The following is a 125,660-nucleotide window of genomic DNA, read 5'->3' as shown; positions in this document are numbered from 1 at the left end:
CACAGGAGACAATTGGGCCTCTGCTATGACTCTTTCCAATCATCAGGGACTCTGGTCTCCCTCTCAGCTCCCTTCCTGTCTTTATCCCAACATGGACCTGGCTTCCAATCACAGTTCTGTCCCTCCCTAGCTGTGTGACCTTGGGCAGGTGATCTTGCCTCTCTGTCTCAGTTTTCTCCTCTTAAAAGAGCGTATTGATAAGAACAGTTAACATTTATCGAGCACTTGTTAAGTATCAGGCACGCTGCTACATAGCTTCTATTAGCGTTCACTGAATCTTTTTTTCCCAACAACCCTTTGTGGCGGGGACTGTTATTTCCATTCTTCAGTTCAGAAAACTGAGATCCAGAGACTTAAGTCCCTTAACCCAGCCGCTCAGTTAGTAACGGGTAGAGCCACGATTTATAGTCAGCATCCTTGCTCGAGAGTTTACTGGTCAGCCACTGGGCCCTACTGGTGGGGAGGGAAGAATTCACAAGATTCATGTTGACCTTGGGATGCATCTGGCACTGCCAAGAGCAGACATCAGTGAATGTGAATTCTCTGTTTGTGGGCTCTGCCGCAGTCACTGCCCCGCAGGTGCACTTCTGGGCTGTTCTGAAAGCCAGTCTCTTCCTGGAAAGCAGACCCTCCTCCCGCCTACACTCCAGTGTCTCTGTGCCCCATCACTGCCAGCAGGACCACCTCCGCCAGGAGGCCTCTCCTGAGCCCCCAGCCCCCCACCCTACAGGATGGACTGGGGCGGGGGGCACAGTTAGGCAGTATTCCAGACTCCCTGTCATTTCCTTTCTAAGGACATTGCCTGGGTCACTTGCTCAGGGCTGAAGGAGCGTGTCCCATGGCCCAGATAAGGGAAGTGGCATTCTCATAGTCACACAATTGGATGAGACACCTGTAGTCGTCAGAGGGCTTAACACCCTTCCTGGATCACAAGCCCCTCTAGGAAGCCAGGCCACTGTCAAGTCTGCAAAGAACTGGGCACACAGAGTAGACCAAGAGCAGGAAACGCAGGCACCTGCAGGGGCCACCTAAGGTAAGGAGCAGAGGGCCAGGTGGAAACAGCAGTGAACTGCCATTTGGAGGCCCTACGAAAAGGGTAGCTTCTACTCCGCTCCAGCTAAGGGTTGAAGCCCCTCGAAAATGAGGCCCAACATTACCAGGGTGGCCAGTTTTTCCAAAGATGCCAGTCATTCCCAATTTTATGTAGAAGTCTCCAAGTTTCCAAAGCCAGTATTTTTAAAAAATGAAAGACCATTGTGCAGGCCAATCTTGGTAGGTCTGTGGGCCAAAGCCAGCATGAAGGCCACCAGTTTACAAGTTCTGACAGAGGCCTCAGTAGGACTTGATGCAGGGAGCTGTCTAGCTGTTCCTCTGATCTGCAGGGTCCCTGGGGTGGAGGTGGCAGACCTTCACTCAAATGCCAGCTATGCCACTTACTGTGCTGTGTGACCTTGGGAAAGACACTCTCCCTCTCTGAACTTGGATGTACTCTGCTATAATGAGGAGAATACTAGTACGTTCTTCTTAGGGTTGAGAATTCAATGTGATAATGTATGTTCAGTGCCCAGTAAACAATATGTAAATTCTTCAGGCCAGCTCCTTCCAACCTGGACTGATAGCTTGGCCTGAGTGAGCCCCAGGCTTCTCAGACCAGATCGTACAGGCCTCTATGATGCCCACTGGACCAGATCCCATGGCCTGGGTCCCATCACACAGGAAACTTCAGGGCATTGTGCTGGTTGGAGGGAAAAGTCCTGGAAAACACTGGCATTTGCCTAGTTACTGCACTGGCCCGAGGGAGCTGATTGGTTAAGGAACATGTTGGTCATTTCCCCAGGGCCTCTAGTGGATGCATAAGATCTGGGAGGATGTGAGCATAGGGAGGGAAAGGGCAGAAGATATTTTTGGCTTTTCTCAGCACATACAGGCAGTCACTTCTGCCTATATAAGGCTGGCCTGAGCCTAAGCCCACAACATCCGGAAGGAGTGTCTGAATCACCAAAAATAGAATGAGCTTTGTTGAGGGGAATTCTGGGTGGAGGATTCAGAGCCATAAGACAGAACATGAAGAGGAAGTGGTAAGTCTTCAGATCTAGAATCATAATCAGAGGTCCATAGAATATTAGAGTCATTGAATTTTACAGCTTGTGGGGGTAGAATGTTGCCACCATCCAGTTGGCTTCAGAATGTGGAGAGGTGGCTAGAGTCTTATCAAACAGGCAGTGCTCTCTTAGAGAAATGATGTGAGTCGCATAGAAAGTTTTTAAATTTCTAGTGGTCACATTAAAAAAGTGAAAATAATTTTAATAAAATATTTTATTCAACCTAATACATCCAAAATATTATCCTTCTAACATGTAATTAATACAAAAAATTATAAAGGAGGACCTGGATTGGCTGCATCAAAGGACTCCCTTACATTCTGGCTTCTGTTGGTATGACGGTTAATTTTATGTGTCAACTTGGTTGGGTCACGGTATCCAGATATTTGATCAAACATTATTCTGGATCTTTCTGTGAGGGTGTTTCCAGATGAGATTTACATTTAAATCAATGGAGTTTTAATAAGGCAGATTGCTCTCCATAATGTGGTGGGCCTCGTTTAATCAGTTGAAGGCCCGAATAGAACAAAAGGCTGACTTCGCCTGAGCAAGAGGGAATTCTGCTAGCAGGCTGCCTTTGGGCTTGAACTGCAACTCTTTCCATACGTACACATCTTGTTGGTTCTGTTTCTCTGGAGAACCCTCACCAATACAGCTGTGTTTGCCCACTGGGGGAGCCCCAGCAGGAGAGCTGAGAGAGAGAGAGGGGAGGAAGATCCAGGGCAGCTACCTCCCTGTGAAGTCATCAAAGGCTGGATGTGTCCCTGGACTAAAGTTGCCAGCTCCAGGTCAGCAGCTGTCCCGCAGACCCCGGGCTGAGAGGTGCTTCTCCGTGACTAGCCCTCCTTCTCACCACCAGGGTCTATGCTTTCTCTTGTGGTTTCCATAAGTGACCACCTGCCCACACCTTGTAACTAGACCCTCCTCTCTCAGATGGGGAAACCAAAGTCCGAACAGTAAAGGGCCTGCTTAAGGTCATACAGATGTTATGGGTGGAGCCAGCTGTCCAATGCGGCTTACTGAACTCCTCGCTCAATGACTTTTACTCACCTTTTCCCCTCATTTACCATCACAGCTTCCATTCCTCTGCCCACATGATCCTGCACTTCTATTTGACGTTTGTGCCGGAGTCTGTCCGTGTCCGTGCTGTCACTCCACATTTCATCACGTCTGCTTGTGGCCGTGTTTCCACGGTGTGCTTGCTCCATGTTTTATTTAAATGCCCCTCTTCCCCAGTGATGGTCACCTTGGTGGCCTCCAGCTCCTTGGTACCTCAAACAACTGTGGCATGAATATCCTCCTACATTGTCTCCTTAGGGACCCATGCGATAATTTTGCTGGGATAGAAGCCCAAGAACAGGATGGGCCATAGGGAATGCAGACAATGAATCCCCGATTACCGCCAAGTTGCTTGCCAGGCTGATGGTAATAGTTTGTTGTCTCGCCAACAGAAAACAAGGGTTTCTGTGTCCTCCCATTTCACCATCACTCACTGTTCACTTTTCTAGTTTTTGCCAGTCTGATTGGCATGTTGTTGAATCTTGGTTTAACTTGCACTTACCTGATTACAAGTGGTCTGAGCATCTCTTTATAAACCCGCTGGCCACTTACATATCCCTTTTTAGAACGGCATATTCGTAACTTTCACCCAGTTTTCTCTTGGGTGTTATGGTGGAAGGCTTCCAAAGTTGGTGGCTAGCCATCTTCTGCCCTGTATGCGATGTCACTCCCCCCATCAAGGAGCGGAGTTATTTCCCTCCCCTTGAACCAGGCTAACCCTGTGACCTGCTTTGACCAATAGAATCTGGCAGAATTGATGTTCTTGGACTCCCAAGCCCACGCCTTAAGGGGACTTGTAGCTTCTGCTTTTGCCTTCTGAGAAGCCCACTGCCATGTACAGAGGTCCAGGCTGGACTCCTGGAGAAGCCACGTGACCCTGGAGGGTCCACAGCCATCATGGACTTTCCAGTGCCAGCTAAACCCCCAGCTGAGTGGCCCCAGCCACACCATGTACAGCAGAGACAAAACCAGGCCTGCAGAACTCTGACCAAGTGCAGAAATGTGTTGTGTTTTAAGGCCCTGAACTTTGGGGTGATTTGTTATGCAGCCTCAGGTAAGTGTTTTGTTTTTGTCTCTTCTGGCTTCTGGGTATTCCTTGTGTATTCCAGATGAGTCCTTGGTAAATTTCTAATGACTCTGTACCACCCCTGCCATCTCCTTTCCTCCCACACCACCTTGAGCACATGGCTGACTCCTACTGGTCTCAGCCCAGGGCCGCCTCCTCAGAGAAGTCCTCCCTGACCACCCTGGCTAACATAGCCTCTGAGTAGATTTCTCACATTGGCCAGTTTCATTCTCTTCTTAGCCCACATTATGACCCAGAGTCACTTTACCTATTTGTTTACCTGCCTACTGCCTGTCTCCTGGGCTAAGTTCCATGTGGCTAGGGACAGTGAACTAGCACGTAACAGATTCTAAATAAATACTGTTGAATGAATAAATGGAAGAATGAGTGAATAAAGAAATGAACCAAACAGACCCCAGATTGAAGAGTGAGTTTGCTTTCTCATAAATTCTGGTATAGATTTACTTATCAAATGTTTACTAAGCATCTACTATGTGCCAGAAACCGTTCTAGGAATTGGAGTTACAACACTGGACAAGATAAAGTTTGTATTCTCATAGGTTTATTCTCTAGAGGGAGAGAAAGTTAATAAACAAGGAAATAAATAATACAGTGTCCTGACTAAATATTAAGGAGAAAAATATAGCAGGATAAGGGTATAAAAAGTAATGAGGGTGATATTTTAGACCTGATGGTCAGGGAAGCTTCTCTGGGAAGGTGACATTTGAGCAGAGACCTGAATAAAGTGAGAAACAAGCATATATTTAGGAGCAAAGTGTTCTAGGTAACGGAAACAGCATGTGCAAAGGCCCTGAGGCAGGAGAGTTTGAGTATGTGGCTGGAGTAGAGGGGAGAGCAGTAAGGAAGTGAGGTCAGGGAGGTCAATTCTGTGAAACCCCCGTTCCAGAATTTAGGGCTTTGAAGCTCTTTTATGGCCACAAAGGCAAATAATCTCCAGGCCCAGGGTTGATTAACATTCTTTATTTTATAGAATTCTCAATCAGAAGTATTTGAAATCACGATTCATCTGGTTATAAGCCCCTTGGGTTTCTCTGTGAATGAACTTCTCCACTGCCCCATCCAATAGGAGTGCACGCCCCACCCCAACGGGCTGTAACTGTGACTAAAATCTTGAAGTAACCCCACGGGAAGGACAGGGAGCCCATTCTCCCTCCTCCCCACTGCTCCCAGGGGAACATCCATGACTCACTTGTGCTGTTTCAAGAACAAGTTCAGTCCCTGGGTGCTGCTTCCCAGCCCGAGCTGCTTGGGGAACCTCATCCCTCAGAGGCATAGGAAGTCAGGGATGTGAGCTTTCTGGGCCCCTCAGCCGGTGCCTTTTCTGATGCTGGGCTAATGCCTGGCTACTGATTCCACAGATACTTCCTGAGCGCCCGCTGGGTCCAAACTGTGCTATTCACTGGGGATGCCGAGATGTTCCTACTTGAAGCGAGGAGGGGTCAGATCCTCTAGGACAGGCCCCACCAGCCACTGGCTCAGGGGAAGTCTTAAGTTGTCCTTGTCTGTAGAAGAGGATTATGGTGTTTCCCTGCCTGAGACATTTGACCTTTTACAAGGCCCCAATTTATCTTCTGACTTTTCTCTCACCCTTAAAAAATGTGGCCTTTGCTAATCAAACATGCTTACCGCTTTGGGTCGGGGTGGGGAGGTAAAGACCAGCTCCTGGAACAAGAAGAAGCCTGCAGCCACGAAGGCCCCTGCGGGCCACGTGCGGGAGGGGCCTGGCTGGAGGGGCCATGGGTCACCTGTGAGAGGGCATGGCCCAGACTTGGCCTGACCCTGGAACTGTGGCCACACTGAATCAGACTGAACAGGAAAATCCTAATAAGCTTGGGTAGAAAGGTCTAGAACTCCCCTTGTGTGCTCGGGAGCCCGGAGAAGCAGCAAGGAGGCTTTGCACGATCTCCATGTCCTCAGGATGTCATCTGTCCCTCCCCCTGTCTCCAGGGATTGAAAATACCCCTGGCTGCTGGGTATCAGCAGGGGTGACATTCGAATAACTGGCAGAGAATTGGCCCCCACCAAGCAGAGCACACACCAGCTGTGACAGCTGGAACAGCTGGACTGGGACACAGCAGCCCCAAAGTCTCTTGAAGGAAGGTGATCCCTAAAGGCAAGATGGTCTCTCCAGATGGTAACTCGTGTAGTCAGTGAGGGATGCTAGCTACGCTTCCCACCCTACTTATTCAAGACAAACGCCATTCCAGATTTGCTTATTGTTGCTGAAATTGGGCTTTCTTGCGTCCTAACCACAGAATAGCTCAGAGATAAAGGAGCTTGTTGCTCAGGCGGCAGATCTGGGAGGTAGCTGCACCCTCAACTGCATGACAGAGGAGAAGGTATCCTAGACAACGAGACTATGGACCCAAGTGGACCACTGGAAGTCACCCTTGCTTGCTGCGTACTGGATCACAGAGAAGAATTGCTTGATCATCCTGTAGGGTCCTGGCAGCAGATGATGGCGAGACCTTCTGGGAGGGCCCAGCACAAAGAGAGTACCTGAGGGGGACTCAGAGGGTCTGAAATGTGTCATTGGCCAAGGTGGATGGCAGTGCTGTGACATTGGTCAGGTGGAGGTTGGCCCAGTCCGGGAAGGTGCCCAGCTGGAAGATGGTCTGTGCCCAAGTATTCATGGCCAAGCTGAGCAGCAGGACGCCCATCACATTCATCAGGAGTCCCGTCCGCGCCTGCAACGGAGCCCAGAGTGAGGGAGGGGCCTGCTTGAGGCCCATTATACAGATGGAAAAGCCCAGGCTCAGAGTCAGAAAGTCCTTCCCCCAAGATTGCACAGCTGGGAAGTGATGGAGCCAGACACAAACCCAGGTTGGTCGATACCCAAGACCCTTCCATCTTTACACGCCTTAGGCTGACCCTCAAGGAGCTGAAAAAGTCCCTATTCACTGAGCGGTTTCTAGGTGCCAGGCACTGTGCCATGCAGCTGTCACAGAGCCTGAAAGCACCCCTGTGAGGGCTGTCATCACCATCATCATCATTATTCCCATTTTACAGAAGAGGAAAATGAGGCTCAGAATTTGGCTCACCCAGGATCAGACAACCTGCAAATAATCTGCTTTGATCAGTAAACATACCCTCTGCTTTTCATTTACTGTCTCCCTCATAGAAGGCAACCTCCTTAGAGGCAGGCCTGTGTCTCCCCTACGCTGCTCAACCCCTCGCCCAGAACATGGAATGCGCTCAGCAAATATCTGTGCAGTGAATGAACCCACGGTGGATGAACGTCTGTCTGCCTGGGTCCCTGCTGTCTCTTTGCTCTGTGATCTCTTTCTGCCTCTCACTGTCTCCATTTGTCCTGCTGGGAACTCTGTGCCTGGAGAGCCTGCGTGGGTGGAGGACTGGTTAAGCAGATTCCCCCTTCTCACCTGCACCAGCTTAGGACCCCGAAGCTTAGGTCCCTGAGCACCCACGGTGCGGACACCCCAGGCAGCCAGTGGAGGGGGCAGGGCAGCAGGAAGCAGGCAGAGGAGGGGGCAGGAGCCGGTTCAGCAGGAGAGCCTGGGGGAGAGCCCTGCTGAAAGCTGGAGGTCCCCCGCCACTGCTACGACCCTCGGCCTCTGTCTCCTCTCCAGCAGGCTGGGCACCGAGGCCCGGCCCTAAGTCCCAGGTGTGGTCCGCTGCTCCTCTCCTAGAGACGCTGCCACCGGGCACAGAGCGCTTGGCCAAACAAGTCAGAAGACAGGGAGGTGCCCAGAGAGAGGGGAAGCCCCTCGTCTCTGAAGCAAACTTTGGAAAGTAGTCGCTGAGGCAGTGCTTCCTGAAGTTGCCTAAGCATACGAATCATCTCAGAGTGTTTGCTAAAAGGTATATTTCTGGTCCCACTCGGAAGGACCTATTCAGAAATTGCGAGATGTTGGGGGAAGCACAAGTCCTGCCTTGATGCCTTGCATGCCACCTCTGGTGTCCACCCACCTCCCCGGACCTCTGCGAGAAAATGCCCAGACTCACCATGTCTTTGACCAGCAAGTGTCCAGAGGCGAAGGCGATTGAGTTGGGGGGTGTCGAGACTGGGAGCATGAAGGCATAGGAGCAGCCGACTGTGCCGGGGATCATCAAGTACAGGGGGTGCACCCTCAGACGGATGGCCTGGGCCCAGGAGGGGCGGGAGAGACCGAGACCGAGAAATACAGAGAAACCACACGGGAGATGGAGACAGGTGGAGAGACAGAGACGCATGGAGAGAGATTGGCGAGTGAGAGAGAACGAGAGAAACAAACGGGAAGACGGATTTAAAGACACACAGAGAGAAATGCGGCCAGAATGGACACACAGGCAGAAATAGAGACAGACAGACAAGAAGAGAACCAGACCGAGGGAGATATGGAGAGAACATTCCTAGGTTAGCGACATTCCAAGCACATGCAGGTTCATCAGGGAGGATGGGCTGGGGAGATTATTTGAGAACACTCCCTCTTCCAACTTGAGTGCGTATCAGAATCACCTGGAGGGCTTGTTAAAGCCCAGAGCGCTTGCCCCGCCTCCTGCAGAGTTGCTGAGTCAGCAGGTCTGGGGCAGGGGCCCCAAGAATTTGCATCTCTAACAAGCCCCCAGGTGATGCTAAGGCTTCTGGTCCAGGGACCACATCTTGAGAATCATGGCTCTAAAAAACCTCAAGTCCCCTGCCTGGTCCTTCTCTCAGCCTAACAATCCAAACAGCTGGCCGCTGGGTACCTTTTGTTGGGGCCTCACTGGATTTCAGAGATAAAGAGAGCTCAAGGTAGCACCCGTCGGCACTCATTTCCAAATTTCTAAGACCGTGTGGATCAAAGGTGTCTGTGGGTTGGCCTCAGTTAGCAGACCACCGGTTCATCACCTCCCCCAAATGACATGTCCACCTGTAACTCATGTTGATCACTTCGCCAGCATTTTATTTAAGATAAGGATTTCTGGCCCCTCTAGGGAATTTTTGTAAACCAAAGCATATACATTTTCTCAAAAAGCACTAAGATCACCCCCTTGCATGTAAAATGTTTTGATTTTGATGATAAGCAACGTTTAGAAGAATAAATCATTTGCTAGTATCTTCTTCAGCAAAAGCGGCCCCTGCAGACCTGATTGGGTCTGCTCTCCCTCCTCTCCCCCAGAGCATCCCCATCTCTCTCAATTGCCAGATCCATCAGATCCTGGGGAAGGGTGTGATTAAATCCAATCACACTTAGCAAGGCTATGGGGACCCCTACCCCACGCTGCTGGTGGGAGTGGAAATGGCACGCCCACACTTGGGAGGGCAATTTGTCCATCTCTTACAAAATTGTAAATGCACATGCTCTTTCACCCAGGGATCTCAGCTCTGGAGATCTAGATGTATCTACGTATAAAAAGGTGCTCAGACAAGGAGAGGCCAAGGCAGCATTGTTGGGAAATAGCAGAGGCTGGAAACAACCTCTGTGTTCATCGGTAGAAGATTGCTTAAATAAACTCAACAACTATGGATTCATAGTGGAATATTCTCCAGTCATTGAGAAAGAATAAAGTGTATCTGTGTGTGCTAATACAGTGTGATATCCATTATAAATTGATGCATAAATAAACAAATAAAAAGCAAAAAGTGATTCAGATAGTGTGCCTGGTATATCACTGTTTACATACAAAGCATATACTTGCAACACATTTAATTTTATCATTTTGGTCTATATTGAGATAATCATATGGTTTGGTCTTCTTTAGTCTATTTAAATATAAAACTATACTGATAGTTTCTGTTAATCAGTTTTGAAATTTCTAGTAGAATTCATACGATCTTGGATCCATTTTGTTATTCGCATCTTTGTTTACATGTGACATTGAGTTATAACTTTCTTTTCCTTTGCTCTCCTTCTGTTTTTTGGTGTCAGGGTTTTGCTGACCTTGTACCTTGATTGAACAGCTTTCTCGATCTTTCTGTGCTCTGGAACACTTGGGGTAAGTGGGGACTGTCTGTTCCTTGAAGGTTTGCTAGCTCTCACCTCAGACATCCCTCTGGGGCTAGTGATTTTTAGAGCAGTGATTCTCCACCGGGGATAATTCTGTCTCCCCAGGAGACATTTGGCAATGTCTAGAGACATTTTGGATTGTCACAATTTAGGGGGGATGCCTTTGGTATCCAGTAGGTAGAGAACAGGAATGCTGCTAAACATCCTACAGTTCACAGGACAGCTTCACAGGACAGAATTCTCCTGCCCAAAATGTCAATAGTGCTGAGAAACCCTGCTTTAGAGGGAGGCTAGGGCTTTGCCTGCCATTAGAATTTCTCCTAAGGTTATTTGTCCACTCAGATTTTCTACTTCTTCTTAATCCATATTTGGCGATTCCTATTTTCCTAGAAAACTCTCCACGTCAGCATGGGTTACTTTTCCCAAAGGAGGGAATTTGGTACATTTGGAAAATATTTACTCTGTTTATGCATTTCTTAAAGAAAAAAACAGTATTCTTTTTAAAAAAAATATCATGGTTCTGACACTATCATGCATTTTGGACGAGAGCAATGACCAACTGTGGCTCCTGGGGGAGCTCCCCGGAGCGAGGAAGAGGTTTCTGAACGTGTGCTGGGGAGAGGTGTTTCCCTCCCGCCCCAGGACCCTGTGTGGACCCTCACCAGCTCCGCCAGGACAGGCAGAAAGATGACGATTGTGGCCGTGTTGCTGGCAAACTCCGTGAAGAAGGCGACGACCACAGTGATGAGCAGCACGGCCAGCACGGGCGGCACCTGCTCCAGCGGGTGCAGCTGCCCGCCGATCCACGCCGACAGCCCCGACTCCTGCACAGGGGAGGAAGCAAGGGCGCCTCTTCACCCCCCAGCCCTCCAACAGCCGCGCCCCCCCGAGCCTGGGCCAAGCGGGGAGGGTTAGGGTTGGCCACAGCGCTGACAACTACACCCTTTCACGTACGGGTCGCCTGAGGTTCAGAGAGGGTAAGTCTCCTGCGCCAGGTCACATATTCCAGCCTGGACTTCAGTCAGCTTCTCCGCTTCCTGAGCTGCTCTGTACTCCATACTCTGCAGGCCCAGGGCCCAAACCCCTGGATCCTCAAATAATCCATTTGGTTCTCCAAATAATCCATTTGGTTGTGGGACCCCTAAACTTGACTGGGAGAGGGGAACTGGACCCTCCATGCTAAATCTTCTCATTCCTCCAGTGATGGTTATTAATTACAAAAATATTAGCACGTTTATACAAAATATTCATTATTAATTTTATAATTATTATGTATTAATACATACCAAATATGTACAAGATATTATATATATCATATATAATAGGAAACGTGTCAGATTATATCAAATACAACACGATGAATAGGATTATCAATAATAAAGATATTTATAATGAGTATTACAATGGTGGTACCACAAACACTAACATTAGTAACATATTATTCATTATCGTAATAATCACCATTATTGAGGCTTTACAGGGTGCCAGGCACCTGCCTGCATTACCTCCCTGACTCTTCCCAACCATCCAGCAAGGTAAGCTTTCCTCCCTGTGTTACAGAGAAGGAACCCTAACTTGGCAAAGTTTTTGTGACTTACTCAAGGTCCCCAAAATAGTGACTAAGATGTATTTTGCATTCAGGGCCACGTACGTCAGTAAACTAACATTCTCCTGCAAAGTTCCTTGTCACTGGGCACCCTCCACTGGATACACCAGACTGTCACTGCACCTCTTAATGAAGGGCAGTGCCCAGAGCGGACCACTGCCCTCCAGGACAGAGAAAAGACAAGGTAGACTGTCTCCTCCCTGGCTCCAGACTACACCTGCCATCAACGCTGCAGAATTACCTCCGAGCTCCCTCTCTGCTGAGTTCTCCAGGAATTACTGTACTTACGAGTATTTAATAATGATACTCTCCCCCACCTCTGTCCTCACCACTTCAAATGTATCGTTAACAACCCGGAATCCAATGCACCTTCATTAAGACCACAAAGAGGAAAAACTGATGTAAAATTGTGCTCGATGCTACCCCCTGGTGGTGCCACGCAGCAATATCTCATTAAAGCTGCAAGGGCGCTGCCTAGGTCGTTTTCTTAACAAAGATAACAAAGCTGTAGGTTTAGGAGCTGATCAAGGGCAGAGTTGGATTAGACCCCTAACGTTTAGAATCAAGTGTATGTCTACCATAGCCCTTTTATGGTAGACACACACTTGTATGTCTACGCAGTATCTTTTGGTACCAACAAACTTCAGTTTATCAGAGAAAATTTATGCTCTTTTGTGTTTAATAGAAAATTTGCTGCTTATTCCAGAACTTAAACTTTCATAGTGGATTCTAGAATACAGTATTCTGTTTTTACATAAATAAAATAATACATTTGTCTCTACAACATGACTTAAAAGTTACCTTCAAGGAATGAATAATACATGCTTAGTTTTCCCTAGAAGAGACCTTATAAAATTAAGGTGCTTCTTTCATATCTGCACTGTTTGATAGCTTAGAAATTATAGTATATGGCAGAGTCGAGCCCCAGCCCCTCCTCTGGCCCAGGGAACGCTGCAGGGAAAAATGGGTCCACTAGTTTTTCCCAGAGGCCACAGCTCTGGCAAAGAGACCGACAGCAGTGTGTGCAATTAAATGGAGAGCGGCTGGAGAGAGGGAATATTAATGACTTGGATGAATGAGAAGCCAAGAGCTTCCCTGTAGCCGGGCCTCTGGGTGCCAGGCTTCCAGCCAGCGTCCCAGCAGGCACTCAGGGCACTGGCTCAGCTTCCGTAGCCGGAGGGAGGTCTGGCAGCTTCCAGAGAGAGGAGACCCCCCAGCTGCTCTCAAGGGGACTCGAACGGGCTTCACCTGCCCTTTCCCATTCCCTTAGAATCAGAAGCTCTGTTTCCTTGGAAACACACAGCCACATGGTTTTCCCAGGGACTCCAGGACCAACAACGGGCAAGGTCAGAGGCAGCATGCCCAGGGGGTGAGGACAAGGGCTCTGGAATCAGATTAAGTTTGTCCCCCCACCTTAATCCATTCTAGCTGTGTCATCCTGGGCAAGTAACTTAACCTCTCTGTGCCTCATTTCCTTTTCTGTAAACTGAGATGTACCAGTCCCTGTCCCAGAGGGTTACTGTTGGGAGAAAAGGAGCTAATCTGTTAAGCACTTAGAAAAGTGCTTGGGCACCAGGCAAGTGCCCAAAACATGCCAGCTGCCATTAGTGGCATCAAGTCACGAGATGTCAGAGGTGGCGGAACACTCAGAAATTGCCCCATGCTGTGGTTGTCAAACTGTGCTCCTTATAGCCCCCACAGACGCCAAGAGGTACCTGAGGCCACATCGCAGGATGGGAGGGGGAGGCTGAGCTGGTCCCCTCTTCCTCCTCCTTTCCCAGTTCCACGAGGTCCTCTCTCCCTGATCTCTCTGACATATAGTAGGGTCAGATCTTAAAGGAGGGTGTTATGCTAGAAATGGAATGTTTAAAGTTAAAATCTCTGGGACTTCCCTGGTGGCGCAGTGGATAAGAATCCACCTGCCAATGCAGGGGACATGGGTTCGATCCCTGGTCCAGGAAGATCCCACATGCCACGGAGCAACTAAGTCCGTGCGCCACAACTATTGACCCTGCGCTCTAGAGCCGCCAGCCACAGCTACTGAGCCTGCGATCTAGAGCCTGTGAGCCAGAGCCTGTGAGCCACGACTACTGAGCCTGCGCGCCTAGAGCCTGTGCTCCGCAACAAGGGAAGCCACCGCAATTAGAAGCCCGCGCACCGCAACGAAGAGTAGCCCCGCTCGCCGCAACTAGAGAAAGCCCGCGCACAGCAACGAAGACCCAATGCAGCCATAAATAAATAATATTTTTTTAAAAAGTTGAAATCTCAATAGAAAACCCTTGAAAAGCTCTTTTAAAGCCTCATAAAACACAATAGGCTCAGCTGTGTGTATACAACTCTGTATAAGAATTCTTAGGTAGAGAGAGCCAGTCAATTTGATTAAAGGAAAGGAGGAGGACTTTACGCACATGTGTGAACATTCAAACCATTGTAATACTTACAAGCTGTGTGGCATTGGGCAAATTAATGAACGTCTCTGTTCCTTGATTTCTTCAAGGGGTTGTGGTGAGGCTTAAATGAGTACAGGTAAAAACGATTCCTCTATATAGTAAGTACTGAACAGGGCTTATTATTATTTATTTAACTTAACAAACACTTAATATAGTGCTCACTCTGTGCTGGGCACTCTTCTAAGCATTTTGCTAATGTTAGCTTATTAATCTTCGAAACAACTCCATGAAGTAAGTAGTATAAATATCTATATTTTATGGTTGAAGAAACTGAGGCACAAAGAGGTTGTGATTTGCCCAGATAAGTCAAATAAGTTTGGAATTTTGAGCCCAGGATCTGGCTCTTACTTCATCAGTCTACCTCGTCAATAAAATAACAACAGCAACAACAATAATAATAAGATAACTCTCCAGCAGGAAATGAGGGATTCAGGAGAATACACGTTTCTACTTGCCTATAGGGTCTGTTCCACCCTGATTTAATACCAAGCTTGTATCACTGAATATATTTGTAGATAAGTTTATTGTGGGTAGAGATTAAATGAGATATAAATGAAGGTGTCAGAATAAGACCTTTTTCTATGAGACAGTATAATTATAATAACAGGAAAAGTGGCGAGGTTGACATAGGCTGCTGGTTTTAGCACCTGGTCTGTATCAGCTCTCTGCTAGGTACTTGCCATCCATCATGTCATCAGTCCTCAAAACAGCCCATATTGTAGGTCTTGTCCAACAAATATTTACTAAATGAGCATGTTATGTACCAGGACTTTTCTAGATGCTTAGAACAGCAATGGATAAGACAGGTACAGTCCCTGCCCTTGTGGCGCTTACATTCTAGTAACAGAGATACCAATAGACAAACAAACAAATGAACAGGATAACTTGGGGGGTAGGTATGGTGTAAAGGAAATAAGTGGGGTGATAAGAGGGAGAGTGACTGTGAAGGGCGGACGCTACTTTAGACAGGGTGGTCAGGGATGGTCTCTCTGAGGACCTGGCCTTGGAGCCGAGACCTGAGGGTAAGGACTCAGAGATCTCAGGCAAGAGCATTCGGCAGAGAGAAAGCAGATGCAAAGGTCCTGGGGTGCAAATGAGTCGTGTGGTTGAGGAACACTAAGGGGCCAGTGGGACTGGAGGGGAGCCCACAAGGGGATAGAGGTAAGGGCTGACAGCAGGAAGGTAGGCAGGGGCTGTCGTGTGTAGGCCAAGGCAAGCCATCAGACTAGAGTCTAATTATATGGGCAGTTTTGCAGCGGGAGAAACCTGCAGTGAGGACATCAAGTGGTCAAGCTCAGAGCAAGCACTGGGATCTGCTTCCAGCCCTTCAGAACCAGCAGGTGGGAGTCCAGTCCCAGTGCAAAGGCCTCTAAGCCCCAGGAGGCCTGGCTGTGACCTGGCGAGGGCACTGGGCAGGGCTAGGAAGCAGGACATGCCTGTGAGCACTCTGGTCCCTCCTACAGCAGGCCGCCTGTGGCGGGGGATGGTACGAGCAGGGGTTGGGGGAGGGAGCAGCTGTCACACAAAGTCCTTTTTGAACAGAAACCACGGCCAGCTGCCCAAGGCTGGGCCAGGAGCCAGACTGGCCTCCCGGCATGCTCAGCGGTCCTGCAGCCAGGCCCATTGAGAGCCAGGCTTTGTCCACCACTCCCTGAGCCTGGAGAAGCCTTTGGGGTGCAGGTCAGACTCAGGGTGAGGCGAGGTTCATATCATCTCGATAAATGGCATCATTTCCACTGAGTTGCTCAGGGCGAGAACCTCCCCTTTTCCATAATATCTAATCATAATAAACAACTATGTTTGGCTATGTTCTAAGTTCTCCACATGTATTAATTCACTTAATAAGTGTAACAACTGTATGAGATGGGCACCATTATTATGCCCATTTTACAGATTAGGAAGTGGAGGCACACAGCTCAGAGGTGAAAGATCGACTCCAACCCAGATGGTCTGGGTCCACCGCCCATGCTTTCTACCATTGCATTGCATGGCCTCCTCAAGGCCATGGCTAACATGCCACTTCCTCCCAGAAGCCTTCCCTGATACATCCCCAGTAGGAGGCAATAGTGAGAATAGTGAGAAGAGTCAGACAGATGCAAGTTCAAAGCCCAGCTCTGTTACCTATGAGCTGTGTTCCCTAGCATGAGTCACTTAACCTCTCTGGTCCTCAGGATTCCTAAAATGGAGACAAAAACAGTACTTTTGCTCATCCATCCTTTTGTTCCTTTTGAAGTCTGTACCTTTGTATGTGTCATTTATTGAAAAAAATGAACAAAATAAAAACACATTTCACAAAAAAAGAGTAGCTATGTAGAGAAGCTGGATGTGCCCCCCAGCCCCCCTTCAGTGCGGCCTTGGTGTGGGGTCCATAGCGTGATGGTTCCACTCTCGGGACTCTGAAGGCCTTTTGCCCCAGCGCAGGGAGTGCGGGCAGCAGACGGCCTTCACTGTCAGCCCCTGAGGGACCGTCTCAGACTGGGAAGTTGTCCTGCCCGAGGTTACACCACTCCTGGGGCGGAGTCTCCCCACCTCTCCTGCTTCCTTCCCTCCCTTCCAGAGGGCACAGCCTAATGCCTGCTCACTAATTCCCGCCTCAGAGTCAGTCTCCTGGAAGCTGAACCCGCAATCACCATGGAGTGAGTGTTTCGAGAGAACACGCAGGGAGCTCTTGGCTCCTTTTAGCGGTGTATCCCTTCATTTACTCTCTTCTTTAATTACTCCCAACAACCCCATAGAGTAAGAACTCCGAGCCCATTCATAGCTGAGAAAACTGGTGCCCAGAAGGGTTAAGGAACTTGCCTAAAGGGCCCCAGCAAGGAGTAGGATAGCTTGGATTTGAATCCAGGTACTCAGATCCCCAAGCCTGGGCTTCCGTAACACTATTTGAAACTGATCATTAAAACTGAATTTTATAATGCCATTTGCAGCAGCATGGATGGACCTAGAGATTATCATGCTAAGTGAAGGAAGTCAGAAAGAGAAAGACAAATACTGATATCACTTATATGATATCACTTATATGTGGAATCTAAAATATGACACAAATGAACTTATTTACAAAACAGAAACAAACTCACAGACATAGAGAACAGATTTGTTGCCAAGGGGGAGAGGGGTGGTGGAGGGATAGATTGGGAGGTTAGGATTAGAAGATGCAAGTTATTATATAGAGAATGGATAAACAACAAGGTCCTACTGTATAGCATAGGGAACTATATTCAATATCCAGTAATAAACCATAATGGAAAAGAATGTGAAAACAAATGTGTATAAATATATATATATATATAAAACTGAATCAATTTGCTGTACAGCAGAAATTAACACAGCATTGTAAATCAACTTTACTTCAATAAAATAAATTTTTTTAAAAACTTAATTTTCTTTTCTTTTTTTTTGAATTTTATTTATTTATTTTTATACAGCAGGTTCTTATTAGTTATCTATTTTACACATATTAGTGTATATATGTCAATCCCAATCTCCCAATTCATCCCACCACTCCCACCCTCCCACCCCACTTTCCCCCCTTGGTGTCCATACGTTTGTTCTCTACATCTGTGTCTCTATTTCTGCCTTGCAAACACAAAACTGAATTTTAAAAAGTAAGCAATTTGAGAAGTAATTTCAGGTTTCCTTTACCTTAATTTCCCATTGACCCTTAATTGGCTGTGGCCTTGAGTACCTCGGCTTACATGGAGAAATTTAGGGGTGGGGTGGGGCCCAGCTTCATGAGCTGTGGGTTCAAATCCCAGCTCTGCCTTCTGGCTGCACAAAAGTAGGCAACTTGTTTAGCCTCGAGTTGCCTCCATTTCCTCATCTTGGAAATGAGGACAGCAACAGTATCTACTTCAGCTGTGTCTTTGAAGATTAACAGAGTCAGTATTTGCAAAGTGCTTCCCGAGGTGCCTGGCACTTGGGAAGTTCTCAAGAGTGAGCCGTTAGGAGGCTGGACTCTGAAATCAGACGGACTGGAGTTTGAACCCCACCCCTTAAGCAGAGGGCAACTGTATGACCTTAAGAGAATTGCTTCATTTTTTCAGGCCTCGGTTTTTCTACCTGGAAAATGGGTATAAAAATATTCCCGGGACTTCCCTGGTGGCACAGTGGTTAAGAATCCGCCTGCCAGTGCAGGGGACATGGGTTTGAGCCCTGGTCTGGGAAGATCCCACATGCTGCAGAGCAACTAAGCCTGTGCACCATAACTACTGAGCCTGCACTCTAGAGCCCACGAGCCACAACTACTGAAGCCTGCGCACCTAGATCCTGTGCTCTGCAACAAGAGAAGCCACCGCGATGAGAAGCCCACGCACCGCAGCAAAGAGTAGCCCCCGCTCACGGCAACTAGAGAAAGCCCGTGTGCAGCAACGAAGACCCAACCCAGCCAAAAATAAAAAAAGTTTTTTAAATAAATATTCCCTAACGCTGAGAGCCAGTGTGAAGATTCAATGAGATAATATGTTATGACACATGTTGGACACTGAAGCTGCACTTCCTCTGAGCAGGGCTGGCTGTGCTGAGACCGCGTGCCTCCAGAAATTCTGCTCTGTCAGTGCCTCCCTCGCCTCAGTCTAGTCCCGGCTCTGCCTCTGTGCTCACAGAGCCCTCTAGAATAACATTAATAGTAACACAACACCTAACATAGGGGTCAAGAGCATAGGCTCTAGAGCCAAACTACCTGGATTCTAATCCTGAGTACATAGCTGTGTGGCCTCAGGCAAGTTACTTTACCTCCCTGTGCCTCAGTTTCCTAATCTGTAGAATGGGGATAGCGATGGCATCTATCTCATAGGCTTGCTGGGAAGTTTAAATGCGATATGTGTAAAGCACGTTGAACAGTGCCTGGTACAGGGTGAGCCCGCTAGGGTGTTACTCCTCTGTGCTCACAGGACCCTCCAGTCATGATATTAGTAGTAGTACTAGTGTAATGCTCACTGCAAGCTCCTTGCGATTCTCCATCGTACCCTTTTCCTCTCTTTCTGGGCAGCGCCAGGCACAGTATGGAGCTGTGAGGTGTCCACTCTGATGACCCCCATGTGGCAGGTGGGGCATCTGCGGTGCCCGCGGGGCCCGTGTAGCCTGCGCCCTCTGCGGCTGCCCCGGGACTGGCGCGCGCCTCCCCAGGCTGCAGCCCGCTTGCTGCTCTTACCTCACAGCCTTTGGCCATGGCGAAGCCCCCTCCCAGGAGAAGGATGATGTTCCAGGGCACCGTGTCCTGAGCCTTCTTCCACGTCAGCAAGGGCTCTGTCTCTGTGTTGGGAGCTGGGCAGAGAGAAGGCACTTAACCTGGGAGGGGACACCCTTCCCCCCCGGGCAGGGAGGGGACCCAACACACATTCAGGACAGTCAGCCGGAGGAGGGGATACCGGCCCCAGCAGCCCCATCTTGGTGGGGACACTCAGGGGTCTCCAGGAAGCCACAATCTGGCTCCAGCGTCCGATTTGGGGCGTCTGCTCTACTCAGAATGCAGCTTGAGAATCTCCTGGAACTGGGCAGTCCGCACGCAGAACATCCTTTAAATCTCATAACAGCCCTTCTGGGTAAGTACTACTTTCACTCTCATTTACAAGAGAAAAGGCCCTCTTTGTAACTGAAGGTGTACAGAGAGGGAAAAAAGAGGAAGGGAATGCAGGAGAATAGAAACCAAGGGCATGTTTGGTCCATGGAAATACAGGATGATTTGTATTTCTTCAAAAGCAGCCATGTCTGCAGTAGTTAGAACAAGGGGTCGGCAAATGTCTTCTGTAGCGAGTTGGAGAGTGACTAATTTAGGCTTTGCAGGCCTCTGTTGCAGCAAGGCTGCCACGGTAGCATGAAAGCGCCACAGACAAAACGGACACACGTGGGTGTGGCAGTGTTTCCATGAAATTCTATTTACAGAGTGGGTGGCAGCCCAATTTGGCCCACGGGCTATAGTTTGTCATCCCTGCATTGAGAGCATCCTCCTGGACCCTGGCTCACTGTGTGCCCTTGAAACGTGACCTTGCCTCTAAGCCCCCATATCCTCAGCCAATATCTGACACAATAATAGTACCTGGGGGTTCTTGTGGGCACTGATGAAGCAACGAGGGAGCTGTGAGTGGAGGGACGTTTCTGTTTAGTTTGCAGCCGTATCCCAGTGTCCCTGCCTGACACCTGGAAGTCACTCCATAAGTACTTGTCGAATAATATATTCAACACACACAGCCCAGTGCCTGGTGCCGAATAAGCACTCTTGAACTGGCACTCTTCACCGTGGGCTGCCAGCGGCCTCTCTGGAGGAGGATGGGTCTGGCCCATTCACAGCAGTTCGCCCTCTGTCAGGACAGTTCCTGGTTAAGTACCCATTGATATTTTGTTTCCCCTTTTCAGTGTTTTTCAAAATTTTACACCGTGGTTTTCTAAAACAAAAGTTAATAATTGGATAATAAAGACAATCAAAGCTACTTAATAGGGCTTCCCTGGTGGCGCAGTGGTTGAGGGTCCGCCTGCCAATGCAGGGGACACGGGTTCGAGCCCTGGTCTGGGAAGATCCCACATGCCGTGGAGCAGCTGGGCCCGTGAGCCACAACTACTGAGCCTGCGCGTCTGGAGCCTGTGCTCCGCAACAAGAGAGGCCGCGATAGTGAGAGGCCCGCGCACCGCGATGAAGAGTGGCCCCCACTTGCCACAACTAGAGAAAGCCCTCACACAGAAGTGAAGACCCAACACAGTCAAAAATAAATATAAATTAATTAATTAATTTAAAAAAAGTACTTAAAAAAAAATGGCTAATTGAGGCTCTTAATAAAAAAAAAAAAAAAAAAAAAAGCTACTTAATAAAGGCCCTCCTAGATAATTTGCAGCCCTTGGGTTCAGATGTCACACACCGCCAGGGGATTCTTGGGCCAAACACAATGTATGATTTAAGCCCAGAACTAGAAGAGGCAGCTGGAGATGTCAGGAGGCCCAGCCCTCTGCCTTCAGGCGATAAAATAGCATTTCATTAAAGAGACAGCCAAGGTCTGAAAAAGTAAAGTGACTCACTTTACAGGGTCGGACAGGGGAGGCAGAAGGCCCTGAGATGAGTTTAACATAATGCAGGTTAAGTGAGTTAAGTTGTGAGCGCTTATAAGACGGCTCACCATATGGTCATTACCGTTAACGTTAGCTGTTATTGCCTTTATTATTTTCCCATCCAACCATGACCTTGTCACTGTTTCTCATAAGTGCAGCCTCTAACTGTCTAAATTTCTCACTTCCACATTATGCCAGCTGCCTTCTAGAGCAGTAGCTGAAAGCACAGGCTTTGAGGTGGAACTAGAATTCAACCCTGGCTCTGCCATTCGGCTATGTGACTTGCGCTAGTGGCTCCACCTCTCTGAGGCTCAGTGTCCTCATCTGCAAAAGGGAGCAACAGTACCTTCTCAGAGGCCAGTTGGGAAGGTGACACGGGCCCATATATGCAAAGGGCTCAGCACAGGATGTGGCCCAGAGCAAGTCCTCGGTCATTTATTTAACAACTGTATATTGGGGACCTACCATGTGTCGAGCACTCTTCTAGACACTGAGGATACGGGAGTGGCGAAAACAGAGAAAGTCCTGCCCATTGGAAAACTTACATTCCAATAAGTGAGGCAGGTGATAAATCAATAAACGTATAATGTTGGGACATTTTATGTGCTATGAAGAAAAAGAAAATACAGGAAAGGGACAGAGTGACAAAGGAGGGGTGCTTTTATAGATGGTGTAGTCAGAGAAGGCTTCTCTGGGGAGGTGACATTAGGACAGAGTCTGAATAGAGTGATGGAGTGAGCCATGCAGATATCTGGAGGAAGAGCTTGTTGGGCAAAGAGGAAATGGAAGCTGTCACCATCCACATGGTGGTCATCCTCCTCCTCCTCATCAACAACACCCTCCACCTCCTCTTCCTCCTCCTCACCATCCACATCACCATCCACATCATCATCCTCATCACCATCCACATCATCCTCATCATCCACATCATCATCATCATCATCATCCACATCATCCACATCATTATCATCCACATCATCATCATCATCATCATCATCCACATCATCATCATCATCCACATCCTCCTCCTCATCATCATCAAGCAACACCCTCCACCTCCTCTTCCTCCTCCTCACCATCCACATCACCATCCACATCATCATCATCATCATCATCAACATCCTCATCATCCACATCATCATCATCATCATCATCCACATCATCCACATCATCATCATCCACATCATCCACATCATCATCATCATCCACATCATCATCATCATCATCATCCACATCCTCCTCCTCATCATCATCAACAACAACCTCCACCTCCTCTTTCTCCTCCTCGCCATCCACATCACCATCCACATCATCATCATCATCATCATCAACATCATCATCATCATCATCCACATCATCCTTATCATCATCATCCACATCATTCTCCTCCTCCTCATCAACAACACCCTCCACCTCCTCTTCCTCCTCCTCACCATCCACATCATCATCCTCATCATCATCAACATCATCATATCATCATCCTCCTCCTCCTCCTCCTCATCATCCTCATCATCATCATCACCATCCACATCATCATCATCATCAACATCATCCTCATCATCCACATCATCATCATCATCATCATCCACATCATCCACATCATCATCATCATCATCACCCACATCCTCCTCCTCCTCATCAACAACACCCTCCACCTCCTCTTCCTCCTCCTCACCAACCACATCATCATCCACATCATCATCCACATCATCATCATCATCACCATCAACAACATCATCCTCATCATCCACATCATCATCATCATCATCAACATCATCCTCATCATCAACATCATCATCATCATCACCATCATTATTGTTCAACCACAAGCACAATGCCTGGCACATAGTGGGCAGAGCATCAATACTTGCTGACTGACCATAAAGGGAGTTGCAAGTGCAACTCAGATCCATAGAAGAATGGAAGACAGTGGGTAAGATAAGAAAATCAAGGTTGGCTTGGATGTCTGGGTTCCACCTCCTGTCTCTTTTTACCTAGCTGTGTGACCTTGATCAAGTCACTTTCTCTCCGTGGAAACTGACTGACCACTCTCTAAGGCTGCCTGTAAGACATGGGTGTTGAGTACTAGAAAGTATCATTTCAGCCAAGTCTGCACGGGCCCACTGGTTGCCGAAGGATGGGCAGTGCGGATGGAATTCCCTCTCCCCACCCACTGGGCAACACTGAAAACTCCAGTTCAAAGAACCCTCAGCTGAGGCAGGATGCTACACTCCATGGGCCAGATCCAACCTAGAGATGTGTTTTAACACTACTGGATGGGCCCACGTAGTATTCGTTTTCCAGTGTTAGTTGCCAAAGTTTAAAATCAGGGAGATTTCATAAAATTCCAGATTCTTTGCTTCTCTTAAAAAATCAGCAAATCTGGCAAAACTAGTCGTGCTTTCCTACACAGTGACAGTCAGGGGAGACTGAGTAACAGCTGCCCCCTTTATTTGGACATTGGCTTGGCTGTTTTCCACAGATCCCACCAGGCTCTGACACTGAAGGTCTTGCCAATTACGATCATCCTCTGCTGCTGTTTTCCTTGTAATACAGAAACTGTCCTCTGTTTCAAAAATGTGAAAGGAGAGATGGACAGGGAGGGCCAAGTTTCACCAAACACATTCTCCTGCATCCAATCAGCGGCACACAAAAATGTTATGTGGCGTTTGAGTTTGGACATGTCCTAGAGAACTGCTAAAGCCAGGGGTGAAAAGTGACTAAGGGCCCCACTCACTTCCTAACTGGGAAAGCAAGGCCCAGAGGGTATAGGAACTTTCTCAAGGTCACCCAGCAAATTCGTAACACAGCTGGGATTCCGCACATCTATGCCATAGTGCCCTCCCCACAGTCCCAGCTGAGAGGAAGCTCTGGGCCTTATGAGCCCACCCACAGGTGACAGAACCATGGCTGGGTACCTGATCTAGAGCAGCCAGGCCACAGGCTGGCCAGGAAACTATGACGCTACGAGGTGACACAGTAGGAAGCGATCTGCTTTTATAAGAACAAGCTGGACCAAGCAGCTTCTGACTCTCAGAAGCATCAGTAGGAAGTAGAGCGACAACTCGGTGAAGAGAAGTGATAGCTGAAGATGCAAGAGCGGACAGAGAGAGAGGGCCGGGTGATATGGAGGCCATGAGTGGGCTGAGTTCTGAGGAAGCAGAACGTATGAGGAAATAGGTACAGTGAGGAGGCAGTGGCTCGGAGGCAGCAGACACACCTGGAGAAGGAGTAAACCCTTTAAGAGAGTAGCTGCTACGAGGAAGCAGAGGGTGTGTGGGACTCGATGCTTCGAGAGACAGAAACAGGAGGCAGGAAGTAGCAGGAGCGGTGGGATTAGGTACTGTGAAGGAGAGGGCGCCACCCCACCAGGGAACAGAAGTTACAGTGAAGCGGCAACTAGGATGAAGCAGAAGCCACCAAGATGCCAAAACTCAGAAGCAGTAGAAACTCTGAACAGACCAAGAAACGATACCGAGAGTGGATGGTGAGGAAAGCCGGCTGGCCGCAAGACAGAGAAGCAGAGAGGAAGAGAATAACTGAACCCCGTTCAGTGGCAGAGCCTCAGGGGCCACAGCCTAAGCCCCCTCGGACCCAGGGCTAGCCTCCTCGAGGTCCAGCTCTGCTACAGTAACTGTCTGTGCGTCCCTGGGAAATCGGCTCCCTACTGGTCCGTATGCCGTACTGCACACACACAAAACCCCACTCCTCCTGAAAACTGGAGCTGTCCTGTGTAATACGCTATTTTTTTCCAACAATAGAAGATAGTTGGATCACGACCCCCTAGTTCCTGACTCCTGGTCCAGAGCTCATCCCACTGCCCCAGATGGAGATGGGCCAGTCACAGCCTCTGTCACAGGTGGCAGGTGTTGGCACCTTCTTCTGCAGACACCAGCTGGAATTCCGGTGGGGTCACAGATTGGTGATCTGAAGGCCAGCCTACAGGCAGTTTGGTGTGGAGGGCTCAGTGATTCCCTGAGGCTGAATTTGAATGCCTATAGCCAGTTTTGCCTCAGTTCCCCCACCACTTGCTATCCGTTTAAACCCAGCTTGCGGTTTTCATCTCTGGGCCCTTAGGCAACTGACTTGCAACTCCTGCTTTGGGCCCAGAGTTTTTCCGGGCAAAGTCGAGGCTATTGTATAGGTACTTATATGACTAAAGAAAATATTAATAGATGTCCGCAAACCTCTTATTGAAGAAATTTAAAACATTTTATTTGTGGACACAAATTTGAATTTCATGCCATGTTCACGAGTCATGAAATATTTTTCTTTTGATTCTTTTCAACCATTTTAAGAATGTGGAAGCCATTATTCTTAGCTCACAGGCTGTATAAAAACAGCCAGCCAGCTGGATTTGGCCCATGGACTATAATTGCTAATCCCTGCCCTGGACTGTCACCTCTGGCAGCACTGAGTACCCAGACATGGTAAATGCTCAGACAGGGAAAGGGAAGAAGCAGCACCACGTGATTAGTACAATAGGGCTGTCAGTCCCAGGAGGGCCCTGCCTTCAGGCCACTGATTACCACGCTCCAGGCCACCGACACCCCAGCCTTGCCCACCTTACCTTTAAAGTCAAACCACCACTTGAGAGATGGCTTTTGGGACGGGAAGAAGAACAAGATGGTGACAATGGACACGCCAGTGACAGCATCAGAAATAAACCTACAATGACAAGGCCCCAAAGCATGTGACCCTGGGCATCTCAGCAGGCCAAGGTTTGGCAGATTTGCAAATGAGGATTTGTCGAAGGGAATTAGGCCCACAGTGAAGGGGACATTGTTGGAGGCCACCGGATTCTGTTCTGCACTGCAATCAGCAGGGATGCAACCACCCATGGATGCAGAAGCTCTTTATCCACTGCTCCCCGGGGCATTTAGACTCTGCTTGAGCCAAACAAATGTTTATCCTCCCATTTCAAGGACCCTAGGAAGAGGGACTTGATCAAAGAGGGGAGAATCTGAGAGCCACAGAAGGTTGGGGTCTATGGTACCCCCATGCATCACCATAACCGGGGCTCCTGTAACAGTCCTGTATGTATTTGTTCGGCTCCTGCTTGCATTCCTCCTGGGATGGGCAGCTTAGTACATGGAGATGCAGGCCATTCACACCAGCAGAGCCCAGATGGAGCCCACCTCATAGCCCCTCAAAACCTCACTACCACCTTGCAAGGATCCACAACATGTCCTATGGAGACATGAAGCCCACAGAAGTCTCAGAAACAGCCCTTGAGGGCAGGCATCTTCCATTTCAGATGAGGAATCTGAGGCTCCAAGAGCAATAGCAACTTGCTCAGGGCCAGACCATAGTCTGTAGAGGAGACGGCCTTGAACTCAGATACATCTGGCTCCAAGTTCAATGAAGCACAGAGCCAAGTGCCAACAAAAGGGCTTTCAGCCCACATATTTGGGAATAAGAGTATTCAAACAAGCCAAGAAACTGGAAAAGATGGTCAATATCACTGTAATAGAGAAATACAGATCAAAACACATGCTAACAGACAGGCAAAACGTGAAAAGGGTGATAATATCTAATGAGGATGTTGAGAAACACATGCTGGCAATACATTTCAAAACTTTACATGTGAATACCCCTTAATCCAGTTGTTGTACCTCTAGGAATTTATCCTCAGGAAATAATTGGGCTCTTGTACACAGATTATGTACCGGGATGTTCATTATTGATAAGATTAGAAAAAATGGAGGATTTTTAGCAGGGACATGTTTAAATACATTGTGTATTACAATATATATAATGAAATACCCCTCAGCTGTTCACAAAAAGGATAAAAGATAATATCAATTGTTACATTTGACATGGAAATACAACCAAGTTACCTTGTACATTAAGAAAAAAAAAAGCAAGTTTTTATTTGCAGTATTGGACACGATCCAAAAAGGAATTGGTTAAATAAATTAAGATGTGCCCATTCTATAGACTACAATGCACTGTTTAAAAAGAATGAAGTAGGTCAGAAACAGCAAGTTGTCTATGAGCATATTATTGTATTTTCCATTTTTTTGTTATATGTAAACATATATGTATGTGTGTATGTATTTTTTTTTTTAAATTTATTTATTTATTTATTTATTTATGGCTGTGTTGGGTCTTCGTTTCTGTGCGAGGGCTTTCTCCAGTTGCGGCGAGCGGGGGCCACTCTTCATCGCGGTGCGCGGGCCTCTCACCGTCGCGGCCTCTCCCATTGCGGAGCACAGGCTCCAGACGCGCAGGCTCAGTAGTTGCGGCTCACGGGCTTAGTTGCTCCGCGGCATGTGGGATCTTCCCAGACCAGGGCTCGAACCCGTGTCCCCTGCATTGGCAGGCAGATTCTCAACCACTGCGCCACCAGGGAAGCCCTGTGTGTATGTATTAATATGGGTTGTGTGTGTGTATCTGAAATGTTATACACCAAACTGTTAATTGTGATAATCTCTGGGGAATGAAGGAAAACTAACTTTTACTTTTTCAATATAGCATTGTTTGAGTTTTTTATAACGAGCATAATTTTGTAACTAAACAACAAAGAAAAAAGCAGATCACAAATACTATGTTTCATGTATATGTATAACTGAATCACTTTGCTGTACACCTGAAACTATCACAACATCGTTAATCAACTCTACTCCAATATACAATAAAAAGTTAAAAAAACAACAAATACTACGTTTACTGTAATCACATTTCTGTTTAAAAAATTCTTGTGTTTGCTAGGCTTCTTTTTAGTGAGTTTGCATGTGTTTTAAAATTAGTTGAATTGAGGTGTAATTAACATGCCATAAAATGCACCCATTTTAAGGATATAGTTCAATGAGTTTTGCCTAATGTATATGGTCCTGTAACCACCAATGCGATCAAGATGTAGAACAGTTCCCAGACAGGTATTTTTTAAGTCAGAAAAAAGACGTACATCAGAACTGGAGACTGAGGTTCTAAGTGATTTTAACTATTGTTGGAATGTTTATAACACCAGTTTTCATTTGAAAACAAACCCAAAGTACCTACATTTTGGAAAAATAAAAGAATGGTAATAAGAGCCACTTCCTTTGGCTCCATGATATTATATTGTTTCTTCCTCATAAGAACCCTCATGAAATTGGAACGTATATCCCCCATTTTACCAGGGGTGGGGGGAGTCTGAGGCTCAGAGGGTGAAGTGTGTAGGGCTGCTCTATCCAGTATGGTCACCATGAGCCACATGTGTCTAGTGGACACTTGAAATGTGACAAGACTAAATGTGGCAAGTGTAAAACACACATCAGATTTTGAAGATTTAGTGTGGAAAAAAGAATGTAAACTAGCTCAACAATAATTTATTGTATGGATTACATATTGAAATGATATAGTGTTAAATAAAATACATTATTCAAATTAGTTTCATCTGTATTTTTTTTTTTTTACTTTTGTATGTGACTACTAAAAAATTTAAAGTTACATTTGTGGTTCACATTACATCTCTATTGGATGGTGCTGATCAAAATCATCAGAGCTCGCCAAATCCAGAGGACATATCTTCCATCTAATCGTGTTCTAACTCACACCAGAATTTGACACATTTGCCCACTCACTCTTTCCTTAAACACTCCCCTCTCTTGGCCTGCGCTAGTCCGTTGCTCCAGTGTTTCCCCCTACCTCGTTGACTGCTTCTTCTCCATTTTCTCTAATGGGATCATTCTCTATACAGCTCCTAAATGTTGGGGTTCCTCAGAGTCTTCTCTACGCTCCTATATGCTTTCCCTGGCTGAGCCCATCAATTCCTAGGGATTTAAATTGGAAATTTATATGGTGACCCCCAGATTTATATCTGCAACCTGACTCCTCTGAGCTTCAGGCTTGCGCATCCAACTACCCTTTGCAGTATTTGAAAGGCATTCTAGACTTGACACGTCTAAAACAACTCCAAAATGGAATTGTTGATAAGCCACCCCCAACCCCCTAAAGAAATGTTATTCTCCAACTACCCACCTATGCAGGTACTCCTTTCCCTCATGCCCCCAAATCCCACCCAGTAGCAAGTCCTGTCATTTCCAACTTTGAAACATATCTTGTCCACTCCATCTCCATTGCCACCACTTTCATTCAAGCCATCGAAGCCTTCGTCCTCAACCAGGGTTCAGTAAACATCTCCTATAAAGGGCACACAATACGAAAACAGCCACAGACAATACGTAAATGAATAGGTGTGGCTGTGTTCCAATAAAACTTTATTTGTAGATACTGAAATTTGAATTTCATATAATGTTCATGTGCCACAAAATGTTATTTGTCTTTTGACTTTCCCCTAGCCACTTAAAAACATTTTAAAAAATTCAAAAACAAGCGGTGGACCAGATTTGGTCCATGAGCCTTGGTTTGACGACCGCTGGGATCATCTAGGTGGTGGTATAGCTCCTAACTGTTCTCCCCACCTATATTTGCCCCCACTATCCATTCCCTAATAAATACAGCTAACATTTGATTGAGCTCTTTCTAGGTGCCCTTCTAATCACTTGACATGTATTAACTCACTGCTCCTTAGAACAATTCAATGAAAATCGGACTATTTACAACGCCATTTTACAGATGAGAACGCTGAAGCACAGAGAAGTTAAGTGCCTTAAAACCCTCCAATAGCTTGCTACTGATCTCCCATAAAAAAAAAAAACAAACAAGACCAAAACTCTTAGCATGTCCAACAAGACCCTTCATGGTCTGGTCCTCACCTGCCCTTCCAGTCACATGTCTGCCAATTTTCCTCCCTCCCACCAGGCCCTGGTTACACTGGGCTTCTTTCAGTTCTTCAAATGTTGATTTCCACCTCAGGCTTTTAGTAGATATTCCCAGTGTGTCTCTAATTTTTACTCTTCCTAAATTTTGGTTCTTTCCAGAACTATCCAAAGTCAATGCCCCCCACTCCATTCTTTTATAATATAACCCTCTCACTCCTCCTTTCATAGCACTCATTACAATTTGCAGTTATTTTGTTGTCTATTTGTTTTTATCTCTGCCCCCAGCTCTGGCGTAATGTTTAACACAAAATAGGTGCTCAATAAAAGTTGTTTAAGTGAATGAATGAATGAATGATGTGCTCAGGGTTGCACAGTTTGTAAGTGGCGGAGCTGGCATTCGAACCCAGTTCTGTCTGATTCCAAACGCAAAGCTCGTAACACATGAGACCCTAAATGTTTTATCATCCAAACCTAAACTCTTTTGAGGGCAAAAGAAGGAACTGTTAATAATTACACGGGATGAAAGGTGGAAACCTAGCCCAGTTCTCCCCAGCTGCACTGCCTCCTCAGCTCCGGCGGCCCAGCCCCGAGTCTTCCCTGTTGAACTCCATCCCATGGGTCCCCAGAGTCTCACCCAGGGGTGAAGAGGCTGGCCCAGCCAGGGATGAACTTCGGGTCCCGGGAGAAGAGGAGGATGGCGAATATGCAGAAAAGGATGAACACGGCCTGTTCAGCAAACCTGTGGCACAGAGATGCAGACACCATAGTGACCGTGGGCTGTGGCCGGACCACAGCACAGGAAGTCCTCGGGCTGGGGCCCACTGGGTGTGACTGGGCCAGGCCCTACCTCTGAAAGCTGGAAGTAGTTCACTCCCCAGGTGGTCCCGAGAGTGTGGGGAGTGGTGTCCCAGGTGTAAGTTTCCTTACTTTCCTGGGGCTCCCACGCTGCCCTAGGATCCTTCGTGAGCATCAGGCACCCCTCCCCACAAACCATTCATATCCTTCCCACTGGGAATTTCCCAGAGTCCTAGGGACAATCCAGAGAGGAAAAGAAAGTGAAACAGAGACAGAGTCAGAAAAGCAGAGAGAAAGGAAACTGACAGAAACAGAGAGTTAGGCAAAGAGAGAGGAACAGTCATACATACAGAGGGGGACAGACAGAGAGGGACAGACATGGAGAGAGGGGTAGACAGAGGCAGAAAGAGAGAATCCCTGAATGTTGGAGCAAATATCTACCCAATGTGCCCATTTCACAGATCAGGGAGCAGGGCCCAGAGAGGGTTACTGCCTTGCCCAAGGCTACACAAGAAATTAGTGGCAGAGTCAGACCTTGTGTGAAGGCCTGCTAACTCTTAGTTATTTTCACTATGTGAGAAATACGCGCTAAACAAGGTTCTGGAAGCCACCCAAGGCAGCATCGGGTATTCCATGAACCAGGAAGGAAAGTGTGCATTAGGCGGGAAGGTGACAGGTTCCCCCTCCAAGGTCAACCTGAGAGGCTTACTGGTCCTCAGGGTATCTACCCCAGTGACAGGGCAAGAGCTGACTGTGTAAGTCATCTCCCTACCCTCCATCTCTAGGCTCCCAGGCCACTGGTCCTGAAATCCCCTTGGGACTCGGTCTCCAAGGGGGTCAGGGATTAAGCCAAGAGGTAGCTCTCCTGAAAGTCTAGTACCTGGCTCTCTCCCCACCCTGAGGACCTCTGTGCCACGTACTTGATGGGCCCCAGGTTCTGGAATTCCTCCTGAATCATGGCTCGAGCCCTATTTTCTGCATCACTTCTGATCTCAGATTTCTTCTTCCTCCAGCCCCTGAAACAGAAAGTGGGGAGGTTAGGAGTGGCCACTGCAGTCTAACTAACGTCTCACCTACCCCACCACCATCTGGCCAGGTCTCACTATCTCTGTTTTGGAGACTCTGCAACAGCCTGCTGAGTGGTCTGCCTGCCTCTATGTTCCCTTTCTAAAATCTGTTCTGCCCACCTATAGCCTGGATAGTCTTTTAAAAATGTGAATCTGATCATATGGCTCCCAGGTTTAAAATCCTCTAGGGGGTCAAACAGACTCATGAATAAACAGACAAACCAAGGAAATAAAATAGAAAGTCCAGAAATAGACAAAACCATAAATGGGGATTTAATCTATGATAAAGTTGGTATCCCAGCTTGGTGTAGAAAAGATGACCTATTCAGTCATTGATGTTAGACATACAGATCAATGGAATCGAATTGAGAGTCCAGAAATAAACCCACATTTCTATGGTCAGTTGATTTTTGATAAGGGTACCAACACCATTCAATGGGGAAAGAATAGTCTTTCATCAAATGGTGCTAAGACAACTGGATAGCCACATGCAAGAGGATGAACATGGACCCCTACCTCATACCACAAACAAAATTTAACTCAAAATGGATCAAAGACCTAAATAGAAGAAGAGCTAGACCTGTAACATTTTTTCGAAGAAAACATAAGGGTAAGTTTTCATGGCTTCAGATTAGGCAAATATTTCTTAGACATGATACGAAAAGCACAAGCAACCAAAAATAGATAAATTGACTTCATTAAAATTAAAAACGTCTGTGTGTCAGTAAATGGTATCAGGACAACTGGATGGCCAACTGGAACAAAAAAAAAGTTGGATCCAAACCTGTACCCCAAGGTTGGGTCCTTACACTGCATCCTAAGGATAAGCTCCAAATAGATAAAAAATTTAAACATAAAAAATATTAAAATACTAGAAGAAAACATGGAATTATTCTTTTATAACTCCTATAATGGGAAGACCTTTCTAACTGTAATTGAAAATTCAGAAGCCACATAAGAAAAGATTGATAAATTCATCTACATAAAATGTTTCTAAAAAATTCTGCATGAAAGAAAGCACTATAAGGAAAGTAAAAAATCAGGAAAAAATATTTGCAACTCATACTCAAAATAAGCACTAATCTTTTAATATAGAAAGAGTACTCAAAATCAATAAAACCAAGACCAACAATCAATTTTTTAAATGTACAAAGGATATAAACACACAGTTTAACAATTCACAGGAAAGGAAATACCAGGGTCACCCATGAATATATGAAAAGTTTTCATATTGCTCCTCAATATGAAAAGTTTCTCAAAATTACTTCTAAAATAAACGCAAATTATTTTTCTCTTATCAGATTGGCAAAAATCCACTTTGCTGCATGGAAACAGACACTCTCATACATTGTAAATGGGGGAACAAATTAGTGCAATTCCTATGGAGAACGACTCGACAGTATCTATTAAAATAAAGTGTTTATTCTCTGACCCAGAAATCCCTCCTATGGGGCTTCCCTGGTGGCGCAGTGGTTGAGAATCTGCCTGCCAATGCAGGGGACACGGGTTTGAGCCCTGGTCCGGGAAGATCCCACAAGCCGCGGAGCAGCTAAGCCCGTGAGCCACAACTACTGAGCCTGCGCTCTAGAGCCGGTGAGCCACAACTACTGAGCCCACATGCCTAGAGCCCGTGCTCCGCAACAAGAGAAGCCACCGCAATGAGAAGCCGGCGCACCGCAACGAAGAGTAGCCCCTGGTTGACGCAACTAGAGAAAAGCCCGCGCGCAGCAACAAAGACCCAATGCAGCCAAAAATAAATAAATTAATTTAAAAAAATAAAAAGAAAAGAAATCCCTCCTATGGAAATCTACCTTACAAAAATACCTGTTACTATACAAAATGGTATCTGTCAGGGAGACCAGTCACCAGAAAACATATAGTATCTGCTTGTATTTGCTTATGGAAACTCTGGAAGATTACCCGAGAAACCAATAAAAGTGGATACCTGTTTGGGGGGGATGTATGGGGTGACTGGGTAATCGAAGGCATGGTTGGGAAGAATTCTCACTGCATACCTCTTTGTATTGTTTTTGATTTTTGAACCATGTGTATGTGTTGCTTATCCAAATTAAACAAATAAATGCTTTTTAAAAAACTCACAACGGTTCTTTTCTATGAGGATCCATGTCCCACAAGGCCCTCAGTGATCTAACCCAGGGTTTCTCAGTCTTGGAGCTCTTGACAATATTGGGGCAGGATCATTCTTTGTTGTGGGGTGGGATAATTCTTTGGTTTAGGGGGTTGACTTGTATATCGTAGAATGTTTCGCAGTATCTCTGGCCTCTACCGCATGGACCCCAGTAGTACTTCCTCGTCTGTGACAACCAAAATGTCTCCAGATGTTGCCAAAAGTCCCTGGGTCGGGGTGAGGTGGGGGGAGGTAAAATCATGCCCAGTTGGTCATTTTGCCTCATCGCTCACAAATCTCCCTCACACCCTGAACTCAGTCCCTTTAACTTTTTTCATTTCCAGAAGACCCCTTGCTACCTCTGGCCTGGGGGCCTTTGCACTCATTGTTCTATCTGCCCGGAATGCTCTTCATCACCCCTATCTCCTTCTCTCCCTTTACTGAGTTAATCTATTCACTCTTCCTATTCCTGCTCAAAACGCACTTTCCCAAGGAAGCTCTCCTGCCCTCCCAGTAAGGTGAGAGCCCTCTAGCGTGCACCCTCAGATCTCACCAACCATTTCCCTCCCAGCACTAATCATGACTGGTATTTCTGCTTTGATTAGCTGTTCACTGTCTGTCTCCCCCGACCTGGACTGCAAGCTCCCCAAGGGCAGGAACGCCTCAGCCTTGCCCAGGGGCTGCACCCTCAGCACCTGTGACAGCATCAGGCACGTAGCAGATGCTCGGTGGATACTTGCTGAGGGAAGGCGATGTCATGGGATTGGCCGGAACCTTTCCTGCTACCCACCCAGAAACACCTCTCTCACTGGGCTTCCCTCCACCTGCATTTTCTTCATCACAGCCTCCTCCGAGACCAAGTATTGCAGATGTCCAAGGAACAGGCAGACAGGAGAAAGGGGCTCTGTTTCAGGCTCAGCACTGGGCAGTTTTCGCACTCTCCCTCATTTAGACTTTATCTTAGCTGTAGCTCATTATTATCCCCCATCTACAAGTGAAGAAATTAAAGAAGTAAAGGCTCAGGGAGGTGACAGAGTTGCTCAAGGTCATGCAGAACCATGATGTGAACTCTGGTTTATCTGAGTCCAATGTCTGGGCTTGCTTCTCTCGGCTAAGCTGGGCTTTGAACCCTGAGTTTCTGCTCTGAGGGATCAAGGAACACCACGATCAGAGCCTTTCTATTCTCAAGGTGTTTTCACATCTCTTTGATCCAGAGTAGCTCTTACTGGTCCCATTTTACAGATGAGAAAAATTAAGGTCCAGAGAGGTGAGGGGACTGAGTCAGAGAATGACTTTATGACATGCCTGCTACCCCAGCCCTGAGCTGCAGCTCCTATTTTAGTATTCCCCAAACTCCAGGCATTCATAACCTACTTCCACAAATGTTCCTATAGCCACATACCACAGGGCTCATGTTTCCTTAATATTTTCCTCCAACTACACTCAGCATTTTAATTAAAGAAATGTATTTAAATGGAAAACTTTCTATCGCTCCCGTACGTAGAAAACAAGAATCACTTGTCATACATAGAAAGTACCCACGAAAATAAAGACATGAAAGCAAAGCAAAGTGGCTAGATACCATTGCTGGCTCTAGTCTCTGGGCCTGAGGTTGGCTCTTTCTTTTTTAAAAGGCTAATTTGGAAAGGTTAGAGAGTTAAAGTTTTTCCTCACCCTACTGAGACTTTCTCCCCAACATAAGCAGATCGATTCTACATGAGTCGATAAAGGAATATTTTTCTCACTGTCTGAGTCAATGTTATTTGATACCTTGTCCTCATGACCCCCCAGACTCTCTCCTGTACTGAGGCCCCGTGAAATGGGAAACGCTACACATCTTCTCCTCTGATATGAGTGTGTACCTTACTTAAGTAACAACACTATTAGTAATTATTGATGGTGAGTGACATTCACTGAGGGCCTGGGCTTAGCAGGCGAGTTCCCACACCACCTGTAACCCCCACATCCCTGGGAGGCGAGGAGGACTACAGGCACCACATCTGACATGAAACTGTAACGACTTAGGAAGGCCACTCGCTACTGAGCACGGTTCATCCTGCCGCAAAGCTCAGCTGAAACACCTGGGTACCTCAGGGTTATCCCTCCATACAGGAAGGAGATCCAGAGCCAGCCCACCAACAGGAACATCAGCATGAGAGGGAAGGCGAAGATGAACCAGGAGCCGAAATTCACCACGTCGCACTGTGGGAAGAAACTGGAGAAAAGAGGGAGGTGAGAGCCCGCCGGGGTCAGCCACGCCGATGGATGCACATATACTTACAGAGGAAAACTAAAGGAAGTATGCTCAGTATTAACAGTGGGATTGAACGTCGTTCAAATTTTTTTTTCTGTATTTTCTGAGTGTTCTATAATGCGTCTATATTGTGCATGATCAGAATAAACTAATAAAATGTATCTGGGGAGCAAAGGCCAAGGAGAACATTCAGGGCAGCCATTTCCCTGTCTCCCCAGGTTCCCCGATGGGGATTCAGAACCCCATGTTAACCCCATATTCCTTTCAAATACCCTCCTTCCTGACCAGAAGGTCCTAGCTTGTGCAATTAAATGTTGTATATGATTTGCATGTAATTTGCGTGCACTTTACTCAAAATCCTTCATGTTTGATACTTTTACTTACAGCTCCAGCATTTTCCCCTTAATTTCTTTTCAAGTTGGAACAAAGCCTTGCTCACATCAGAGCAGACAGGCAGCCTAAAAACCCTCTGATAGCAAATGCCCTCTCATTCTCCCCAACCCCCAACTCAGGAACAGCCCCTGAGGCCCCCAGAGCCCACGTCTTTCCTGTCCAGCCCTGGGGATGTGCTCCAGCAAGAACTAATACCCAACACTCTGCTTTGTCCTCCCAGTCAACTGCCCCTTTGCTGGCGCTTCCTGATAATGGAGGAGACTAAAGGGTCAGCCCAGATCGTCCCTACATCTGAAGCAGGACCATCTTGGCTTCTGGTTTTCCAGTCTCACAGCCAAGTCTTGCTCAAAGAATGGAGAAGAAAAGACACCGAAGGTTTGCAGTGGGCTGAAATCAATTGGGGAAATACCTGGCCCCCATCCCATACCTCCTGAATCAGAATCTCTGCAACCGAGATCCAAGCATATTATTTTCACCTTCCCTGGAGACTCTAAAATGCACCCATGGCTGAGAATCACTGTTTTTCATCATACTCTTAAAATCAAAGGATTTGAGAACCTGAGAATACGGTGCAGGGTTAAGGTTTTAAAATTGGTTCATGACGTAAGACATGGGCGTACTTAAGTTTTCTCATGAAAATAACTTTGACTACCCACAAGTATAGTACTGATTTATGTACACCAAGCCCACTCTCAGGAAGACCAACCCAACCAGCTTTCCCTCCATCATCCCAGTAAGTCCTTGATTCTTTGGTTGAATACCAGATAAAGAAGCTGGCCAGCACATGTGGCCATGTTGAATACCAAATAATTTTGTTGCTGTTTGTTTGTCAAATGCTTACATTCATAGATTAAATGCATCTCCACTGCAATGAAATCTTAGAAACCCCACCTCTCAGAATCCTGGAATCTGAAAATACTTAGAATCTTGAAGAATTCTAAGGATTTTTTAAATCTTCAGACTCAGAGGTTTGGAATAATGGAATCAACGACAAGCCATCTTGTCGAATCCTTCTCTGCTTCTCACGCCCTGACGGATGGCCACCCAGCCTCTGCTTGAACAGTTTCAGCGATGGGGAGATTTCACTTCTTGGCAGAATCCACTCCACTGCTGGCCCGTGTGGCTGGTTGCAAAGCTTCTCACGGCACATCACAGCCACACACCAACACCTCCCACTGGGGTTGGTTTTAGAAGCAGATGTCATATCGTGTCACCCCTCGGCTCTCAGCTCTCCTCTGACTCCCCATCTCACTTTTAGGAAGAGCTGCATCCTTACAATTGTTGCCTTAGTCTGGGCTCTTCTTACCTTATCCCCTTCTGAACCCCAGCCTGGCTGGTCTTTGTGCTGTTCCCCAGGACAGTCCCACCTTTGAACAAGCTATTCCCTCCGTCTGGGATGCTCTTCCCTCCTGTGTCCACAAAGTTCACCCCCTCACTTCTAGGTCTCTGCTCAAATGTCACCATATGAGAGAGATCACACATCCATGACCAACCTACATGAAACAGCATCACTCCTGTCACCTCTACTCCATTATCCTGCTTTATTTCATAACTCACCACACCAACATATTATATATTCTTTTGCTTTTTCCTGTATTGCTTGTCTCTCCCACCAGAATGGAAGTGTCCCAGAGTAAGGACTTTGTTGGGGTTTGTGCATCGCTGGGTCCCCAGAGCCTGGCCAATAGAAGACATTCAACAGACACTCCTGAATGTTGGATGAAGGAGGAGGAGAAGAGTAGAAGGAGAAGAAACCCCAGTGCTGGGGAGGGGGGGGGCACTGGCTTTTACCTCTTGAGCTGGCCAAGCAGGATGAGGTTGGGGGCCGTGCCCGTGAGGGTGGCGGTGCCCCCGATGCTGGCCGAGTAGGGGATGGAGATGAGGAAGCCCTTCCAGATGTTCCTGCGATATTCCTCCTCCTTCTTGGACTTAGCCTGGAGATCCGTTGGAGCCTCCGCCTCCTCAGGACAGTCTTTGCTTTAAACAAACCCAAAGAGAAGCCATTCAGAAGACACTCAGAATTCCTGGCCTTATGGGGAAACACACTGCCCAGGACGGGAGAGCTAAGTGAACTTTCTAGAAGGCAATTGGCACAGGCTCCAAAAACCTCTAAAAATGTGCAACCCTTCAGCTTAAGTGTTCTACTCTAAGAAGTTGTCCTAAAGTAATAATTGGTATTAAATATAATTTAAACGGAAAACAACCTAAATATCCATCAAAAAGGGATTGGCTAAAAAAGATGATCCTCTTTCTGGATGGAATACCAATGCAGCTATTAAAAATGGTGATTTAGATGGGTGTTTACTAAAATGAAAGATGTCCATTATATAAAGTGAAAAGGTAGGTAACAGCACTACTTAGTTTTTTTATTTTAAAAATATGCACAGATTTCATGAATATATGAATATTAAGAAAAGTCTAGAATGGTATAGACAAAGTTGTTTTGGTGCCTTTCTTGGGGACGGAATTATGGATTTTTTTCCTCTTTTACTTTTTATTTGTATTATCTGGGTTATTTTCCTGGTACAGTTGAGGAGTTTGGGGAAAAAATAAAATTAAGAATTGTTAATTATACGATTAAAAGATAATGATGTTGACACAAATCTACTGAGGTGAAAAGATGTCCACTACACTCCATTAAGTGAGGTGATGCGTTATAAAGTGGCATATGTAGCGTGATCAATTTTTTTAAATAAAGAAATGCACTTATGTATATAGAGAGATATCAAGAAACAGTCTAGAATAGTATTTACCTAACTGTTCTAATCTATCTTTGGGAGTGAGATACTGAGTACATTTTTCTTTTTGTTTAAGAGTTTTTTTCTTTTTACTTGTGCAATTATAAAATGTTTATAAGTGAATAAAACTAAGAATTGTCCCTGCGTAACAAATCAATTTCTTTGAAAGAATGAAAGATAGTTCAAATATCTTCAGGCCTTAATTACTAACATGAGGGGCCCCTTCTCCAGAGGGCAGTGGGGATGTGATCTGGGTCTGAAAGGAAGACAACGGCTGGAAGCAGCTGGAGACAGATGCCTTGGCCTGACTTTTCAGGGTGAGAGGTCTGGTCAGGAACCTGTGGCCTCCCTCAGAGCTGGGGCCCCAACCAGACTGAGCCTCACAGGAGAATGAGAGAGGGAAAGGGCCCTCAGGCTTGTCTCATTCACTCCCTTCCTCGTTTGGATGGGAAACAGAGGCCCGGAGTGGGGCTGGGGACTGCATCCAGTGGACATGGAGTTCCAGAGAGTGGGGGTCAGCTCTTTTCCAAAAGACTCAGCACAAGCTCTGCATGGGCAGGTGGTTCCCAGGTTGCATGGTAGTGAGTAGCTGGGCCAACTATAGAACCCATATCTCAAAGCTGGACTCAAAGCCCCCAAACAAGGTGCCAGGAAGTAGCGCAGGCCATGGGATAAGGTAAACTCATGTAAAATCATGTCCCTCCTCTGCTAGAACCCTCCACCAGCTCCCATCTCATTCAAAGTCAAAGCCACATCAATGGCCGATGAGGTCCCACATGCTCTGTCCCTCTACCATTGTCTTCCTGCCACACAAGCAACCTCTCTGACCCCCACCTCCAGCCACGCTGGCTTCCTGGCTGCATTGAACTCTCAGGACTTTTGCACCTGCTGGTCCTTCTGCTGAGAACCCTCTTCCCACAGATCCTTCACCTCCCACAGCCGTTTGCTCAAGAATGACCTTCTTAGTGAGGCCTTCCCTGACCACCCATTTAAAAATTGCCCTTTCCCCCAACCCCATCCCTAGCCTGCTTTCCTGCTTTGTTCTCCTGCATAGCACTCACCAACCTTCTGACACACTATGGATTTTACTTGTGTATTTGTTTCTCTGCAAGAGTAGGGTTTTTTTTCTGTTTGTTGCTGTATCCCTGACAGTACCTGGCTCATCGTAAGCTCTCTATAAATATTTGTTGAATGAATGAAACAGACCTGACTGATGTCCAGCAATGCCTTGAGCAAGTCACTTTACTTCCTGCTGTTTGTTTCATCACCATTAAATCGAGATAACAATGCCATTAATAACAAGCATTACCATCTATGCATGGAAGGCCCAGAAACCTGCTTTAGCTACATGTTCTCATTTAATATCAAAACAGCCCTATAAGGTGGGTTCTGATATCATGTCCAGTTGATAAGTGAAACTAACTGGGGTTCAGAGAGGTTAAGTGACTTGTCCAAATCACAGAGCCGGTAAGCAGCAAAGCCAGGCTTCAAAGCCAGGTCTGCATGGTTCGAAGCACCCAGATCTTATCCACGCTGCCATATACAAAAGACACCAAAGACTAAATGTGCTGTCAATGTCAAGATACTTCCTAAGTCACACAAGTGCGAAGGGTGTCTCAGGATATTTCTGTCTTTGGAGCCGCTTGGCCTGGTACACCCTCTCCTCCACGACTGTCGTGTGGCTTGTGCCTCCTGCTCTTCTGGTCCCTCCTTCCAGACCCTGCACCTCAGCAGACCTTTAGGGATTTAATATGCTCCCCTGCCCTTCCCACATTTGCTTTTTTCAAGGAGGCTGGAGCCAAAGCTATAAATGGTGGAAACTTGGGCATTAGGTCATTTGGAGAAAAATTGGGGGGTAGGCGGAGGATTGCTTGGAGCATTGAATTCTTGTTCATCGTCTCCTTGGATCAAGCACTGGCTCCTCTGTGAATATCACCGGGAACTCACTCTTCTGTGCTGGCAATAAATTGCATCTCCGTGGGCACAGTATGCAGGCCGTTTTTCCGCACAGCAGCTAGGAGGAAAGAACACGATGTCTTTAGTGTGATGTAGTAAATGGGACAGGAGTGTCCCATTCTTGTGCAGTCAATCAAGAGTGCTTCCTCAGGTCCTGGCCTATACTAGTCACTGGATCCAAAAAAAAAAAAAAGATACTCAAAATTCTATCCTCCTGTCCCACCCATCCCTTTTTGGAGAGGGCTTCAGGCCCGTGGGCAGGGAGTTAGCTGCAAGGCTGCTTGACAACCCATAACTCAAGCCTAGGCTAACCTGAGCTGTCATTGTCAAAGGGATGTTTGGGAAAGACTAGCTCTGAGTGGTAATGGATCAGCAATGGGATGGGTGACCCCAGTCTGCCATACATTCAAAAAGCATTTATTGAGCACCTACTGTGTACTATTGACTATGAGCTTGGGGTACACAGTGAATAATATAGGACAGTGTCCTTGCTCCCATGAAAGTTATATTCTAGAAAGGGAGACAGACAATAACCAAATAAAGAAAACTTCAAGTTGAGATGAAAGTGACAGAGGAAATGAAACTGGGCAATGTGATGGAAAGTGGCTGCAGCGTGGGGAGGAGGAGCAGGTGGACTATTGTGATCAGGTCAACAGAGAAGACATATGAGCTGATGGCACTTGAGCTGAGACCTCAAGGATACAAAGGAGCCAATCATCTGAAGAGTTGTGGGAAGAGGGGTGGGGGCAACAGGAACAGCAAGTGCAAAGGCCCTGAGGTGAGAGTGTGTCTGGTGTGTTGGGAAGCAGGAAGGAGATCAGTGGGGCTGGAGGGGCATGAAGGAGGAGGAGAGGTGGGAGAAGTGGCAGGGGTGAGGTGGCAGGAAGTGGTGTGGATCACACAGAGGTCTTGGGGCTCACAGTAAGGACTTTAGCCTCTCCTCTGAGCCAGATGGGAGTGGAGCCAGGGGAGTGTTTGAGCAGAGGAGAGTCAGGACAGGATCTGACTTCATTTTTAAAGAAGCCCTTGCTTGATAGGTCAGTCTCCCCGCAGGAGCCTTGGAGTGTCGTGGAGACAACTGAAGGGATTAAAAGTTTCTGCAGCTGAAACCATCACCAAGAGCAAAAGAATTCATCCCAGGGCATTGGAAGTGTGACTGGTAGCTGAACACATGGGTTCAGGGTTCAAGTCCTAGCTCCATCACTTGCTTTGCGACCTTAGATCAGTGTGGTTCCCACCTGGGGTCGATTCTGCCTCCAGGGGACATTGGACAATGTCTGGAGACATTTTTGGTTGTTGCGACTGGGATGGGGGGAGTTGGGGTGCTACTGGTATCTAGTGGTCAGAGGTCAGGGATGCTGCTAAATCTTACAGGACATAAGTCAGCCCCCACAAGAAAGAATTATCCTACCTAAGATGTCAAATAGTGCCAAAGTTAAGAAACTCTGGCTTAGATAAATCCCCTGATCTCCTTGAACATCTTTAATTCATAAAATGGAAGTAATAATTCCCCTAGGGTTATCAAGAGGATTAAAGAGTTGACTTATTTGCTATAGACAGAATGTTTTCAGCACCCCTCAAATTCATATGTTGAAACCTAATCCCCAATGTGATGGTATTAACAGGTGGAGTTTTGGGGAGGTGATTAGGTCATAAGGGAGGAGCCCTCATGAATGGGATTAGTGCCCTTATAAAAGAGACCCCACAGAGCTCCCTTGCCTTTTCCACCATGTGAGGACACAGTGAGAAGACGGCTGTCTACAAACCAGGAAAAGGCCCTCAACAGACACCGGATCTGCTGGCACCTTGATCTTGCACTTCGCAGCCTCCAGAACTGGGAGAAATAAATACCCAGTCTCAGGTATTTTTGTCATAGCAACCTGAACAACTAAAACGTCATTCAAAGTAGGGATTAGCAAACTTCTTCTGTAAAAGGCCAGTAGTAAATATGAAAAGCCATATGATCTCTGTTGTAACCACTCAAATCTGCCATGATATCATGAAAGCAGCCGTAGACAATACAGAAATGAGTAAGTGTGACTAAACATTTACTTTTGGATACTGAAACTGAATTTCATATAATCTTCACATGTCACAAAATATTCTTCTTCTTTTGATTTATCCAACCATTTAAAAACATAAAAACTATGCTTAGCTCACAGGTTGCATGAAAAACAGGCAGCAGGCTAGATTTGGTGGGCCCAAGTTTGCCAGCCTCTGATTTTAAAAATTTAACAGGAATCTGAGCACTAGTGGGGATTTAGAAAATGTGGGTTACTATTAAGAAAGAATATAAGAGTGGTCCCTGAACTCTGGAACTGGTCTGACCCAGATACGACACATCATTCTCTTGTTGGACCTAAATAATCTTACACATCACCGACTTCAGACAAAGTCACTCTGAGACTGATAAAATGAGCCAGAGCAAGGACACCTCCTAATCTTGTTCAAGTGCAAAGCCACTTGCCACCCACAAAATATCAAGCTTCCACCTCTCTTGCTAAATAAATGGTTACTTCTTGCCTAATCACAGAATCATCCCCAGTCTCTGACAGCACCCAATCTAGAGCAAACCCTGCTTCCTTAGCCCCCAGCCCCAGCCCAAATGACCCAACCAAAGCCCAAATCCTATAAGAGGTGCTTTCTAGCACCCTCTGAGTTGACTGTAGTTGCCCGTGGTGTGTGCTCTCCCTCACTGCAGCAACGATGACAAACTCAACCTGTTTAACTACAGATGTATTCCTGGGGGGCTTTGGCCATGTAGACTGGGTGGAAGGGTCTAGACTCCAGCCTCAGTTCTTTCCCTGTCTCACCAGGGGGCTTGGGGAAGTCCCTGCCCTTCTCCACTCTGGGCTGTTCTCTTCCTGCTGGTACCACGAGGGAGCAGGATTCCATGGTGGCTGACTGGGTCATTTTTACTGTGCCTGAGGCTGGTGACCACCAGCAGGGGTCTGAAGGCTAAATTCAGATCAGCTCACCCTGGGCCACGGGGACAAGGGCTTCAGGGCTCCCGTGATGGGAACACATGTCCACATGCAACACACGAGGCCGGAGGCCGGGGCACTGAAGCAGGAAGTGAAGGGCTGTTAATAGGACACTGATGCTGGTGGGCAAAGTCGCTCCCCAGGGGATGGCCAGACAGGAAGAACCCTGACCCAGTGACTCCCTACCCCCCACCCATCTCTAGTTCTCTCTGTACCCTTCTCACCCGGGTTGGGAATGGCTGTCACGCAGCATCAGATGTCCGCAGAGCTCACCAGCATCTCGGGTATAACAATAGGCCACCTTCCTCAGCCCTGGATGAACATTAGAATTTGCTGAGAATGCCCAGGTCCCACCCTGGAGGTTCTGGTTTAGAGGCTCTGGGGACTCAGTATTTTTTAAAGCTCTGTAGGTCATTCTTTTGTGCAGGCAGGGTTGAGAAGACTCCCCTGAAGTTAGAGATGGGGAACTGAAGCCTCCAGTGGCTACCCATGACCTTAGAGGGGGTGAGTGCTCACCAGTTTGCCACAGTCCTCACCTGGCCACTTTTCTCAGCCATGGAAGCTGGTTGCTGCCAGCATCGGAGTTGGAGAGCCCTAATACAAAACTGTACGTGCTATAGACGAGGCAGAGGAAGCTATTCATACACACACGGCTATGAACAGTAATTATCTGTAGCAGTTAAGGTTAGGAAGGAGGGAGTTTCACTTTTTCTTTATGCAAATTGGTAATGTGAAAAAATTTGATACCAAGCATTATTTTTTTCTGATGATGATGATAAAACCAATGAAGATGAAGTTGAAAAAAACTTGGAAAACCAAGGTGCTACTCAGCCCCTAGCAGCTCGGCTACTCTTAACCATTTATCCCGGGTCATCCCTGTACTTCCTGTGACCACGGTGACCCAAGTGACCACACGAAAACAGGCCAAAGTCTCCAAAGGTTCTGACTTCCCTGGGTCCAGATATCGCAGGCTGGTTAGCAGCTTGGTGCTTATGTAAGATCTTATTCAAATAATAACAATCCCTGAGTTTATATCGGGTGGGGGAACTGAGAACTTTCACATTTGTAATCTTACAGCAGCCTCAGAACAGACTGAGAGAGCTGGGCAGGGGTTATTACCTTCCTCTTTACACCTCGGGAAACTGAGGCCCGGAGACATGGGGGAAGGGTGGGATCAAGATGACCCACTGGGTTAATGGCAGAGTCGGGCTTCTTCCCAGCACTACTGATTCCCCACCCCTTGAATCTCACCCCACCTCCAAAGGCACCCACCTGGCTCTGACCTGGAACAGCTAACTCTAATCGAACCCTCCCGGTATGACTGAAATGCTCTTGAAGTTTGGCACACAGAAGGCTCTCAGGAAAGAGTTCTTGTATCAGATTAGGTAAACAGCACCCCAGGGAAAGTCAAAGGTCCCCAGGATGGGCAGTTTTACATCCATTAATTTACTTAGTTCTCACAACTACCTGGGTGGTAAGGATTAATATCCCCACTTTATATATGAGGAAACAGGCATAGAACAGTTCAGTAACTGGTTTGTTTATTTATTTATTTCACACACTTATTGATTATCTACTACGTGCCAAACAGTGTTCTAGGTGAACAATACTATAGTTCACAGCAATGAGAAAGATTGACACAAGCTCCCATGGAACCTGGAGTCCAAGGAGGAGACAGGTAATAAACAAATCCTTCTCAACTAGCAGTCATAGGAAACTTCAACCTGAATCAAGGTGTAGGGTCTTATTACCCACTCTTTCCAATTCCTGGAACTCTTATACTGGTTTTTATGTAATAGCAATTGTATAACTGCCACGTATTAACCATGTCTATGTGCCAGGCTCTCATTTCTCATGTAAGCCTCACAACGATATGTACGAAATGGGTGGTTTTGTCCTCATTTTATAGATGAGAGAAGAGCCTCAGGAAGAGGTCCCCTCTCCCAGTCTCATGAATGAAGAGGGAAGAGGAGGGCAATGCTTAACTCAGCTTACAAGATTGCTTTTGGAATGATAGCATCTTGGGCATTCCTAAAGGAAAGGCATGGGTGGCAACCTAGCCTCCTTTGGGCAGAAAAAAGGAGGGGGAAAGAGTGGTAGAGTTTAGATTCAAAAGCCAAGTGGGCCCCTTACTGGCTGAGGGACTTTGGGCAAATACTTCACCACTCTGTGCATCAGTTTCCTCCTCTGTAGAATGGGCATGATGATAGGGCCACCCTTGCAGGGCTGAAGTGGAGGATCTAATGAGAACATGCATGTAGAAGGAGAAGCCACCACCCATGTGGCCCTGGTCCCCCAGGCAGTGCAAGGAGAAGAGTGTGTAAAAGAACTGAAGAGAAGGAGCATGGTTGCCCTCCAAGCCTGAGGATCCCCAGGGTCTTGTCCAGTGAGCCCTGCCCTGCCCCAGGCTCTATCTTGTTCTGGCTTGTAAGCACAGATTCCAGATTCAGACAAAGCTCAGCAACTAACTCACCATGTTGCTTTGGGCAAAACATTTTGCCTCTCTGACCCTCAGTCTCTTCATCTGTAAAATGGGTGTCATCTACTTCATAGTACTGTTACGAAGATTAAATGAGCTAATGGGTATGAAAAATTTAGCACAGTATCTGGCATAGGGTGGGTCTTCAGGAAATGGTAGCTCACATCATCCTTATAGTTGTTGCTCTGGGTGTCCCTCAGGGACTTAAAGCTCCAGGAGCCTCCTCGCCCCTATCCTGGACCATAAACAGAGTCTCCACTCCCTCCACTCCTGTCCTTACCTCCTGCCACCAGGACAGAGCACAGAAACTGGATGAAAGAGAACATCTCTCTTTGCACTGGAATTACCCGTTTTAGGTCTTGGGGCTGATCATTAACTAATCCCCGCTCTCTGATCCCGCCGCCTATGAAAGCAGGGGTCTGCCCCAGCCTCCCAGGGTCTCCTGCCTCCTGACATCCTGCAGCGTAAGGGAAAAGACTCTGGATTTCACCTATGCACCTGATGCTGTGTGTGACCTTGGGCAAGTCCCTTCCCCTTCCCGAGTCTCAGGTTTTTCATCTTCTTTCATATGATGAGGGAATTGGTTTTCACACTTTTTTTTTTTTTTTGGCCACTAAACTCTTAGAAAAAACATCTTCTATGGGAGGCAGAACAACAGAGGTTAAGAGTACAGGTGCTAAAGTCAACCAACCTGGATTCAAAACACCAGAGCTGCTGTTTTGGAATTACGTGACCTTGGGGACTACTTTAACCACTTTTTAAATTCTTCCTCCATTTCCATTGCTCTAAATGAGGTCAAAGCTAGCTCCACGTCATTCAGATGTAAGGCCCTTAGATGAGACCTTGCATAGAAGTAAGTGCTCAATAAACATCGGTGATTGTTACTTGGAAGCTCAGGGTATAAAGTAGGTAAAGTGGGGGCAGCTGGGTTGAAATGAGAGACAGAGCAGAGTTAACTGCTTGCTGCCGCCCCAAGGTGACTATGAGGTATTCTCTTGGAGCCCCAAGACTCAGGGGAAACAGTCTGAAAACTGACAAAGCCAATACTAGGCTTCTACTAAGGAATACTAGGGATCTGCAGACTATGGTCCACAGGTTGAACCTGGCCTGCTGCCTGCCAGCTGTGGTTTTCACATTTTTAAGTGGATGCCTAAAATCAGTAGAAGAATAATATTTTGTGATGTAAAAATTATACAAAATTTTAATTTCAGCACCCACAAGTAAAATTTCATTGGAACACAGCCACGCCCACTCATTTACATATTGTCTATGGATGCTTTCTCCCTGCAAGGGCAGAGTTTGAGTAGTTGTGACCAAGTGGCCAGCAAAACATATTTTACTGTCTTGTCATTTACAGAAAAAGTTTGCCAACCTCTGCTATAGAACATCTCTTCCCTTCCATGTGGAAGACTTTGATCTTGCATAGATCCCGGCTCTACTATTTTACCAACACTGTGACTGATTCTTCACCTCTCTAAACCTCGCCTGTAAAGTACTTATAATCATTTCTAGCTTTCAGGGCTGTCACGGAAATAAAATAATCAAGATCCTTTACTGCATGATGGGGAAATACCCATACCACAGTAAGTGAGATTAACATAGATGGCACATGGATCAAGATTTAGATTTTTAACAGATATATATTTATTTTCATGCATATTCGAAAAAATATAACTAGCACACAAAGCCCATGGTTTCGTGGGAAATGCTGTGTTCACTGGAGTAAATGATCCAAAGTTACTGGAGCAGATCTACGATCCCCTCTCTCAACACACACCTTCCATCGTTGGGTCCTAGGTAGCATCTCTCATCTGCACCATCCTATTCACATCCCAACCAGCAGGAGTAGGAAGCAGGAAGGGCAGCACCCAGAAGCTGCACACACCGTTCCCACTCATACCCCATTAGCTAATCTTGGTCACATGACCACATCTAATCACAAGGGAAGCTGAGACATTCAGTCTTTTCTCTGCACAAGCATGGGCCCAGGTGGGGGTTCTATTACTAAAAGAACAAAGGGAGAATTAATACTGCAATCTCTGCCCACATATATACCAATTTAAAACTTCCTTTTAAAATACATGTGTGTAAAGAAAGACGTTTTAATGCAGATGGATGTGGCAGCCATTTTGCAACCATGAGGGAAAGACCAGGGGAATCACAGAGATGCCAGTGAACAGCCCTGACATCCTTGTGCCTCTGAAATGACCCTGGAACTGCCCTTCTCTGACTTTTTGACATTTGAGGAAAATAAACCCTTGTTCTTTAAATCACTGGCAGACAGGCATCCTTTTACCTGCAGCCAAAAGAATTCTCACTGATGCAGCTGATTTCATGGGGAGGAGAGTGGGCTCTGCAGCCAGACTGCCTGGGTGCAAAGTTGGGCTCTACCATTTGCTCGCTGTGTGACTTGGAGAAGTCAGTTCCCCTCTCTGAGCTCTCATTTAGTCATTTAAAAACATGGCAGCTACTTGTGTTTTGTTTTCTTTAGAACACAATTTCAGAGATTTAAGTGAATCCAATCCCTCATTTCACGGCACATTCTCACTATCTGTTGCACAAGGCCACTCTTTTTGTTTTATTTATTAATTTGGTCCCTTTTATCCCCATTTCCCAATCCCATCCTTCCCAGAGCAACCACTGGGATGCGTTTAATGTGTAGCTTTTCCTTTGTTTATGTTCTTGCAAACGTTTTGTCTTTTGTGAGTATTTTTAATTTATATAACGATATTGTGTTCTATATCTCCTTCTGGCTTTTCCAATCACAACTAGGTTTTATGAGATTTATTTATATAACTATATGTCCCTCTAATTCTTTGTTCCTAAAAGCAGCATAGTGCTCAGTGACGTGCATCCACCACACTCAATCCCCTCCTTTACTGGCGATGGTGGCCATACCGCAACCCTAACCCTAACCCGAACCCGAACCCTAACCAGCATACCACAGGGAATGCTGCACTAAACGTGGTCACACGTGTCTCCTCATGAACCAGTGTCAGAATGCCTTTAGTACTTGCATTCAGGGCCAAACCTCTGGGTTCCAGGGTATACGCACACTTAATTTGATTAAATATTTGTAGAATGCCCTTAAGAAAGGCTGACTGTCCACACTGTCTAGAAGTGCACAGAGTTCCAATGGCTCCCATTCCTGCCAACACTGGGCACTATCCAGCTTTCTTATTTTTGCTAATCTCATTGAAATAAATCCCATCATTGTTTCAAGTTGCATAGTACCTACTTCATGAGGCTGTTTTGAGAGGCCAAGGAGTTAATGTAGGTAAAGTGTTTAACTCATTGCTTAGTACATAGTAAATGCTCAATGAATGCAAATTTTTAAAAAAGGTACCATGGTTTGACTTAGTGAATTCTCAGTTGTTATTATTATTAAACTTGGCACATAGTAGGTGCTCAGTAAGTGCATTCCCTTGGCTTTCCCCAACACCCTCTGGATGTCCCCACTCCCACTCGTCCACCTTGGTGGAGTTGCTCCCAGTCCCTTCCCACAGACTCACCTGCTTTCTCTTCACTCTCCCAGCTGAGGTCTTTACGAACCTCCTGGCCAAAGAGACTCTTCAGGATGGCGCTGGCGATGGGCAGCATCATGGCCGTGGAGGCCGTGTTGCTCAGCCACATGGACAGAAAGGAGGTGGTCACCATCATCCCTAGGATGAGCCTAGGAACAGAGTTAGAGGCAGACCTAGAACTGGGGCCTCTGGTTTGTATCCCACTTGTTTACACATGGAAAGTTAAGGCCCAGAGAGGACAAGCTAGTGACCAAGTAGAAACCAAATCCATTCACCACGCTTATTCTAAATCTAAGGAAACTGTCTCAGTGTATGTAAGTGAACTGACCTCAGGTGCCCAAGGTAAAATAGTTCTAAAGACACACCAACCCTGAAATTTTCTCTCCTTTGCCCACAAATCCTGGATAGCTCCCACTGCAGAATAAAGGTGTCTTGGTTTGGCACCACGACTCTCCACTGTTTCACCCTAAGTTGCCTTCCCAGCCTCCTCTCCCCCTTCCCTTCCCACTCCTCCCAGGCACCTCTGCTCAGGCTCTGCTGAGTTTCTTGCCAGCTCTCAAACACACCTTGATGTCCTGCCATTGCTTGGTCCCTCCCACCAACAGGAATCTAAGTTTAGTGATTTGTTTTTCTTTACATTGAACTCTTAATCCACCTGGAATTTATTTAGTTGTATAGAACAAAGTCGGATCTAAGTAGAATTTTTTCCTAAAGAATACACAAATTATTCCAACACCCACCACTTCTTGAATCCTTCCCTTTCCCACGGATTTAGATTTCTTCCAGATTATTTATTCTGTGTTTTAAAAATCTATTTCTGAACTAGTGTCATACTGTTTTCATTGTTGTAACTTTAAAACATGTTTGACAGCAGCCTCATCCATTCTTCAAGGCCAAATGTAACCTCCTCCAAGAAGTCACCCTATATCTCTCATGTGGGCTCATATTGCACCATGTGTCCCTTAGGTATTAAATTCTGCTTTGTGTTGGGATCAGTTCTACAGATGGAGTCTCTCCCATAGGACTGACAGTTCCTCCATGAAGAAACAGCTACAGAGCCTAGCAGAATGCCTGGCCCAGAGCAGACACTAGAAAATCATGAGTTATTCAGAACCTCCTTCTCCCTCATCGCCACCCCCATCCCCACCAAAAAAAGAGCTCTCAAACCTATCCATTCAGTCCATCTCCACTGCCACCACCCTAGTCCAAGGTGGCACTATCTCTTGTCTGGATCCCCAGAACAGTCTCTTACCTGGGCTGCATCCAGCTTCTCACATTCATCTGATCCCCACATGGCAGCCAAGAGGAATTTTTTAAAAAATGCAAATCTGGTCATGTCACTCCCCAGCTTAGAATTTTTTAAAGCAGAGATTGATAACCAGGGGGGGCCATGGATATAATTCAGAATGGACATGATAGGGGAAAATACACCTCTATTTTACTAACATCTAATAGAAATTAAATATTTCCTTCAGTGATAAACATAGGCAAAAAAGTTCAGTATTATTAGAAGGGGAGGACTTACCTGGTAGTGCAGTGGTTAAGAATCCACCTGCCAATGCAGGGGACACGGGTTCGAGCCCTGGTCCAGGAAGATCCCACATGTCGCAGAGCAACTAAGCCCGTGTGCCACAACTACTGAGCCTGTACTCTAGAGCCCGCAAGCCACAACTACTGACCCCGCATGCCACAACTACTGAAGCCCGCGTGCCTAGAGCCTGTGCTCCACAACAAGAGAAGCCACCACAGTGAGAAGCCCGCGCACCACAATGAAGAGTAGCGCCTGCTCGCCACAACTAGAGAAAGCCCGCGTGCAGCAACAAAGACCCAATGCAGCCAAAAATTAATTAATTAATTAATTAATTATAAAAATTTTGTCTCTATTAGAAGGGGAGTTGTTACCAGTAAAGGTCACAGACACTTCCATATCACATTATAATAGCTGAGACATCTTGGAATATCACTGACACTCAGAACTGCCTCAAAACTACAGCTATGAGGTTGTTACTAGATCTCATCATTTATTGTGTTAATAAAGAAGTACATATAGTATTCTATCACAAATTTGTGTGGTTTTAAAAAATTGTTTGGATAAGTGCATTTTGCTGTAATTGTTGTGGTTGTTGTTTTAAATCCTATGTGTTGTGCTTTATGCATTTAAAAACATTACTGGGAAGGAATCCTCAAGATTCAACAAATTGCAAAAAAAAAAAAATTAAAAGAACAACAATGACCTTATTTTAAAGGCCATTCAATCATCTTAAAATAAAAGTTGGAATCCTAGCTAGGGGGCCCGAATCCCTTAGGAATGGACCCTACCTCCCTGTCTCTCCAAGGCCATCTTTCCATCCACTCCCCACCCACCATGTCACCGTGGCTGGTAAGTAGAAAACCAGGATGATAAGAGCCAGCATTTACTGTGCAGGTCCAAGCTACTGTATCATCATTTTACAGGCAAAGAGAGGCTAAGTCACCTCCCAGAGCAGGAAAGGTGGGATTCAGCCCCAAGTAGTCTGAGTCAAACTGCTAATATGGCCCCCTCTAAAACTACTGGACAGGAATCCCTGGGGGTGAGGTCTGGGAATCAGCATTTCAACTGATTCCCATGTGATTCTTACGTATTTTGGAGAACTGCCCAAGGGCCTAGCACTGTGTCTGGCACACAGAGGGGCTCACTAAGTATTTGAGAAACGAATAAACAAGTGGATGGTGGGACATGATGAGTTTGTTGCCCTGGATGACCAGAGCAGGAAGAGTGGGTTTGGGCTCCAAGAGATGTGGTCCCTCTGCCTCGCCACCTCTGGGCTGGACCCATTACCTGGCCTTACCTGGCCGGCTGGACCCCAGTGAGCATCAGGACCTTGAGGGCAATTCTCCGGTGCAGGTTCCACTCCTCGATGGCGCTGGCCATGATCAGACCGCTGAGGAAGAGGAAGTTGGTGTCCAGGAAGTACTGGGCGCAGACCTTGTTGGAGGGCAGGATGCCCAAGAAGGGGAAGAGGATGATGGGCAGCAAGGCCGTCACCGAGAGGGGCAGGGCCTCTGTGCACCAGTACACCGCCATGAGCAGGATGACGAACAGGCAGCGACCTTCCTGCAGGGGGGAGATGCAGGCCCAGGAGGGTCAGCAGAGCTTGGGGTGGCAGAGGGAGAAGAGGTCCTGGAGCAGGGCCCATCAGGGCCCATTCCTCGGGGAGGCAGTGGAGAGGGTAAGTGCCAAAGGCTCAGACTTTGAGCCGGTGGTGTCACCTATCTGAGCCTCATTTTGCTCAACTATAAAATGGGGAAGCTATATCTGTCCATTTTATAGGATTGTTTGATGATAAAATGAAATACCCCATTGTCTTAGAAGTAGACCCTGAGTTGGGCATGAGAGGGAAAAGTAGTTTGCTCGACAGGGAATCTCAGAAAGTTCTGGAAGGGCAGTCAGGAAGTGAAACAGAGAAGGATGCCAAGACAGTGTATTAACAAGAAGGTTACTACGGAGGGCAGCTGGGGCTCAATCCTGATGGGGACCCTAGAAGACAGAGTAGATCATGCCTCAGAGTAGTCCCCCTGGGAGGCAAGGAAGCTGGCTCTTTATCTGCCAGCTCTTGGTCATCACTGGTTGAGGGCTGCTCATGGGAGCGTTAACTCTCCAGCACTTCGACCTGCCCTGTGCAGCAGCCAGATAACAAGTTCATGCAGAGCATCCAGGGTTCTGCAAGAAGCTATTGGCATGTGCGGAATGGTAACCGCCAACAGGGATGTGGACAGAGCACCAGTAGCAACTGCCGCATCCATACACGGCATTTAGCACAATGTCCAACACTTGGTACCCACTCTATAAATAGTAATAATAATTACTGATATTTATTGGGCTAGTAGGTACCAGCTATTGTTTATTCCTCACAAAATCCCAGTGAAGTACGTATAATTATTATGACCATTTGGTAGATTGGGAAACTGAGATTCCAGGAGGTCAGTAGCAAGGCAATGGGTGTGCAAACAAGACAATCTGCCTCCAGAGCCAACTCTCTTAACCAAGTACCCCACAGCTGTTATCAGCTGAATGCTAGAATCTATGCATTAAGGTTGACAATGCAATTTCAAAGGTTCAAAACAAAACGGATCTGTGGTTGCCAAGGCTGGGGTTAGGATGTTTGTGTTTTGCGGTGGGGGGAGCTGCAAAGGAGCACAAAGGAAACTACTGGGGTGACAGAAATGTTCTAGACCTCGATTGGGGTGGTGGTTACATGGGTTTGTACATTCGTCAAAACCTGTGAAACTATTCACCTGCTGATGAAACAAGAGCGCAGTAATGGTAACGTCTTCCGATACATCAGTGTCCCACAGGACCCATAATAAATAGTGTCTTGTTATTCCCATAGTCACTATTTAAATAAAACTGCCTACTGTCCTGACCTTGCTTTCTTATATTCTCTCAAGGCAATGATCTTGCATGTTCCAGTGAACACAGACTATTTCTTGGATTTGGTGCTGTTTGGTGCCATTTATTCTTCTTATTTCTTACTCATAGTAGGTTTTGTCGACTTTATTCAGTGTCCACAGCACACTGAACTGAATTCCATCCTAACAAGCACCATCCTAATAGAACATATCCTCAGCTACACAGGACAGGCATCAAACTATGTGCAGACACTACGATTAGTTAATCCATCTAAAGGGGCAAGGTCCAATAGTCCAGGGAGACCAATGAGATGGCCTTGGCAATAATCCAAGCAACAGATACTGGCAGCTAGGGTCTGATGGGAGCACTGTAGGTAATGAGAAGTCGTCAAATTCTGGATCTATTTCTAAGATAGCTTTGCCAAGGATCTGTTATGATGTGCAAGGCAAAGAGAGAAGCCCAGGGTAATTCTAGTTGCTGGCCTCAATGGAAGAATGAGGTTGTCCCTTACTGAGAGAGGGAAGACTGTAAGACACACCTACATCCATTTCCAAACCTTGAAAACACATCCTGAGACTGTTTAACACGCCCAACATTGGAGAATTTCCATTTCCCAAGTGCCTTAGCTTTCGTACCAGTGTTTACATTCTCTCATGCAATTTAGAGACCTACAAAAAGTCTCTTACAGAGGGAATTTTTGTAAAACAAATCCTCTTTTCCCATTTGTCTATTTTTTCTTTTGTTGCCTGTGCCTTTGGTGTCATATCCAAGAAATCATTGCCAAATCCAATGTCCTGAAGTTTTTGTCTTATGTTTTCTTCTTAGATTTTTATAGTTTTAGGTCTTATGTTTAGATCATGAGCACATTTTGAGTTCATTTTTGTATGTGATGTTAGATAAAGGTCTAACTTCATTCTTTTGCATATGAATATCCAGTTTTCCCAGCACAATCTGGTGAAAAGATTGTCCTTTCCCCATTGAGTGGTCTTGGGACCCTCTCCAAAAATCATTTGACCATACACGTGAGGGTTTATTTCTGGGCTTTCTATTCTGTTCCACTGGTTTATATCTGTCTTTTTGCCAGTACCACACTGTTCTGATTACTGCATCTTTGTAGTAAGTTTTGAAATCAGGAAAACTTCTGAGTCCTCCAGCTTTGTTCTTTTTCAAGATTGTTTTGGCTCTTTGGGGTCCCTTGAGATTCCACATGAATTGTAGGATGGGTTTTCTATTTCCACAAAAAAAACCATTGGGGTTTTGATGGGGATTGCACTGACTCTTTAGATCACTTTGGGTAGTATTGATATCTTAACAATATTAAGTTTTCCAACCCATGAACACAAGACATGTTTCCACTTACAGTCAGTCCCCTATTTCTGATGGTTCAACTTAACGATTTTTTAAACTTTATGATGCTGCAAAAGTGATATGCATTCAGTAGAATTTTGAAGTTTGATCTTTTTCCAGGCTAGCAATATGCAGTCTGATCCTCTCTCCTGATGCTGGGCAGTGGCAGCGAGCCTCAGCTCCCAGCCAACCACACCATTATGAGGGTAAACAACCGATACACTTACAAGCATTCTGTACCCAGGCAACCATTCTGCTCTTCACTTTCAGTACAGCATTCAATAAATTACATGAGATATTCAACACTTTATTATAAAATAGGCTTTGTGTTAGACGATTTTTGCCCAACTGTAGGCTAATGTAAGTGAGCACATTTAAGGTAGGCTAGGCTAAACTATGATGTTGAGTAGGTTAGGTGTATCAAATGCATTTTTGACTTATGATATTTTCAATTTACAATGTGTTTATTGGGATGTAACCCCATTGCAAGTTGAGGAAGATCTGTATTTATGTCTTTCATTTCTTTCAGCCATGTTTTGTAGTTTTCATTGTACATGTCTTTCACCTTCTTGGTTAATTTCTAAGTATTTTATCCCTTTAGATGCTATTGTAAATGAATTATTTTCTTAATTTCCTTTTTAGATTGTATAGAAATGTGACTGATTTTTGTGTGTTGACTTTGTATCCTGCTACCTTGCTGAATTCATTTATTAGTTCTCACAGTTTTGAGTTGTAGGGGTCAGGGAAGAATAATTGTAAAACAAATCAACACCACTTGAAACGAATATTTTAAGAGGTCAGATTATTGGACACACACTTTAAAGATCGAAAGCAAAAGCAATAATATGGAATCAAATACCACGACTAAAAATTGCCTAAGTTTTGATTTCCTAACATCTTTTTGGTTCCTATACCAGGCAGATTCCTACATATCAGGGATGAGAGATCTTAGATAATCACGGATTTATAAGTATTTATAACTTCCAGCCCTTTGTCCAAGCAAAATTGTATATTGAATCACAATATAAAACAGACAAACCCTGAGAGTAAAATTTAGTTAAAAGGAGTTTTTCTGGGAGAAGTGGGATGAGGAGCTCTCTACTAGGCCCCCTGTTCGCTCCCTCCCTCCCACCCACCCTGGCAAACCGAATACCTCCCTGATCCAGGAATTCAACGGAGGACAGTCAGACCATCGCCAAGCCCCCTGCTTTACGGATATGAACACTGAGACCAGAGAGGCAACAGATAGGTGTCAGGCATGTTTCTAGAACCCCAAACTGGGGTTTCCCAGGCAGCTGAGATCCTGCGCTGCATCTGTTATAGAAAAGGACCTCTTTGTCTCAATGGGTGCTTGGAGCCAAAAGGCATCGTTCCAGGGTTCCACAGAGGCAAACAAAGGGGCAGACCCAACCCAGGTACTCCTAGTACAGCAAACAAAGATGCAGGAAAGTGGCAGCACAATAAACAGCACCCCATTTACAGAAGCTTCTGGAATGCCCACGTTCTGCCAGTGGGGTTTCAGGGACCACCCGGGAAGCCAATGAATCCAAAGGTTCAGACCACAAAAAAGCAAATTTGGCCAACAAGGTCTTCTTAGGGCTTGGAACCTGTGAGTCCACAGATGGACCTGAATATCAGTTAGAGACAGTTTTCATAGCTCAGAGAGGTCAAGTGACTACTCTGAAGACACACAGCTTCCTAGAGATGGAGCCAGGTTTTAAGTAGAAGGCCATGTCCTGGCTCCTTGTGTGGCAGAAGCATGATACCACTTGTCTCCATCCCCTTATCCTGCTTCATTTTTCTTCATATAACCAATTGCTGCCACCTGGATTAGTCAGTGTTCTCCAGAGAAAGAGAATGGATAGGACATATCTAGATACATGTAAGAGGAGATTTGTGATAGGATTTGGCTCCCACAGTTATGGAGGCCAGGAAGTCTCACGATTTTCCATCTGCGAGCAGGAGAACCAGGAGAGCTGGTGGTATAATTCAGTCCAAGGTCAAAGCCCTCAGAAGCAGGGGACTGATGGCGTAGGTTCCAATCTGAGTCCAAAAGCCCGGGAACCGGAAGCACCGATGTCCGAGGGCAGGAGAAAGTGGATGGCTCAGATCGAGCAGAAGGGAATTTGCCCTCCCTCCACCCTTTTGTTCTATTCAAGCCCTCAGCTGATTGGATGATGCCCACCACATTGGTGAGGGCAGATCTCAGTCTACTGATTTAAATGCAATCTCTTCCAGAGCCATCCTCACAGACACACTAAGAAATAATGTTTCACCAACTAACTAGGCATCTCTTAGCCTAGTCAAGGTGACATAAAATTAACCTGAAAGCAGATTTTATACTTTACTGGTTTTCTCTTCCACTAGAATGTAAGCTCTAGGAGGGCAGGGATTGTGTCCCTGAAGCCAAGAACAGGTGCCTGGCACATAGTAGGAACCCAAAATATTTATTGAATAACTAATACGTGCTTCTGCAACTCAGACAGTGCTTACAACATGTTCACTATCATCCATTCAGCAAACATTATTCCTGACCACGTGCTAAGCACCAGACTGGGAGTTGAGACTACAAAAATGACTGAGACATAGTCATGGCACTTTTACCAGGAAATCTGACAGTGCCAATCATAGGACCATTCTCAATGGCTAGTTCTTCGCAAACTCAAATGACCTTATCAGACTCTACCCACCAAATATCCCTCAAGCGGTGTGCTGGTAAATGTTTAACAACTGGCTCTCTGAAAAAACTGTGGGTGTATATGTTTGCGTGTGTGTGTAAAAGTTCTTATTATTCAATTCAGCTAAGAAGTCACTCATGTCACTGACCAGTGAGTTTAGTTCCACTATGAATGTCGGTTATGTTTTCATTTACATTAATTATTAAGACAAAACAGACACAATGAAGGAATATGTCAGAACATCACTCGCTTACCAATGGTGTGTCTTCTTTACTGAATCAAATGATGGTTTTCAAATACCAGAAGAATAGTTCCTCATTTTTTGTGCTAGTCACAATATAACAGCTATAGACAACACATTTTAAGTGTGATCTGTATTACTAACTTTTCCCATTACCTTCTTAAGTCTAGACAAGCAACCAAACAATGAGCTAAGCCCTGATTTGTAGTGTTTAGTGATTTCTATGGTGTAAATACGCCCACATGGCTGATTTCAAGCCACCAAGTTACATCACTGAGCACAGTGTTGGAAAGAGATGGACTGTATCACAACACTCCACAGTATTTCCTCCGCACATATAGATGTAAATAACAGTAGATGTAAATAACCTCAAGACCATAGATAATAGTAAAACAATTAGGAAGTGATGAGTTTTGACTATCTATTACCTTTGTTTTGATATAATTTTTTAACCCCAATTAATAAAATTTCATTTTAAATAGTATCTATGTTTAACAACTAGCTAGCAAAATTCATGAAAATGTAACCATTAGGTCTCGTGAGCCAGTACATGGGCTCCAGTCACTCTGTGGGCCTCCAGGCAGAAGAACATCCATGGAAAGCCCTCAAGGAATCTGGGTCACATTCTGGTGCAAACCTGACATTCTTCAACCCATGTGTGGTATCATGCTCCATAATGCACCCATTGTTTAAAAATATACAATTATTTGCTGTCAAAGTTGGAAACTTGCTGCTGGCTTTGGAAGACACAACTATCCTGTTTTATGCACCACCTGACAGACCAATAGGTATTCCAGTTTGAAGAATATATGTCTGTCTTAATCAGCTCAGGTTGCTACAAGCAAATACCACAGACTGGGTGGCTTAAACAGGAGACATTTATTTCTCACAGTTCTGGAGACTGGAGGATCTAAGATCCTGGTGCCAGAAGATTTGGGTTGTGCAGAGAGCTCTCTTCCTGGCTTACAGACGGCTGTCTTTTCCTTATGTCCCCACATGGTCCTTCCTTGGTGCCAGGCATGCAGAGACAAGCTCTCTTCTTATAAGGGCTATAATTCCATCATGGGGGCCCCCCCGCCCTCATGAACTAATCTAATCTTACAGCTTCGAAAGGATACTAAATGGATAGTATGAACTACTTTATACCAATAAATTTGATAACTCAGAGGAAACAGAAAAACTTCTTGAAAAACATAACTTATCCAACTATCAGAAAAGAAAAGCTGAATATTTCATTGTCTATTAAAGAGAATCAATCATTTAAAAACTCCCCTCAAAAAACAACAACAACAACAAAAACCCTCTAAGTCCTGCTGACCTCAATGGTAATTCTACTAAACATTTAAGGACTAAGTAATACCCATCTTACACAAACCCTTCCAGAGAATAGAGAAAAGAGGAGCATTTCCTAATTCATTTTGTGAGGCCACAGTAACCCTGCTACCTGGGTTATCCTTACAAGGGCATGAAAAGAAAAGAAAAGAGAATATTATAATGATTGAGGTCAGTGGCATGAAAAGCCACCTGGAAAATATGAACCCTAAGAAGCTCTGTTCAGAGTTGCCTTTTCTATCCTGCCTCACATCACTATGCAGGAGAATAATTATGATAATAATGACAACCAAAACCACCAACATGTTTTGAGTATTTATTAAGTTCCAGGTATTTTACATGTATTAATTCATTTAATGAGAGGTCCTATTATTTTTCAGAGGGGATTATAAATGACATCGATTTAGTCATGCATGTAAAGCTGTGACCCAGGTAATTCGGTCCCAGGGTAGTGTTGCTGTTCATGAACTGCACATCTAAACAGAAATTCTAATCTTTAAACTCTCTTCCCCTAAACATTTAAAGGGCTCCGAGTATAATGAGAGTTAATGAACAAGTGCTTACAACTGACCAGGTACTTTTCCTAGTAATTTACATGCATTAACTCATTCCGTTCCACAGCCACGCTTGCAGGCAGGTATTATTATCTCCATTTTAGCAATGGGACAACTGAGGCAAAGAGGGTAAGTCAGGTAACCTGCCCGAGGTTGCTGAGGCAGAGCCAGGATTTGAACCCAAGGTGGTCTGACTCCAGAGTTTGCGCTCCGTACCACTCCACATCTCTGCATGATCCACGGGTGCCCTTGCCACATTCCTGCAGCCTCTAACTCTCTAGCATCCCTGGAATCTCTCGCATTCCTAGACCAAAAGAACCCCTCTCAAGCCTGGCCTTGCCATCTATGTCACTTCTCGTCTGTGCCCCACTGTCTCCAAAGGGCATGCTTTTAATAATCACCATGTCCCCTCCCAATTCTCCCATCCAGGAGCCTCATCCTTCCTTCCATTTTGGCTCTTTTTCTCTAGAGAATAATCTAACTGGAAGCTATAGTCCTCCCTCTCTTCATAGGATAGCAACCACCACCACCACAGTAAGACTACTAAGACCCAACATTTACTGAGAATGTACTATGTGCCAGACACCATTCCAACTACTGTCCCTGTGTTATCTCAGTTTACTTGTGATTGTCACAACAGCCTTATGAAGTAGGTCCCGTGATTATCTCCATTTAACAGATAAGGAAACTAATGCACAGAGTGATTAAGTAACCTGGCCAAGGTCACAAGGGCAGCCTACTGGATAAAACAGGCAGGTTCCCGGGCCTCCGCTTAGCATTATGTCAGTACAGAAGGGGGGAGATGGAGAGAAGCTAAGCAGGCTACTTCCAGATGTCCAATCAGCATCCGGATGAATAGCAATGAATGAATTTTTTAGCATAAGTATAACCCATGTAACATTTGGGACATACTTATACTAAAAAAATTATTCACTGTTCATCTGAAACTCAAAGTCAACTGGGCACCCTGTATTTTATCTGGCAACCCTAGCTGGACAGATACTCCAAAGATGTGAGGAGGAAAATCCCGAGTGTTCCTTGAGGGCCAGAGGTGGGTCACCAGGGCCACTTTAAATCCTGCCTAAGAAGTCTGCTTCTATCTAGGACCCCCCAAGAAGTTCACACGCAGCAAACCAATGGAAAACCAGGCACTGGAGGGGCGCAGCCTATCAGAGAAAATGTATCCCACAAGGAAAGTGTTTCTGGAGTGGGGACCCTCTATTCCCCCACCTCCTGCGATGCTCGCAAGACAATGTGTCAGGGGCCGTACCAGGCCCCCAGCGGGGGAAGCCAGCCCAGCAGGGGAGCCGCAAGCACGCACCTGCTCCCCAGGCTCCTCTTGCCCTCCTGGCTTCTCTCACACTGGATGTCAGAGACCTCTCTCTAGAACATGAGGAAGAGGAAGAACTTAAGGGGGAGTCCGGGAGAGAAGGATCTCCCTCTCAGTGGCTCCCAGCCCGTGGAGCACCCGGGTAGGGGAGGGAAAAAGACTTCCTCGAACCAAGTTCCACACTTTGATCCTTGCCTGGAACTGAACATTGACTTTCTGAAGAGAGATCGTGTTTGTATATTCAAGTAACTGGAGGATTTTAATTCCTTCTCAAGAGTGATGGGGAAAGTCATGGTCTGCAGGAGTTTTAGTCCAGGTTATAGGGGAAGAACGTCCCCTACTGAATACATTTTAGAGCAACAGCTGGAGAGAAAAATAAACATGACTTTTAAAACAAAATTAGCTTTGTGAGCTATAGTTTACGTACAATAAAATGCGTCCATTGTAAGTGTACAGTTTGCATTTCAACAAATGTACGTACCCGTACAACCACCATCCCAGTCAAGACATAGAACATTTCCAATAAAGAAATATACATACAAAGGAATATTACTCAGCCATAAAAAAGAATGAAATAATGCCATATGCAGCAACATGAATGGATGTAGAGATTATCATACTATGTGAAGTAAGTCAGATAGAGAAAGACAAATATATGATATCACTTGTATGTGGAATCTAAAAAAATGATACAAATGAACTTATTTACAAAACAGAAACAGACTCACAGACATAGAAAACAAACTTATCAAAGGGGAAAGGTTGGGGGGATAAATTAGGACTTTGGGATTAGCAGATAAAAACTACCATATATAAAATAGAGGACCTACTGCATAGCCCAGGGAACTATATTCAATATCTTATAATAAACTGTAATGGAAAAGAACCTGAGGAAGAATATATATATATGTATATATGTATAACTGAATCACTTTGCCGTACACCAGAAACTAACAGAACATTGTAAATCAACTATAGTTTAAAAAAAAAAGGTATAGAATATTTCCATCCCCCAGAAAGTTCCCCTTAGCCCCTTTCAGGTCAATCCTCACGTCCCCTCCAAAACACTGCTGTGATATCCATTGCTATAGATTGGTTTCTCCTGTTCTTGGACTTCACTTAAATGAAATGATGTACTTTTGTATTTTCTGCTCAGTATAATGCCTGTGGATTCACCCATGAAGTTGCATGTATCAGCAGTTAATTCTTCTTTACTACTGCATAGTATTCCATCCTGTAAATATACCACTCTTTCTTTGTACATCTTCTTGCTGGTGGAAAGTGGAGTGTTTCCATTTTGGCATTATTATGAATAAAGCTGCTGTAAATATTCAAGGACTTCTGCTTCGGGGGTGACATCCTGCCAGTTCTTTAGTGCAATGTATTAATTCTGCACATTATAGAAGGGGGGGGGAGGGGGAGAAGTGTTGGTAAATTCTGGCTGCAAGTGTTGCCTTTCAAAGGCCTTGAGTCCCAGGCATGCATTCTCCCTCTCCCTCTTTCCCCTCTTTTCTCTCTCTGTTTCTCTCGCTCCCTCCTATTCTCTCCTCGCTCTCTGGGTGCTCTTGCCGGGATGTCGACATCAATCCTTTGTGGAGGAATGATTCCAGATACGGCATGTGTCAGCCAGGGAGGTGACGTGAGGGAAATGACAAGAGTTGGGAAGTCGATCCTTGGCCCACACGGGGCTTGGGCAGTGAGTGCGTCAAGAGTGTTTCATTACCTTGCTGGTTAGGGATTGCAGAAGGGCTGAGGTGACCCCAAATAGCTTCCCTGCCCCAGCTGAGCTTCCTGTGGGCAAACTGGATTCAGAATTGCCATCTGGATGCCAGACATCTGGTGAGGAATTAATAGTACTACTGCCCCTCACCCCCACCTCTCCACCCTGGTGGGCCGAGCAAAAGTCTCCCAGGAGGCGTGGAGGCAGCGACCAGAGAGCTGGCCTGTGGACACTAAGTGGTGGGCTCTCAGACATCCAGCGGGCCAAGCCCGTTCCCACCTCCAGGTCTTTGCACCTGCTATCTCCTCTGCCTGGCCCTCACTCCTTGATCTCTGGCTCCTTGATCTCTGCCCAGCTCATTCCTTCTTGTTGTTCGGCCTCATCTCAAAGGTCACCTCTTCACAGACCACGCTATTGTCTGTGGTCTCATCTCCACCATCCAGCCTTGTTCTTGTCAAGCCCATACCAATGGCCGAAGTATTTCTTGTTTGTTCACTTATCATTAGCTCTCTTCCCACCAGACTGTAAGCTCCATACAAACAGGGCCCTTGTCTGTGTTTGTTCACCTCTGTCTTCAGGGCCTCGATGGACATTTGTTAAATGAATGATTAAGTACTCCAAATCAGGCATCACAAACTCAAATGCAAGGGACAATTTAATGAACGAAGTGGGCTGGCGTAAGAAATATCACCTTGTTTTCTCAAGTCTGATTGGCAATTCTGACAGTGTTGTGGGTACAGAAAACCATCCTTTTAGCAGGGAAAAAAATGCCCAAGTTTGATGATAAATTACAGCTGGCACTGGGCTTTAGTGTCATGGGTGCAATAGGGAGGAGTGGGGACCGTGGTGAAGTGGGAAATATAGGCCCCTTGGAAACAGCAACTGCTGCTCAGCTCCTGGCTGTTGCCATGGGGAAACGTGGGGCCCATGATGCCAGATCTCCTGTTTTTTCAAGAGAAGCTTGAAATTGTGCTTTTATGTGAAATCTCACCATTTTAAATGATTTGCTCATTAAAAGGAAAGTGCGGGCCAAAAAACACATCTGCAAAATGCATCAGACCCATGGTCATCACATTATGACCTCTCGTCTAAATGGTTTTAATTAGTGGAAAATCCCAGAAAAGTGCTCACACATACACAACTTGGAATCTAATGTCAAGTTGTTTCACAGATTACTAGGAATCAGGATGCTCTGTGAAAAATCCCTGCTCCGTCTTAAAATCCCCATTTTACAGGTATAGAAACTGAGGTCACAGGAGGAGTGATCTCTTCAGGACTACATAGAGCACAAGAGAAGATCTCATGGCTCCCAGTCCAAATAATGGATCAGGGAGTGGGGTCCAGTGAATCCATGATTTTACTACAGTGCACAGCACGTCTGACCCACCTCTACCTCTGGGCCCCCTGTTTGGTGAACTCAGAGCAGCCACCTGGAACAGGGAGAGTCAGCCTGCGTGTCTGCAGAATGGAATCTTCCTTTGATCCCTCAAGGGCAGATTAGGGTAGAAGGAGGGTAGAAGGCTAGAGTCACATGATCCCGAGACCCTGTTCCTTTGAATTTTAACTTCTGTAGTCCAGAGGTGGGAGAAAGTGTCTGATCTTGCAGGCTCACTTTCTGGGTCATCTCAAGAGTCAGCAGTCTGCCACTTTGCCACTTGTTCTGTCCAGAGGCTCAGCTTCAGGAAGGGGAATCTTGCTGAGGTGGCCCAGGGTAGACGGAGTCGTGGCTCCAGGTGAAACATCTCTCACATCCCCAGCCTGTCCCCTCTGCCAGCAGAAGCTGGAGTGACTCAGCTAAAACCTCCAGGGGTGGACAAGCCCGAAGTAGACTGCAGCCCGAGAAGACAGGGGCCAGAAGCCAGAAGGCTGGTCCTAATTATGGAGGCTGATTGATCCCAGAGGCCAGAATTTGGAAGAACTTGATGTGGATGTGCTTGGGAGATGGCTGAAGTGGAAAGTGGTCAGCTTTATTTTTCAGAAGGGAAAAGAATGACAAGGAAATCTCTAGAGCTGGGCTGTCCGTATATAGTAGCTTCGGGCCACCTGTGGCTATGTAAGTTTGAATTCATTAAAGTTAAATGAAATTTAGAATTCCAGTCACACTCGGTCACACGCGTTACATTTCAAGTGTTCCACAGCTACGTGAGACTAGTGTCTACCTTTCTGGATGGAGCAGATCTGGAACATCCCATCACCACAGAAAATTCTGTTGGACAGAGCTACTCTAGAGCATTCGGGACTGAGGGCCGGGAAGCCTGGGTGTAGTGGTTTGGCCACTGAATTCTTGCGTCAAGTCACTGAGTTCATTCATCTGCAAATTGGAAATAATAATTTTGCGATGTCTACGTCACAGAGGATCCCATTAGAATGAATGCACGTGAAAGCATTTTGAAATATGTACTTGACAGGCAGACTATTTTAGGAGTGAGATTATGAATAAATGTGTTCATTATATGCTCTGCTTTTCCAAATTTCAACAATAAATATGTATTTTTTTTTAAAGTAGACGTTCCCTGAATACACAGTTAATATATCTGTAAAATTCTGGGGTTATGCTTTCTTTTTCTGAGAATTAGGAGAGATTTCACCGTGCAGAAATTTGAGGCCAGCCTGATTTCTTCCCTCTTACAGCTCATCAAAATTTTTGCCTGGATAGCCATAAGATTTTTTGGTTGAATCCTCAAGTTCATTCATGTTACCATGAATACCAGTGTTGATGAGTCTCTATAAGTTTTTTTCTGGGAGACAGAAAATTTGCATATGTGTTAAGTTAGTTTGGTTTCAGAGACGTTTTCTACTATTAAAGATTCCAATATTGTTTTCTGTTTTACTTGTTTGATTTCTTTTTCTTTCTTCTTCAGCAATACCAATTATGCAGAAGTTAGATTTCCTTTGTCCCCCCTATTGATCATCTTTCTTTCATCCTTTTTTACTCTTTCTTTCCCACTTCATTTTGTTCAATCTTCTTTAGCCTGTGTAACATGTCCTTGATTATGTTTTTAATATTTTCCATTTTGCTGTTTCTAAAAGAGCTTTTATAATAGAGTGGCTTCACTTTTCTCCTCCCTCCACTTCTAGAAGACTGCTTTTTTCATCTCCATCTACTTTTTATTATCTCTTCTTTGACCCTTTTATTTCTCATCTTGAGATTTATTTTAGGAAGGCCATCATTTCTTTCATTTTTTGTGTATTTCACAGAGAAATGTCTGTTCAGTAGTTTCTCTTCATTACACAACTCTTCCAGTATTTATTCTTTGTCTACTTTTCATTTGATGTTCCTTTTCTTCTTATTTCTCACACAGTCTTTTTGTAGGTCCCATGCTGGCTACTTAGCACAGTTCTTTGTTAAAAGAAAGTGTGGGGAGAGGGGCTAGGAGGAAGCTGGGGCAGCAGGTGTCTATGCAGTAGCCCTGTGGATTATCTCAGAACCCTTCCTCACCACCACTTACCTGAAATATATCTCTACTCTAAGCAATAGACTTAGTGTGGAGATTAAGTGTAAAGACCCAAGAATGTCACAGTTCTTCAGTATCTCCTTGAGTAAGTCTCTTCGACTTACGAGAGAGAAAATTAGAACCCATACAACCATATGGTTGATCGTTACCCATCCTTCTCTCACCTGCCACTTTAACATCCTGCTTCTTACCAATGGTCTTCGAGCCTCTTCATCCAGTTCATCTGAACTCTGAACTGTCACATGCATTTCAGCGACTCTCCCTTCCCGTGTGCATGCTTCAGGCTTTGCTGGGATTAGGAAGGGCTCATAGAGTTGAAAAATACTTCTGGAGAATTCTGCCTCCTGCCCAGGGGCTGCAGAAGCTCTTGGTTCCCTCCTGCAATTTGGCCCGAATCCCACCACCATTGTCAGCTTTTCTTCACAAACCAAGGGTGGGATTGTGGTCTGCCCTTCTTTCATCAGAGATGGCATTTTCTTCTCCATTTGTTGCTTTTTGTTGCTGTTTTCAGACTGCTTCAGAAAGGTGAATGGAATAGAAAAGTCTGGACTCCACCAACTTAAACCAGAAGTGCCTTCCACCTAACAATTCTGTCATCAGAAAGTACTATATTTCCTTTTGCTTATCTGTATTTTCTAATCTTCCTTCAATAAACATGCACTGTAGAAATAGTATGGGCTCTGGAATCAGACAAGCCTGAGCTATAAACTCAATCTTTCCACACTCTAGCTGTGTGACCTAGTTATTTAACTGCCCTCACCCTCAGTTTCCCTGTGTGCTGTAGGCACATAATAATAGTACCTACCTGGGAGAGTGATTTATTTCATATAAAATAACCACTGACCCAGTGATGGACACGTGGGAATGCTCAACAAATATGAGCTATTGTTACGTTGTAATAATTATTAAAAATCATATATTAATGTTACTTTATTATTAATAATACAAGTTTAATTTCTTAAACGCTGAGCTTCAAATACATTGTTCTTAAATCTTTAAATAAATCCTAAAATATCAGAGCCAGAATGAACCTGAGATTACTTAATCTAGTGGTTCTCAATAGGGGATGATTTTGACCTCCAGGGGACAAAGGGACATTTTTGGGTAATTGGAGGGGATGATGCTAGTGGCATCTAGTGGGTAGAGGCAAGGGATGATACTTAACATCCTACAGTGCCCCACAACAGAAAATTATTTGTTCCCAATAGGAGCAATGTCACCAGCGCTGAGGCTGAGAAACCCTGGTCTAATTTAACCCCTAATACAATGACTGCCCAGAGAAGGAAAGTGGCTTGCCTGAGGTCACACAGCAAGTCAGAAGTAAGGACTTGTTTTACCTTGTTTCATGGAAAGACCATTGCGCCCTGAGGCTTATCAGACAGCAGGAGTTGGGAGCTGGGCTGGGACCAGGGTGAGGCAGGTGCATGACCCTGACAGTGAGTCCCTCCTTAAACTTTGTTCCCAGGATGCCTCGCCTGGCTCTCCCTAGTCCTGACCCTGGTTGGGAGCAAGAATTGGGCCAGGGGTCCCCTTAGTCCCTGACCAGCCTGATTCATGCCAACCCAACCCAGACATTTCTTACAGGAAGCTTTATAATCCCCCCGCCAAAGAAATCCCAGCTTCTCAGGCTCAGCCAATCCATAACCACGGGGATTAAAGTCTGCAGGCAAAACACGCAGAGGTGACAGGGGAGAAAGAAGAAAGTGCCATGTCAGGCGGTTAATTTTTGAGCTGGGGAATGATTTCCAGGCAGACACACGGCAACTTTTCCCCCATTGCCCTCAAGTCTGCCCCCCTCACTCAGGAAAAGAAAGAAAGAGAAATGGTGTGTTCTCCGAGCCCAGGGCAGGAGCTGTCCGGAAACTGCATCCACCACTACCTTCCCTCCTGTGCCCCATTTCCCCGCTGGGTTGAGTTTTTGTCAAGGCACTGGGCTGTGACCAGGCTCTCAGCAGGCACTGGAGGCTCCATGCCAGGCCCTTCAGGGAGCAGGACCAGGGCCAGCTGCCCACAGTGGTGCCCTCCTGCTGCCCACTAGAGGCCCATTCCCCAGGAGTGTCCAGGGCCAGGGCTGTGGGAAGCCCTGAACATTGAACTCTAGAAAGGCCAAAGCCATGCCTTAAACCTCTCAGTATCCCCTCATCAACCCCAGCCCAAGGCTGGGCCTACACAGTGGTCAAAACCCCTGGGGCCACTCAGGGCTTGAAACACGGTGGCTCAGGCATCCATGACTGGTGTGAGTGGCCTTGGGCAGGCTCGGAGCTCAGTTAGCTCACAGATAACCCAGGAACGATGGCATCTCAGAGTCACAGTGGTACAGCACCTGGAAAATGACGAGTTCCCGAGAAGCTGGAGCTGTCGGGATCAGCAGAAAGAGCAGTGGACAGGGAGCTAGGAGACGGGGGCTGAAATCAGGACCTGATGCCGAGAGCAGAGGAGCCTGAGTCACGAGCTTGGCTTTCAGTGCCAGGGTGCCAGGGCTCGAATCCTGCCTCTACCGCTTCCTAGAAAAGTGACTTAACTCCATGCCTCAGTTTTCTCATCTGTAAAATGGGGATGATGATAATGATGATAAGAATTTCAGCCTCATAGAGTTATTGTTATGGGGATTAAATAAAGTGAATGCAGGTTGAGTGCTGGGAGCAGAGTGCTGGTAGAGTAAGGAATATATATAAAATGTTACCTCCTACTGATGGAATCTGTTACTTTTGCACATTTCTTGCCCTCTTTATATCAGAAGTTTCATCTCAGTGATCCCTAAAGCACTTCCAGTCTGCCATGTGGGGATGAAGGCAATGATGCTAGGTAGACATTGAGGAGCACAAAGGAGTTTGGAGCACACACAGCAGGCCCAGGCAAAGGACCCAGCAAGACGAAGACAACCCAGGAGAAACCCTCTCTGCTGAGGCCGAGAGGCACTGAGGCATGAGCCTCCACTTGCAAAAAGGGAGTTAAGTAAGGCCAGCTGAGGCTCTGGGTGCAAGGCCACTAGGAGTCACAGAGTTGCCGGTGCAAATCCTGGTCTACCACCTACAAGCTTCAGGCTTTGGAAGGACTGGTGGCCTTTTTGAGCCTCTGCGTCCTCATCCGTAAATCAGGATGCTTATTACGCCATCCTGAGAGAGCTGGGAAGGAGATCAAAGAGAACATGGATGGATGCGGCCCTTCTCTGGAAGCCCTGCAACGCTGGCAGCATCTCTCTCCGTGGTCTCCCGAGCAGCTGTCCCTCATGGTCTCAGAGCAGCAGCGCTGTTATTCAAGGTGGCTGCCCACACTGAGCACTTACCTTGTGCCAGGCACGGCTCGTGGATTCCCTCACTCAACTCTACCCACAGCCCCACGAGGCAGCTACGACCGCTGTTCCCAGTTTACGTGTGGCTCAGAGAGCTTGAGTGACTGGCCCAAGTTCACACTGCCTCAGTGTGAATGACGGGTGAGAATAGTAAAGCTACCGTTCACTGAGGGCTTACTATGACCAGGCAGCAAGCCTTGCCTGCATTAGCTCACCTGCTCGTCTCACAACCCTGTTTAGAAATGAGAAACTGGAGGCACACAGAGGTCCAGCAGCTTCTTCATCCATGTGTGCATCTCTAGCAAGGGATGAAGCCGTGATTTCAGCATAGTGGTCCGAGCTCAGGGCCCTGGTCCTGATCCCCTGGGCCCTGGTCCTGGGCTCAGTGAGGAGAGTAACAGTAGTGATGGTAACAGCCAGCATTTACTGAGACTCACTATGTACAGGTGCTGAGCTAAGCCTTTTACACTTATTGTGACTTTTGCTCCTCCCACACTCTGGTAGTTTCTGGAAATGGAAGGACAGATATTCAACAGAAAAGCACTTTACAGGCCCTTTCACATCCTCTCTGGATCTGTTCAGTCTTGAGGATAAGCCCGGCTGATCTGAGTGCCCACCTTCTGGAGGAGGAGACAGGCATGGAGGGTTAAGACCGAAACCAGCCCAGGGTGACCCAGAGGGAAATAGTTGAGACAGCGCAGATGTCTGGTCTCTGATTCCCAGGCAGGGCTCCCTCCTACCCTCTCTTCTGAGAAAGCAGCTAGGAGCCACCTGTGTCTATTTGGGCTCAAGACTCAATGGGGGAAAGAGGAGAAAGTGGAGGGGGGGGACTTGTCCCAGGAGACCTCTGAGGCAGCCACTCTATCCTCCTACCCCTTCCTCTGGAACGGACTGTGTTAGACCCCTGGACTTATTAGCAGGTGTTGTCACAAGTTAAAGTTCTTCGAGCCATTCATTAAAAGCGTTCCTGGGGCAGCTCATACCCCACTGCCGCCCAGGCCTCGCTAATCATTCATGAGCCAGACAGGCAGCTGGGGGCAGGGTGGCAGCTGCATGGGACCCAGGAGTCCCCAGCGGCCTGGCTCAGCCAGAGGAGGACAGAGCATGTGCTTCTGAAAAAGAGGCCAACTGACTGTGTGACCTTGGGCAGTTCCTTCTTCTGTGTGGGCCTCAGTCTCCCCATCTGTCCAAAGGGTCCTTCAGTTCCCAACATGGGTGGCGGGTGTGTTTAAAGCCCGCTCAGAGCTTCTCCACCTCTCGCTGCTCCTGACAGCCTGTCCCACACCTTTGGAGGCCTGGTGTGGGAAGGAAGCCTTTCTCTGGTTGAAGTAAAATCCAGCCTGAAGACATTATGGTGGGATCTGCCTTTAAATCCCGTCTAAGATCTTCAACTTAGTTTCCCTGTGATCAGGGGGCCAGGGGTCAGTCTCCTGGAAGGGCTGTCACGAGGACCCAGGAAGACCATTTGATATTTCTTGAACACTCTCCATGCTCCCACCTCAGGACCTTTGACTTGCTGTCCCCTCACCTGGAATGATCTTCCTCTATATCCACTCAGGGCTCCTTCCTTCACCTCCTTCAAGTCTTTGCTCCAATGTCATCTCCTTCAGGTATTTGTTCAAATGTTCCCTTCTCGAAATCTTCCTGACTCTAAAATTGCACTTACCTCCATTCCAGGCTCCCTGTCTTCTCTGATTTTATTCTCCATAGCACTTATCAACATCTGACATACTATAGATCTTACTTATTTATCTGCTTGCTTTTTTTTGTTTGTTTGTTTTTAATGTTTACCCCTCTAAAATGTCAGCTCCTTAAGTATAAGGATTTGTGACTATTTGGTTCATTGCCATGTTCCTCTAGAATAGTAGCTGGCATGTAGTAGGTGCTCAATTAATACTTTTAAACTAAATGTAATAATCACTTATGGACAGTGTCTGGCACACAGGAAACACTAAAGAAATATTGTTTTGATTCCATATTCATTCTGGACATATTTATTAAGCACCCTGTTTGCCAAGTGTTAGGAGTATATTAGTGAACAAGATGGGCAGGATCCCTATTTGTACTTTACTATTTGCAGGGTACTTCACTGTTTACAAAGTGCTTGGTTTCCCTGGCTCCTCCCACAGCCCCATGAGGCAAGCGGGTGCATGAGACAGATGAGGAAACTGAGGCTGGCAAGGGAAGTGTCTTGCTTCCCCCCACAGAGCAAGTTCTTGGCAGGGGTCCATCCTGGATCATCTGAGGCTGCATCCTGTGTGCCCACCACTTAGCCTAACTTCTCCTGGGCACTGAGGTCTTCCCTGCCCCTGACATTTTCAATTCTCTACCGTTTACCATCATCCCACCTCCACTCTGGTCCAGCTGGCCCTGCCCCAGGCATCCTGGGAGCTGATGCAGTGGGGGATGGGAAAGCTGACCCCTGCTGTTAAGGCCTGACCTGTGGAGTTTCCAAGCCCCTCTTGACAATGACCCTCCACTGCCCACAATCCCTCACTTCTTAGGCCTTTGGGGCTCTGGGCTTCAGCGCAAGAATAAGAATGGCAAGGGTGGGCTTCCCTGGTGGCGCAGTGGTTGGTAATCCGCCTGCCAATGCAGGGCACACAGGTTCGAGCCCAGGTCCAGGAAGATCCCACATGCCACGGAGCAACTAAGCCCGTGCGCCACAACTACTGAGCCTGTGCTCTAGAGCCCATGAGCCACAACTACTGAGCTCACGTGCCACAACTACTGAAGCCCGTGCGTCTAGAGCCCGTGCTCCACAACAAAGAGAAGCCACCGCAAAGAGAAGCCTGCGCACCGCAACGAAGAGTAGCCCCGCTTGCCACAACTAGAGAAAGCCTGCGTGCAGCAACGAAGACTCAACGCAGACAAAAATAAAATAAATTAAATAAATTAATTAAAAAAAAAAAAGAATGGAAAGGGAACTTTCACTGGGATTTTTCTCTGAATAAGCACTATCTCATTTAATCCTCCCAGCAGCTCCTAGGAGATGAGCTTTACTCCATATACAGTGGAGGAAATGGAGGCTCAGAGAACCCAAGAACCTACACAGAGAGTAAAGGGAAGAAGCCAGTAGGATGCAGAAGAAAGTCTCATCCCCTATAAAGCACTGCCACGGGATCCATGGGCTCATTTGTAATGCAAATAACAATACTACTACTGCCAACCATAGTAACAACAGACATTTACCTAATACCTCTTATGATCAGGAGCAGCCCAGAGTATTTTAGGTATCTGAACCAATCTTCACAACACCCCTCTGAGGTGGGTCCCATTAGTGCACCTCATTTCACAGAGGAGGAAACTGAGGCAGAGAGAGGCTAAGTAACTTGCCCAAGGTCACACAGCCAGGAAGTGGGGGAGCCGTTCTGGAGTCCAGGAAATCTGGTGTTAGAGTTCATACTCTCATGATGTTGCCCCTCCCCCTCAGAAAGTGATTCTGGGGGACAAACCAGCCCAGCGATCCTGGGCAGACCCCTTGTCCAGTGAAGGAAAGCCAAGGTCTGAAGGAGGTCCAGATCCCACAGAAGATCAGGAGCAGGAAAGGAAGCCAGGTCTCCCAGGTAGATGGCCAGTTAAGTGGAGGTAGGAAGAGCCTCTCAGGACAGCCTCAGTTTCCCCAACAAGAGGTGGGAGCTGGGTCGCGGGCAGGGCCCTGCATCAGGCCTCTGCCAGCTCCCCCAGGCCTGGAGACCTCACATTCTAGTCCCAGATGTCGGCACAGCAGACCACGTTCCCAGGACTCATGTCTCAGGAAACTGCCTACACTTCTGTTTTTTGGACTCTGTGCTGTAAAATGCCCAGCTCGGGCACCAGGAGAAGTTTTGCTGAGTCCCAGCCCTTTCCAGAGAAATCCAAGGGGGCTCCAGACAGGGGCAGGAAATGGCTAAAAGGAGCAGGAAGACTTTTCCTTCCTTCTCCCACTCTCCAGGCCTCCCAAGCCAGCCAGCAAAGTGGATTGTCATGAGAGTAAGGTGCAAGCGGCATGTGAAATTGAGGGGACAATCCGGGCTGTGGGTGGCAGCAAACAAGGGCCTCTCTTGTTATTTCTCCCAGCCAAGGGAAAGGAGGCTGTTCCCGCCCGCTGACAGCCCAGAGGGCAGAGGGAACGGGTCGGCTCCATGCAGCAGAGCCCGGAGCGGGGCTGGAGGGCCAGGGGGTGTTTTGTCTTGCCTGGAACGCCCTCCGTTTCCAAATCCCCTCCACCCTGGGAGGCCTTCTGTGGCCAGGCTGTGTGTCCACAGGCAAGCACTTCCCCTCTCCGGGACACAGTGTCCCTGACAGAAAATTGGACTTGACTGTGCCTGCCTCACAGCCTGCTGGGGGATGAAACAAACTAACGCATTGAAGGCAGAGGTTCTCAACCTCAGCACCACTAACATTTGGGGCCCGAGAATTCTTTGTTGTGGGGGCCATCCTGTGTACTGTAGGACGTTTAGCAGCATCCCTAGATGCCGGTAGCAGCTCCTTCCAGCTGTGACAATCAAAAATGTCTCCAGGCACTGCCAAATGTCTCCTGGGGAGCAAAATGCTTAAGAACCCTGATTTAAAGGATTTCCCAGAGCCCAGGACACAGGCAGTGATTAATCCATGAAGGCAGGCAACATCTGTTGAGCCCTTTACAAGCATCATTAATTATTATCATACCCATTCACGGATGAGGAAACTGAGCACAGAGAAGTTAAGTAACTGGCCCAAGGTCACACAGCATATTAAAAAGCCAGGATTTGAACCCAAGCACCCAAATCCAAGCTCCTACCTATCATGTTTGACCAGCCACGTTAGTTCCTATCTTCAGGCCCCTCTGAGACCTCCAAACTCCCATTCCAGTGTCAGAATGACAGGTCTCTCCTCTGGGAAGCCTTTCTTAATGTCCCCCACCACACCCGGCACAATCACTCCTTTCCCCGTTGCCTCCACTGAACCACGAAGGAGTGTGGGCTTTCAACAAGGCAGACGTACGCTCGATTGGCAGCCTCACTACTCATTCAGTGGCCGTGAGGTGGCGGGTGACTTCACCTCTCTGAGCCTCAGCCTTCTCATTTGTAAAATGGGTCCATCACCCTTGCGTCACACAGCAGCTAAAAGCACAGACTCTGGGGCTTGAATGCCAGAGTCGGAATCCCAGCTCTGCCACATCCAAAACGTGGGAGCTTGGGCAAGTGACTGAACCATTCTGTGACTCAGTTTCCTCATCTATGAATGTGGATAATAGCAGCACCTGCGCCACAGAGCCAGGGCGAGCATAAACGAGCTAGCAAGCATATCTTGAGTGCTTCGAACCGTGCCTGGCACTTCATAAATGCTAGAGAGGTGTTGACTATGGCTCTTAGGAGGCCTCCTGGGGGACAGAGGAGAGAGTATGAATAAGGCATGTGGCCCAGGACATCAACAAACTTGAATTCACTTCCTGAGCCTCCCAGGGACCAGCACATTCCTGTAGGAGAGCTTAATACGGCTGAAATCAAATCCCTCTCTCAGCCCAGACTGAGAGAGGACCCCGCAGAAGAGTAGAGCAAAAGGAACTGGGCAGGGGAACCACTGGGCTGGCCAGGAGGGGCATGCTGGCCTCCCCAGACCTTTTCCAATGTCTTTATCGGACTGGGGATCACTGTTCTGTCCTGTGTATCAGTCCTCCTGCCTTCCTCCACCCCCCGCCCAGCACAGGCTCCTTCCCATTGGCTGCCCCTCCCCCTATGAATTTCAGGGACAAGTACACAGAGCTGAGAGCCTGGTACCCCTATTTTGCAGATAACAGAAAGAGCCTCAATTCTTTACCAAGTACCTACTATGCGTCAGGCACTGTCAAGTCTTCCAAGCAGGTGGGTTTCATTATGCCCATTTTTGAGATGAGGAAATGGAGGCTTGCCAGAGATGGCGTGGCCTTGTGTATCTCTCTCGTCCCTGGTGCATCTCCACTGGAGAGAGCAGTTCGGGCACACCTGTGTCACTTGTTCCAGGCCCTGGCCAGGTCCAGCCTAGCTAGGATGCTGACTTTGTGTCTTCAAGGTCTGAGGGTGTCTGAAATCCTGCTCATCAGTCCAGAGGGCATTGTCCTGCCGAGTTAGGTCAGGAAACACGATCTTGCTCCCCGCCGCATCACCAGGAATCGCACTGGCCTGTTTACACACCTGGCAGGAGCTCCGGGAAAGTGGAAAGTTGGCTGGACCTCAGAGGAGCGGTTCCGAGGCCAAGGGGTCTGTATGGGCAACGGGTGAAACCTGGCGGGAGAGCATGGAAGGGGCACAGATGAGGGTTCTGGGACCACCTGGCTGGGAGGGGCTGGGAAAGTCCCTCCATGTGCCCTCTGGGCCTCAGTCTTCCCAACTGAAAAACGAAAGGGCTGGAAACACCGATTCCAGCTCAAATCTTCCACAAATTAGTAGCAGTCTGGGGTTTTAGAAAGTGCACGTCTTCTGAAATCAGAGATACCTGAGTTCAAATGCAAATTCATTCATTCACTTGTTTACCGAGTACCTACTATGTGTCAGACGCTGTCCTAGGCACTGGGGATGCTGCAGGGAACAAGACAGACACGGGTCTTGCCCTTACATCACTCACAGCCTAGTGGCGGAGGCAGACAGTGAACAGATAATGAACACTTCAGATTGGGATGAATGCCATGAAGGAAATAAAATAGGAAGCTGTTTTAGAGAGTGCTTTGTACGGTGAGGAGAGTAAGTGTTCTTGAGAAAAGGTAATCAAGGAGGACTCCTTGGAGGAGGTGCCTTTGGAGCTAAGACCCAAATGACCAGACAGATCCAGCTGTGGAAGATCAGGGGCAAGAGCATCCCAGGCAGAGAACAGCAAGTGCAAAGGCCCTGAGGTAGCAACAAGCTTGGCAGGTTTAAAGAACCAAAAGAAGGCCTATGAGGCTGGACCATAGTGAGAGAAGAGAAGAGTATGGGAGATTGTAACAACCATGTTTTCAAGTTTCTGAATCTGATGCTCTGGCATCTTGGGACCTTGCTAAACCTGGAGTGTCTGCCTCTCCCAGGGCTAGCTAATTCCTAGAGATAGTAAACAACTCACCTGTGCATCAGTTTTTCAAATGTAAGCCAGCCAATCCAGAGCCCACACCCCCAACCACCTCCTTTATTGGGCTCTCTCACTCCAGGCCACTATCCGCCTGCCGTAATCATCCAGGGCCAGGGACCAAACAACTAGGGACAGTGTCTATGTCCCAGAGCCCACTGAAATTATTTGAACTAGCCAGTCCTAAGTTTGCTTACTCTGACTTGCCCGTTCCTTAAATACATAATATATTGGCAGATAGTGATGAAGACCATGAAGTAAGATAAGGCAGAGAAGAAAGTGTAAAGGATTTTTTGTATTCTATGTTAGATAGGGTGGCCAGGGAAGGCCTTTGAGGAGGTTCATCTTTGAACTAAGATGAATGAAGTGAGGGAGCAAGGCTTGCAGACACCTGGGGGGAAGAGCAGTTCAGACAGAGGGAACAGTAAGTGCAAAGGCCCTGAGGTGAGAGCAATCTTGGGATATTTAAGGAACACCAAGAAGGCCAGTGTGGCTGGTGCAGAGGGAGAGAGGGGGCCTGAGCTTCTAGTAAGTAATCAATAAATATTAGCTGTTCCTATCCTTTCTTGAGGGCTTACTATAATCTGAACGAAAATAAGGGAGCTTGACCTCTGCTTCCCCGCATCCCTAATCTAGAAGTTAGGCTTCAGAGATTAATTGAAATGTTGATAGAATAAAACAGTGATGACTGGGAGCCTGAGATGGGGGAATCACTGGACAAGAAGAGGGAGATGGAGGCACTCACCCCCGCCCTGCCACTCACAGCTCACTGTGAGGCTTCAGGCAACTTCCGTCCTTCTCTGGGCCTCACTTTCCTCATCTGTAAAAATGGGGATAATCATTATTCCTACTTCTTAAGGCTGATGTGAAGAGTAAATGAACTAAAATGTGAAAGGCATGTAAAACAGTGTGGGGCAAATGGAAAAAATTTTTAGCAATTATTATTATTATAAACTCCCACCACATTTGACACAGCACTGGACAATTTCTGTATCTTCTCTTAATTAAGTCCCATAGTAGTCCTTTGGGAAGCATGTGAGTTCTCCCCACTTCACAAGTCAGGAAACCGAGGCTCAGAAATGTGAAATCTCCAACCCAAGCTCCCTGACTCACAGTTTCAGAACCAAGACCCAAACCCAGGTCTTCCCAGCTCCAAGGCCCATGCTATTTTGATCATCTTACTTCTGAGTCTCAGTTTCTTCATCTGCAAAATAGGAGAGTTAAAACATACCTTGAGTGTTGAATAAAAAAGTAAGAAGTTATGGTGCAAGTATAATATACGATTTCATTGGGCCCAAATAATAACCAGGGAGGAAGGTGATGTTATAGGCATGGTATCAATGAAGAAACTGAGGCCCAGAGAAGCCAAATGATTTGCCCAAGGTCACAGAGCAATGATGTGGAATGAGAATCCAGTTCTGATTCCAAAGACTCAAAACTGGGAATGAAAAAACCATTTTCCTGGTCACCCACCTGAATTTCCTCCACCCAAGAATTAGGCATATGCAAAAAAAAGTGGGCCTCTGACTTCACAGATGTACTACCGCCCCAGAACAAGTGTGCTGCTAGCCAGACTTGACGCCTTTGTGCAAACTGGGAAAAGGGGCTCTTCCTCAGGTGGATCCAGCACTGCACCAGAGTACACAGCTTGGCATGTGGAGTGCAGGTTGGTTCAGTCTCATTTTGCCTCCTCAGGTCTCCTTGTGCAGTGCACAGCCTGTAGAACACTCTGCAGCAGTCCTGCCCAGAGCACCCCCTCCCCCAAACTCCTCCTCCTCAAAGCATCCTTAGAAAGAGTCACTTATGAGTACCCACTGTAAGAACTCATCTTGGCCAGATGGCCAGTCCAGCTAAATTTGCTTTCAGTGGGTGTAAGGAGGGAAAGGAGGCAAGATTTCTCTGCAAACACATGGGACTGGTGCAGATTTGCAAGCCTGATTTAATAGTCTCATCCGTCCCCTCTAGCTGCCCAAGGCCGGTCCTCTAATATCCACCTCCCAAGATGCCCATTCTTGGAAAACTTTGAGGTGGTCCCTCTGGCAGTGTCCTCACTTCCTTAGTCTCTGGCACTCTTTGTGGCAAGAGCCATGATCCCCAGTGGCCCTGGAAATTGCAGCCACTGCATTCCAGAAGGGCATCCCACTCCTTTTCACCCCTGCTGACAGGGTTCCAAGCCAGGAGGACATAATGTAAGAATTGTTCCCATCCCCTGCCATCCCCACCCCCTGGCTCTACCCTTCAGATTAACCCCAGCCTCCCTGCAGCCTCCCTCACCAGTCGCCAGGGGACAGGTGTATGAGAACCAACCCTTTCGATCACACAGACTTCTAGAACATCAGAGCAGCAATGGCCTGTAGACCTTATCAAGCTGGAAAAACAGAACCCAGCGAGGGGCAAATGATCAGTGCCAAGGATCTCAAACTTCTTTCCCGATACCTACAATTTTGCAAAAGTTTTTGGGGACCCAGGTGTACCCTATGACCAGCATAGGTGGCTCCAGAGTTTCCAGGTGAGAGCGGCTTAGAAGCAGCAATCTGATGTTGGGGGTGGGGTGGACACGGAGGACACTTGCCTTGAAGCTTCATTTGCACAGAAAGCACAATGTTTTTTTAGACTGCCAGCCTTTGTTTGGGGAGGTTATCACGGGATTAAAACTGGTTACGATTACAGGAATTGTCTTGAAACTATGTGTGCAGAGCACACCCACTCTGTTTGCTTTAAATGTATGTCACAGATCAATAAAAACAGCAATTTTCTCTGTTCATTATTCTCTAAGGATGCTTTTATTCACATTGTACATTAAGAGACATGTCAGTTATTAATATCCAAGGATATAATAATAATATAATATGATAAATACGTGCATATTACATGGAGGAGGGGGCTTTGAGTGTGCCGACAGAGATTTTGAGGGAGGCTAAGATCTCCCAAGAAGTCAGACCTGCCTCCTGGGAGGAGGCCCTGGCTTATCAGCCACTTTAAAAGGTAGTGACATCTAGGGCCACACCAAGAGTACCCACCAGGGATCTGTAGGGAAACAGGAGAGGTTCTTAGTCAATTATAACGAAAGAAAGAGTATAAAATGCAGCTGTTAGAAGTACAGACACTGCATTCTGGCTTTGTACTGGCTGTGTGACCTTCGGCAAGTCACCTAACCCTGCTGAGCTTCCATCTCCTCACCTGTACTACAGGGACGCTAACAGCAGCTGCCTCCCTGATTACGTGGACATTATATAGGACAATGCCTGAGAAACTCTTAGCATGGAGCCTGGCACATAAGAAGAGTGAAGCACTCAATGAAACACTTTATTTATTAGGCTCACCACCATCGCAGAGGGTCAGGCATTCGCTGTTACATGTGCACATTGGGGATCATATGGAAGTGGATTCTCTGTGAAGCTAATGAAGTTTAAGCTTCAGAGCCATTCCCAAACCCTGTACTGAATTTTGTATCTGTAAATCTGTATGCTTTTTCTTAAAGAGAGCCCCTTAAATAGTACATGCTTCAGGCCCCATAACACTTGGACCTGCCCCTGAGGTCACAAATCTTGCTAGAGGGCAGAGCAGAGAGAAGCTTTCAGAACCCCTTGCTGAGGAGAGAGACTGTGTGTGTTTCATCACTTCTTCCCCAGAGCTCCGCCTGGGACCTCCCAGACCCATCCAGCCTTCCACCGGTGATGCTTCACAAAGCGAGGTAACTTCCTTACTCAGCCCCTCACATCAAATCTCAGAAGCTAGCATGGAGATCGCCTCATTTTATAGACAAAGAAAGGGAGACCCAAAGAAGAAAGGAGATTGGTCCAAGGTCCTGAAGTCAGCGAGTGGTCTGGGGTGGGTTAGTTTTTGAATAAGCAAACTAATCCTTACACCAGGATTTATTGTTTTTCTCTTGCATGTCAAGAAAGTCTAATTGCTTGGATAATTCCACACCAAAGAACTTGCCCTGGATCTCCTGACACCATCTCCTTCGTATCACTTCCTCACCCCCTGGGCCCAAGGAGGGCTCCTTCCTCCAGGCATCCCTCTCTGAACACCTCTCCCAGCTCCCCTGGTCTCTGCTGGTGGTGCTGGGTAATCCATCACTAAGTTACACACTCTCTTTACTTTTACTTTTATGAACATTTACTATCTCACTGAGGGAAAGTGAAACAACTTCCTGGAGGTAGAAGCCTTGTCTAATGAGCCTAGTGCCCTCCCATGATGCTGCAAATGGGCTGAGCAGAGGTGAGGGACCCAACAGGGACCTGCAGTACCATCTCCTTCCAGCTCCCATTGGTGGTGACTTTTATCATGACACTCCTGACCTCAATCTACAGCCTTTGATCTTCTAGGGATTACTTCCTTTGAGAGTCTAGAAACAGGTCATGTTCTGGATTCTGATAAGCCAGGGATTGAATCCCACTCAGCTGCTTGCTGTGTGATTGTGAGCAAGTCACTTCTCTCCGAGCCTCAGTTTTCTCCTCTGGAAAATGGGGTAAATAATCTTCCCCCTCTGAGGGGCACTTTCAGTCTGGACTAAATATGATGATGCACATAAAGCAAAGTTTAGCACTGCACCTTGCTCCCGGTAAGCGTTTATTAAACCTTGGCCGTCCCCATCATATAAGGCGCGTGGAAATAAGACCAGCCTGTGCGTTCTTAGGCACTTACTGTGACTAAGCTTACTATCAGGCTCAGTTCTAAGAGATTTACATAGATTGCCTCATTTAATATTCACCACAACCCAGTGGATTGGCATTATCGTTTCCCCCATGTTTACAAATGAGTAAACTGAAGTTCAGGGAGGTTAAATGACTTGCCCCAGGTTACACAGCTTGGCATTCATCAAGTGTTCCTTGTGATTATCAAGTGAAATGTGCAACACAGCGCCAAGTCCATAGTTAGAGCTCAATAAAAAGAAATCATTCCTGTAGAAGTGAGAAGATCCAGAAGGCTAGGTGGGACCCAGGCTCCAAGGAGCAGCTGGAAAAGGGGAACTGCGGCAAGAGGTGTTCACAGCCGTCCAAGTCAGGGTAAAGGGGGGACGGTCGAGGGGGTCTGGTGAAATCTGTCTAGACTGGGACCTCAGCGGTGTCCCGCCTCAGAGGCTCGGGAGGAGAGGGTCCTGCCTGTTGCGCGGCCGCCCAGGGCGCGGAACGGGGGGCCCACAGGCAAAGGAGGCGTTACCTTGGGCGGGAGGGCGAAGACCACCGGCAGCAGCGCGAGCGGCGTGAACAGCAGCACCAGCAGCCGCCGCGCGCTCCACACCTTCTTGGCCACTGTCGCCAGCGCCGCCATCTGCGCGATCGCCCCGCGGAGCGGGCCAGTCCGGGACTGCCCGCGCCTGGCCCCCCGGCTCCGGCTTATAGCCTGGGGGAGGGTTTGGGGAGGGGACTGCGCTTGGGGACCCGCCCTCTCCCTGCGCCTCCCGGAGGAAAAGGGTGGTGCCTGCTCCCCTGGGACTGGGCGAAAAAGATCCGGGAAAGTTAGGAAAATTTCACCCTAGAACTAAGGAACAGGACTCCAGCCCAGAAGGCAGAGTAGCCTCCGGTTTAAACCTCCTGACTTTCCAGCTATGTGGCCTGGGGCAACTGGCTGAACCCTTCCTTACTCTCCCGTGAAAAGGGCCATACTGACAATCGGAAGATGAAATCACTTACTAGTACTAAGTGGGTTCAGGTACTGGCTCTGCCACATACTAGCTGCGTGGCCTTGACAACTGCCTCTGAACCTCAGTCTTCTCAACCACAAAGTGGGGGTGATGACAATAATGGTCTCTACTAGACAAGAGGTCTGCTGGCAGTTATTGCTATTGATATTGTTTTTCTTATTTTCTCCCACGGTGGGTCAGTCATCTGTGGGTTGGAGCCTGGAGGAGTCTTTTTGTTCCTCTTGGATAAATGCACAGGAGTACAATCCTGGATTGTATGGTAGTTGCACCCTTGGTTTTTTAAGAAACCGCCAAGCGATTTTCCAAAGAGTTAGCACTGTTTTACATTTCTGTTAGCCATGTATGAGTGAGCCAGTTTCCCCACGTCCTTGCCAGTACTGGGGTGGTATTTTTTATTTTAGCCACTCTGATAGGAGTGTAGAGATATCTCACTGTGGTTTTAGTCTGCATTTTCTTAACAGCTAATGATGTTTAACATCTTTTCACGTGCTTCTTTGCCATCTGTATATACTCTTTGGGGGAAATTATTTCCTCCCGTTGTTTGCCCATTTTCTCATTGGACCGTTTTTTCTGCTGTTGAGTTTTGAGAGTACTTTATATAGTCTAGATACCAGTCCTTTGACAGATACGTTGTCTGCAAAAATTTTCTCCCAGTCTATAGCTTGGCTTTTCATCCTCTTAACAGACTTTTCAAAGAGCAAACATTTGTAATTTTGGTGGAGTCAAATTTATCAAATTTTCCCTTTTTTGGATCACGCTTTTGGTGTCAAACTCTTTGCACAGCCCTAGATCCTGAAGATTTTTCTCACATTTTTTTCTAGAAGTTTGGTAGTTTATAGTTTTATGTTTTATATTTAAGTCCATGAGTTAATTTTTATATCAGGTATGAGGCTTAGATTGAGGTTCTTTTTTTTTTTTTTGCCTACCATTGACCAATTGCTGCAGCTTCACTTGTTTAAGAAGTTATCTTCATTCCATTGAATTGCTTTTGGACTTTTGTCAAAAATCAGTTGGGCATATTTGGTGGATCTGTTTCTGGTTTCCCTATTCTGTTCCATTGATCTAACTGTCTATCCCTCTACCAATACCACACAGTCTTAATGACTGTAACTGTATAATAAGTCTTGAAAATAGGGACAGTGATTCCTCCCACTTTATTCTTCTTTTTCAAAATGGTTTCAGATATTCTAGTTTCTTTGCATTTCTATGTAAATTCTTAGAATAATATTATCTATATCTACAAAAATTAAACCTGCATATCAATTTGGAGATAATTGACATCTTTACTCTGTTGGCTCTTCTAATCCATGAATGTGGTATGTCTCTCCATTTATTTAGATCTTCTTTGATTTCTTTGATCAGCATTTTATAGTTTTCAGCCTAAAAGTCCTATACATGTTTTGTTAGATTTGCACATAAGTACTGCATTTTTGAGCAATGTAAATGGTATTCTATTTTTTTCAGGATCCATATATTCACTGCTAGTATATAGAAATAAAATTGAATTTTGTATGTTTATCTTATATCCTAAAATCTTGCTCAATTAATTATTCTAGGAGGTTTTTTTTTGTGTTTTTTTTTTTGTCAAATCCTTCAGACTTCTATATAGACAATCATGTCATCTACAAATAAGAACTGGTTTATTTCTTCCTTTCAGATCTGTATGTCTTGTATTTACTTTTCTTGCCTTGTTGCACTGGCTAGAACTTCAGGCACTATGGTTGAATAAGAGTTTGAAAAAGAACATTCTTGCATGATTCACAATCTCAGGGAGAAAGCATTCAATCTTTCACTATTAACTATAATGTTAGCTGTAGGTGTTTTGTAAATGCTCCTTTCCAAATTGAGAAAGTTCCCATCTATTTTTATTTTTCTGAGAGTTTTTATCATGGATGAGTGTTGAATTTTATCACATGCTTTGGGAGGGGGCATCAATTAATATGATCAAATGATTTTTCTTCTTTAGCCTATTAATATGATGGATTACAGTGATTGGTATTCAAGTAGTGAACCAGCTTTGTATCCCTGGGGAATATGCCACTTGATCATGATGTATAATTATTTTTATATTTTGTTGAATTCTATTTGCTAATATTTTATTAAAGATTTTTACATCTATAATCTTGAGGGATATTGTCTGTAGTTTTTCTTTTTTTATTGCCTTTGTCTGGTTTTGGTATCTGGTTAATACTAGCCTCATAAATGAGCTGGGAATTGTTCCCTTCTCTTCTATTTTCTAGAAGAGATTGCATGGAATTGGTGTTAATTCTTGTTTAAGTGTTTGGTATTATTTCCCAGTGAAACCATCTAGGCCTATAGATTTTTTTTTTTTTGCAAAATTTTATATTTAATTTTCTTAATAGTTATAGGGCTATTTGAATTATCTACTTCATATTGAGTACATTGTGGTAGTTTATATTTTCTGATGAGTTGGTCTGTTTCATCTAAATTGTTAAATGTTTGCATGTAGAGTTTCTAGTACACCCTTTTGATGTCTGCAGGTTCTATAGTGATATCCTTGATTCATTCATCCATTCCTGATTCATTCATTTGGTAACTTGCATTTTCCTCTCTCTTTTTGTCAGTCTTACTAGAGATTTTTAAATTTAATCCTCTTTTCAAAGAAACAATGCTTGGAGGTTGTCTTTCTGTTTTCAATTTCATTGATTTCTAGGCTTATCTTTCTTTTTTCCATGCTTCTCACTCTTCTTTTTCTAGGACATTGAAGTGGGAGCTTAGATTATTGATTTGAGATCTTTTTCACCTTTTCAAATGTATACATTTAATGATAAAAATTCCCCCTCTCTGCACTGGTTTAGCTGTGTCTCACAAATCTTATGTGGTGTATTTTCATTATCATTCAGTTCAATGTATTTTTTATTTTCCCTTGAAATGTCTTCTTTGACCCGTGGATTATTTGGAAGTGAGGTGTTTAGTTTCTAAGTGTTTGGAGATTTTCCTATGATCCTTCTGTTACTGATTTTTAATTTGATTCCACTATGGTCAAAGAACCATAACCTTGTATAATTTCAATTCTTTTAACTTTGTTGAGGTTTGTATTATGGTCCAGCATAACTATCTTTCTATATGTTCTATAGTCACTTGAAAGAATGTGTATTTTGCTGTTGCTGGGCGGACTGTTCTATAAATGTCAACTAGATTCTGTTGTTTGATGGTATTGTCAAGTTCTTCTATAGCCTTGCTGATTCTCTGTTTACTTATTCTATCAATTATTGAGTCAAGGGTGTTGAAGTCTCTATAAATGTAGATTTGTCTATTTCTCTTTTCAGTTCTATCAGTTTTTGCTTCACATATTTTGTAGCTCTGTTGCTTGGCATATACACATTTAAGATTGCTAAATCTTTTAGTGTATTGACTCCTTCATTATGATATAATGTCCCTCTATGTCTCTGGGAACTTTCTTTGTTCTGAAGTCTACCTTCTTTGATATTAATATAGACACTTATGATTTCTTTTGACTACCATTTGCCATATATATTTTTTTATCCTTTTACTTTCAATACGCATATATCATTATATTTGAAGTGTGTTTCTTACAGACAGCATACAGTTGGGTCATGCTTTTAAAAACTCCACTCTGCTAGGCTCTGTCTTTTAATTAGTGTTTTTAGACCATTTACATTTAACATAATTGTTGATATATTAGGGCTTAAATCTGCCATTCTGTTTTCTATATGTTCTCTATCTATTCTCTATCTCTACCTCTATCTCTCTTATTTCTCTGTTTTCTTTTTCTTGCCTTCCTGTGGATTACTTGAACATTTTTTAGAATTCCATTTTGATTTTTATATAGTGATTTTGAGTGCATTTATTAGTATGGATTTTTTAGTGCTTATTCTAGCTATTACATTGTATGTACATAACTCAGCACAGTCTACTGGTACCAATTTCAGTAAAGTATAGATACCTTATCTCCCTTTATGTCCCTTTACTTTACCCTGTTATAGTATTATTATCTTGTATTTCCTCCTCATACATTTAGAACCACATCAGACAATGTCATAATTTTGGCCTCAACCATTAAACATAATTTAGAAAACCCAAGAGGAAAACAGTTTATTGCAGTTACCTATATTTTTGCTTGCTGTGTTCTTTCTTCCTTCCTGATATTCAAATATTCCTTTGTTTATCATTTCCTTTTGGTTTAGAGAACTTCCTTTAGTCATTCTTTTAGAGTAGGTCCAATGGCAACAAACTCTCTTAGGTTTTCTTCATCTGAGAAGGTCTTGACTTCCCCTTTGTTCCTAAAGGATATTTTCACTGAATATAGGATTCTGAATTGACAGCTTTTTTCTTTCAGCACTTGACAAATGTTATGCCACTTTTTTCTGGACTTCATGAATTTTGGTGAGAAATTCGCTGTCATTTGAATTGTTTTTCCTCTAGAGGTAAGATGTCATTTCTCTCTCACTGCTTGCAAGGTGTTTTTGTTTGTCTTTAGTTTTCAGAAGTTTGACTAAATGCCTTGGTGTAGTTTCTTTTAGTTATCTTGTTTGGAGTTAACTCAGCCTCTTGAGTCTGTAGGTTTATTCTTTTGCCAAATTTGAGAAGTTTTCAGCCATTATTTCTTTGAATACTTTTATGCTCCTTCCTCTTTTTCCTCTCTTTTCAGAACTCCAATGACACAAATGTTAGACCATTTGTTATAATCCCACAGATTCTTGAGGCTCTGTTCATTTTTTCACTCTATTTTCTCTCTGGTGTTCAGCTTATGTAATTTCTATAGTTCTATCTATAAATTTTTTAAAACTATGATTTTCTAAAAATATGAATAAGAAATAAACTAAATTCCATGGGGTCAGCACTTTCGTAACCTATCTTGGTGTAAGAGTATGCATGAGTTTCATCCACAATGAATCTGTATATACTTGGTCTGCTAGTTTTTTTATATATATATATTTATTTATTTTATTTATTTATTTTCCTTATTTTTTTTTTGGCTGTGTCGGGTCTTAGTCGCAGCACACGGGATCTCTGTTGAGGCATGTGGGATCTTTGCGTCATGGCTCACGGTCTGCTCGGGTTTCTCTCTAGTTGCAGCGCGCGGACTTCTCTCTAGTTGTGGCATGCGGGTTTTCTCTCTCTAGTTGTGGCGCGCGGGCTCCAGGGCACATGAGCTTTGTAGTTTGCAGCACCCGGGCTCTCTCATTGAGGTGCGTGAGCTCAATAGTTGAGGCACGTGAGCTCAATAGTTGTGGCACGCGGGCTTAGTTGCCCCGTGGCACGTGGGATCTTAGTTCCCCTACCAGGGATCGAACCCACGTCCCCTGCATTGGAAGGCAGGTTCTTTACCACTGTACCACCAAGGAAGTCCCTGGTCTACTGTTTAATATGCTTGAACCATTCAAAAGAATCAGATTTACTAAAATGTATAATTGCAGTTTATACTGTTCAAGAGAATTTAATCAAATTAGTGATCTATGTCAAATGCTCAAGGAATGTTGGCTTCATATCTTATTTATTAATGAATAATAACAGCCAACATTCACTGGGTACTTACTCTGTGCCAGGCCCTGTTCTAAGAGCTTTATATGATTTAACTCACTGAACACAAAAATGACCTTATGAAGTAGATCCTAATATATTCCCATTTTGCAGAGGAGGAAACTGAGGTACAGAGAGCCTGAGTAGCTTATCCAAGGACACACAGCTATTAAGGAGGATTCAAATCCCAGTAGTCTAGCTCCAGAGTCCCCATGCCTAACCATGACATAGTAATGACTCAGAGTATATGTTTTATTAGATATGTTTCATTAGGTGTGTTTATTAGATACAAGAAATATGACTTTTATGGTGAACATTAAAGTAAAATAACACCTCATCCCCTCAAATATTTGAGAGTTGTCAACAATTTGAGCATATGCACTCAAGAAGCTGTTTCCTAATACTCAGTACCATCAGATAACAAGGGCCATCAACACTCCTCTAACCATCTAACACAGTGGTTCGCAACCCTGGCTGCACTTGGAATCACCTTGGAAGCTTTAAAAATGCTGAAGCCCAGGCACTGCCCTTAGAGAGTCTGATTTAATTGTCTGGGATGTGGTCTGAACATCAGGATTTTTAAGAGCTCCCAGTAGATTCTAATGTGCAGCTGGGGTTGAGAGCCACTTTTGGAACAACTCCCCTGCTGTCCAACTCCCCACACCCCTAAAAGCTAATCCATCTTTTGTCAGATTCTGGTGGAATCATTTCCCTGATGCAAAATCTGAGTTGGCTTCTATAACTTCACATCTAGAGACTTCAATCCGGTTCTCATGGCCCTCCTGAGTTCTACCGAAATTTTGCCACTTAATATCTCCAGGGCTCGGGCGTGGTCTGTGGTAGGTGCTCTGTCAATGTTTACTAAATGAATATTTAAATACCAGACTTGGTTTCCCTCATCAGTAAACTTGGGGCTAATCATACATACCTTTCATTATTCCTTTTATTCAATAAATATTGACTGCATGGCAACTATATACCAGGCTATGAATACAATCATGAATAAGACCAAAAATTTAAAATCTCTGCCTACCTGGAAACTTCAATTAGTTGGGGGGGGGGTGGAGTTGGAGGAGACAAATGATAAACAAATGAGTAAAATGTATTATGGCATAAAGATGAGAAGATGACAAGTGCTACAGAGGAAAATAAGGCAGGAGAGGGAGACGGCTTGTGATGGGGGGCGGGGGTACCATTTCAGATAAGGTGGTCAGGGAAGCCCTGGATGACTAGGTGACTAAGGGCCTTAAGCTAAGCAGAGACCCAAGGAAAGTGAGCGAGTGGACCCTCTGAGTATGTGAAGGAAGCATTCCAAGAGGAAGGAAAAGCCAAGTGCAATGGCTCTGAGGCAAGAGCAAGCAAGACCTGGCTTAGAGTCATCAAGGAACTGGGAACAGAGGTGTGATCAGAAGGGCAGCCAGCGCCTAGAAGACACAGGATCTTGAAAGGCTGAGTAAGGATTTTGCATTTCACCCTGAATGACAAGGGCAGCCACTGCGGGGATTTAAGCAGAGTGAGATTCTGCTTTCATTATGTTAGTAACAGATTTACTTAGATATAACTGACATAGCATACAATTCATCCATTTAAAGCCAAGAGGTCAATAGTTTTTAGTATACTCACAAAGTTGTGCAATCATTACTATAATCGATTATAGAAATTTTTCATCATCCTAGAAAGAAACCCCACACCCATTAACAGTCTCAACCAACCCCCAATCTCCCCCCAACCTCCAAAGCCCTAGATAACCACTGATCTACTTTCTGTCTCTCTAGGTTTGCCTATTCTGGACATTTTGTAGAAATGGAATCATACAATATGTGGTCCTTTGTGTCTGGCTTCTTTCATTTAGCATGATTTTGTTCAAGGTTCACCCACACTGCAGCATGTATAAGTACTTCTCTCATTTTTATGGCCAAATAATGTTCCATTGTATAAATATACCACATTTTATTTATCCATGCATCACTTGATGGATACTTGAGTTGTTTCCACTTTCGGGCTATTATGATAAGGCTGCTATGAACATTTGTGTGCAGGTTTTTCTGTGGACATGTCTTCAGATCTCTGAGAGGAGGGACAGAAAGGAGCTGTCATTGAGACTGAATTAGATGGTGGAATATTTCTCAACACGTGAGAGGCAGACCCGTAAGGAAACACAGATCATTTTATGTTGTACTAGACAGTATTTAAATAACATTTAATCCCACAGAGTGAAAGTTATTCCCTGTGTCAATTTTCTTTAACTCTTCATTACACCACAGAGAGGGTCTCGGCTGGGTGTCAGTGTCCCTTTAACACCTCATCATTGGTAACTCCTCTCTTTGTAACAGCCAAAGAAGACTTCAGGGCCAGAGACTTCGACATCTTGCTGCGACTGGACAGCACTGGTTTCTTTTTATTTTATTTATTCTTCTAATTACTTTTGACTTAGGACAAGTGATTTCTTTTTTTTTTTTTTTTTTAACTAAAGCCCATGATTTTAAAACAATCCTCCTTTTAAGTTAAATCTATTGAAGTTTACAATGTGAAGCAACTCAAAGAAAAATACTAAGTAACTCTTAGTATGGAAAGTGCATGGTTATAGCAAAATTCCAAAAATTGGATGCAAAGATCTGAAATTTGGGAAACCAAGAGATGGCAAGAGAAAGGCCCTGGAACAGGTGCAGTGCTCACTTCCTATCCAGGTCATGCTGCCATGATTCCCGTAAACCCCTAGGGCAAGTTATTTCCCAATGGACCCTTTGCAGGCTGTGATGAAACCTTCTCCCACGTCCTTTCAAGTTGGAGACCTGACCTTGAGCCAGCCCAATAGTTGGCTTCATCAAAGGTTCTAGCCAGGTTAGTGTCAGACAGCCTTGGATGGTTGGCGAGGCCCTGCAGGGAGCACTTTGGACATTTGAGGCCTGGGTGTGGGAGGATGGGGTGCTCCAAACCAGAAAAACGAGTCCTGGGGATTTGGACCAGCTGACGTCATAGAAACTCAAGTCCATTCCCCAAAGCCCAATTGGAGGCAACTGGGACCAGGGTATATTGCACCCAGTGCCCCTGGACTGGCTCCCTGTTTCTGGAACCAGCTGAGAGATTCAGAGTACAAATATCTTCTATTAGAGCAGAGGTATCAATCTGGTGACTCAAATGTAGTAATAATAATAATGATAGCATTAATAATAGCAAGCACATATACTGCACTTACAATATGTGAGGCACTGTTTGCAGCACTTTACATGTATTAATTTATTTAATCCTTATAATAATCCATTTTCATTACCTTATTGAGCCTGTCACCCCGCACTGGATGAAGCAACACTCAAATGCTGGCTGTACCACTTGCTTGTTATGCAACCCTGGGCAAGATGTTTAATTCCATTGGGCCTCAGTTTCTTTATCTGAAATGAGAACAAAAATTGTATGTAACTCATAGGGATGTTAGGAGGATTAACAGGCGAGGGTATAGCACAGTACTTGCATACAGTAAGTGTGCAACAATTGGCCATTGTTATTCTGCTTGTGGCAGATTTTCCAAGGACAGCACCAATATATATCTTCCATCCTATGTGTGCATCCCATATGCTCCTCTTACAATGTGAGTAACACTTTGCACTGAGAGTTGGGGGTCTATGTCCCCACCTCTGGAAAGTGGGTGGGGGCTTGTGATGCACCAACCAACAGAACATGGCAGAATGAATGCGATGTGATTTCCAAGGTTGAGCCATAAAGTGGGTACAGCTTCTGCCTGGTTCCCTCACTCTGTGAGACTCTCGCCCTTGAGACCCAGCTGTCATATTTGGAGTTCAAACTAAACCGGGCAGAAAAACCACATGGAGAGAAACCGAGGTCCCCAAGAGGCCGCTAGCAATAACTAACTGGCATGTGAGTGAATGAGCCTTCAGATAATTCCAGCCCCTCGCCTTTCAACTAAGGCCCCAGACGTGGTAGATCAAAGACATCCCTGGGTTGCCCTGTCCAAAGTTCTGACCCACATAATCTGCAAACATAATAAATGGTTGTTTTATGCCGTTACGTTTTGGAGCAGTTTGTCACACAGCGATAGGTAAATGTTACCACCACTATTACTTTTCTCACCTGGAGAAGAGCTTCTTATAGGAAGGAGAGTCTGCAGACATAAGGCCTCTAGCTGGTTGACTTAGAACTCTACAGGGGGCAAGGGGGCTCCAAGGCTGGACCCACTAATTAGCTCCCTGCCTTTGTTTCTTCCCCCTTTACACTGAAAAGAAAGTAGAGTGTGGGAGGGAATTCTTTTTTTTCTTTTTTTTGGTGTGTTTTATCTTTTGTGTGTGTCGGGGGGGGGGAATTCTTAAAGAACTTCCACAGAGGATGGTTTGACTACCATTTATTTTCATTCCCATTGGTATGCCTATTGGACAGATGAGGAAACTAAGGCTCAGAGAAATTAAGACATTTGTCCAAGGTCTCACGGCCAGCGCACAGTAGAGCTGAAATTCTAATGATACACATCGCTACCCCTCTTTTTAATACGCAAATAACAACCTCTGTAAAGTGTGTGTGTGCGCGCGTGTGTGTGTGTGTGTGTGTGTGTGTGTATATATATATATATATACACACACACACTGATTATACTCATCAGCTCAGTTACTAAGGGGCTTGCTATGTGCCAAGCACTGTGCTGGTCACTTACATGAATGACTGAATCCTGCCTAATACTTCAACTCCACGTCCCACCTGCCTTCCCCTCAACCATAGGGTGCCACCCTCTCTGTGACCTTCTTCCTGCTCCTTGAACATGCCAAGTTCTTGCACTGACTGCTCCCTCTGCCTGGATCTCTCCTCCCCACTCCTTCCCCGCCATCCCTTCATAGTGGCTGGTTCCCTCTCCTCACTCAGGTCTCAATTCAGACGTCACCTCCTCAGAAGGGCCTCCGTGACTACCTAATTTAATGAAACATAGCCTTCCTCAACTCTACAACACTCCCTCTGTATAAAACCCCCTGAGTTGTTCCTTCACAGCATGATTCACCATTTGAAATTATTCCCTCCTAGATGAAGCCCCATGAGAATAAGGAGTCCAGATCCTACCGCGCCACAGTCCCAGTGCCTGGGACATAGCAGGGGTTCAATCAACTATTGAATAGCTGAACATGCTTTAAATAAAATGTATTTTATTACTATGAACATCGACCAAAATCAAGCATATCATTCATTCAACAAATATGAATTGAGCGCATACTATGTACCAGGCATCTTTCTGGGCTATGGCAGTGATCAAATGAAGCAAAAGTCTCTGCTCTCATACAGCTTTTATTTTGGCAGCTCTATAACGAGATGCATGAGTGAAATATATAGCATATCACATGGTGTGTAGTGCTATGAAGAAACATAAAGCAGGGAGAGGGGAGAGAGCCTGAGGGGAGAGTATGGGCACCACTTTCCACTTCACCTGCTCGGAAGGGACTCTCAGTGCCTCCCCCACTCCCTTCACTGAGGCCCATACCACGGTCAGCATCTTTCAGCGTGACACCTTGGTCAAGGCCTCTACAGCTCCAAGAGCAATACTGGCTTTGAAGCAAGTCCCAGCAGGTGGGCTGAGGCTGGGGCTGGGATAAGTCACCCCTTGAGATACCCTGGAGGGAGGGGGTCAAGCAACTTGACCTCTCAGGGCCTTTCCTCTCTACGGGGAAAGGGGCAGGGCCCGGACTCCCCTGGCCTGGAGCTACAACTAACTCTGGATTCTGGGCCACCCCCAACCCCCTCTACCCCGGGCAGAGAGCGAAGGTTTACAAACATCAGGGGGCCTTTGATCGGCACCAAGCCCCAAGGGTTCTGAGTGTTTTTTGTTCCAAGCTGCAGGCCAGGACCCTACTCTGCTTTGCCTCCAGCAGGGAAGACTGTGGGTAGGTGGGGGTGGTGTGTGTGTGTGTGTGTGTGTGAGTTTGGCATAGCGGGAGGAAGGCTCACGTGGCTCCTTGGGTTTTTTTCCAGCAAGCAGGCTGGGCTTGTATGAGGGAATTCAGTTCAATTCAGTAAATGTTTACTGAGCACCCACTACCTTCCAGGCACCAATAGAGAAACAAGGGCTGAGACAGTGAAGCAAACAGGACCCTCTGCCCCCCAGAGCAGACAAGAAGCAAATGAGCAAGTGAATATAAACGGTAGCAGGTGCTCGTGAATGGGATGGCAACAAAGCTGGGGAGGTGATGAGGAGGGCTGAGGCTGGGGGTGTTAGCTTCTAAACAGGGTGCTCATGGAAGACAAAGTGGTGTTTGACAGAGACTTGAAGGAAGTGAAGGCGGTAGCCATGTGAGGATGTGTGAGGAACAGTGTGACAGGCAAAGGGAACAGCAAGTACAATGGCCCTGAGATGGGAGCATGGCTGCCTATTGGAAGAACCGGGTGGCTGACCCAAAGTGAGAAAAGGGGGTCAGAAAGATAGCCCATGCTCTTGGATTGGAATTCTCTCACCTTCTGTAAGAAGCAAAATCTTCCCCAAAAGCAAACTCAGCAATTTTCTCTTGTGTCTTATTGGCCAGAAAAAGGTCACATGCCCACCCCTATATCAGGGACCAATCTGAGCTTCTCTGAGATAAAGCCATCTGCGCCTAATAAATACCTGGACAAATCCAGGCTCTGTCCAAAAGGAATAAGGGGGCTGGCTTTTAGTAGGCAACAGACAATGTCTAGCACAGTCTCTACCATACAGGCTGATGACTCTAGGCAAGGTGCTTAGCATCTGTGAGCCTCAGCTTCCTCTTCTGTAAAAGGGGTAGAGCAAAGAACTATTGTTTCTGCCCTACCAGCGTCCATTTCCTGATCTTCCCATGAAACACCTTGATTTCCCTTAGGTCAGTGGTCTCAGAACAGCAGCCTCAGCAGCACCTGGGAACTTGTTAGAAACGAAAATTCTCAGCCCAGCCTGAGACCTTTTGATTCAGATAGATTAGGGTTGGGGCCAGGCAATGTGCACCTGTGTATTCTTGGCTTATAAAGTAAAGCAAATGATGCTGTATTATAATTGCCTGTTTGTTGGTCTCTAAAAATAGTAGCAATATAAATTATATAATAATAACAACAACAGCTAATTGTTACGATGTGCCAAGCACTGCAGTAGTGCTCTACGTGCATTATTTCATTAATGCTTATGGGGGCGTTGATGTGAGACCCAGTCCCTCTTCAAGGAAGGACCGATTGCCCCAGATGCAGATGTGGTCAGCAGGCAGCCTTCATTTGTCTCCCCTTCTGGAATCGAGTCACAAGGAGAGTGGCCTCATCCAAGCCCAAACCCTTCCAGGGGTGGCCCGCTCATGTCTGGGTGATGTGAGATTATGAAGGCCTGGCCATCTCTGCCCAACTTGGGACATCTCTGCAGGGACACTGTAGCTGCAGACACCCCCCTCCACCGGGCGGGGAGGCTGGCTGAGGCTGTTGTTGGGTCTGCCTCTCAGCCCCACTTCTGCCCCCGCTCTCCCTTGCTTCCTTCCCTCCCTTCCCTTCTCTGGAGGATGACACCTTAATAAACATCCTACATGCTAAACTGCATCGCTGAGTGTGCTTCCTGGGAATTCCGACCCAGGAGAGTGCTCACAGCAGCTCGACGAGGTAGACACCACTGTTAGTCCATTTTACAGATGAGGACACTGTGGCTCAGAGGTACAGTGAGGGGGTCCCAAGCCATGCAGCTGGTGAGCAGGGAGACATGGGATGGAAGCCATCACACTTCTGAAGAGGGAAGTGGCATCCTCTGGCTTTACAAGGGTGTCTCTGGCTGCTGAGTGAGGATGAATGCAGGGGGCTCCAGGGAAGAAGTGGGGCGTGGGGGGACAGGGAGCAGTGGGGAAACCATTGACTGCAGCGGCACTAGGATAGTGGTAGGGGGACTTCCTCGTCACTGTAGCTTCTTCAGGATCTGGCACTGAGCTGGACACAGCCAGCATGCTTGCTAAATGCCTAGTGAGTGAGAGAACGGATGACAAAATCAAGGCGGGAGGGAACTAGACGTCCCCACGTCTGGTCTGTCTTGCTCACTAGGATCCTGAGTGATAAGCATGGTGCCCACCACATCTGGACACTCAGCTAAGGTGTTGAGTGAATAAATGAACAAGTTCAAGGGAGAGAGGGAGGGAGGAAGGGAGGGAGACAGAAAGAAAAGAGGGAAGGAGAAGAAGGAGAACAAGGGAGGCGGAGGGGAGGAGGACAGCGGAGGAGGAGGAGGGGAGGAGAGAAGGAAGTGAAAGAGAGGATGGAAGGGGAGGGAAGTTTCTTTTTGACTTCTTTGCACAGAGAATGACGGTAACTTGCGACCTCTGGTGGCGAAGGAGAGCCACTCCACTGGGTTCGGGGAAAGGGGAATTCAGTCCTTTGGAGTTGCAGGGCCCTGAATTCAAGACAAAAGAGGATATACCCAGTTCCAGAAAGAGGGTTGGGGCAGGCCCTTGTAAGGACGTGGGCACTCACTGTCAGGGGCTCTGTCAGTTGGTGACGGCAGGGTTAGGACTCCGGCGAGGCAAGAGAAGCACCTGCCTAGGGCACAAACTCAAGGGGCCCCCTAAAACTCAGTTAACTGAGACAAGTATGTTAATGTGATATTTTAAAACATCAAACTGTGGCCCACAAACCAGCTGCCTGTTTTTGTAAATAAAATTGTATTGGAACCAGGATCAGGATTCAGGCCGACGTCCTCAGTTATGGCAGAGATTATAGCCCACGTGCCTCATGAGTGCAGGTGCTCCCATCTCCTCTCGGCCAGCTCAGATCATTTAATAAGAGCACGCCTATACGGGGCACTCAGTAGGCCAGGCTTGGGTAACTCCATTCTGTGGCCGGCGGACTGGCCACAATTTCCCAGGAGATGTGGCCCTGTGTCCTTTTCAGTGTTGGACACATCTGTGTCACATCACATTTCCCTGGCTCTGCCATTCATTAGCAGTGTAACCTTGGGCAAGACTGAATTTCTCTGGGCCTCAGCTGTCTCCTCTGTAAGATGGGTTAATGCACGCAAAGAACTTAGTAACTGCTCAATAAAGTTAACGGTTGTTAAAAATGTGGGCTTCAATCCCAGCTCTGTCACTTATTGTGATCCTAGGACGTCCTATTCCTCATTGCTAAGAGTGTTTCCTCATCCGTTATAACCCTTGTTATAACTGGTGGGAATTGACACGCTGCTGCTGGTGCCATTGGCTCATCGGTGCAAAGCACAGGCTGTCTGTCCCCTGTGGACTTTGAGGGATCTGGGATCGCAGAGGGTTCCTTAGCCCTCTGTGAGACACTGAACTAGGAGAGGAATGCACTGCTCCCCTAGGAAGGCTTGTTAATCCTTATTTCCCTGCCCTGGCCACAGGCTGAGTACGAAGACAGGAAATACTCCTGCTGGGATCACGTGTGAAGTGTCTCCAGTCTCTGGTGTCTCCCTCTCCCTCTTAATGCCTGCAGAGGTCATTTTTGCTTCCCTGCTGCTGCTGCCGCCACTCCCACAGCCGCTGGCCACCGTGTCACATACCCCAGTGACTGCCACACGGCTTGCGGCATGCTTGCCGACGCCTCCACCCTGGTCTACCATCATCACAGGCTCAACCTTCTGTTTTCCTGCCTCCACTCTGGCCCCTTGCAGTTTTTTTTTTTTCTACCAACGTCATCCTTTCACAATGTAAATCAGATGTTCCTTGCTTAAAACCTCCTGAGCTGCATTAAGAATAAAAACCCAGCCTTGTTACTCGGCCCTGCGTGACCCAGCGCTTACCCACCTCTCTGATCTCATTTCCTGCTCCTCCTCCTTGCTCGGCCGCAAACCAGCCCCATCAGCCTTGCTGTCCCTCAGGAATGTTCCTCCTTCACCAACTTGGTACGTGACGTTCCATGCCCCATCTCCTGGTTCTCCGTCACGTCTTGCTTCCAATGTCACCTCATCGAGGCTTTCCCTGACCACTCCTCCCTCTCCCTCCACTTGAGGCTCGAGGTCACTCAGAATCTCAGCATCCTTTACAGCAGGGGTCCCCAACCCCCGGGCCTCGGATCGGGACCAGTAGCGGTCCGTAGCCTGCTAGGAACCGGGCCGCAGAGCAGGAGGTGAGCAGCGGGCAAGCGAGCGAAGCTTCATCTGCCGCTCCCCGTTCCTCTCCATCGCTGGCATTACCGCCTGAACCAGCGCCCCCAAACCCCTGGAAAAACTGTCTTCCACGAAACCGGTCCCTGGTGCCAAAAAGGTTGGGGACCGCTGCTTTACAGCCCTCATCACTGTCTGAAATTGTCTTAGGTACTTAGTTTGTTTCCAGAGAGATTCGTGTCCCCTCTGTATCTCCAGTGCCTGGCACACAGCGAGCACTAGGTATCTGCTGACTTAACGGCTGCACACATGGGTCAACCATTCTCCCCACGAGGTAGAGATTCGCCATATTAGCTGTACAGTATATGAGGAAACTGGGGAATGAGCCTTCAGTCACGTTGAGAATACTCATTGAAAAAAATTATGGCCAGCTCCTGTGGCCTTGGAATTATTTGAAAATAGTGTAACATAATGCCAATACATATTATAATATGTGTCATATATTGAAATGCATCTCATTTCTTAAAGGATCAGTGGAGAGCAGGGAAAAGTACCCCTTGCTACCTGTGACATCTTGGACAAGCTCCCCCTTTTCTGAGCCCATTTCTCTATCAAATGGTGACAATACCTAATTTAGCGTTGTTTTAGATCCAATGCCTGACGTGTAGTAACCAAACAATGATGTCAGTTCTCTCAACCAGTCACCGCTACCCAGAAAGGGAAGTTTTCTTTCATTCCTGGGCATCTGCCATGTGCAGAGTGATAACTGTGGTGAACAAAACGGACACAGTCCAAGTTGCTCCAGAATGTTCACTCCATGAGAACAATGCTTGTCCATCTTGCTCATCACTGCACCTGGTACCCAGTACAGTGCCCGCACTCAAAGTATTGACTTGCTAGTTAGAGCTTACAAGGAGGAAAGTGTTTTATTATACCCACCTCCCTCCCAACACACACACAAATTCTTTGGGGGAAGAAACTGGGCAAGGATAAGTGGGAGCTAATTCGCGGTACTTTGAATCTTAATACAGTTTTCCTGCACCTTCTCTTAAACCAGGTTTTATCAAACTTCAGTCATTTCCAAGCTACTTCACTATCTTTGCTCAATCTACTGTCTTTGCTCTCTACTGTCTTTGATATAAACCAGCTTTTTTACTTATAGAAATTAAAAGGAACTTGGTACCAATCACTTGTCTTAATTAGAAGATAGCCATAAAAACACAGAGCAACAAAAAAATAAGTTGTCTTGTACAGAATTACATAAATTTCAGTTGCCTGAAAGCTATGAGCCCGCTTTTTTTAAAAAGGAGAAATTGGAGTTAAGCGGCATTTTTCATCTTTTTTTTTTACCATGACCCTCAAAAAGAACTGTATTTTACATCAAAACCTAGCACATACCATTGTCTATATACACATTTCAAACACGTTTCATAAAACAATACTTACAATACTACATGCAATGTGCTCTGATATTTTCTAATCTCTGATTCCATTTCTTTCTTAAAATGCTGGCTGTAACCCACTGTACTGGTTTCACAGGAGTCTGTCATGAACACAACAACAAAAAGCCTGGGTTAGAGGGCTGATAAAGACACACTGCCACCAACTGAGCCTCTGTCCTGGCCTCACCAGGACTGAAAACAGAATAAGGTCTTCAGTATGTGGTTCAATGTTTTGTAACGCCATGCCCTTGACCTGAGGTGTACACGGCACAATTGCAGAGAAAGCCTGAGATTTATTCTGAATGCCCAGTTCTGCCAGACATGTCTTATGTACAGAGTAAACTCTTGAGAACAGTCAACTGCAGATGATAATGCCTAAGAAGCATGATCACAGACAGCACCTAAAAAGATCCCACCACCTTTATTTAGGTCGAATCTCATATTCATAGCATTCCTTCAAAGTTACTGTGAACAGCTTAACCGTCTGTGGTCGTCACACAGAATTCTTCTACCCCACCATGGACCTCTTTCTCCCTCTCAGGCGCACCTCAGCTAATTTTTTAAGCACTGGCCTGGCCTTTTTGGAGGCGGCGGAGTAGCTCTTCAGAAAGGCTTCAAACACAGTCTCGGTGTTGGGATGGGTACTAAGGAAGGCTTTCTCTAGCACGTACAGGTCAACTCCCTTGTCTTCCGGAAGTGCTGAAACAAAACTCAGCCCGAAGTCTATGAGCACGATGTTCAGCTGTTCCAGGGGAGGTTTCAGGAGCATGTTGGACGTGGTGAGATCACCATGAATGAGGTCTTCATCGTGCATTCGAGCCAAAACCTGTCCGATTGTCTCGGCTAAGGCAAAGAGACTCTGGGGAGATTTTTCAGTCTCCATAGTAGATTTGATATAATCTCGAACAGTCACTGAGCCTTCGATTTCTTCCATGAATAAGCAGTTGGAAGCATGGTCCACAAAAAAGACAACCGGGGCACATATTCCTGCAACCAAGACATAAGGGGTCATTGAATTAGATACTTCTTTTTTTTTTTAAACAGTAAGCTTAATTTTCAAAGACTGAGCTAGTCTTTTACAGTGTGTATCTGCGTATTTCGGGAAAAAGATTTAGGAATGCTGCAGAATGGTACAGCTTAACTTCTCTGAAGTTTCCCCTGCAGGACTGTGCTAAGACCACCCCATAGCTAAGGTGAGCAGAGCCAAAGCTCCCTCCTCCCTTCCACCCTTTATGATTGGACTTCATTTGTCATACTTATTCGCTAAAATACAAAACAAAATAAAGAGCCAGAAGGGTACGCACAGCCCAGTCAGAGCCGTTTCTACCTGATAAGGACACCAGCAGGAGGCCAAGCCATGTGCCGGCTTAGAGATTCATCTTTATAGAGAGGAAGGACAAGTTTAAATCCCTGCTCCCTTCCTTATTAGCTGTATAACTTTAAAGTCACATTAATTTCTCTAAGCTGCCATTTCTGCTTCTATAACATGAGATCAATACTTCCAATAATTCAATGACTTCTCTGAATTTGAAGATTCAATGAATCTTTATTGAATGTCAATCACCCTCAAGACACTTCTAGATACTGGAGACAAATCTGTTGGGATACAGCAGGAAACAAAGCAGGCACGATCCCTGCTTAACAGAACTTAGATCTTGGAGAGGGTGAAAATAGAAAATATGAACACGTGAATAATGTCGTTAAATCTGAGCAAGGGATGTGGTGCATCTGCTTGTCCGCTACTGAATTTCCTCCAGATCTCCCTGCACCTAACAGTGTCTTGGAGTACAGCAGACACCTAAAAAATACCAATGACAGAAACAAAGGTAGGAAGTTTAAAAGTGCAAAGCCAGTGTTTTCTGGCTCAGAGGAATACGGGCTGAGAGCCTGGCTGGGTCGCTTGGGCAAGTTACTTCCCTTTGAGTCTCCGTTTCTCATCTGAGGACAAGGTTTACGGTCATGGTGCATAATGGTGTTTTAATGAAAAAATAAACAATTGAATGAAATCTAATGTTTACTGAGCGCCACAAGTCAGTCCTACGTTCAAACATAATACATGGCATACAAATCTCGTCTAATGGTCACAACATCCCTATGAGATGGATATAGCTACAGTGACTTCCCTTTACATGTGAGGAAACTGAGGCTGAGGTTATATAACTTTGCTGAAAGGCTATATATGAAGCAGCGGAGTATTTGAACCCAGAGATCCTGGCTCCTGGGCAAGTACTTGCAATTACGTCTGCTTCTTAAAAGAAAAAAAAGATAATGATCGAAAATTGAGACGGTACCAATGGGGAAACAGAGGTTCAGGGCAGTTAAATGACATGCGCAACGTTGAACATGAGTGGCAGAGCCTAGAACTGAACCAGGCGCCAATGGCTCCGGGACAAATGCTAGTCGCTGCAAGGCCAAGCGGCTTCTGAAGAGTTAATGAACGAAAAGGATGAAAGGATGACACTTCTTAACGGAAAGCCATGCAGAAGGTACAAACGGAGAAACTGAGGCAAATCGCGGCCCGCAGCGCAGGGGAGCCCCTTACCCGCGTCCCCCACGCCCCCAAGCCGGGCCGCCTCACCTGCGCGGCGGCAGCGGAGCAGCGCCCGGGCCTCCTGCACCGTCCGTCGCCGGCCGAGCCGCGCCTCCAGAGCCGGGTGTCGGTAGCCCTTGGGGAAGCGGTACTTCACCACGGCCGCGCGGCCCTGAAAGCGGCCGCGGAACACTCGCGCCTCGGCACCCTGCTTCACCAGCTCTAGGCCGCTTAAGAAGCGTCTGCTCCGCTCCCGAGCCGCTACCAGTGCTTCGGCCGCGGGCGCCAGCCCCTCGTTCAGTTCACTCTCAGCGGGGCCTGCCTCCGCCATGTTTGCGCCTCCGTATAGCCACTCGGAGATCCTCGGCCCTCTCCGGAAACTGTCGGAGCTGCTTCGGCCCGCTCCGGAAATCCTCGGACCTCTTCGGCCACTCGAACGCCGACACTTCCGCCTTGTGGAAGTGGTTCCTCCTCCCAACTTTTCGGCTCTTTTCGAAGCCTAGTGGCCCCGCCTCCCTGCTCTTCGGCTATATCCATAAACTCTCGGCAACTCTCGGTAAACCGCTCTTTCCACTCCTCGGCTCTTTCCGGAAGCCCTTGGTGACTCTGGCGGTCGGCTTTGTTGGCCCCTGCATCCCAGCTCTTCGGCTATTTTCGGAAAGCTTCGGTGCTTCTCGCGGAAAAACTTTTTCGGAATCTCCTGTCCTCAGGAGTCTTTCTGGATCCCGGGAAGCTGCACCCCCAGGAGTTCTCTTCTTGGAACTCCTCGTTCCTGGGCTCCTGAATTCCCCCCCAATAGGGGCTTACACTAGTCAGCGTCGGTTGTGGCTGGTGGACAATGAACCATGTGTCCGACGTCGTCTTTAGAGCTAGGATAGTAACAGCTACCGTTTGTTGAGTGCATTCAGGAGGAATAAAGTTAAATGATGAAAGCCCATCTTACAGAAAAAAAATAATAATAATTGAGAGTCAGAGAGGGTGTTGGGGATAATCAGGCTGCGGAGTTTTTCAAAGGAGACAGAACCCTAGCCGAATTGGGAGTGATTAGCAAATAAACTTTTACTGTTTATTTTATTTGCAAACCTAATACAGGCTATAACAGATTCTTACAATACACAGTTTTGTCCACAAGAAAAATTGAAGAACCCCTATCCCTGTCATCAATCTGCCCCCCCGTCAACTATTGTATAAAGTTTCTTTCCAGATTTTTTTTTTAATGTATATGTGTTCACTCTCACACATAGTGGAGGCAGCCTCAAGTGCCTGTCACACTGTGAGATGCAGCAACAAACATTATTTCTCTGAGTTTCAGATCCATCATCTTCAGAACGAAGATAATTAGTTTTACTTCAGCAGTAGCTTATTAAAATTAAATAAGGTATTGCTCGTGAGGGTACCTGGTGGATTGCATACATTCTTCAGGTGTGCATTTTCCTTCCCCCATCACTGAGACCCTGTTTGAAATATTGAAGAAAAGCCCTTGGGTCTGAGGGTTGCTACGACTGACACCAGCCCTCAGCTCCACAATCCCTGTGTTCATTCATACACAGGGTAGGTCACCTTTTCCATCATCAGACCCTTTTTGTTGACATAATGTGGTTTCCAGCACCTTTCATCAGCCAGCATACTTAAAGCTCACCCAGAAACAATTCTATTTATAGTGCCCAGTTTCCCAGGTTTGTAGTTTCATTATCATAATTGTTAGTGTCCACATGATCATCTCCATGGTTACCAAATCGGCCTGAACCCCTCTGTATGGCTGTTAGCATAACTGACGCCATCTTGTGTCCGTACAGTTCCTGCTGTCCTTCCACTGACCCTACCTACAGCTGTTCTGCATAGTAAATCTTTTCTCTGTCATCAAGGGCTTTGTAGTTAATAGATATTGTTTAATGATCTTTAGATCCAGGTGGCCTCTATGCTCCGTTAGCCTCCAAACAATGATGAAGACCTTTGCTGACGTACTCCTGGTACCTACAGAACTAGTTACCCATTCATAACTCTTGACTTAGGAATACACTTCCTGTTTCCAAGCATGTGCCCCCATACCCTAGGTTAACTATAAAGTTGTCCCAATGGCCCCTTGAAGGTTCAGAGTGCAGCTGCAAATGCACTGGGTGGATTGCTGTCCACCAGTTCCTACCCTGTAAGTTCCCCTATAATAAACAGATCCATTGATCATATGGAGCTGCCTGCCTCATTTTTTATTCTCAAGATAACTTCTCAGTTCGGTGGGTACTTTTCGTTCCTTCCGACCTCCAACACCCTCCTTTGGAAAATCCACTGTGCAAACATATTTACAAGTCCCAGGCTTGCTATTGTCAGACTGGTTCTGGCTTCTGTGGTAGGAAACCTATTTAAAACCTTTCAGTGGCTCCTTGTTGTGCTTCAGATAAAGATCCATGAGGTCCTGCATGCGGCCCTTTGTCCCTCTTTCAGACTCATCTCCCACCAAACTCCCCTCTGCTCTGTGATCTTCAAACACGTTTGCTTTCTCTCAGTCTCATTCTTGCCAGGCTCCCTCCTGCCACGGGGTCTTTGCACCTGCTATTTCCCATGTCAGAAGTGCTCTTCCCTCTCTTTGTTGCCTAGACCCATCTAGGCATCCTTCCATTCTCAGCTCAAATGTCACTTCCTCAGGGAAGCCCTCCCTGACTTCTCATAGGAGGGAAAAACCACCTTGATAATTCCTGGTGCCCCTGTGAATCTCTCCTCTTTTGCATTGCCTTTTTGTTTGTTTGTATGACTATTTGATTAGTGGCAGGATTTAGTTCCTCACAGACTGTTAATATGAGGGCCTTAGTTCCTCCCTGGCTATTGCCTGGAGGCCACCCTCAATTCTTGCCAGGTGGGACTCTCCATTGGGCAGTTCACAATACACAGGTGGCTTCATCAGAGTGAGTGAGTAAGAGATCAGGAGAGGGTGAGCAAGATGGAAATCTCCATCTTTTATAACCTGATCTCTAGAATAACAATCATCATTTTTTCTGTATTCTATTTGTTAGAAGTGGGTCACTAGATCCTGCCTACCCTCAAGGGAAGCCATTTTTGAAGATGCCTACCAAAATGCCCAATTAGAACTTTTCCTTTCTCATTTGGGGCAACCAGTGAAAAGGGATTCTCTATTTTCTAGGAGAGATAGAACCTGACAGCAGGCATGCAAACATCTTCCTGACTTAATGCAAGCCGTAGAAATCAGAGATCAACGACTTCATGCCCTTTTTCATCATATGATTTCTATAGGTTATCTCAGGAATGGAACAGCCCAGCCTTTTCTGTACCAGGTCTCCTGGTGACAATTCCAGATACTCATGTGAAAGAGGAATTGTCACATGGCAATGGCCAAGAGGCCTCCTTGGGCTCTTCTCCATGCCAGAAAGGCAGTAGAGTGTGATGGATGAGAGCCCAGTTTTCCCCATAAGTTTGACTTCCGGATCAGCTGTATACTAGTGTGTGTCCTTAAGCACTATTGATTTTTTTTTTTTAAGATTTTTTTTGATGTGGACCATTTTTCAAGTCTTTATTGAATTTGTTACAACATTGCTTCTGTTTTATGTTTTGGCTTTTTGGCCACGAGGCATGTGGGATCTTAGCTCCCCGACCAGGGCTCAAACCCTCACCCCCTGCATTGGAAGGGAAGTCTTAACCACTGGACCTCCAGGGAAGTCCCAGCACTATTGTTTTTATTTATTTGTTTATTATGTAAGCAAGTTACTTCACTTCCCTTTGCCTCGCTCATAAAATGGGGGTAAATTTTAATAATCCCTACTCATTAGGCAGTTGTAAATACACATAAGGTGCTTAAATCAATTATCCCTCAATAGTTTAAACTGTTGTTTCCGGTTATCGTTGCTGCATAACAATTTACTCCAAAACTTCAAATTTAAAACGACCATTTTATTATACTCATGGAATCTGTGGGTCAGAAATCCAGACTGGGAACAACAGGGATGGCTTGTCTCTGCTCCACAATGTCTGGGGCCTCAGCTGGAAAGATTTGCGGGTTGGGAGCCAGAATCATCTGAAGGCTGGCTCTGGAGCCAGTGCTGGGAAGACTCAAAGGCTAGGACCGTCACAGGAGGATCCACACATGGCCTCTCTGTGTGCCTTGGGCTTCCTCACAGCATGGCAGGCTCAGAGTAGTCAGACTTCTTAGAGGCTCAGAGCTCCAGGTCTGTGTCCAGTGTCACAGTGACCCAGCCTCAGAAATCACACGACGCCACTCTGTGCAACCTACTGGCCAAAGCAGTTACAAGCACACCCAGATTTCAAGGGAAGGAACAAAGAATTTTGGAGCCATATTTTCCAACTGCCCCCAGCTATTAATATTTTCAGAATTGTACATGGGTCCCTTGGCTCAGAAGATCATGTCGATGCTGTCTTCTTTGCCGAGATGCTTATCTGTGTCCGTGGCACCGGATTCCTGCTGGGTGAGGGTGTGGCTACTGATGCATGTGAACAAACGTGTTTACACGTGAACACGCAGGGAGAGGCCGGATAAGCCTCTGACCGTGTGAGTGCTGAGCCTGCATTTGTGTTTTTGCCTGATGGTGAGAATTAGTGGGGGTGTCCCCAGCCTGGCTCCTTTCCAGAACGCCAGGCTCTTATATGGAACTGCCCATCTATTTCCACATGGATGCCTAATGAGCATCTTAAACATCACACAGCCCAAACAGAACTTCACATCTCCTTTCCCACCCCAGACTGCTCCTCTCGCTGTCTGTCAGCCCTTATCAAGTCTATCTGCGATCTGCCAACTTTTCTCCAGCCGCACTGCTATCACCTTAGTCCAAATCAACTTCACCTCTCACCTTGCAATAGCCTCCCAAGTGGTCCCCTGTTTCCACCCTTGCTCCCTATAACCTGCTAGAACTCCCCAGTTATTTCTGTGTCAGTTGGAATAAAATCCCATCCTAATCCTGGCCTCCCAAGGACTTAAACGGTCTGGGCTTTGCCAACCCCTGCCTCGGGCCCCATCTCCCTCCACCTTCCCTGTCAACCCCTGTGCTCCAGACACTATGGCTTCATTTCTGTTTTTATGCTCCCCAAGCTCCTTCCTGCAGGGCCTTTGCCTTTGGTCTCCCTTCTGTCTGGAACCTGAGGTCTCAGCTCAGAAATCCCCTCCCCAGAGCAGCCTTCCCAGAGACCCCCTCCCAAGCCCACCCCCAGCTAAAGCAGCCACTGTGCTTGCCTAACCCAGCATTCTAGCTTAATTCTCTGCTTGGCCTTTATCACTACTAGCTGGTATTTCTCTGGTTCCTTTGGTTATTTATCTTTCTTCTTCCCCCACCAGAAAGTAAACTCCAGAGGAACAAAATTAACTGTCTGTCTGGTTCTCCCAGCCCATCCTACAGGCCTAGGACACTGCCTGAGCGCAGGTGGGACGTGTCCAAACCTAAGTGTCCAGTGAATGGAAGATGAATGTGGGAGAGTGAACGGCTGAAGTGGGTATGTGTGAGTCACAGTGTAGATGCATGAGTATGTGTGTGTGTGTGTGTGTACACACACGCTGGCTGAAGAGGCCAGACTAGTGGCCTAGTCTGAGGCCAGACTAGAGGACCACAGTGATCGGGAAGTCTCCTTCCCGCGGGGAGGACAGGGAAAGACAACTTGTGGGGTCCTCCCCCCAGTGGGGATGACGGTGGGTGGGGTCCCAGCCAGGCCGGGCCAGACTGGGGACGTCCAGGGCGCACCTCTGTCCCGCCTCCAGGCACAGGGGCCCAGGGCTGGCCGACGTGGCAGCTGTGCTGCCGGCGGGCAGGCGGGGAGGGAGGGACGGAGGCTGGAGGCGGGCCGGAAAGTTTGTCTGGCGGCGGAGGCGGGGACTCGGCCGGGGGATGCGCGCCCGGGCCCCCAGAGCCCCCAGCTTGCCTCGGAGTCCTGCTCAGCATGGGTAAGTCTCAATCGGCGCTGCGGGCAGGGAAGGCCGGCGACCCCATCCCTGCGCGCGCACTCTTTGCCCTGAGCTGCAGCTCCCCGACCAGATACAGCCCACTCGGGTGGCAGCCGGGACAGCAGGCCTTGGCTGGTGGCTGGGAAGGGACGTGGGCCCACTTCCTTCCATGCTCCTTTCTGCCCAGAAAAAGTGACCTGAGAGGGCTCCTTGCTTGATACTGGGCGCTTACTCGGGGCCAGACCCTCTCCTGACCGCTTTAAGCCTTACAGCATCCAGCAAGCGAGTGAAATTGTTCCTATTCTGCAGATGAAGAAGTGGAGGCTCCGAAGGGAGCAAATTCATTCATCCACTCGCGGAGCACTTCCCACCAGGCGCTGTTCTAGGCCTGGGGATGCTGCCCTACACAAAATAGACAAAACCTCTACTCTCCAGATACTCAGTAGAGGGGAGATGGAGGTGGGGTGGGGAGTAGGGAATTTCTTTGTTGCTCCAGGGGACTAAGGTTTCTGTTTTTCTCTCTGGATTCGGAAGCATCAAAGGGTCAATATTCATCCACCTACTATGTGGCAGACATTGGTTTAGGGGTCGGGGACTCAGTGGCCCTGTGTATAGATTTTGGGGTCAGAAAGACCTGTGTTCCAGCCCTCCTTCTCCCACTTCCCCGGGTGCATCGTGACCTGGAACAGTGTAGTTAAGCTCTCTGACCTTCGGTTTCCTCATCTACAAAACAGTCGCCATAAAACACCCTATCACAGGGAAGCCATGTGAATGACGTGAGAATATGAACTTAATTACTCCATATACCACTTGCCCATGGTAAATGGTCAGTTAACATGAGCTTTTATTTTTTTATCACACCCAACATTGGGATTCTGGAGTCAGACTGCCCGAGTTCAGAACCTGCTCTGTCACTTTACAACCGTAGGCAAACGTCTTTACCTCTCTGTGACTCAGTTGCCTCATCTGTAAAATGGGAATGGCACCAGTGCCTGTGTTACAGGGTTGCTGTAGGGATTAAGGCAGCTGATACAGGTATGGGTTCTGGAAAAGGATGTGAGGTTGGTTATAGTGACTGCTCTGTAAGTATCACCTGTTGTTGGGACATTTGGAAGCCAAATATATTTGCATGGTTCAGTTTCAAACCTGGTTTTTCCCTGGATTTTAAGGGGAAGACATGGCAGGTCTCTGGTGGGGGAGGGGCCCAATACATTGTGACTCTGGTTGAAATGCTGCTCTAGTGTCACCAACTGAGGGTGCCCTGGGACTTGCAGCTGGTGATATGGGCACCCAAAACCTGGGTTCTTTCCACTCCACCTGCCCCTTGATTCTCTCCCTGGGCAGCTCTGCCTTCCACAGTGAGAGGCTTAGAGAACTGAGGGATTTCCTCCAGTGTGGGACAGCTTCACATACCATATTTAGACAGGCAATCCGTAGAAAGGGAGAGTGGTTCCTAAATCCAGGCTAGGCCACCCTAATTTGGAGGCCAGGATTTACTCCACTTCCATGCCCTGGACACCACCACCTCCCCACCCCAGGATGCTCAAGAGCCAGGATCCTTTCTCTCTGGATTCCCTATGTGCTGAGTTCATTCATTCATTCAATCATTTGTCTACTCAACCAGTACTTACTGAGTGCCTACTGTATGCCAGGAACTGTCCCCAGCATCAGGAGACAACTGAGAACAAACAAACAATTCCTGTTCCTTTGGGGCTGACATTCTGCTTGGGGAGCCCAATAAATATGTAAAACATATAGTTATTTCAGATGATGAAAAGTACCATGGAGAAAAACAAGCAGAGAAGGGAATACGAAGTGCTGGGTGCCATGGGAGTTTGCATTTTTAAGTAGAGGGCCAGGGAAGGTCTCATAAGAAGGTGACATTTGAGCAGAGATCAGAGGGAAGGGGGATTGGGGCCTCTGAGATGGAGGGAAAGGGCTTTCCCGGCAGAGGTGACACCTGGTAAAAAGCCTTGAGTTGAGACAGGCTTGGAGTGAGGAGGAACGGGAAGGAGGCTGGTGTGGCTGGAGCCCAGTGAAGGGAGGCAGGTCCTACGGGGCCTTGAAGGCCACTCTCAGGACACTGGCTTTTTTTCAGAGTGAAGTGGGAGCCTTGGGGGGCTCTGCGCAGAATGATGTGGTCTGACTTGGGCTATCGTAGGATCCCCCCAGTTGCTCTTGAGCAGTAGATTAAGTTCAAATGTATCTGACACAGTCCTGGAATGGGACGTGGAGATACCGCCCTGGACCCTGACTCAGTCATTTGTTCACTCAGTAGAAGCTTTATTGAGCCCATCTTGGGTGTCAGGGTGGGGCCCTGGAGGCACAGAGACAGTAAGTCTCTGTCCCCATCCTGCTCAGTTCAATAAGGTAAACACATCACTTATTCAATTACTTGGTGTGAGCAAATGCAGGAGAAAGCAGAGTTGGTTGGAAGTGAAAAATATGACTTGGAAAGTTGAGGAAGACGTACAGGAATTACAGATTCCCTCAAACTAGCTTAGCCAAAAAAAAAAAAAAAAAAGAGTGGGGGGTTATTTATTGGTCACTGAAAAGTCCATGGCTTCAGGCATGGTTGGATCTAGGGGCTCAGGCAGCGTTGTCAGGAATCCCTCCCAAGGGGAGATAGCCCCCAGCTGCTCTAGGCAGGTAAACTACCAGCTCAGTACCCCAAGTAAGCAAACACCCTGGACTGGACTGGCTCTCACTGGCTCAGGTTCAGCCACGTGACGTTCACCACTGTCCAAGGCCGGGGAACCTGCTGGCTGATCAGATCTGGGTCATGGACACACCTCTGGAGCTGGATGGTGGGGGTGGAGTAGGGAGGTCATCTCTACCCCAGATCCGGAGACTGAGAGTTGAAGACGGGACAGGGAAGGGCAGCTCCCCACAGAGCCGGTGAGACTGATGCCAAATAACAGACGTGTATTACCAGAGGCCCCTTGGGGAGGTGAGCCGGGATGAGGGTAAGTGGGCATTTGGGAAACATGGGAGGAGCAGGAGAGGGACCAGCACATGCAGAGGCAGAGCGGCATGAAAATCTACGGTGTGTGCCGGGAACCAGTGTTTGCAGGGTGTGTTGGAGAGGTGGGGACAGGGGTGGGGAGGAGAGGTGGCCAAGGAGTTGGGCTGGGGCCACCAGCTCATGAAGGGCCTGGGAGGTCATGCTAAGGAGTTAGGACTTAATGGAGCAGGTGGTGGGAGCCTTGGAAAGCTTAAGGAAGAGAATCCTCTTCCCCCATCTTTCTAGCGGCCCTGACTCATTTGAGGCTGTCCTTCACAGCTCCATGGGTCAGTAGCACTTCACCATGCTTTGTGACTTGGGATTTTCCTGAGAACTTTATTTCCCCTCCACATCTGCCCCCTACGCCCCTGCTCTCTCTCACACCCCACCTATCTCTGATCGGCCCTTCTTGCTTGAAGTCAATCCAGCAAAGCTCTTAGGTGCATGGGTTTGGGAGTCAGATGGGTCAGCGTCTGAGTCCTGATCTTGTTGCTTCCCAGCTGTGAGAACACTCTGAGGCTTAGTTTTCCCATCTGTCAAATGGGGATAATTGTAGCAGTACCACCTAGAGTTGTTACGAAGATAAATTGAGAGAAGGCACCTAAAGTCTTTGCAGAGAGGAAATACTCCATCAATGACACTTTTTATTATTACAGTTTGATCTCACTTTTATTTTTGCTGTTCTGCTCTTACCACTGTGACCTGAACCTGTACTGCTGCATTTTCCAGCAGAACCTGTGGACAGTCAGCTTTGCCTGTGAGCCCTTTGGCTGGGTTCCCATTCACCTCAAGAAGAGCCCAGGAAATGGCAGAAAAATTCTGTGTTTTCACTTGATTGCCTCACATGGCCTGGAAGAACCTTCCCTTCTGGCAGTAAGCTCCAGAAACCGAGGGAGGTGGGGCAGAGGGAGGTGAAGAAGGGGCAGGACCTGGGCAGCATAATCTCCCCAGGGTATTTACTGATGGTCATGAAGAGGAAGGACAAGGCCAGCCAGGGAGTGGTAGGGGGCTATTCCCTGGGGGGCAGAGGTGATGGGGAGAAGGGTGAGCAGAAAGTGGGGGGTGATTCCTCTACCCATGAAACTCCTCCCCCCTGCACAAAAATTGCCTAACATAGATGGAGCGAGGCAGAAGTAAGAGAACAGGGTGAAATCTTATTATGCCAAGGTATAATAATGGAGTGGTTAAGGGCAGGGATTGTGGAGCCAGACCACCTGGCTTTGAATCTAGACACAGCTACTCACTACTCTTGACCTTAGGCAAGTCTCTGATGATCAGTTTACTCATTCATAAATAATACAAAAGCCCACCTCATAAAGTTGTGGTGAGAATTAAATGAGCTATTAACACTAAAAGTGCTCAAAGCAGTGCCTGGGCCAGATCAAACACTCCATAAATCTGGCTATAATGTTATGAATCTTCTTGTCAGGTCTAGGGTGGGGATGGGTGAGACAGATACATGATTACTCCTGACGCTTCCAGAAATATTTGTTTACGTATGTGAATTAAAAATTAAGAGCAACCTGTTTAACTGTTCTGCCAATATGGTAGCTGCTGGCCACATGCGGCTATTTTCACACTTAATTAAAATTAAATATAAATTAAAAACGCAGTCCCTTAATCACATTGGCCACATTTTATTTTACTTTTTTTAAAACATAGCTTCCATCATTCTTAATATATTTCTTCATTTACTTAATCCAAGAATACACAGAAAGTAGTTTTATTTTTTTATTTTTTAAAATATTTATTTATTTGGTTGCACGGGTCTTAGTTGTAGCACATGGGCTCCTTAGTTGTGGCAGGCGAACTCTTAGTTGCGTCATGTATGGGGGATCTAGTTCCCTGACCAGGGATCGAACCCACGCCCCCTGCAATGGGAGCGTGGAGTCTTAAACACTGGACTGCCAGGGAGTTCCCTTCTCTGCCTTTTTTTTTTTAAATGACACCCATCACCACCTGAAATTATATTATATATTAATTCATTTATCATTTGCCTCTTTCTACTAGAGTGTCAGATCTTTGAAAACACCATTGTATTGCAATCCGCAGGAACACTGCCTGGTGTGTTGTAGATGCCAGATAAATTTTGGAATGATTGGGTGGATGCACGAATGGATGGGTGTGTGTCCGGGTAAATAAGGGATGGAATGCAAAGATGCGTGGCTAGATGGATCAAAAAATGGACGGATGTCTGGGTGAATTAAGGGGTAGATAAATGGGCCAATGAATGGATGAAAGTGTGGTGGAGGGAGTGGATAGATGGATGGAGGAGTGAATGATGAAGGGCTGGGTGGATAGATTGATTAGTAAATAGATGGGTGAATGAATGGAGTGGATGGATGAAGGAAGGAGTGGATGGGTGGATGGGTGAAGTAGATGGATAGAAGGAAGGTTGGAGGGAGAAATGGATGAAGGAAGAAGTGGATGGATGGATGGATGGATGGAGAGATGGAGAAATGGATGGAATGAAGGAAGGAGTGAACAAATGGGCGGATGCTTGCATGCGTGGGTATGTGGATAAATGGGTGAATGGGTGGATTAGATAGATGGAAGGATGGACGGACAAAGCAAGAAGTGGATGAATGGATGATGAATGGATGGATGGATGAATAAATGAATAGATGGATGGATGTAGTAGAAGGATACATGAATGGATGAGTGAATAGATGGAGAGATGGAGGGGTGGACAGAGGGAGAGGAGGTTGGATGGATGCTCTGGCAGGAAACATTCTGGACTCTGTCCCTGTCACTTTTGTTTTCCAGGCCGACCCTCACTCCTCCTGCCCCTGTGTGCCTCTGTGTCTTTGCTGGGTGGCCTGACCTTTGGCTATGAACTGGCAGTCATATCGGGTGCCCTACTGCCACTTCAGCTTGACTTTGGGCTAAGCTGCTCGGAACAGGAGCTCCTGGTGGGCAGTCTGCTCCTGGGGGCTCTCCTTGCCTCCCTGGTAGGGGGCTTCCTCATCGACCGCTATGGCAGGAAGCAAGCCATCCTCGGGAGCAACTTGGTGCTGTTGGCAGGCAGCCTGAGCCTGAGCCTGGCCAGCTCCCTGACCTGGCTGGTCCTGGGCCGCTCAGTGGCTGGCTTTGCCATCTCCCTCTCCTCCATGGCCTGCTGTATCTACGTGTCAGAGCTGGTTGGGCCACGGCAGCGGGGAGTGCTGGTGTCCCTCTACGAGGCAGGCATCACCGTGGGCATCCTGCTCTCCTATGCACTCAACTACGCACTGGCCGGTGCCCTCTGGGGCTGGAGGCATATGTTTGGCTGGGCCACTGCACCTGCTCTCCTGCAGTCCCTCAGCCTCCTCCCCCTCCCCCCTGGTACAGCTGATGCCGCAGCCCACAGGGACCTCATCCCCCTCCAGGGAGGCGAGGCCACGAAGCTGGACCTGGGGAGGCCAAGATACTCCTTCCTGGACCTCTTCAGGACCAGGGATAACATGCGAGGCCGGACCACGGTGGGGCTGGGGCTGGTGCTTTTCCAGCAGCTAACAGGGCAGCCCAACGTGCTGTGCTACGCCTCCACCATCTTCCATTCAGTCGGCTTCCGTGGGGCCTCCTCGGCTGTGCTGGCCTCCGTGGGGCTCGGCGCCGTGAAGGTGGCGGCCACCCTGACCGCCATGGGGCTGGTGGACCGAGCGGGCCGCAGGGCCCTGTTACTCGCTGGCTGTGCCCTCATGGCCCTGTCGGTCAGCGGCATCGGCCTTGTCAGCTTTGCTGTGCCCATGGACTCAGGCCCAAGTTGCCTGGCCATGCCCAATGCCACTAGGCTGTCAGGCCTCCCTGGAGACTCTGGCCTGCCCAGGGGCTTGGCTCCACCTCTGAGGCCAATGACCGACCAGAGCCCAGGGCGGCCAGTCTTGTCAACCTCTGAGAAAACCAAGCCTCATCCGGGAGCTGGGGACCCCACTGCCCTTCCTCTGCCAGCCCTAAGCATCGCGCCCGCTGCACCCCCTTCTCCTGCCCCTGAGCATGCCCTGCTGCACTGGACCGCACTGGTCTGCATGATGCTCTTTGTGAGCGCCTTCTCCTTTGGCTTTGGACCAGGTAAGTGGGAGTTCTCTTGCAGGTAACTCTGGAGCTTTCCACCTCTCCTAGTGGGAAGCCTGGGGACCGAATCCGTCAGGGTCTCAGAGGGACTAGAGGTGGCTTGACCATGAGAACAATGAACTCAGATTTCAGGGCTCCTTGCTTCCCTGGAGGTACTTCTTCCGAGGGCAGAGGTCTAATTTATGTTTGTAGTATTTTCTTTCTTATAAAGGCCCCAAATTGTCTAAGCTTCAGGCCTCATAAAACCAGAATGTGCTCCTGGATAGCTCACTCAGAAGGGTTTAGCTGGAAAGGAATTTAATGAATAGGGTGACCAACCATCCCAGTTTGCCCAGGACACTGAAAGTCTGATGTCCCGGGAAACCCCTCAGTTTTCTGGGCAAACCCAGCTGCAGCCTAAGAGTCCTCCTTGCTCTCCTGTCCTAGTGACCTGGCTTGTCCTCAGCGAGATTTACCCCGTGGAGATCCGAGGGCGAGCCTTTGCCTTCTGCAACAGCTTCAACTGGGCTGCCAACCTCTTCATCAGCCTCTCCTTCCTTGACCTCATCGGTGAGTCCTCTGACCTAATTCCTTGGTCCGGTTCCTTCAAGATCCAGAAACAACTGCCTCCAGACAGAGCCTGGGCCTCCATATCGTCCAGGTATAAGTCACAGAAAACCCCGTGCAAACCAGTTTGTGAACGAAAGGTAATATTTTTGTCTTAAATCATGAAAAGAGGATGGTAGTTTGCTTCAAGCACCACTGATCCAGAGGCTTCAACAAAACTGTGGGCCAGCTTTCATGCTCTCTTGGCTCTGCCTCCTGTGCCGTGGGCTTCATTCCCAGGCAGACCCACCTCCATGCAAAGATGACCACGAGTGGGTCTCTTCATCTTGGCAGCCCCAGGGAAGGAGAGCATGTCTTTCTCAGTGGCTGTCACTCATGTCCTGGGGCTGATTCTCATTGGCTCAGCAAGATCACGTGCCCATCCCTGACCCAATCACTGTGTCTGGAGGGCTGGAATAGTCTGATGCCCAGGCCTGGGGCCATATACCCACTCTGGAGACCCAGGGAAGGGGAGGACAGACAGCCCCACCCAACTGTATGGACTGAGAGTTGTGGGAGGGTGCCCCAAATGAAAATTGAGGGGCTAGAACAAGGAAAAGGAGGGCTGGGAGGCAAAGACAACAGAAGATATGACCTGTGAGCTTTCTACTTCATTCCAGGCCCCATCAGCTGGGGGGGGGCTGGCTTTATTGACAGCCTGGGAGTTGAGGCTGAAGGGGGGTTAGAGCTGAAGCATCCAGTTCTCCTCTGTCCAGGAAGTCATCTCCGATTGGTGGTGGGGGCATGGGGGTTTGGGAGACCTGAGTGTGCCCCCTTCGAGACAAGTCCCTTCTCCTCTCTGTAGCTGAAAGTTTCCACTCTTAAAGCGGAGGAGTTAAAATTTTTTTTTTGCAGCAGAACTATTCTTCAAATAAAACTTTGTGCAGAGGCTCCACGGAAGCGTCTGACAACATCCAGAACCCTCAGACATGCTGTAAAATCCTCCAGGCCAGATAAGAGGCGAAGGTCTACCCCAGCCCTGGAGAGAATGTGTCTGAGACCAGCAGATGCAGGAGCCACAACCTTTTTGTTTTGTTCTAAACCAGCTTAAACTGGGTCATGCCCACCTGCCAGCAGGAAGGTCTTCTCAGATCTAGTTTGGGTGACGTCTTCTCTTCCTGACTAGCCTTCAGACCCAGTCTGGGCAGTGATGGGGTCAGGTGGGAATTATATAGGCCCAGAACACCAGGGAAGGGTCTCTGAGATGCTGAGGATGTTCCTGACCCAAGGCCAGTGGTCATCGAGGCCAAAGTGGGCGGGGCTCCTTCACTGCGGGGCCCCAAGGCACAGTTCTTAGGGTTTAGTTATTTTCCCATTTCCCGCGCCCAAGTGTTTCCTCTTCAAAGGAGGAGCCCTGGGGGACTGTGGGAAATGCTGGTAGAAGAACCCAGCCACCGTGCCTGTCTCCCATACACAGTCTTTGGGAGTCCAAGCTTCTCCCTGGTGCCTTAGTCTTCAAGCATCCCTTTTATGTGGGATGAATGAGTGAGAAAGAGAGAGGAAGGAGGCAAGGAAGGAAGGGAGGGAAAGAGGGAGGGAGGGAAGGAGAGAGGGGAGGAGGGAGGTAGGGCTTATTAGAACTGTATCATATCCCTATCATCCCCATCTCACAGACTGGGAAATACGTCCTTCCCAAGTCTAGCCAGGCAGTTAGTTAGAAGACTAGAACCCCGTCTTCCTTCTCCCAGCCCAGCACTCTCTCTGCTGGTATAAGGATTAAGTGGAGGTCAAGCTGGTTAAGGGTGGCTGCTTGGAGGAGGTGTGGCCCTGGCTGTTAGAGGTGAGAATGGTGTCTGAAACGTAATTAGTGCTTCTGCCTCCACAGCCTTCTGGATGGAGCTGAGGCTTCTGCCTTCTCTCGCAAACCAGTCACACGCCAAATTGGCTGAATGCTTGATTCATTGAAAAACCAGTTCATGGAATTTCTGAGGATGGTTTTTCGGAGCTGAGCTTTGCCAGGGCTGCCCCCGCAGCTGTTTGGCTGCTGAGGTGGATGTCATTTTCCCTCCATGCACATTTTCAGGTGCCAAGTGTGCACCTCTGGCTAGTATTTCGGGTGTGGGTGAGTGGGTGAGCGGGCTTTCCCATAAAGACACCATGTTCTAGATGTTTGTGGATTTGGGCCCTGGCCCTTTGCCTGCCTCTGGGACAACCAGTCCTACTCCTGCTTTAAGGTACTTTTATCTGACAGCGTGTTAGTCATACTGCAAATCTACCATCTAGAGGATCTGCTTTGGGTGAACTGATTTCCAGTGTTCGAGGAGTTGGCCCAGGCTGTGCCCTGCCCACACTCCCAACCCCGTTTTTCCCAGGTGCCATTGGCTTGTCCTGGACCTTCCTGCTCTACGGGCTGACTGCTGTCTTCAGCCTGGGCTTCATCTATTTTTTTGTCCCTGAAACAAAAGGCCAGTCGCTGACAGAGATAGACCAGCAATTCCAGAAGAGACGGTAAGGGGGCCAGGGCTGGCCTGGGGGGAAGAGTGGCATCAAACCCTGAGCACTTTGCTTCAGGATTTTAGTCATTACACTTTCCCTTTGCAAAAGAGTGTTTTTCTTCTCTTCCTGTTGTTCTTACTGCCTGGATACAGTGAGTTTTGTCCTGTCTTCATACATGAACTCTTTTCTTTGAGTTGTTTTGTGTCTTCCTACAGCAGAGTTTTATTTGACTTTGAGCTCAGCTCATAGGAATTTAAAAATCATGCAGTTATGGACTCATAGAAGGTTAGAATAGTTAGATCCCAAAACCACAGAATCTTAGAGTCATGGAAGCTCAGAGAAACAAAATATTATAATCATGGCCTTTTGAATCACACACAAAGAACTGTGAGCATCATCTACTCATTCAGTGGGTGTTAATATGCCACACGGTGTTCTGGGCCGTAGGAAATGTGTCTGAAAATAAGATAGAGAAGGTCCTTGTCCTCATGGAACTTCCATTCTAGTAGGGGAGGGGAACAGAAAATAAATAAGCCAATGAATGCAGCAACAAAAGCATTTCAGTTAGTGGTGAGTAGCTGGAAGAAAAGGAAACAGAACAAAATACATTGAGAGGGTCTGGTTGGTGGAGAGGGAGACAGAGGGGCACAGGGTTGTGGCTAAATCAGAGTGGGTGGTCAGAGAGGGACGCCCTACATAGGTGCCATTTAAGTTAATGAGAAGGAGGCAGCCATGTAAAGATGAGGCAAGGTGAGACTTCCAGGTAGAGGGAACAGCAGGTGCAAAGACCCTGAGGTTGGGAGTGTATCTGGCACATGCAAGGAACAACGAGGAAGCCAGTGTGGCTGGATTAGAGGGAGCAAGGAGGGAGGGGAGGAGGAGAGAAGATCAGATTGGCCAAGTGGGTAGGAGCTAGATCACATAAGGTCTGTAGGTCCTAGACAGGAGTTCAAAATCTTAACATCAGGGACTTTGGGCTGTTGAAATAAAGAGTACTGGGGGGTGTCAGAAGGGACCTGAAACCACCATAATCCTAAGCCCCAGGTTGCCTCTTGTCGTAAAGGGAGTCACCAGCGTCTGACTGCCCATTCTATTCCTGGGAGGCCCTAACAAATTAAAACAGTAAATCATACTAATGGTGAGTTGGAACTTGCCTCCCTGCAGCTTCCTGCCAAGCCCCAACCTGGCCCCCAAAGGGATGCAGAACGAGTCCATGTGAAACTTCAAACCTGGTCCACCCCACCCCAGAGTGTTCTCTGCCAGCCGCACACTCCCAGTTTGTTGCATGACACCTTCTGCGGGGCCCTCAGCAGTCCAGCCATATTCGTTAGGAGACAGATTTGGCTGCTTGGAATAGTCTGAATATAGGGGGTCCGGGGCTGGCGTTGAAGCTGTGCTTCAAGAGGTCATCCAGGGCCCCAGGCTCCTTCTCTCTTGTTGCTCTGCCATCTCTTCAGTGTAAACTTTTCCACATGGCCCGTGGGAGCCACCACATCCCTGAAAGAGGGAAGGGGAAGAGGAGGACACACAACCTGAAAGATCCACACGTCACTTCCACCTACAACCCTTTGGACGGAACTCAGCCACATCCACATGCAGGGGCGGCTGAAAAACATGGTCTTTAATCTGGGTGTCATGTGCTCACCTAAACATCAAGGGTGCTGTTACTAGACGTAAAGGAGGGACAGATACTAGGAGCCACCTGGAATCTCTGCCATACTGGCTTTCTTGGGAGAAGATTCCAGACCCTTCCTCTGGAATAAGAAGCTAAGGAGGCAGAAAGGCAGGCAGAAGCCAGCTTTAGGGTGAGGCAGGAGGGAATTGCAGCTCAGGGGACACTAAGCTGGACCTGGGGACTCAGGAGCCTGGGCCAGACCTCGGGGAAAGCAGGCTGGATCTTCTACAGCCTCAGGAAAAGACAGGAAGTTAGGGGCTTTGGCTGGGTCCGGAGCCAACTTTGGCTGGGTGAGTCATCACTCCAATCCTTACCATTCAGGGGGCCCCTGATATCAGAGGCCACAGAGAGAGAGAAAGAAACTCAACCGTGGGGAGCATAGGGACATGGGAAGTTCCAGAGATCTTGCCAGCAAGCACTAATGGGACCCTCCTTCCAGCACCAACTGTTCTCAGTGCTGTGTTGCTCCCTACAAGAACCACATTCCCAGGAGAAAGTCTGATTGGCTAAGCCTGGTTTATGTGCCCACCCCCCTAACCCCCAACTTGGCCAGGATAGGGCAAGGCTCCTCTATTGACAGTCCTACAAAGATCGCATGCAACAGAGGAGACCTAGAGCCCCAAGGAGACGAGAGAATGGAAGCTGGATGGAGCCACCATCCACTGCTGTGGGGTTTACTTCTATTCGTGTCCTCATGCCGCAGATGTGCTTGTTGGAAATGGGGACCTGCAGCTTAACGGTCTGTTTCCTCTGCTCCTTTAGAGAGACATTAGCAACCGAGGGGCTCAGACCCCCTTGCCATCAGTGGCCATTGAGTGCCATAAGCATGTTCCTTTCCCTTTCACATCAGGTTATTTGGGTTCAGAAGAGACCTTTCCATTCCCAGGGTGATATGATCACCAAAAGAGGTTTCAGAAATCTTTTAGCCCAATTTCTCAGGAATCCGTTCATTCACTTTCAGCAAATATTTCCAAGTGCCAGCTAGGAGCCAGGCACTGTACTAGGCTCGGGGGACAGACCTGTGACCAAGAGACACCGTGTCTCTGGACTGAGGAGGAAGTTACATTTTAATGCAAAGGGGAGAGATGGATTACAGAACACCCAAATGCATGAATAAGATAAATGAGAGTGGGGTTTATATCATGAGGAAAATAAGGCAGGTTAACTGTCAGAGAGTGAACAGTGGATCTGGGGGGCAGTGTGGAGCTTTCCATTTCTTTAGCTAGGGTCCAAGTGTACCATGGGTACATTAATGACACAAGTTGATCGTGAGCTCTTCATGACATTGAAGGACATTTGTGTGCACCTGTTATGTTCACTGCTCTATTCCCAGGGCCTAGAACAGTGCTTGGCCCATGACAGGCCAGCAGTGACTCTAGCTCTAGTGAATGAATGAAAGGATGCTCAACGAAGGTCTCTGCGAAGAGGTGGCCATTGAGCTGAGACCTGAATAATGAGAAAAGGCCATCTTTTCCAAGAGCTGGAAGAGAGTGTTCTAGGCAGAGGGAACAGCCAGAGCAAAGGCCCCGAGGTGGGAACAAGTTGGGGGTTTTGAAGAGCGAGAAGGAGCCCCATGTGGCCGGGGTGGAATGGGAAGATGGGACGGGAGGGTGGTGACACGGGAGAGGCCGGCTGCAGAGAGGGGCTTGGACCTGAGGCTGAGCATGACGTCACTTCTCAGCAGGAGTGACAGGAGTTGGTCTTCGTGCTTAGAAAGGTCAGTCCTGTGAAGAAGAGAACCGGCTGTAGGAGGCGTGGGTGGACACAGGAAGACCAGGGGGAGCAGCTTGGTGGTCTAGAAGATGGAAGTGCGCATTAAGGCAGGAAGCAGGAAGGGTCAGGTAGGAGTGGGGTGGGGATGGGATGGGGATCCCATGTATGGTCCACTCCCATCACCCCCGGGGAAGGCCACCAGGCCCTGTCACCCTCTGACCCCGCTTACTCTCTGCTCTCCAGGTTCGCCCTGAGCTTTGGCCACAGGCAGAGCTCGGCTGGCATCCAGTACAGCCGAATTGAGGTCTCTGCGGCCTCCTGAGGAGTCCATCTGGAAAATGCTGGAACCATGGCTTTAGCAGACAGTCTTCAGCTTCCTGCTTGCCTGGGTGCCAGAGCACAAGTTCTAGGTGGTCCTTCAAGAGGCACCCCTGCTCCGGAAGAGGTCTGTTTTGCTGGGGCGAAAGGGATGAACATCTGAGAACTCAAAAGTCTTCAGGTGGAGTCTCAGGCTCTGAGGGTTCCTGAGGCTCTGCCTTCCTGCCTCAGTTTCCCCACTGACTCTGCGCATCTCTGCAGTAATGAACTTATAGTGAGAACATCTTATGGAGACTTCGTTGCTCCATGGGCTTTCTCAAAGAATCTCGAGGGTACCACCCTGGCAGGAAGTCTCTCCTGGAATCACCCCTAAATCCAGCTGGGGGTACCATATTCTCTGCTCTCTTTTTCCATCTGGTTGGGACTTTCTGGGGAGGGGGAAGCCTGCTTTTTGGCTCTCAGATCTCGTTTTGTTCAACCCCTCTAATTCTCTTACCTAGAATATTTGTCATTCACCAGCAACTCAGATGGTTGGTAGGAGTTCTACTCCTGAGGCTGCTGGTGTTCTTGCTGTCTGACTGGGGATCTCAGCTTTCCCTGTATGTACAATGGGGGCTCTGAACCAGGTGGTTCTTAAGATCTCTTCTGATGCCAATGAGCTGGAATTCTAAGTGCTGGCAATACCACAGATATTCAGCATGGGCCCTGCTCTCAAGTTGCTAGTCATCTCTTTCAGGGATATAGGTTTTAATTAGGGGAAAGGTGAACAGAATTCCAGAGTTGTGTGCACTAAAATCCAAGGACCATCATAGTGCAGGTCATGAGCTCCAGGAGCTGTTTCCAGGATGGCGCAGGAGGACTTTGCAGAAAGGAGATGGGTCTGGGAGCTAACAAACCTGTTTGTCGGTGTGGCCTCCACCTCTTGGCAGCTAGTGACCCTGGATAAGTAACAACTCCCTTAAGCCTCAGTTTCCACATCTACAGAATGGGGATGACTATGCCCACAGGGGTGTATTTAACCTCTGTCTCCCATCAGGAGGGTCTTCATTTGGTCCCATTCAGCTGGTCAGGATGGATGGGATTTCTGCTCACCCTCAATACCCAGGTCCCCCCCTTTGGGACGTTGTAAAGGGCCACCCCCCCCCAAGGGGTGAGTCAGATGGAGACTGAGCAAGTAGCTCCTCTCCCGCAGGACTCTGGCCTCCCCTGAGTCCTTGCCTCTCATTTCTAGATACTTCCCTTAGATCCGGTGGTGTGTTGGAGCTGGCTTGTGCTGGCTTGTGAGAGCTGATTGTTAAATTTTCAGGAGTTTTGCAAGCTCGTTGTTAAACACAGCTGCTAAAAAATTAAATTATTTAAATTTATACTTAAATAAATTATATTAAAACTGAGGTAATACATACTAAAAACTCATCACCTCCTTATTTTACTACATTTTGCTCTCATCTGTGCTCTTAAGGTAATTTATACCTATTGCATCGCATGAGGAACGTGGGGTAAGGGCACTGCCCATCCCTTGCCGGGTCTTCAGTGATCCACGGGGAGTGTATTTGCACCACAGGGACTGGGGAACACCGCAGATCAGGGCTTGATTTGTCGTTTTGTTGATTGTCCAGTCTTAAGAATGTGATGGATACAATGTTAATAATGTAAATTAAACTTAACAGTGTGTTCTGTCTGTAGTCGATACATTGTGAATGGCACAAAAAATGGAGGGGACTATTATCCAGTTCAGCCAACAGGTGACTCATGTCACTGGTGAAGGAGTCTGGACACACGTCTTTGTTGTTTTACTTCCGTCTTATTCATTAACACGAACAAAAATTTCAACTAGCATTCATGTCAGAACTGCATTCATGCTTCAGTGACGTCAGCAACTTCTTTGCTGAGTCGTATTGTTGTCGAGCATTTCTTCGTGGTCTAATTTTGTTAAATCATGGCTAAATTGCAGTGACAGTTGGCTTTGGAATCAAGAGGTTGGCAGAAAAATCAACAAAAACATTTCTGTGAGAATTAATTGGCTAGATGGCATTTACAATAAAGAGTATTTACCATAAAGTGTTTATTATTATTTGTAAATTTGTCAATTTTGTGCAACAAACACATCCTTAATTCCAGTAAAATTTACACACACACACACATTTTTTCCCCTGGAGAGCAGTTATTAAACATTTACCAGCCCATCACTGCTTACAGCTGTCCTTTGGGCCCCTTCAGATCTAATTCTCTCCCCAGGGAGCCCCAAACCTTCTCAGTTCTCCTTTCCTATCAGCCTAGGAGAATGCTCTTCTAGTCTTAGGGTGGATTCTCTTCTTTTTTGTTCAGGGTCATAAACTCATAGATCAGGTGGGGGATGCAGGTGAGTGATGTCCACTGTGGTAATACAATAGGGAGTAGTGAGGTCTGTGGAAACAGGTGAACACAGGCCTCTCTATCAGGGATGACTGACACTCAAGCCCAGCTGGTGCCTGCCATGAAGGAATGTGGGCCCATTGTGGCCTGACCATCCGAATTTTCAAAAAAAAAAATTCCAGCAATTCAGACTTTGGTGTGAAATTTCCTGATTTTTTAAATAGTGGCAATTGATTCTTAATTGAAAAAATCATTTTTTAAGCTCAACTCAACACACCTGTGGCTAAATCAAAGCCTTTAGTTTGTGCCTCAGTTCTTGATGTCCTCCGAGATATTCTTTTCTTCTGGGTTTTTGAGGATCCCAGCTTAAATCAGAGCAAAGCAAGTAGCCAAGTAGCCGAGTAGCCAAGCAGCTTGAATTGAGTAGGTGGGAGGGGTGTTACTGAACAAGAAGGGAAAGAGACATGAAGGGGAAAATCGTTGAAATCTCAAACATATTACCCTGGGACAACTAGGTGTGTGACTTGAGTAACTGCTCATCTGTATAATGGGGACGATACTATTCACTATACAGAGGTGATACCTGTCAATCACTAGTTCAGGGCTGGGCTCATCACAGGTGCTCAAAAATGGCTGAGTAACTGCCCCAGCAGCCTCCAGGGGCATCTGGCCCTGGGTGAGGAGGAGAGTGAGGGCAGTTCAGAAAGGGGAGGAGCATCAGAGAAATCTAAAATTTGAGGGTACCTACTAGGTGGTCAGAAGTTGTGAGCACCAACCAGAAAAGTGATGTGATCTGTTCATTGATCTGCAGGATGGGGAC

At 46.8% G+C, this 125,660-nt stretch overlaps 3 protein-coding genes across 11 annotated transcripts; 1 reads left to right on the top strand and 2 right to left on the bottom strand.

Annotated features, from left to right (window-relative positions):
• Window positions 1-5,192: 5,192 nt before the first annotated feature.
• SLC13A3 (solute carrier family 13 member 3) lies at window positions 5,193-92,182 on the bottom strand. 6 transcript variants are annotated; one of them, XM_036825372.1, is made up of 15 exons: window positions 82,836-82,921; window positions 78,783-78,873; window positions 76,420-76,855; window positions 53,121-53,386; window positions 50,281-50,441; window positions 41,297-41,363; window positions 38,403-38,588; window positions 36,054-36,179; window positions 31,690-31,785; window positions 30,609-30,713; window positions 25,837-25,934; window positions 19,381-19,493; window positions 10,838-10,999; window positions 8,212-8,349; window positions 6,759-6,935 (listed from the first exon to the last, which is right to left on the bottom strand). In XM_036825372.1, the coding sequence occupies exons 4-15, from the start codon at window positions 53,354-53,356 to the stop codon at window positions 6,759-6,761; spliced, it is 1,665 nt and encodes a 554-aa protein (XP_036681267.1). In that variant the 5' UTR covers window positions 53,357-53,386; window positions 76,420-76,855; window positions 78,783-78,873; window positions 82,836-82,921. The 6 variants fall into 6 exon arrangements, with proteins under 6 accessions (XP_036681264.1, XP_036681267.1, XP_036681268.1 ...); XM_036825373.1 differs by lacking the exons at window positions 76,420-76,855; window positions 78,783-78,873 and adding an exon at window positions 78,433-78,489 and having other exon boundaries at window positions 82,836-82,923; XM_036825370.1 differs by lacking the exon at window positions 76,420-76,855.
• Window positions 92,183-99,995: 7,813 nt separating this feature from the next.
• TP53RK (TP53 regulating kinase) lies at window positions 99,996-103,169 on the bottom strand. Its single transcript, XM_036825375.1, has 2 exons — window positions 102,860-103,169; window positions 99,996-101,268 (listed from the first exon to the last, which is right to left on the bottom strand). The coding sequence occupies exons 1-2, from the start codon at window positions 103,140-103,142 to the stop codon at window positions 100,790-100,792; spliced, it is 762 nt and encodes a 253-aa protein (XP_036681270.1). The 5' UTR covers window positions 103,143-103,169; the 3' UTR covers window positions 99,996-100,789.
• A 5,207-nt stretch (window positions 103,170-108,376) lies between these two features.
• Window positions 108,377-124,546, top strand: SLC2A10 (solute carrier family 2 member 10). Of its 4 annotated transcripts, none has more exons than XM_036827123.1 (5): window positions 108,377-108,704; window positions 114,475-115,758; window positions 116,188-116,310; window positions 118,659-118,794; window positions 122,414-124,546. In XM_036827123.1, the coding sequence occupies exons 1-5, from the start codon at window positions 108,701-108,703 to the stop codon at window positions 122,490-122,492; spliced, it is 1,626 nt and encodes a 541-aa protein (XP_036683018.1). In that variant the 5' UTR covers window positions 108,377-108,700; the 3' UTR covers window positions 122,493-124,546. The 4 variants fall into 4 exon arrangements, with proteins under 4 accessions (XP_036683018.1, XP_036683015.1, XP_036683014.1 ...); XM_036827120.1 differs by lacking the exon at window positions 122,414-124,546 and adding an exon at window positions 122,171-122,276; XM_036827119.1 differs by lacking the exon at window positions 108,377-108,704 and adding an exon at window positions 111,562-111,654.
• The last annotated feature ends 1,114 nt before the right edge of the window (window positions 124,547-125,660 follow it).

The sequence above is a fragment of the Balaenoptera musculus genome, chromosome 15 (genome assembly GCF_009873245.2).
Source record: "Balaenoptera musculus isolate JJ_BM4_2016_0621 chromosome 15, mBalMus1.pri.v3, whole genome shotgun sequence".
Classification (NCBI taxonomy): domain Eukaryota; kingdom Metazoa; phylum Chordata; class Mammalia; order Artiodactyla; family Balaenopteridae; genus Balaenoptera; species Balaenoptera musculus.
This window is presented reverse-complemented; position numbering and strand designations above follow the sequence as displayed.

Excerpts from the sequence above, each read along its gene's own strand:
- SLC2A10 (XM_036827119.1), top strand. The coding sequence starts at position 111,612 with ATGCCAAATAACAGACGTGTATTACCAGAGGCCCCTTGGGGAG. Across the intron at positions 111,655-114,474 it reads ACCAGAGGCCCCTTGGGGAG|GCCGACCCTCACTCCTCCTG; the intron begins GTGAGCCGGGAT and ends TTTGTTTTCCAG. Across the intron at positions 118,795-122,413 it reads CAGCAATTCCAGAAGAGACG|GTTCGCCCTGAGCTTTGGCC; the intron begins GTAAGGGGGCCA and ends TCTGCTCTCCAG.
- TP53RK (XM_036825375.1), bottom strand. The coding sequence starts at position 103,142 with ATGGCGGAGGCAGGCCCCGCTGAGAGTGAACTGAACGAGGGGCTGGCG. Across the intron at positions 101,269-102,859 it reads GCTCCGCTGCCGCCGCGCAG|GAATATGTGCCCCGGTTGTC; the intron begins GTGAGGCGGCCC and ends TCTTGGTTGCAG.
- SLC13A3 (XM_036825369.1), bottom strand. The coding sequence starts at position 82,946 with ATGGCGGCGCTGGCGACAGTGGCCAAGAAGGTGTGGAGCGCGCGGCGG. Across the intron at positions 19,494-25,836 it reads GTGGTGGTTTGACTTTAAAG|CTCCCAACACAGAGACAGAG; the intron begins GTAAGGTGGGCA and ends CTCTCTGCCCAG. Across the intron at positions 8,350-10,837 it reads TGCCTGTCCTGGCGGAGCTG|GCCATCCGTCTGAGGGTGCA; the intron begins GTGAGGGTCCAC and ends TCCTGGGCCCAG.